We start from the raw sequence: 144179 nt of genomic DNA on the forward strand, positions 1-144179 counted from the left end.
CTGTGAGGCTTTCATCCATGGTTCCCTGACAATCAGGATTCTTGTTTTTCTGAGTTGGGCAGTGCTGTGGTCTGCATGTGCTCTCCAAAACTCCTGGGTTGAAATTTTCTTTTTTTTTTTTTTGTGGAGTCTCACTCTGCTGCCCAGGCTGGAGTGCAATGGCACAATCTCAGCTCCCTGCAACCTCTGCCTCCCAGGTTCAAGCAATTCTCCTCCCTCAGCCTCCCAAGTAGCTGGGATTACAGATGCCCACCTCCACGCCTGGCTAATTTTTGTATTTTTAGTAGAGACAGGGTTTCACTATGTTGGCCAGGCTGGTCTCAAACTCCTGACCTGAAGTGATCCGCCTGCCTTGGCCTTCCAAAGTACTGGGATTATAGGCATGAGCCACCACACCCGGCCCATATGTTGAAACTTAATTGACAATGTGATGATATTATTAGGTGGCGTCTTTAGGATGTAATTAAGTCGTGAGGGTAGAGCCCTCGTGAATGGGATTAATGCCCTTATAAAATGTCTGGGAAGAATTCCCTAGGCCCATTTTGCCCTTCATGTGAGGACACAGCCTTTGTTCCCTCTGGAGGAAGAAGCAACAAGGCGCCATCTTGGAAGCAGAGGCCAGGCCTCACCAGACATCGAACCTGCCTTGATCTTGGACTTCCAGCCTCCAGATCTCTGAGAAATAAATTTCTGTTCTTTATAAATTACTCAGCCTCAGGCATTTTGTTCTAGTGGCCCCCATGCACTAACTAAGACAGGCAGAAGTGGTTTTTCCCTATACTTTGACCAAGCAAGGGTTCTAGGTAGGAGGGTGAAGGCAATTCTACTTAGAAGGTCAGCTCTTGTTCCAGAAGGGGAGGCTGGCATTGCTCATCCAGGGTAACCATCCATTTCTAACAGACATGGCAGTCACTACGTACTTCTAAAAGGAAGCTTGGGACAATATAGCACCCCTCCCTGCTTGCCATCCTTCAGTGGCTCTCCATTGCTTTTAGGAGTGCAGCCAGACTCCTTATCCGGGCATAGAAGGCCCTTTGTGAACTGACCTTGGCTTACCTCACTGGTCTCTCCTTCTCTCTCTCTCTGCACTCTAGCCATGCAAATATTTCTACAGTTCCTCAAGTCATCACCCTCTTTTTCTCACCTCTGGGCTTTTGCATGTACTGTTGCTCTGCCTGGAATATGCTAGATTCAACTAACTCTGGGGCTCAGTTTATGTGTGACTTCTTTCAGAAAGACTTCTCTGACAATTACCAGTCCCCCAAAAGAAAAAAAAAACCCACTGGGCAGAAGGACTCCCTTAGGGGCTCAGCCACACTCTATTTTTCCAGCCTTGTTCTTAGCCCAGCGGATGGAGTCCACCCCATTAAATGTGCACTTCTCTGGCAGTCTGTAAGCCCTGAGAGAAGGGACTCTGTCCTCCCAGTATTCCCTCAACCAGTGCAGTGCCTGCCACATGGCAGGTGCTCAATATATATTTCTTGCATGAATGAACAAACAAGGAATTTAAAAACCATTAGCATAGCTCCTTTCTGAAACTACGCTGGCCTGGGATGCAGATGATTCTTAATAAATTTCTCACTTTCCCATGAATTTGGCAATAACTTATCTATCTCTTCCTCACTCCACTGCCAACTGCCACTCCCTCTTCTCTTTTATGTTCTTCTTGGGGTTCTGAGCCTTACCAACCACTGAGCTCTCCCTTGGCTGAATAACGACCAGGGAAGAGCCACCCCAACCCTGTTCTTTGAGCACCTACTAGGTGCAAGGGCACTGGATGCATGTCTGAAAGAATGCACCAACAACCCCGGGAGGTAAACTGTATTATTTTTGAACATTTCCAAAGTTGTGAAATATAACATTTGTATTCAGCCAGGTGCAGTGGCTCACACCTGTAATCCTAGCACTTTCGGAGGCCGAGGTGGGCAGACCACCTGAGGTCAGGAGTTCAAGACCAGCCTGACCAACATGGAGAAACCCCATCTCTACTAAAAATACAAAAAAAAATTAGCTGGGAGTGGTGGCGTGCACCTGTAATCCCAGCTACTTGGGAGGCTGAGGCAGGAGAATCGCTTGAACCCGGGAGGCGGAGGTTGCAGTGAGCCGAGATCACGCCATTGCACTCCAGCCTGAGCAACAAGAGTGAAACTCCATCTCAAAAAAAAAAAAAAATTTGTATTCACAAACACCAAAAGCATAAACGTAGAGTTTAACAAAGTATTATCAACTAACATCTGCTTCCTCACTGCTCAGGTCCAGGTAAGTTGTCCATATCCCAGGGGCCTCACATCCTGTCCAGGCCACCACCTCTTCCCTCCCAGTCGGTAATAGCTTCCTTGCTTTGTTGAAGACACCTAAGCAGGCACCCCTAAACCATAGAGTGTTGTGCTTTTGAAAACCTCTTGATTAAAGTGTACTTGACATACAGTACACTGCACATATTTAAGGTATGATTTTAAGGTAGATATTATTATTGTCTTGATTTGTGAGATGAGGACAGTGAGGCCCAGAGAGGGGAAGTTGACTCTCCCAGGGCCCCACACCATCTGTGACGCTAATGGCAGCCTGGGCAAGGCTGGGATGGGGGCGTCCCGGGTTGGAAGGGAGACTCAGGGCAACTGGGATGAGCTCTAATACAGACCCAAAAAAGTCCGGGGGAAGAGCAGAAAGGAAGTAAAGAAGTAAGCTCATGCCTGGGCTTTGTTTCCCAGACATTCCCATCAGAGTGCATTAAAACCTCCTCCTTCCCACTGTTTCCCTTCGCCCCTCCTTAGCGCTCCTCATGGAGACAGCTGGGTGTAGTTGCTATGAACGGAAGAGAACTCCTGGGGCTGAGAAGCCCAGGGAAGAACCATTCAGTTCCTCATTTTCCCAGCTAACAGCTTATAAAAATCTGTTATTTCACTAACAATTGAGTGTGTGGAAACACACTGGAGTCAAGGATCATCCTCATTCAAGGCATGCACAGCGAGAGGCAGCAGAGCACAGGGGGTAAAGGGCAGCCCTTGGGGTCACATTCTGAGCCTGGCTCTCACCTTCCAGGGTCCTCAGGCAGGGTCTTTTCCTCCCTGATCAGCGTCCGTTTCTCCTTTTAATGTGAGGTCGCAGCAGGTGCATCCGCGAAGACAATGCCTGTACAGCACTTGGTACTGCACCTGGCACAAAAGGAGGGCTTTGAAAATATTGGCTATGGTGGTGAATAAAAAATAACGTGACATGACAGAGGTAGAGAGCAAGAGACTTAGTCTTTATAGAACCCCCAAGGATGTGCCTTTGTTCTGGAGCATTCGAGGTGCAGACTCTGATGGTACCAACTTCAGAGGGGGCCACGCAGCCCTTGGTGGGGCTCATCAGCATTTGGAGAGGGTCCCGGGGGACCTCTGCAGTGAGATGGAGGGATGCAAGGAGTGAAGAGCCGCCTGTCACCAGCACGCCCTCCCCATGCATCCCATATGCACTGCTGGCAGCAGCCACCCCACTGGAAGCCATCTGGCCTCAGTCAGCATCCCTGCCCCTGTCCCCAGTGCCAGCCTAGGGCTGCCTAGGTGACGGAGCTCAACTGCAGGGCTGCATCCCTCACTAGGGGGCTTGCTAAGACCAGGATGTGAGGGGTAGACACACTCAAGGAAAAGGGTGGAAGGTGAGGAGGTAATGTCACGATAGGCACCTAAGGCCCGGTCCTCAGATGAACAAGGAAGTCCAGGGGCAGGTACTCTGGGGAGGAGCAGGCCACGGTCTCACCTCTCTCTGTGCCTCTGCTTCGATTTTCTCTCTCCTCTTCCTTCCTGCTTTCACTTTTGCTTTCTTCCCTTGCCCTCCCTCCTCCTCCTCTTGTCCTTTCCCTCTCTCTTAGGATGAAATAGATTCCTAGGGCTGCCATAGCAAGTCACCACAAACTGGGTGACTTCAAACAACAGAAGTTTGTTTTCTCACAGTTCTGGAGGCCTGAAGTCCAAAATCAAGGTATTGGCTGGGTTGGTTCCTTCTGGAGGCTCTGAGAAAGCAGCCTCCGTCCCCTGCCTCCCCCAGCTTCCGGTGGCTTCAGCAATCCTTGGCATTTCTTGGCTTGTGGCCACATTACTCCAATCTCTGCCTCCATCTTTACATGGCCCCGCCGCTGTGTCTCTGGGTGTCATGTCTCCATCCTTTCCCATATGAAGACACCAGTCATTGGATTTAGGGCCTACCCTAAATCCAGGGATTATCTCATCTCTAGATCTTTAACTCAATTACATCTGCCAAGACCTTTTTTTCCAATAAGGTATTTTTTCTTTTTCTTTTTAAATTTGTTATTTTCTTCTTTTTCTTCCTGGTTCTTAGTAAGTGTGCACCAAATAAGGTCTTATTCCGAGGTTCTGGGTGAACATACCTTGGCGGGGAGCACTATAACCAACTAAACTCTTTCACTTTCTCTTCACACCCTTACTCTTCATTCCCCACTCCAGACCCATTTCTCTCCCCCTGCTTTTCCCTTCCCTCCTTCCTTTGTCTCACCCTCTCCCCTTTTCTCTCTTGCTCTTCTTCTCTTTCTCCTCTCCTCTTCCTCAGCTTACTCATTTCATAAACTTCTGTTTTGTGCTGCCCCATTACTTAGCTTGCGCTGATCATAACCCCATGTAAGTTTGTAGCTCTGGTGCCCAGCAACAGCTAGTCTAGAATTTTTACTCTTATTTAAAATTCTGGTGAAAACAGATTTGATTGGCTCAGCCTGGTCAAGTGTCCAACCAGCTGTGGGTGGAGGGGTGTCAGAAAGTGAATATTGAGTTACAAGCAACCAACTGTGTCTGCTGCATCTTCTTAGGGGCATTCCTCAGTAGTGTTTTCTTCCGTTTAATTTTCATTACAGAAATGTTCAAATATACAGGAGAGAATAGCACAATGAACCCCATGTACCATTGCCCAGCTTCAACAACCATATTTTGCCATTCTTATTTCATCTCTCTCTCTCTCTCTCTCTCTCTCTCTCTCTCTGTCTGCCCCAGCCCCCTTTTTCATCCCTCCTTGGATCATTAAAAGCAATTGGCTGGCAGATCACTTGAGGTCAGGAGTTAGAGACCATCCTGGCCCACATGGTGAAACCCTGTCTCCACTAATAATACATTTAAAAAATTAGCTGGAGGCCGGGCACGGTGGCTTAAGCCTGTAATCCCAGCACTTTGGGAGGCTGAGGTGGGCGGATCACCTGAGGTCAGGAATTTGAGAGCAGCCTGGCCAACATGGCAAAACCCCGCTCCACTAAAAACATAAAAAATTAGCTGGGCATGGTGGCGGGTGTCTGTAATCCCAGCTACTTGGGAGGTTGAGGCAGGAGAATTGCTTGAACCCGGGAGGCAGAGGTTGCAGTGAGCGGAGATTGCACCACTGCACTCCAGCCTGGGGACAGGGCAAGACTCCATCTCAAAAAGCAAAACAAAATAAAAGCAATTGTGTAATATACTTTATTTTTTAGAGTAGGAATAGCTTCAGGTACACAGCAAACTTGAGCATAAAGTACAGAGAGTTCCCACATACCCCCTGCTCCCCATGCACAGCCCCCCCAACTATCAGCATGTACCAGAGTGGCACATTTGTTACAGCTGATGAACCTACATTGACACAGTGCCATCACTCACAGCCCATTTGGGGATGGCTATTGACAGGTGATCATTTCTTTTCTTTTTCCTTTTTTTTTTTTGAGACAGGATCTCACTCTGTCACCCAGGCTGGAGTGCAGTGGCACGATCATGACTTAGTGCAACCTCAAACCCCCGGGTTCAAGCTATTCGTTCACCTCAGCCTCCCGAGTAGCTGAGACTACAAGTATGTGCCATTGCACCAGGCTAATTTTTCTTTATTTTGTACAGACAGAAGTCTTGCTATGTTGCCCAAGCTGGTCTTGAACTCCTGACCTCAAGCTGTCCTCCCACCTCAGCCGCCCAAAGTGCTGAAATTATAGGTGTGAGCCACTGCACCTGGCTCATTTCACTTTTGAATACTACAACGTATATCAGTGACAGATAGAACCTGATATTATGACATTAGAAACCTCTCAATGGGATGCAACGGCAAGTACAGGCACCATTTATAAGAGTCTTGCCACAAATACTGAACCTGAATCTCATCAAGCCTCTGGAGCTCATCATTAGTTTACAGGAAATACCACAGACTCACAGTGATACAAATGCCTTCCAATTCCGTAGAGCTGCTTGACTTTTTAAAGCACATTTACGTGGATTATGGCCTCCTTTTATAACCATAGTCACCCTAGATTTGGGTTGACAAGATAAACATTCTTATTGCCATTTCAGAGACTGAATAATTGAGGTAACAAGGAAGTGAAATGAGAACTTAATTGAGGGCCACCAGGCTTGGTTTCAAGTCCTGGCTCTACCACTAATCACCTTTGTGACCTTGGGCAAGGCTGGGACCCCACAAAGCTACAGTTAATGCATCCAGATTTGCCCAGGACAACCCTGGTTTACACCTGCTGAACCTGTGTGGTTATCATCTGAGACTTCTTTTTCTCTAAAATGTGTTCCAGTCTGGGTGTGGTAGCTCAGGCCTGTAATCGCAGCACTTTGGGAGGCCAAGGTGAGCGGATCACTTGAGGCCAGGAGTTTGAGACCAGCCTGGCCAACATGGTGAAACCCCGTCTCTACTAAAAATACAAAAATTAGCCAGGAGTGGTGGCTGGCTGTAATCCCAGCTACTGGGGAGGCTGAGGCAAGAGAATCACTTGAACCTGAGAGGCCGAGGCTGCAGTGAGCCGAGATCATACTATTACACTCCAGCCTGGGCGAACAGAGCAAGACTCCATCTAGAAAATAAAAATTGAAAAATAAATAAAATAAAATAAAATGTGCTCCAGCTTGGACAATAAATTATATAGTTCCCTTACCTAAAGCCGTAGATGACGAGGAGTATGGACCAAGCCAGTGGTTTTCTATCCTGGTTGCACAACAGAATCACTAGGGGAGAGTTTCTAAGCTTCCAATGCTTCAACCCCACCCTAAACCAATCAAATCAAGATTTGCAGGGGTGGGACCTGACATGGAATGTGATTGGAGCTTCCTATGTGATTCTAATGTGCAGCCAGGGTTACAGCCACGCCATTGGGTGCTCCTGTCACTGAATAGCAGCCAGTTACTAACAGTGACAAGCATCACCTGGCAGCTTGTGTAAACGAGGAAGCTCAGGTCCCACCGCATTCCGTCTTAGTCTGTTTGTACTGCTGTAACAAAATACCTCGAATTGGTTAATATACTAGCAATAGAAACTTACTTCCAACTGGGCGCAGTGGCTCACACCTTTAATCCCAGCACTTTGGGAGGCCGAAGCAGGCAGATCACTTGAGGCCAGGAGTTCAAGACCAGCCTGGCCGACATGGGGAAAACCTGTTTCTACTAAAAATACAAAAATTAGCCTGACGCACTGGTTTCCCAGCTACTCGAGAGGCTGAGGCACGAGAATGGGTTGAACCTGGGGAATGGAGGTTGCAGTGAGCCGAGATCACATCCACTGTGCTCTAGCCTGGGTGACAGAGCAAGACTCCATCTCAAAATGAAAAAAAAAAAAACAGAAAGAAAAGAAACTTACTTCTCACAGTTCTAGAGGTCAGGATGTCCAAGGTGGAGGTGCCATCGGTCTTTGTATCTGGTGATGCCTTGAACGCTGTGTTCTCCAGATAGGAGGAATGCTATGTCCTCACATGGCACAAGGGATGGAAGGACAAAAGAGCATCCCTTTCAACCTTGAGCCCTTTTATAAGGGTGCTAATCCCATTCATGAGAGTGGCATCCTCATGACTTAATCACCTCCCAAAGGCTACACCTCTTAATACTCTTGCATTATGGATTAATTTTGTTTATTTATTTAATTATTTATGTTTTGAGACAGAGTCTCGCTCTGTCACTCAGGCTGGAGTGCAATGACATGATCTCGGCTCACTGCAACCTCTGCCTCCTAGGCTCAAGTGATTCTCCTGCCTCAGCCTCCCAAGTAGCTGGGACTACAGGCACCTGCCACTACGCTTAGCTAATTTTTGTATGTTTAGTAGAGACAGGGTTTTGCCATGTTGGCCAGGCTGGTCTCAAACTCCTGACCTCAAGTGATCTGCCTGCCTCAGCCTCCCAAAATGCTGAGATTACAGGCATGAACCACTGTGCCTGGCCAGATTAATTCTGAACAAGAATTTTGGAGGGGACACCATCATTCAAACCATAGCACCTACAGACTGAATCAGAATTTGCATTTGAACAAGATCCCCTAAGGATCTTGCACTTTGAAGTTTGAGAAGCACCTCTCTAAAAGCCCTAAAAGCTGACTACTTCTAAATAACTTGGCCAATATCCCTTGGCTGGTAAGAGTCAGACCTTAACTTGAGCAACTGGCTCTCAGTTTCTTATTTTGTTTACTTTTTATCTTTGAAGATGGGGTCTCATTCTGTCACCCAGGCTGGAATGCAGTGGCAAGATCATAGCTCACTGCAGCCTCAAACTCCTGGGCACAAGCAATCCTCCCACCTCAGCCCATTTTACAGATGAGAAAAGTTGAGGCTCAGAGAGATTAAGTCATTTGCTGGAGGTCATGGAGGAGCCAGTTATGAGCATCAGGCCACACCGAATTCAGAGCCAGTCACTGGGCTAGTTGAAAGGATCCCAATGCAAGCAAAATGCAGATACTCTGAGACCAGGGAAGAGAAATTAAATTCAGTTTCATTTTGCTTTTTAGGGCAGAAGAAAGGGCTAGAAGAAGTAAAGCAGAGATGAGAAGGATGTAAGAGGAATTTGATCATCTAAAAATTGGGGCACACTTTATAATTCTGTCTTTAAAAAACGATTCGGGGCTGGGTGCGGTGGCTCACACTTGTAATCCCAGCACTTTGGGAGGCTGAGGTGGGAGGATCACCTGAGCCCAAGATTTTGAGACCAGAGTGGGCAACATAGCAAGACCCCTATCTCTACAAAACAAATTTAAAAGTTAGCCAGGTACGGTGGCACACACCTGTAGTCCCATCTACTCAGGAGGCTGAGGTGGGAGGATAGCTTGAGCCCAGTAGTTTGAGGCTGCAGTGAGCTATGATCTCACCACTGCACTCCAGCATGGACAACAGAGTGAGACCTTGTCTAAGAAAAACAAACAAACAAACAAACAAAAAACAGATTTGGGGTGTGTGCCCCAAGTTGCTGGAGAAAAAGAGGACCAGGTTGACCCTAACCCTCTGGAGGCTTCAAAGTGTCTCCCTGTGTGTTGGATGGTGTCACTTGAGGTCAGTTTCCAGGAAAGATAGCAAGGTGTACTATAAGAAACCACCTTGATATGTGGGGGCTTAAGACAAGCCTTTGTTATTGCTCTCAAGTCTATTTCTCAAATTAGGCATGTCCACTGATCTGGGTCCAGCAGAGCTGACCTCCACTGGGCTCACTCAGACATCTAACATCAGTGACAGGTTGTCTGGGGCTGTCTAGTCTTCGATGGCCTCACTTACACATCTGGAGGCCAGCAGGCTGTTGGCTGGGGTGATGGTGGAGTTTCAGCCTTGTGTCTCTCACCATCCAGCAGGCTAGCTCAGGCTTGTTCACATGGCAGCTGTGCAGTTCCAAGGGAGGGAGCAGAAACATGCAAGGACAGATGCAGTCGGCCACACACTCAATCAGCTGCGTATTATCCATGGGGGTGCCAGCAATGATTCAAGAGGTGGGAAAATAGGTGCCACCTCTTGATAAGGTCGTGCTGCAAGGAGTGGGACATTGTGGCCATTTTTGAAAAAAAATTTACAGATTGGTTTATGGAAGCAGAAATATAAAACAATAGGGACAAACAATAGATAAATAATGAGGGTAGAGGAGAGGAGGTGGGGGGAGGAAGATTTTTTTTTAGTGCCAAAACACTAGTTTATTTATTGATTGATTCTTTTAACAAATACTTAGTGAGCATCTACTGTGGACCAGGTGCTATGCTGGCCCTGAAGGTATAACAGGAGGTAGACCTAGAACCTGCCCTCCTGGGTCTTACAGTTTAGAGCAGGAGACAGAAAAGGAAACCTACCCTACAATTCACCATGGCAAGTGCTATGTTAGGGGAAGTGCGGACAACTTTGGGGATTCACAGTAGGAATACCTAACCGGTCTCAGATGACAGAAGGAACCAGGGAAGGCTTTAGTCATAAACTCTGAAGCAAAATCCATGGTATGAACCATGCCAAAGAGGAGCTGGAGAAGAGAGAAAAGCAACTGAGAAAATGGAATCCCAGAGACAAGGGAGAGTACAGCTTGTATGGCTGGAGTAAAAAGCTGGAAGATGAGAGTTGAGAGAAGCAGATAGAGACTTATGCAAGAGAAGCAAAGGAGGCCGGGCACGGTGGTTCATGCCTGTAATCCCAGCACTTTGAGAGGCCAAGGTGGGTGGATCACTTGAGCTCAGGAGTTCAAGACCAGCCTGGCCAACATGGTGAAACTCCGTCTCTACTAAAAATATGAAAATTAGTCAGGCGTGGTAGCGCACGACTGTAATTCCAGCTACTTGGGAGGCTGAGGCACAAGAATTGCTTGAACCCAGGAGGAGAAAGTTGCAGTGAGCCAAGTTCACACCACTGCACTCCAGCCTGGGCAACAGAGAGAGATTCTGTCTCAAAAAAAAAGAAAGAAAGAGAGAGAAGTGAAGGAGTTAACACTTCACAAGGAAAGATTTTTTTTTTTGAGACGGAGTCTCGCTCTGTCACCCAGGCTGGAGCGCAGTGGCGCAACCTCAGCTCACTGCAAGCTCCACCTCCCGGGTTCATGCCATTCTCCTGCTTCAGCCTCCCAAGTAGCTGGGACTACAGGCGCCCACCGCCACGCCCGGCTAATTTTTTGTATTTTTAGTAGAGACAGGGTTTCACCACGTTAGCCAGGATGGTCTTGATCTCCTGACCTCATGATCCACCCGCCTCAGCCTCCCAAAGTGCTAGGATTACAGGCGTGAGGAAAGATTTTTAACTTGCCAGATTAGATTGGCATGTTACAAAGACCACTTGCTCATCTTGGTATGGAAGGTGGACATTTTGGGGAGAGGATTTTTGTAGGAATGGGGAAGATGAGATTCAGGAAGTACAGTTAGGAAACACTGAGCAATCCAAGCACAAAATGATGGCTGAACTAAAAGGGGACTATAGGAATACAGAGTGGTGAACACACTGGAGAGATCCTTAGAAGGAAAATGCTCCAGGATTGTGTAGGAGAGGGCAGACTTTCCCTCTACCCTATGAGGCACTTGATAATTGCATCTATGAAATCAGCTGATAGTAGGCAGATGAACAGGTGATATAGTGTGGATGTGTCCCAGTCCAAATCTCATGTCGAATTGTAATCTCCAACGTTGGAGGTGGGGCCTTGTTGGAAGTAAATGCTCGGTGCTGCCAAGTGAAAATAGCACTCAGGCAAAAGTTCTCTCAGCAAGGCAATTTACTTCTATAGAAGGGTGCGTCTCACAGATGGAGCAATGGCGAGAGCACACCGGACGATGGAGGGGAAGGGGTTCTTATTCCTGACACAGGTAGCCCCTACTGCTGCGTCTTTCCCCTATTGGCTAGGGTTGGACGGCACAGTCTAAGCTAATTCTGATTGGCTATTTTAAAGAGAGCAAGGGTATGAGCCAGAGTGGTGGGGTGAGTAGTTTTGGCGGGAGGGACAGTTACAGAGCAGGTGACTAAGGATTACTAAGGACAGAACAGGCGACTAAGGATGCCTAAGGACAGAACAGGTGATAGAGGCTAGGAGGGGGTTGTTTACTGAAACTACGGGCAAGGAAGGTAAAGAACGAGGAAGTTAACTTAAAAATGGAGAACAAAGAACAGGGAAGCTGAACGTACTGACATATTGGTTCTTTGAAGAAGAACTCAGAACTTATTGTACTTAACAATTTTTCTCCCTCTTGAATTTTAAAGGAAGTTAACAGGCTAAACGTGGAAGAGGAATTTACTATAACCTACAGCCTGGTAGGAGGTGATTGGATCATAAGGGCAGATTTCTCATGAATGGTTTAGTACCATCCCCCGGTACTGTCCTCAAGGTAGAGATAGTGAGTGAATTCACAAGCAATCTCGTTGTTTAAAAGTGTATATCACCTCCCTCCTCTCTCTCTTGCTCCTGTTTTCGCCATGTGACCTGCTGACTCCCTTTTGCCTTCTGCCATGATTGTAAGTTTCCTGAGGCCACCCCAGAAGCCAAGCAGACATCAGCATAATGCTTCCTGTACAGTTGCAGAGCCATGAGCCAATTAAACCTCTTTTCTTTATAAATTACCCAGTCTCAGGGTTTTTTTGTTGTTTTGTTTTGTTTTGTTTTTGTGGCAGGGTCTCACTCTGTTGCCCAGGCTAGAGTTCAGTGGCGCAATCTCTGCTCACTGCAACCTCTGCCTCCTGGGTTCAATCAATTCTCATACCTCAGTCTCTTAAGTAGTTGGGATGACAAACATGCACCACCATGCCCGGCTAATTTTTGTGTTTTTAGTACAGATGGGATTTCACCATGTTGGCCAGGCTGCTTCGGGTATTTCTTTATAGCAATGTGAGAATGGACTAATACTAAAGAAGAAAAGGTGAACACATTTATTACATGCACAGAGGCATTACATGAAAGAAAAGTGAATACCCCCAAACCCAGTAAGATCTAGAAGTTTAGATCCTGTCTTCATGTATGACAGGGGAGGGGGTTATGGCAACTTAAGGGAAAATGGATGATTTGGGGGAAAGATAAATGGGCCCTCAGAAGAATACACAACAACCTGTGGCAAAGTCTGTCTTGGCATGGCATCGACCTCCTGTCCCCTCTCCTGTGATAGGAGCCAATCTTCCCTGGTTGATGAGAGTCCAGGGAGGGGATTCATGACCACTGAGTTTCTTTTGGGGAGTCCACTTTAGGCAGATAAAGGGAACCCAGAGAAAGCTCTGCCTGTATTGCTATTCCCTGAATGCCCTCAGGCCAAAGCAATCAGAATACCAAACCAGCATGTTTTGGGGTGACATTTCCCGAATGCCTTCATCTGGTAATAGCTGCAAGACGGCAGAAAATTCTAGAATGTTGTCTGGAATTTCTAGCTTCAGTGAGATGGATAGATGGTGGTACTATTCAGCAAGATAGAAAACCTTGGTTAAGGATAGTTGCCTTCATTGAGCACAAAATTTGATTCTAAGCTTCCCAGCAGCAAAGGCAAAAGGAAAACAAGATAAATGACCTCATCTCAAGGTTCCCTAACATGAGCCACACCAGTGCACTATAGAAACCAAACTTCCTCATAAGGTACACAAGGGGAATTGACTGAGGGGATCTCTGTAGAAAGGAGTGTGAACCAAATAAAAGAAAAGGCCTTTGGCAGTAGTTCTATAAAAGATGCAGAAATGTTCTTTGCAGGCCTGTTCGGTATATCAGCATCGACCCCTGATAAAAGCTGAGAGCAAGATATTAAATCACAGCTCTGTAGAGTAATTTGTTCAAAAAAAGTCAGTGTAATGGCCTCTGGGTACCTAACTTGCTAAAGAGTTTTGAGCTCCCAGCATCTAGAGAATTGAGAGATTGGACAAATGAAAGGCACTTGCACTAATTAATACATTTTATAAACTTGAAATTAGGAGTTCAAGACCTATATGTGTAACTTAGTGCCCCAGGATAATTTTAAAGGGAAAAATATGAAAGTCCCAATTCCAGCAAATACCATTAACAACATAATCAAATAACTTAGGGCTTCATTTTTAAAATGTTGAAGCAATTAGAATCCATTGTGGCCTGGGCGCGGTGGCTCATGCCTGTAATCCTGGCACTTTGGGAGGCCAAGGCAGACAGATCACTTGAGGTCAGGAGTTCAAAACCAACCTGGCCAACATGGTGAAATCCCATCTCTACTAAAAATACAAAAATTAGCCAGGCATGGTGGCATGCGTCTGTAATCCCAGCCAGCTACTTGAGAGGCTTAGGCAGGAGAATCGCTTGAACCCGGGGGGCGGAGGTTGCAGTGAGCTCAGATAGAGCCACTGCACTTCAGTCTGAGCAATAGAGCAAGACTCTGTCTCAAAAAAAAAAAAAAAAAAGAATCCATTGTGGGTTTTTTTTTTTAATTAAATTTTTTCCTGATTACTAAGGTAATTCAGGTTTATTATAGAAATTAGGAAATTTTGGAGAAATAGAAAGAAAAAAGTCATCTCTAATCCCAGCAAAGATATCTAACTGCTGTTAATATTGTGAGAGAGATATGTATATATATATATACACACACATACATATATGTCTTTCCAATCATTTTTCTAGGCCTACATATAAGTAAATATTTTTCTCTTAAAAGAATTAGGATAAGGCTGGATCAACTGTTTTACATCCTGCTTTTTTTCACTACATTTGCTAATGACAAATAGAAGCCTTTGTTTTAAAGGAATTTAATGTTCCAATGACTTCTCTCAATTTCTCAAAATCTGTGTTTTTGTCACTCGTGTGGACTTTGGTGTAGTAACTCTGCTTGTCCTACTAGCTTTCTGAAAAACAGAAGAGAGGCTGGTGAACTTGACTTTTTCTTGCCAAGGACTTAATTGTGTCATTTATAATAGAGATCTTGGGGCCTGGCATTTTAGCACATTGAGAAAGAAATATGCTAATGTGTTGTCCTTCACAGAGAGCACAAGAATAATTAGCCACCCCAGGGCCACTCCTAAACAGGTTGTTGCAGCCTTGTTGCCTCCCTTCCTGGGGAACTTTCCAGAGGGAAATTCTTCCCTAGTAACTATTCTACTGGCATGCAACTTCAATGCTTCCTTTCTCTTCCCTGCAATGTCATTGTGGTAGATTGTAAAAAGGGACACAATACTACTTCTCTCATCAGAGATTAAGTTTATTTTCTAAGCCCTTGAATCAGGGCTGACCTTGTGATTCTTGTTGATCCGTAGAAGTGGCGGATGTGACAATGTGTCAGTTCGAAGCCTAGGACTTAAGAGGTCTCACTATTCTTGTTGCTCCTTTCCACCAACATGCAAACAAGCCTGGGCTAGCCTGTTGGGTGAAAAAAAAAACCACATGGAGAGAGGCCCCATTCATTCCAGCCAAGACCATTATAAACCAGCAGCCCCAGTGACCATGGGGGAGCCCAGTGGAAACTAGCTAAACCCAGACCAGACCAGAAGAACTGAAACTGATGACTTACTAAACTGAGAGCTAAATAAATGGTAGTTGTTTTGCGTTAGTAAGCTTTAGGGTAGTTGATTACACAGGAAAGGCTGGCTGATAGAATCACTTGGGGCGGGGGCAGAGGTTGCTTTATTCTGTTTACGATAAAGTATTAATGTAAAAGCATTAATTGCATAGCACCAGGTATGTAATAAGCATTCAACAAGTGGCATTAGTATCAAATGAGATGAGGGTATTGGCAGGGCTGGTACCTTCTGGAGGCTTCTGGGGAGAATCCATTTCCCTGCCTTTCACAGCTTCCAAAGGCTGCCTGCATTCCTTGGCTTATGGACACTGGATAAGACACAAAGACACAAAGGCAAAAACTATATCTATTTTGATTATGGGCACTAGTAGGTGGTCCCTAAATGATACTAATGCCATTTGTTGAATGCTTATTCCATACCTGGTGCTATGCAATTAATGCTTTTACATTAGTTGTTACTTTATCATAAACAGAATAAAGCAACCTCTGCCCCCGCCCCAAAAAGGTGTGCACATTTCAATACCCAGAACCTGTGAATATGTTTTCTTACATAGCAAAGGGAATTTTGAAGATGTGATTGAGTTAAGGCTCTTTAAATGGAGAGATTATTCTGGATTATCCAGGTGAGACCAATGTAATCACAGGGCTCCTTATAACAGGGAGGCAGGAGGATCAAAGACAAAGAAAGGAGATGTGACTATGGAAACAGGATGGAGTGATGTGCTGTGAAGATGGAGGAAGGGGCCACAAGCCAAGGAATGCAGGCAGCCTTTGGAAGCTATGAAAGGCAGGGAGATGGATTCTCCTCAGAAGCCTCCAGAAGGTACCAGCCCTGCCAATACACTGATCTCATACTTCAGACCTCTAGGACTATAAGAGAATAAATTTGTGTTGTGTTAAGCCACAAAATTTGTTACAGCAGGAATAGTAAGCTAATACAGATTTAATTCCCATGAAACCTTATAAAGTACACACTACTGTCATCATTTCCATTTTACTTATGAGGAAACTGAGCCTCAGACCAGCTAAGTAACTTTCCCAGCAGTTAAGTGGCAGCACTATGTCAAAACTGGCCTCCTAAACCTTACACTCTAGAACCTCCCACTGGCTCAGAGAAAGACCACAGGATTTGGAGTCCAGATGGGAAGCACCTCTATAAAAAAATGGAAATGAGGAGTTGGATCAGATGACTTCAAACGATCCCTTCCTGTCCTAATTTTCTGTGACTTCTAAACACTGAATCCGCATCTTTCAGTGCCAGGTTCCCAAATTTGCAAGAGGAGCAGGTAGGACTCAGAGGGGCTCAGTCACATCTGAAGAAGGAGTCAAAAGAAATCTCCAGAAATGGAGTGTGGACCATAGCAAACCAGGACCTTTAAAAAAGATAACAGGGTGCTGGGCGCGGTGGCTCACGCCTGTAATCCCAGCACTTTGGGAGCCCAGGGCGGGCGGATCACGATGTCAGGAGACCGAGACCATCCTGGCTGACACGGTGAAACCCCGTCTCTATTAAAAAATATATATATATAAAAATTAGCCGGGCGTGGTGGCGGGTGCGTGTAGTCCCAGCTACTTGGGAGGCTGAGGCAAGAGAATGGCATGAACCTGAGAGGTGGAGGTTGCAGTGAGCCAAGATCGTGCCACTGCACGCCAGCCTGGGCAACAGAGCGAGACTCCGTCTCAAAAATAAAAATAAAAATAAAAAATAACAGCTGTCAGAATTCTAGTAGATAGTGCCATGGCCCCCTTAAATCCACAGAATGAGCACTGTGGTGGCCTCCCCGCCCTCCACCTGCCCAGCTCTGATGTGTAGTAGCTCAGGGTTTGTATGAGTTCCACTTAACTGCTGAGAAAGTTACTTAGCTGGTCTGAGGCTCAGTTTCCTCATAAGTAAAATGGAAATGATGACAGTAGTGTGTACTTTATAAAGTTTCATGGGAATTAAATCTGTATTAGTTTACTATTCCTGCTGTAATAAATTTTGTAGCTTAACACAAAACAAATTTATTCTCTTGCAGTCCTAGAGGTCCGAAGTTTGAGATCAGTGTATTGGCAGGGCTGGTACCTTCTGGAGGCTTCTGGGAAGAATCCATTTCCCTGCCTTTCACAGCTTCCGGAGGAGAAGCAATTGAGCCAGCTCATCCCCAGGATGAGCTGTGATTGGCCCAAGTCCTTCATTATAATCTCATCTCCCTTGCCACAGTGATTAATAAGAATGATGTTCAGGACTTCTGTTTGGTGATTGGAGAAAGAGAGCTCTCTCTTATTCCTGAGAGTATAGTATGCAGATATGAGGCCTGGGACAGCTGTAGCCACTTTGTTACAATGAGGGAAGCCAGTCTGAGGATAAAGCCAGTGCACAGAGAAGGGCAGAACAGAGAAACTTACAGAGAAACTGAGCCATGTCCTTGATCAAACTATTCCTGAAGTCTAACCTCCCTCTGAACCTTAAAGTAAATAAAACCTAATCAATTCTCTTTATTGGTTCAAGACAGTTTTAGGAGCTTTGTTTTTTATGCTTTACTTTTAAAGCAAAACTATCCTAACAGACATCAACCAGTCACCTCTATAGTACCTAGTTACAGGGACAGATATAGGCAATTTTTCTCACAGTTTAGCTTCCTGGGAGAACCACTTGGCTCTTGGCCATTTCTCTCCTTACACTTCTTATCTTCCCTACAATTAACTATAGCTTCCTGTATCCTTAAGCACCTGTTTTGATTCTAGCTAGCTCATGCAGATAACTATTTTTTGACTTTATTTCAGCCTGTATTTCTTTGCTCTCTGCTCTACTACTGGCCCTCATTGTTGTCTTGAGTTTCTTTATAATGAATTCTGGTCTGTCTGATATGCCAATCTCATCACCCACAAATCAGTGGTCAAAAACTCTGGGCCCAGTCCTCCCTTCTCAGAGGACCAAGGAAGCCATAACCTTCCCACTACTTGAACCCTCTGGGTGATGAAATGGCCCCAGGGACAGAGGCTTCCGCTGAACCGCCCAAACTTGGATGAAGGGTCAAGCAGGCTAAAGCAGTGAAGGAAGGGTTCTCGCTCTCTGAACATCACCAAGCAGAGGCTATACTGGCCCTGACCCACGGTGCTGTAAGGGAGGCCCCTGATCAAGGGAAGAAACCAGAAACATGAAAGTAAAGAGATCTGCATTACAGTCCCAGCTCTTTCACCACAGGGCTCTGAGGCCTTGGCCATCCTCTGGGCCTCATTTTCTTCATCTGTAAAAAAGGTTGCAGAAGTCTTTAGCCCCGGTTGATATTTGAGCAACCTCATGAGAGACCTTGAGCCAGAACCACTTAGCAAATCAGCTCGCAAATTCTAACCTACAGAAACTATGAGATCATAAATGTGTGTTTTTTGAAGCCTTTAAATTTGAGGGTACAGTCGTCCCCTGGTATCTGCAGGGATTGGTTCCAGGACCCCTTCAGATACCAAAATCCATGGATGCTCAGGTTCCTGATATAAAAGGATATAGTCCCCAAAGTTATTTGGTGCTGGTAATCTGTTTAGGGATTTTGAACTTGGAATTCCTGTAGGAATTTCAGGTGGCCAAAGTTTTCCAGTGAGATTATTCGTAGTTTCCATTATATTATCAAAGGAAGATGTAACACAAAATTTTTAGAAGTACAGGCCTATATTATCTTAAAGGTTCTTCTCAGCTTTGGCAATCTGTCATTCTAGATGCCTTACGACAGTGGATTCACTATAAGGAATGCATTCAAATGCAGGCACATAAGGTGCGAATTAGGGAAGTCAGAATTGCCCCAAGCCTTCCAATTTTATCTAAAATTCAGAATTCTATGTAAATTCCAGTTGCATCTTCCCTGTACAATAATTCTTAGGTATACTAACCTTTGAGAACCACTGAGCTAGACCGGAGGAAGACACAAAGAGAAATTCTACAAGCTCGTATTTTGGGCACTTAAACCATTCTCCTTTAAAAGAACTACCATCTAGACCCCCAAACCAAAAACTACACCGTAAAATAAGGTTTGTCGTTCCCAGGGTGTGCAAAGCACTGGTGGAACAGAGGAGAAGCAATCAATACTGCCTGGAAGGGACACAGGAAGCTGAGGAACGCTCCAGAGAAGGTGATGTCAGGGCATGGCAGGGTGTCCTGGGCAGGGGGAGAGCATGTGCAGAGACCCGCAGGCTCAGATGCCAGTGTTCACCATGCAGGGGGGACTGGGAGGCATGTAGAGAGGTGAAATGGTGGGAGATGGGGCTGGGGAGATATTGGGACTGGATTTTCAAGGCCTTATGAGCTGTGTTAAGGGCTTAGCGCCAGCACTGGCAGGCAGGGCAGAGGGTATATACACACAGGTGGGATGTCAAACAAAGCTCTGGGCAAACGCACCCCTGAGCTGCATGGAAGAAGAGCCTGGCTGGGTCTCAGGTAGCCTGGGAACAGCCCCCTGCATATTCTCTATATCTCAGCCCAGGAGACTGGCTGGAGGAAAATAAAGCCTTCTTGGGGAGGCTAAGTTCACTTTGTCCAAGGGTGGCTTATTAGGTTAATAGTGTAGCCCTGCAAGAAATGAATGGAAACTGACTTTTTACACATGTATTAGTTATTTATTGCTGCAAAACAAACTACACTATCCTTGGATTCCACATCTGTGGATTTAACCAGCCATGGACCAAAAATATTCAAAAAATAACAATGACAATAATAATACAATAAAAATAATACAAATAAAAAAGAATACAGTATAACAACTATTCATACATAACATTACATTGTATTAGGTATTATAAGTAATCTAGAGATAATTTCAAATATACAGGAAGATGTACATAGATTATATGCAAATACTATACCCTTTTATATCAGGAACTTGAGCATCCATGGATTTTGGTATCTGAAGGGGTCCTGGAACCAATCCCTGCAGATACCAAGGGATGACTATACCCTCAAATTTAGAGGCTTCAAACAACACACATTTATGATCTCACAGTTTCTGTGGGTTAGAAATTTGGGAGCTGATTTTCTAAGTGGTTCTGGCTCAAGGTCTCTCATGAGGTTGCTCAAATATCAACTGGGGCTAAATACTTCTGAAAGCTCACGTGGGGTGAGTGGGGCCTCCAAGCTGCTCACTCACATGGCTGTGGGCAGGAGGCCTCAGTTTCTCACCACCTGGGCTTCTCTGTAGGGCTGATTGAGTGTCCTCAGAACATGGCAGCTGACTTCCCTCAGAGCAGATGATCCAAGCCAGGAGGAGGTTAAAACCCCTTTTATGCTCTGATCTTGGATGTTACTGTCAGATCCTCCACAGTATTCATTACAAGTGAGTCTCTAAGTGCAGCCCACACTTAGTAAGTCCCTAAGTCCAGCCAACGCTTTTTAAAAATGGAGCGTCACTCTGTCGCCCAGGCTGGAGTGCAGTGGCGTGATCTCGGCTCACTGCAACCTCTACCTCCTGGGTTCAAGCGATTCTTGTGCCTCAGCCTCCTGAGTAGCTGGGATTATAGGCAACCGCCACCATGCCCGCCTAATTTTTGTATTTTTAATAGAGATGGGGTTTTGCCATGTTGGTAGGTTCATCTTTTGAAGGGAAAAGTGTCAAAGAATATCGGACATATTTTTAAGCCACCATAAGCCAATCTAAAGTAATAATTTTAGGAATATTCTCAGGTGTGACAGCCCAGGCAGACACATTCCTAGGTTAATGGTTATCAGATTCATTGTACATACAAATCATCTGGGGGTGCTTGGTAAAAGGAAAGATTCCTATGCCTACCTCCAAAATATTCTATATTAGGAGCTTGGGAGTACGGCCCAGAAATTTGCCTATTTGCTAAGTTGTCAGGGTATTCTAACACAGATGAGGTCCGGGAATCTGCATTTTGGTAAGTCCCCAAGGTTATTTGGTGCTGGTAATCTGTAAAAATACCCACCTCAGAATTGACAATAATTGCCAGTTGGTATGGCAGTTTAGAAATTCCAATACATTTGGGAATAACTAAGTGGTTAGAAGGTCAGCCAAGGACAGAGGCCACAATAAAGTAGCACATGGGCACAGCTCTCCATGAACACCCACACGGAGAGAGGGCAGCAATCACAACACGTTTTCTACTCTCCTGGACCAAGTCCCTGGGAGCTTCTCAACACAACACTCCAGGCAGCCACCTCTAACCATTCAGAGTTGGCGTAGGACTTGTGACCTATTTGCAATCCTTGACCTAAGGTCACACGCCCAGGAATCCACTAGTTCTGACACGTGACAGTGCTTTAGAGTTCTGGCCAGACAGAGATTTCTTCAGCATGCACTGAGAAGGAGCTGGGCACAGCTATGATCAGTTTTATAAATGAACCTGGATAATGGGGTGGAAAGCAGGGATAGGATCTTGGAGGATAGGAGGTGTTCTTGGCTAGCACTCATCCCTGGGAAACTTTGGTCTGGTTCAAATGTTGAGACACTCAAGTAACAGACTCAGGATAGAGGCCTGTACTTCCCCCTGATGAGGAACAGGGTTTAGGAGGTGGGCCAGGGGGTGGCCCTTTGTTTAGTTAGCCTTGTCTGGTTCTTCATGGAGCTTGTAGGAAGATTGCCAGGACCCTCTGTGAGTTTCCAGGCATTGTCTGGGCCCCTCTTGCTCTCTTTCTATGGGATGGTTTATGTCTGCTCCTCGGCCCTGGGAGGGAACCCGCACAAGAGTTGCTAAGCAGCTGGTGGAGCCTTTCTGTTTTAAGCCAGGACACTATTGTCTCTCTCTTTATTTCCCATAAGGAGCCGTGACCCAGGTGGTTACTGAGCTGCCGCCAAGTCTGCAGTGCTATTGGTCCAGAAAAGGGCAAAGAGCGAACAGAGCCATCAAACAGCGTGAGGAGCAGGTGAGGGGTATGAGAGCCCAGTATTAATAACTGTGGCAAAGCCTGGGCCTCACACCCTCATGTACACATCACGCCCCTGCAAGTTCACCTCCACTGTTCAGGGTCTGATCGCCTGGAGGATGGGTGTGGCTTTTCGCGCAGGGACCCGCGGGCTCAGACCTATTTCCCCAGGGGCTTCTGTGGACTGCAGAATCAGGGAAACGTTTCCCCAAGAGGCTTGACATGGCATTGTGTCGAACCCCTGGAAAACCTTACCCCCAAAACCTTCCTCCCTCTGCTGCTTGTCTCTAACTGGGCTGTTTCTAAGGCAATTGTAGCTATATAATTTTCTATTTTTTCCCCACACTTAATCATGCTCCTTGTTAAAAAAAAAAATTAGAAAATAAAGATATGAATTTAAAAAACCACCCTACACCCAAAGATAACCACTGTTAACATTCTGAGATATTCCTTCTAGACTTTTTCTCTCTCTGCATGCGTGTGTACGTGCGCGTGTGAGTGTATTTATATATATGCGTGTATATATATAAAATCAGGCACCATTGATATTTTGGATGGGATAAATCTTTTTTGCAGGGGGCTGTTCTGTGAATGGTAGAATATTTAGCAGCATCCCTGGTCTTCCCACGCACTAGATGCCAGTAGCACTCCCCACCCCCACTTGTGATAACTAAACCTATCTCTAGATATTATCAAATGTCCCCAGAGGGACAAAATCACCCTCTGTTTAAAATCACTGCTTTGGGCAGGCATGGTGGCTCACTCCTGTAATCCCAGCACTTTGGGAGGCTGAGGTGGGCAGATCACTTAAGGTCAGGAGTTTGAGAGCGGCCTGGCCAACATGGTGAAACCCCGTCTCTACCAAAATTACAAAAATTAGCTGGGAGTGGTGGTGAGTGCCTGTAATCCCAGCTACTCGGAAGGCTAAGGCAGGAGAATTGCTTGAACCTGGGAGGCAGAGGTTGCAGTGAGCTGAGATCATGCCACTGCACTTCAGCCTGGGCAACAGAGTGAGACCCCATCTCACTCTGTGAGATAAAAATAAAATAAATAAAAATAAAAATAAATCACTGCTTAGACACACACACACACACACACACACACACACACACACTAAATGAAATCATATTGTAAATACTTTCTTGTCTTTAAAAAAATTTACCATGCCATGAACTCTTTCTGTTGCCAGCTATCAGGAATCTACACACCATTGTTTGCAATGGCCACAGAGCTCTCCGTCAGTTGGGCTCAACGTGAAGTAATGTACATCACCAGTCCCGTTACTGGACACTGTGTATGTATACCGCACAGCCTGCCTTATAAGCTGCTTTTTAAATTTAAAATACCGTGAACATCTTTCCATGTCATAGCTGTGGGATGTTGACCAAGTCATTTCACCTCTCTAAAGCTCCATTTCCTCCTTTGCGGAATGGGGGGTGTACTGTGAGAACCAATGACCAGGACAAGTGTTCTGTGCTTAGCGCAGACTCTGGCACAGGAGGCACCCGCAATAAAGGGCCACAGCTGTGTTTAATGTCCTTGTTATGGTCCCTACGTCATGATTTTTAAATGGCTTTTTATGGCCATCTCTCATATGCAGACACCATACATTATTAAATTAGGCCCTATAGTTGGACTTTTAGGTGGTTTCCAAATTTCCACTATCATAAATCACTCTACCATTAATACAATTATGCATCATTTCCACTGATGTCTGGGGAAATTAGTAAAAGTGAATAAGCCGATCTACCTATCCTAACCTGGGACTTACGAAACAAAAGACAAATTATTTTCTTCATAACCCAGTTCTAGACAAATTGTATCCCCTTCTTCCTGTTAAGCTCTGCCCCCAGCGCCTCCAGCCCTGCTTGTTTATCTGGTCCTGAGTCACGTGCTAACCAGCACCGTAGGGCATGGTTCGTAGGCTAAGCCCAGGCTGGTCTTTTTCTGCTCTTACGCCAAGCCCAAGTCCCCTTCTTTCTGCCTTGAGACCACCCAGGGTTGTATTCAAGTGCCTGCAGGATTCCTCTTCCACTTGGTTTTTAAGTTACAGGTATACAATATGTGATGTATATAATGCATGTGTACAGTTTAAAGAGTGATAATAAAATGAATATCCCTGGACAAGCCTGGTGGCACACACCTGTAATCCCAGCACTTTGGGAGGCCGAGGTGGGAGGACTACTTCAGCCCAGGAGTTCAAGACCAGCCTGGGCGATATAGTGAGACCCCCATCTCCTCACAAAATAAAATTTTAAAAAATTAGCCAGGGGTGATGGCACATGCCTGTGGTCCCAGCTACAGGAGGTCAATATGGGAGGATTGCTTGAGCCTGGGAGGTTGAGGCTGCAGTGAGCCATAATTGTGCCACTGCATTCCAGCCTGGATAACACAGCAAGACGCTGTCTCAAAAAAAAAAAAAAAGAAAGAAAAGAATATCCCTGTGTCTACCACCCAGGCCAAAAAATAAAAGTCAATACCCAAAAGTGCCTAACAGCGTGTGTGTCTCTCCTGCTTCCTGGGTGTCTGGGGTAAAAGGGGAGGGTCCACTGGGAACACCCCAGCTGGCTCCTTACTGGCTCTGTGGCCTTGGGCACATTAGTTAACTCTGGGAGCTGATACAGGAGTATCTTCTCTTTGAAATGGAAGATTGACCCACAGATTAAATGAGATGCTTCTTTTGGTAAACCCTGAGCCCAGAGCTTGGCACCAAGGAGGTGCCCAAAGCACAGGAGCTAATTGTTTTTACTATGGAGGGGAGTTTCTGGACAGGGAATTCAAGAACATGGTTGTCACCTGGCACTGCCAGCCCCTTAGCTCTGTGAGCCTAGGCAAGGCAAGCCCTGGGCCTCAGTTTTCTCAGGTGGGAAATGAAGGGGCTCGACTCACTAGGAAAGCTCTAACTTCCTTTCCAGCTGTGACCTGTTGAACTTCTACTAATCATTAAGCCAAGGAAAATGGGTTACGATGAAGCAAGAACTTGACAGAGGGTCACTGTTTACAGTGCCTTTAACTGGCTCCTAGAAACAGACAGTGACTGGCCCAAAAGAACATGGTCAGAAGGTAATAATCGGGTTAATAATGATAATACTTCCAACACTTTTTCTGGGGGATGCTGTACTAAGAGCTGCATATATATCCTTTTATTTAACTCTGAAGTTAAACAAATCTATCTGATAGATTGTATTTTTATGCCTATTTTATGGAAGTGGAAATGGGCTCAGAGAGGCTCTATGGCTTCTCCAAGGTCATGGAGCCCTGGCCTTTTCCATCTGTAAGCCTGTGCTTCAACCAGCACTGCTCAGACCTTAACGAGCACCTGCGTCACACGGGGATCTTGTGGAAATGCAGATTCCGGTGCCGCAAGTCTGGGGTGGGGCCCGAGATCCTACATTAGTAACAAATTCCCGGATGATGCTGAGGCTAGTGGTCTTCTCATTACCCTTTGAGTACTGAGACTTGGCCACTGTTGCACTCTCCGGGAGCCAAGCTGAGCAGGGACGCGGGGTCTCAGACTCTTTGGTTTCAGTCAACATCAACTTCCTGGCTATTTTTATCACATCCCAGGAAGAGAAACTGTGGGCATCACATACCAAACAAGACTGCTTCTGGGTCAGACATACCAGAAAGGAAACGTTTCCTGTTGACAATAAGGTCCTAGTTTCTCCCTCTGGCAATGTTTATTTTTCCAGGCATTTGTTGAAACCTTCATATCTTGCCCTACTGAGGACGGTGATTCAAGACACAAACTCACAGTTGATTTCAGCCACACACCTTCATGCTAGCATTGGGCATTCAACCTATCCCAGGTGCCCTGTCAGATCCCAAACACGGCATAACATTTATTTTGGCTGCCACTAAGGGTCTGTGCTTTATCCTGTTAGTCGTGCCCATCAAGTCTGGAAGGGAATTTATATATAGGCTACTCCCAGAAAGGAAGCCTTTTACTTGTAGAGTCCAGAGGGAGACACAAAACATTTCTTTTTCCCCACAAGTCATCATTTAGTCCATAAAAATGGGCATTTGGGAACCCCTCCTGGATCTGGTCTCCCTGGATCCCCTTCTCCTGTCTCTCCTCTGTCCCCAGTTCTGCTGAGGTCCTGGCATCATTTTTCTGTCTCTCTGCTCTCCCCCTCCCAGGGTCGTGGCTCCATGCTGAAATAGCCTGTCCTCCAGGGTCTTCAGAGGGGAACATCCAGACAGGACAAACACGTGTTTCTCTTCCAGAACTGTGATGCGTTATTCTGCCGACAGTGCCTCAGTTTCCTCTTTGGGGAACTGCATCCGTGTCGAAAAGGACCAAGGCGGAGGGATGGGCAATCTCAACTTCTGATTCTGCTGATACCGCTTCTGCAATGTTCCATGCGGTGTGAGGCTGAAGGGGGCCATCATGGGATGGGAACGGGGTGCAGCTTGCCCTGAGTAACAGGGAAGGGGAGTGGCCTCACGTCAAAGCAGCCCGAACAGAAGAGGGCAGTTACAGCACGCGCGAGAATGCCTGTGTGATGCCGTAGAAATGCCTCCCAGACCTGACATTGTGCTGCAAGGTGACAGTGAATATGTGACAACTGCAGATGCATTCGTAAGAACTGCAGATCCTTTTGTAGTTCTTGAGTGTGATGATCGGATGCTCACACTCATGTATGAGATATGCCACCCTCGAACCTCATTTTGAAGTCAGCACGTTACTTGTCTGACATGAAAACAAACCAAAAAACTGTAGACGCTGTTCTCTTGAGGAAATAATGAGTTATAATTGTTGCTGACCAGTTTGGCATGGGGCTAAGTCTTTCCACCTTAACTTCTTCCCGCGTGCCGCAAGACCTTCAAGCCTTTGGTCAATATTCGCTACTTCAAAGTCCAGAAAGACCTTCTGTGAATCCAGGCTGCACGCAAATACCCACAGAGCCAGCGTCACAGACTTGTGACCTCTGAAGTCACACGCGGCCCCACTCTCAGAAGGGCCCTGCGCTTGTCACGATGCTCTGCCCACACCCTCTGGAAATTCACAGTACATTCTGAACAAAGGATCTACATTTTCATTTTGTACCAAGCCTGGCAAATTATGTAGCCAGTCCTGAATTCCAAGGATAGCCACTGGGTTCTCAGACCTGACTTCCTTTTCCTTCCAATTAAAACAAAATTTCAAGTCTGTTGCTGGTCATGGCAGAACCATCCGAAATCAGGAATTGGACTCAGAGCTGCAAGCTTGGTCTACCTGTAGGAGGAATTCCTCTCCCTAGGCCAGGACTCTCTGGAAAAAGACTCTGGAGAAGAGGGTGGGGAGCTGTGCTGGGGCCCAGCTCTGCACCTTCAGATATTTTAACTAGGAGTCAGGGAACCCTGCCATGCCCCATAGTCTGGTGGCAATATTTGTCCCTCTGCCAGAAGCACAACTTAAACGTCTCTATCTTCCGGTCCTAGAGAAGCTATTTCATTCTGATCAATTTGGCCTGCATATAATGGATAGTCCTGTGTTCAGAAAGGTGTTGTATGAGCCCCAGTGACAGAAGGGGCTAGCGGTAGAGTGTGAAGACACAGTGTCCCACGGCTCTCAGGGACTTTATTGGGACAACTGGGGCAATTTGAGTTTCGACTGTATATTTGACACTATTATTGTATCAATGTCTGTTTTCTTGGGTGTGATGATAGTCTTTCTGATTATGTAGGAGGATGCTCCTTGTTTTGGTAGACACATTCTAAAGAATTTACAGGTGAAATTCCATGAAGTCTGCAACTTACTTTCAAATGTTCTGGGAGAAAATGATATATGTAATATATATATTTACATGAGAGTTTTCCTCTGAAATCTCTAGATTCTAAAGTCTAAAGATTCTCTAATAATGCATTTATTGTGAATTGTGCAACATTGCAGCTTTGAGGTTGGAGTAATCTCTATTTCATGCTGGCTTTAGTCCATGTTGACTGTGGAAGTTTGCAGTCATTTCTTTATTAATGAAAACTGACAGGTGGACACTATTACCACCTTGTATTGGTCAGACTTTACCAGAGGAAATCCAGGATTCTTCGCATGAACAACTGTGTCAATAAAAACAAATTCCCTCTGAGAAAATTAAAATAAGTAATAAAGACTCAGGCTGGGCATGGTGGTTCACACTTGTAATCCAGCAGTTTGGGACACTGAAAAAGGAGAATCACTTGAGTCCAGAAGTTCAAGACCAGCCTAGGCTACCAAGCAAGACTCCATCTCTACAAAAAATAAAAATAAAGACTCTCTCTCTTTCTCACACAGCTTCATCTATCTAATGTATCTTATCTATCTATCATCTATCTACCTATCATCTATCTATCTATAAACAGAGAGAAGAGGGAGACAGATAAATAAAGCAAATATGGAGAAATGTTATTGGTTGGTGAGACTGGTTGAAAGTGTATATATTTTTTCAATTTTTCTTTGGCTTGAAGTCCTTCTAAATAAAATGTTGAGAGGGAAAATACACTATTTCTCCCGATGAGGTTGTCATCACTGGGAGATAAGATGTCTATCATCTTACTTTGGGTTACCCCAGAAGCAAATCCTGAGATGAAGGTTCAAGTGCAACTTGTTTATTCCGTAAGTGATCCAGGAAACAGCAATGGAGAAGTGAGGTGGGAGAAGGCAACCAAAAAGGAGAATATCATCAAGTCTCTGCCATCTCTGAAAGTCAAGGGGACTTCACACCTGGGAAACTCTGGAGTCACATAGAATGTCTCGGGTGAGAGCCGGGGTATTTATACCCAGTGCAGTCACAGGATGGGGGCTGCCCCCATGGGTGTGGCAGCCAGAGAAGGCCCCGAGCAGTAGGTATTCGGGCCAAGCACTAGTAAGGCCTGGCATCTGCTCCACAATCTTCCATCCATTCATTCAACCAACTTCCACCTAGTGGACTCAGGGCCAGGCCCTCGCTAGGCGCTGGGGAAATAGTCCTCATGAAGACAGATGCAACCTCTGCTCCCACAGGAGAATGAGAACAAGTGGGGAAAACAAACAAAAACCAGGTAAACAAAAATTGACAACAGAGGGGAAATTACAATTCACCTGGTCATCTAGTCATTGAACTTTTAGTAAGCACCTATTGTGTGCTGGTCATAATTGCAGACATAGGGAATATATAGATGAAACAAGAATTGTAGGGCCTTAAGCAATTCATGAATTTTTTTTTTTCTTGAAGGAAAACAATCTAGTCGAAGTCCTCACAGCTCCAGAGGGGTGAGACACTGAAATCCAGCTGTAAGGATATTTAAAGAACAGGCCCATTGCTTACATTTAGCTAGAAAAGCCCCTCTCTCCACCCCATCCACCATCCTCCCAGGGTGCTAACTCTAGCCTGAGAACTGACCCCGAGGACTGTCCTTCAATTAACTGAATTTGCTCCTGAAACAATGGCAGCAGAAGGGTACACTCGGGGCTAAGCGTGGTGGCTCATGTCTGTAATCCCAGCACTTTGGGAGGCCGAGGCAGGCAGATCACTTGAAGCCAAGAGTTTGAGACCAGCCTGGCCAAAATGATGAAACCCCATCTCTACTAAAACTACAAAAAGTAGCTGAGCATGGTGGTACACGCCTGTAGCCCCAGCTACTTGGGAGGCTGAGGCAGGAGAATCACTTGAACCTGGGAGGAGGAGGTTGCAGTGAGGTGAGATTGTGCCACTGCACTCCAGCCTGGGAGACACAGACAGACTCTGTGTGTGAAAAAAAAAAAAAAAGCAAGAAAGAAAAAGAAAAGAAGGGCACACTCTGGCTCTGTTCTCAAGTCCCAGGCTCTTCTGGATTTTGTGGTGCCTGTAAGTACCTTGATGTTCCCCAGAGGAAAGAGGGGACCTGGGGTCCACCTGTGAAAATCACACTACCTCCCTTTCTGCCTGGCTACCTTGAAAACTCCCAAACATTGCTCCCTTGTCATCTAAAATTAGAGACATCCACAAAATCTGGTTCAACTCCCTCCTGAACACCAAATAATTTGTACTAGATTCATCATTTAACTGATGATGGCAATATGTTGTGTGATTTCAGCATCAAACACATTGCACTTCCGTCATCGTGTCCATCGGGCAACAAAGACAGAGATGAGGTTACTTCTCATCTCATGCCTCTCAGAGATGAGGCATGTGTTACAAACATCAAACGCTGAGCTTTGGGTAGTTGCTGCTGTTTTTTATTTGTTTTTCTGTTTGTTTTGTTTTTAATGTCAGGCACAGTGGTTCAAGCCTATAGTCCCTGGAGGCTGGAGGCTGAGGCAGGAGGATATTTGAAATCCTTGAGCCCAGGAATTCGAGGCTGCAGTGAGCTATGATCATACCACAGCACTCAAGCCTGAGCAATATAGTGAGACCCTGTCTCTAAAAAATTTAACTACCTGACAGAGGAGATACTATGATCATGAAAGTGGTTTTCCTAGGGCAAGCCTTATCCGTTGCACTCCAGATGTGCTGACTCATGCAATTTCCCCAAATGTGGGAAACTCGACTGCATAATTTCTGGTGGTAGGGGACTGCGTTCATGTTCTCCCCTACTAAAAAATAAAAATTAAAAAATAAATAAATAAAAATTCCACTGAACTAAAAACAAACAAAAAAATCCAAAAGGCAAGAACTAGCACTTTGAGAATTGCAGACCTATTGTTCTGAGCTTGTTTCTCCAATGTGGTGTGGAGTGAATCCTTTTCTTTCAGTCAAGTCTCTATTGCTTTCCTATAACTTCGATGAAGGAGAACTCACCCTTTTTAAAAGGAAGGCCCAGGAAAGCTATCCATCCGGGCTGTGTGTTGGTTCATGAATGGTGCCAGGCCGGCAGTAGAGGAAGCTCTGGCCTGAAGGTTGGCTCAACCCCATTTTTCATTGGGCCAGCTTTGGGCAACCCACACCCACACCCACACGCTACATTGTTCTGTGTTCAAGAGCTTCCTTGAAGCCTCTCTTCTCTCTCTCCCTATTTTTTTTTTCCTTTTTTTTTTTTTTTTGAGATGGAGTCTCCGTCTGTCACCCAGGCTGGAGTGAAGTCACACGATCTCGGCTCACTGCAGCCTCCGCCTCCCAGGTTCAAGCAATTCTCATATCTCAGTCTCCAGAGTAGCTGACTACAGGCACGTGCCCCCACACCCAACTAATTTTTCTATTTTTTGTAAAGATGGGGTTTTGCCATGTTGGCTGGGCTGGTCTTGAACTCCTGTCCTCAAGTGATCTGCCTGCCTCAACCTCCCAAAGTGCTGAGATTACAGGCATAAGCCACTGTGCCCAGTCTCTTTTCTTTCTCTTTTGCAAATAATCTATCTCAGGGCCCTGTGGGCTCTGCATCTGTCTAGGCTGTGCTCCTCATAGCTGGCCTCCAGCCTCTCCACACAGCAGTCACAGGAAGCCTCCTAAATGCACATGTACTGATGGGGGGCTTCTCCACCAAGGCCATCAGCTGCTCCCTGTGCTCTCCGGGAGGAAGCCCTTACTCCTTGACACAACATCAAAGCTCCCACCAAGGCCCCAGCTCTCCAGCCCCAGCTCCGTCTCTCCTTTCCTCCAATTCTGCATCCCGGCAAAAAGAATTACCTGCTGCGCCTCTAACAGTCCAAGACATCTGCAAATACAGTTGCCTCTACCTGGAAAGGACTTCTTCCTTTTGCCCCTTCACCTTCCCAAACCCCTCTTTTCACGTAACCCATTTTCCCTCCTTTCTCTAGACTTTGCCTAGATGCCACCTCCTCTAGCTGGCCTTGCCTGACCCCTGACACTTGGGTGAGATGCTACCCGTGGGCTCCCCAATCACAGCAGCCAGGGATGGGTTTGTAGTTTTACCTGTGTCTCACAGAGCTCCCAGTGTGGAACACAGGCTCGATAAATGTGTGAATGATATGCGGATGAGTATGCTGATGGACGTTTGCTAGGCACTTGGTTGGCCACTGAAATGGGGTTGTTCTAGATAGGTGCTGTGTAAGTGGGGGCCACCAACTGGTACTGCTTGTCCACTGGCTATTACCGATTTGCAACAAATTAAATACAGACACTGAGTGTGTTTCAAAACTTATAAAGCACTTTAACTGAATGATTTTATGTCTGCTGAATCTAATAATAAAAAACACTGAGCTCGTATTTTGTATGCCTTGGTTTTATTTTTTTCCATTAAATTATGTCAATTGTATTTTACTGTATTGGTCTGCAATGGATTAGAAATCTCAAACATTGGCTGGGTGCAGTAGCTCATGCCTGTAATCCCATCACTTTGGGAGGCAGAGGCGGGTGGATCACTTAAGGTCAGGAGTTCGAGACCAGACTGGCCAACATGGCAAAAGCCCCTCTCTACTAAAAATACAAAAATTAACTGGGAGTGGTGGCGGGCGCCTGTAACCCCAGCTACTTGGGAGGCTGACGCATGAGAATCGCTTGAATCCAGGAGCTGAAAGTTGCAGTGAGCCAAGACTGTGCCACAGCACTCCAGCCTGAGCAACAGAGCAAGACTCTGTCTCAAACAACAAAAAAAGAAATCTCAAAAACTGACCTTTTATGCCCAGATAATTTGAGAAGCACTGTTCTACACTGTTCCTAAGGCAACAAGACAAATGTGTGTGGGGTCTCAGTGTGTGCGTATGTGTGTGTGTGGTGTTTGTGGAGTGGGTGACAACAGGAAAGGGAAGAATTTAGAGGGTAAACTTGGCTGAATCTGCATTCGCAGGGAAGCTTTTCCATATGAAAACGTCAAAAGACTTTCTCAGAATCAAATACGCCAGAATAAACAGCTTATAGAATGGTCTTCTGAACCTGATGTCCCCAAAGGGAGAATAAATTGCAGCTATTAAGATCATCCTATTCATTTAACTGACCGAGACAGCCCCATGCACGTGGTGGCCCATGCCATAAAAATGTGTCCCTCTCAAAAAACAAACAAACAAAACACCAAAATTTTGATAAATGATTATTTATCTTGAATGCAAAATAAATAAATAAAGCATCTTTCTCACTTACTTTGGAGATTTTTAAATTTGTTTCCTAACTTTCCCCAATCTGGCTTCCATTAGAGAACTATTTCCCAAATTAACCTCTGTGCCCTCTCAAGTAAAGAATGCAAGAGATTTCTACCAGCTATTTTCTCCCATTTCGAACATGCCACGTGTGTTTAACAGCAGGCAGAGATTTCCAGGCTAGAAGTGGTAGTAAAGGGATCTTTCAGCAACTGTTCTTTGAAAACCGGCACAGTTTTTTTTTTAATGACAGGCACCCCTTTTGCCCCAAAAGGTCTCTCACATTGCTATCCTGAGCCAAATGTTTAATTGATGCTAAGGAATTTTACATTCAGTCACCTTCCAAGTGCTGAGCAAATGAAGTGCCAATAGGCTATGTGATGCGGGACCAGGGTAAAGATTGAACTTTATCTGTGCTCGTGAGGAGAGATCAGATAAGTCACCAGTGGCTTCAGCAACAATGAGTTATCATTCGCCACACTTGTGAAGGAAAAGGTCAAAGCACACGGTGGTGAACATGCATTTGAGGCCCCAGAAACGGTTTTCTTAGCCACGGCCTCCGGAATCACACACACTGGGTTATTTCTTTGAAGGCAGAGCTAAACATATGTAGCGGAAAAGTTCAGGGTTCAAAGTGTAATTTCAAAAACAAAGAACCAAGTTTCCCACTTAAACATCTAGGTAAATGGACACAGGCCATGAGCTTAGAAGCAAAGGCACACCTTTTCTGCACAGACTGCCAAAATGCCGCTGAATCTTCCTCCCGAGAGCCATACCCTAGGTCCACACCCTTCTATACTCACTCTGGGCTTACTGTGAGGTTTGATTCGATTGATGGGAAAGCAGCAAATGTGGCCCAGGTAGAGATTTCTTTTTTTTTTTTTTTTGAGACAGGGTTTCACTGTGTCGCCCAGGCTGGAGTACAGAGGCACAGTCTCAGCTCACTAAAGCCTCAACCTCCCAGGCTCAAGTGATCCTCCCACCTCAGCCTCCCAATTAGCTGGGACTACAGGCATAGGCCACCATGACCAGCTAATTTTTCTATTTTTTGTAGAGACGGAGTTTCACCATGTTGCCTAGCCTGGTCTCCAACTCCTGGGCTCAAGTGATCTGCCCACATCAGCCTCCCAAAGTGCTGGGATTACAGGCATGAATCACTGTGCCCAGCCCCACAAGTAGAGCTTTGAATAGTACTGTACCTTGGCACTTGCCCTTGTTTGCTGCTCGTTGGAACCCTGAGTCCACCATATGAACAAGCCTGAGTTAGCCACCTGGAGGATGAGAGGCTACCTGGAGCAGAGATGAGTCCTCCCAACTGAAGCCCTTCAGGACCAGTTAGCCTGCTTAATGCCAGATAGGTGAGTGAGGCCATACTAGATCATACAGCCCCAGCTGAGCCACCAGCTGCCCATGGAGATCAGTCACATACCCCACACAAGAGGAACCACCCAACCGACCCATGGGATCATAAAAAATAATAACTGTTTGTCATTTTAAGCCTATGATAAGGTAGTTTGCTACACACGAAAAGCCAACTGATATGCATTCATTCATTTATTCATTCATCCACTTATTTATTTAACAAATATGTATTGAGAGCCTTCTGTTGGCTCATTGTGCTAGGCAGAAAGGCAACTGAAAGAGGCCATGAGCTCCTTGAAGCCAAGGATATAGCTTATTTGTCTCTGTTTTCCAGGCCTGGCACACTCCAGCATATATATAGGAGGTGCTCAAAAACTTTATCTAATAAACACATGAATTGGAATTAATCCCAAGGGGACAATTATAGATCTCAAGCTTTAAAAGTGCAGATTGCTTGACTCAGCAATTCCACTTCTGAGAATTTAATGTAAGGAAATATTTTCAGGATGTGTGCAAAAAATTTAATTACAAGAATGTCCTATCATAGCCTCGTTTACAGTGGCTTCATTGGATTTGGTTGAAAACACAGTGGTGGCAATAGCAGTGTAGTCTCTGTGACAATTTGGTTGAAAAGAATATTGCAGTCATGGGTGCAGGTAATTTCGATCCCCTGTGGAGTAGCTTTATGACCTTTTTGTTCCTTTAGACAAAAAAAAAAAGTTAAGTATCTTTCAGAATTTGGGGGATTTCATTCTCCTCTACTTTTAAAATTTCTAATTCCCTTTCAGACAATTAAATATGCTCTGGTCTGCTAATAATAAGAAGAAAAAAATTGTTTTATGTCTATCAATAGGGAGTTGGTTAAAGGACAGCGCAGGCATACGATGGGTGTGCCTCATTTTAAGGGATATGGTAGAGACAGGATAGAGCTGTCTGCCTCTGTTTACATCAAAAGGTGGTCATTATGTCCATCAGTGTTCTCCAGGGAAACAGAATTCAGAAAGAGAGAGAGAGATTTTAAGGAATTGGCTTACATGATTGGCGGAGACTGCCAAGTCTGAAGTTTGTAGGGTAGGCTGGCAGGCTAGAAACCCAGACAACAGTTGATGTTATATCCCAGTCTGAAATCTGCAGGCTGTCAGGCTGGAAACTGAGGAAGATTTCCATGATCCTTCCTCTCCAAGAAACCTCAGTTTTGGCTCTAAGACCTTCACATGATTGGATGAAGCCCACCCACATTATCAAAGGTAATCTCCTTTATTTAAAGTCAGCTGATTGTAGATGCGCATTACTTCTGTGAAATACCTTCATAGCAGCATCTAGATTGGTGTTTGACCAAACAACTGTGCACCATAACCTAGCCAAGGTAACGCATAAAATTTAACCATCGCTGTCATAAGTTGGAAAAAAAAATCAACTACAAAATAGAATAATTTGGTTCTATTTTTAAAGAGGAAAATTATAACATATCTATAGAAAAGAAATTAGGAAAGGTCCGCACCAATATGTTAACAATGATTGTCTCTGGGAGGGTCTGATTGCTGGTCTCTCTCCTCTCTGCTGGTCTGGTTTTCCTGTTTTGCCTGAAAAGAGAAAGCCTCGCTATTGAAAGAAAACAAATAAAAGGAACAAAGAATTAAAGAACCTTGTCAATGCCCTTCAGCCAAAGACCACCCAGGAACACACCTGTTGTTGAACAAGTTGGTTTTGTTACTGGTAGAAACTAGAGAGCATGAATACCATGGGGAACTGTGGTAGTTTCCGTAGAGGGTGTTAGAAAGAATCTAGCACAGGATTTGGGCTTTGGTTGAGTGATCTGGCGGAAGGCTTAAGGAAACAAGCTCACTCTAGATTCAGTCCTCTCAGAAAGCAGCCACAATTCTAGAATTCAGTATCACAATAAGTCTTACGTATACGGAAGGCAAACTAAATCAAGGATAAAGCTGTAATTGACAAAGAAGCAACAGTCACTCGTGTTTGGTGAGAAAAAGAGATGTTTGGTATCTTATGGGTTACACAATGACCTTCTTTTCAGTTTACTTTATCCTGGTTGCAGAGTGACCTTGTCTGTGTTCTGTGAGATTGTGTCTGTCCAACAGCAGAACACCATGGCCCTGCTGTGAGTATCACACTGGTTCCCGGGTGCCAGAGGTTACCTTTTTTTTTTTTTTCCCCTCTACCTGAATAGGGATAATACTAGGAACTTTACTTGCACCGAAGAAAAAAAAAGTCCGGAGAGGCTTTATTTTCCGTAACTGATTCTTCCTCTGTTTTCTTAGCCATGTTTTCCTGAAAGTATTAATTTGGCAAATTGAACCAGGATTAGTTTTTCAATCACTAGTGCACATATCAAAAATTTTGAGCATTCTATCCAAGACATGAAATGGTGAACACTAGGGTCGTTTCCATCTTTTAGGCGATAGTTGCTTCAGTTGCTTCCTTGTTAGTCTAATCCCAAACCAGAGCGGTTTTTTTGTTTTTTTAAAGACAGAGTCTCACTCTGTTGCCCAGGCTAGAATGCAGTGGCACAATGTTGGCTTACACAACCTCTGCTTCCCAGGTGATTCTCCTGCCTCAGCCTCCAAAGTAGTTGGGATTACAGGCGCTGACACCATGCCTGGCTAATTTTTGTATTTTTAGTAGAGATGAGATTTTGCCGTGTTGGCCAGGCTGAGTTCGCTGTTGCCTTCATCCAAGCTTAAGTCTTCACACTTTTAGTAAGACTTTACCTACACGACAATACATAATGACCCATCAAACACACGCCTACCACATAGTTAAACCCAGCCCTTGGCCATTAACAGGAGCTCTCTCAGCCCTCCTAATAACATCCGGCCTAGCTATACGATTTCACTTTAAATCCACTACCCTACTAACACTGGGCCTACTAACCAGCACACTGACTATAGACCAGGCTGGTCTCGAACTCCTAGCCTCAAGTGATCCGCCCACCTCAGCTTCCCAAAGTGCTGGGATTACAGGCGTGAGCCACTGCACCCAGCCACCAGGGCATAATTGATTGGAAATAGGGAGGTGTTGAAAAGAAGAAAACAAAACTTTAGATTTTTTTTTAAATGATTGTTTTGCTGAAAGATGCTTAAAGAGTTGGAATATCATTCCAGGCAAAATTTCCCCTTGGCAAACAAAAATTTCCTTTTTGTATAAACATAGTGACTGAGAATTTTCATTATCAACGAATTCAGCATTCCAACCATACTGACAGCTTGATCAATTTGCTTCCAGCCAAACTGCTCTTGACCAAATTGTCTGCTATGATATATAACAGTAAAACATTGGAAATAACCTAAACATCCAACAAGAAGGTTACTGAAGAAAGCCAAATAAATCATGGTTCATCAATACAATAAATGTCATGCATTCACTTAAAGCAACATACATATACATTTCTTTTGAAAAGAGTAAATGAATGCTTCTAAACATTTAGGGAAAGAGTCACATTTACAAATAAGCCCAATTTAGGTTTGGTTGTTGTTTTGTTTTTTGTTTTTTTGAGACAGGATCTCATTCTGTCACCCAGGCTGGAGTGATCACAGATCACTGCAGCCTTGAACTCCTAGGCTCAAGCGATCCTCCCACCTCAGCCTCCCGAGTAGCTGGGACCACAGGTGCACACCACCAAGCTCAGCTAATTTTTAAATTTTTTGTAAAGACAAGGTCACACCAGGTTTCCCATACTGCTCTCAAACTCCTGGGCTTAAGCAGTCCTCCTCCCTTGGCCTCCCAAAGCACGGGATTACAGATGTGAGCCACCACACTGGCCCCAATTTAATTGTGACCATATGGCAAATTCTAGGAATTTGACCAATAGAGACAGTTCCTCTTTTCTCTTAAATATGACCCACCTTTCACTGTTTGTTCACCAAACCTAATATTTCCTAACTATTCTTTGCTTGGTTTTTTGGAATACAGGAATCAAGTGGAAAGCAAATCTACTCAGTTCTAAACTGGCAGGGGTGGCTGGGTGTGGTGGCTCATGCTTGTAATCCCAGCATTTTGGGAGACCAAAGTGGGAGCATTGCTTGAGCCTGAGAGTTTGAGACCAGCCTGGGCAACACAGCAAGATCCTGTCTTCATTTTTAAAATAAAAAAATAAAATCGCAGGGGTGATTCCAACAATATAGCACCTGGTCCAATGTCCAGGAAGTAGAGGCTGAAATGTCAGCTCATGTCAACCCAGGAACAGAGCACTTTCTTTGTGAGAAAGATTTTACCCTTAAACTAAGCCATGGTGCCTTCCTTCTCCTGGACTTTGCTTAAAAAAATTTTTTTTGAACAGCTTTACTGAGGTATAATTAACATATAGTAAACTGCACATATTTAAGGCATGCAATACAATGAGTTTTGATTTATTCATACATCGGCGTGATTATAACCACAATCAAGGTAATGAACATAGCCATTCCCCCCAAAAGTTTCCTTGTGCGTCTTCTAATCCTTCTGATATGGTTTGGCTGTGCCCCCCACCCAAATCTCATCTTGAATTATAGCTTCCACAATTCCCATGTGTTGTGGGAGGGACCACGCGGGAGATAACTGAATCACGGGGGCAGCTTCCCCCATATTGTTGTCGTGGTAGTGAATGAGTCTCATGAGATCTGATGGTTTTATAAGGGGAAATCCCTTTTGCTTTGCTCTCATTTCTTCTGCCTGCTGCCATGTAACATGTGCCTTTCACCTTCCACCATGATTGTCAGGCCTCCCCAGCCATGTGGAACTGTGAGTCCATTAAATCTCTTTTTTCTTATAAATTACCCAGTCTTGAATACGTCTCTATCAGCAGTGTGAGAACAGACTAACATACCTTCCTTTCCACCTCTTCCCAATCTCCCCTTTGAGCAACCATTGCTTTCTGTCACTATAGATTAGGTTCCATTTTCTAGAGTTTTGTACTGTTGTCAGCATCGGTAACTTACTCCTTTTGACTGCTGAGTAGCAGGACACTGTATGGATGCACAACGTTTTGTTTACGCATTTAGCGATTGAAGGGCACTCGGATTGTTTTCAGTTTGGGGCAATCACACATAAAGCTGCTATAGACATTCGAACATTCTTGTGCAGGTCTTTGCATGGACATCAACTTTCCTTTCTCTTGGGTAAATATCTAAGAGTATAATGGCTGGATCAAATGGTAAGTTTAACTTTTTAAGAAACTGCCAAACTGCCTTCCAAAGTGCTTGCACCATTTAGTGTTCCCATCAGCAGTGAGTGGGCATCTGGACTTTGTTTTCAACCCAGAGAGAAGCCTGGGTCTGAGGACCCCAGAACCTGGGTTCTTCTGAGGAGGGCCACACTTTACATATGCATCTTTAGGAGAGGACCCTGGAAGAGGTGGGGGACACAGCACTAGGGTGGGAATCAGCCACAGTCCACCAGGAAATTGGGGAGGCCAGTTTTGTCTGAGAGCTGGTGGGCTCTGAATATATTCCACGCTTTCTTTGTCCCAGCCTGGGGAGTGGGGGTGGAAGTAGAGGAGGAAAAGAATTTCAATGAGCTGCTTTTGACTTGATGTCATTTTGTTGGTTTCAATAACTATTTGTTGAAATAATCTGTGCCAAAGGAGGCCAAAAGAGAAGAGGCATAGGACTGGGGTTCAAAGAGCAGACCCTGAAGAGTCCTTGGAGGAGGAGGGAGAGTGCGAGAGGCTTAGCAGGGTGGACAGTGATTCTCATTTTACAAAATGCCCAGTATCGAGATTGCTGCAGTGTTTTCAGTGCTGGGGAAATGACATCCCTAAGGCTTGCATTCTAGATCCTCAAAAAACAAATTGCCCTTTTAAAGTCTCACGGTTAAAGAGATATTTGGTGTCTCTTGAACATGTGGTCGGAGGGTTTTCTGATGGGAATCCTTGGTTGTTTTTAACAAAATAAGCCAGATCCAGAGGCTACGTGACAGGACCCGGGCACTTCTCAGGCTGTCTTCTCACAGTTTGTCTTCTTTCCTAGCCTAATTTCTAGACTCTCTGCACCTGCGGTCTTTGTTTCACTCCAGCATCACCTTTTCAGCCTCTGCCATTAATTGGACTCATTGAATGCACTGGGCTCATGCCGGCTTCCTAGTTGCTGAATCCAGTGGCCTTTTCTCAGATCTTGTTCTCCTGCTCTCATGGCACCATTTTGATATGGAAGATGGGCAGGGAAGTGCTGGGAAGGGAAGGGCATGGTGCCTGGCTACGGCTCCACCCCCGAGCCTGTGCCTATGGACCTAGGTGAAGACAGGCACTCCTGCCTTCATGACAAATGTTGCATTTCCCAAGACCACCCTGGTCGGCCACACCCCGATCCTGTGCTGTAAATAAACCCGAGACCTTAGTGGGTATGCACACAAGAAGTAGCTGAGCCATTGAGAATAGCACACCAGCCGAAGAACACACAAGCAGCTGGACGTCAGGAGCACACTGACAGGCACCTGCAGGCTGGCAGGCCATCGACCAGCACAACAACATGGAGTTTGGCTGGGGCAGTTGGAGGGGAGCCCCGCTGCTGAGCGGCCTGACTCTAGGGGAAAACCACCTTTCCATTCCATCTCCCTTCAGCTCCCCCATCTGCTGAGAGCTACTTCCACTCAATAAAACCTTGCACTCATTCTCCAAGCCCACATGTGATCCGATTCTTCCAGTACACCAAAGCAAGAAACCCTGGGATACAGAAAGCCCTCTGTCCTTGTGATAAGGCAGGGGGTCTAATAGAGCTGACTAACACAAGCCACCTGCAAATGGCAAAACTAAAAGAGCACCCCGTAACACACACCCACTGGGGCTTCAGGAGCTATAAGTATTCACCCCTAGATGCTGCCTTGGGATGGGAGCCCCACAGTCTGCCCATCTGCCTGCTCCCCCTAGAGGTTTGAGCAGCGGGGCACTGAAGAAGTGAGCCACACACACCTTGTGAAGGGGACAAGGGAACTTTTCCCATTTCAATATGGTCTTCTCACTCACCTCCTCCTTCTAGACAGCTCTCCTGCCTAGGTCTCCATGGCGCTGTTTGTTCTACCTAGCTCTCCTGCCGCAGGTTGACTTTCCTGGGAAGCTGTCTCTAAGATGGAGATGATCAGGGAGTGTTCTCAGCATCACTCCATGGAGGGAGCAGAGGGAAGCAGGACTGGGAGGGAGAAGCTGAATTGTGAAATAGTCTCAGCAACGGCCTCAGCCAGCTCCACAGGGACAGGCATTCGGGGTACCGAGTTGGAGCAAAAGAATCAGGTCTTTACACACCCGGTTGATCAGTCGCTGGGGGTGGGCTCCCTGGAAGTAGGCAAGGCTTTGGGCAAGGTGGTGTTATTTAGCCACGGGCCATTCATTCCAACAGCATTGCCAGCAGCTGGGGGAATCAGTCGCTCCCCAAAAGGGGATCTGGGCAGCACACTACAGTGTCCACAACACCTTCCCTCTCTCCAGCCACTCCTTCCCAGGTGTAGGTGACCACTTTCCTCTGGTCTCAGGCTATAGCCTTCTGCTCTTCTCTATTTACAATCTCTTTTGTAAAACACTAATAAAGTATTTTATTTACACTTCATACAAGAACAGTAACTAGCATTTATTGGGTGCATCCTATGAGTAGATGCCAGGCACTGTGCTAGGCACTGCCGATATATTATCTCATTCAAGTTCCCAGAAACCCACTGGCATTAGGGGATATCAAAACTCTTTATCACAGCCAAGGAAAGTGCCAGAAGAGTCTTCTTAAAAAAACAAAGCAAAATCCTTTTTCTACCATGTCATCTCCCTCCTAGCTCAAGGCCCTTTGATGGCTCCCAATTACTGTTGGAATAAAAGCCCAGACTCCTAACTCAGCACCCAAAGCCCTCCGAAACCTGTCCTGAGCCTCCCTTTTTACAATTCTTCCTTTTTCCACTCCTGCCAAACCAAGCCCTTCACTAGGACTTTCAGCTGGCCTGCTCCAACCTGCTCCGAGACTAGCTCGGCTTAGCTCTTAACTATGCCTGTCCCTTCCTTTGACAGTCATTCATTCACATATCCGTTTCCTCATTTATTGTAGACCTAACATATACTAGGCTGTGTGTTGGGCGTTGGGGATACAATGCTGAACAGACACAGCCTGTCCTCCGCTTCAGAATCTTAAAATTGTGCAAGAAAGACAAATGTTATTCAAACTTGCCAAATTTTCAGTTATTTATTTATTAATTATTATTATTATTTTTTGAGACGGAGTCTTGCTCTGTCACCCAGGCTGGAGTGCAGTGGAGCAATCTCAGCTCACTGCAACCTCTGCCTCCCGCGTTCAAGCAATCCCCTGCCTCAGCCGCCCAAGTAGCTGGGATTACAGGTGCCCACCACCATGCCCAGCTAATTTTTGTATTTTTAGTAGATATGGGGTTTCACCATGTTGGCCAGGCTGGTCTCAAACTCCTGACCTCAGGTGATCCACCCTCCTTGGCCTCCCAAAGAGCTGGGATTACAGGTGTGAGCCACCATGCCCAGCCTCAAATAGTTATTGAATTCCAGCTTTGACTCAATGCTAAGAGGGGAGCATCAAGGGGTGTTGAAAGCTTAAAAGGGAGCGCTGAGGACCCTTGGCGAGCCAGGTGCTCTTCCAGTGCCCGTGGATGTGGCTGTGTAACTCAGTCGCTTCCCTGCTTTCTTCGTGGGGCCTAACGTAAGTGTTTCTCCTTTTCAGCTCTCCCCTTTCTCCTCTTAATATCTACATTGCCTGTTGCCTAAACTACTCAATCCTGTGCAGCTTTGCTTTCTCAATGTAAAGCGCTGTCGTCTCTCAGGTACATTTTGAGTCTTATGAATGATAGTTATCACTGATTTGAGGACATATCCTGTGCCCAGCAGTCTCTATGTTCTCACACTGTTCAGCAATTGCAATATCCCCACAACCATCCTTCTTCTTCTTCTCATGATCCCATTGTCTTAGTCCCGGAGGAAGCAACCCTGAGACAGGGACTCAGAGCACCTGGTTTACTTGGCAGTTTAAAGAAACATGGGCAGGTCAGTGGGGAGGTCATGGAAGGGAGGGTGTATTATCAGTCAAGTTCACCCTGGGGGAAAACCAGAGCCAAATCCCGCTGGGGAAATTCTGAGAAGTGGCATAGAATGCGTCTCAGAATCACCGTACCCAGGGGGTGAAGGAGTTGAGGTACTTATTCACCAATTCCCACCAGACGCCGGTTGAGGGCTGTGTGTAGGTGGGAATGGCACTAATTCCTGGGCACTGCTGGCACCTGCAAGGGCAGGCAAAGTGGGCATCGGCAGCCTGAGAAAGCCCCCAGGGGAAGAAATGGAGGTGCCAGAGTACACTGAAGTGGTGAGGACAGAGGGCCTACTACGCCCATATTACAGATAAGTAAACAGAGGCTTCAAGGAGTCAGTCCAAGGTCACATGGCTAGGAACTATCAGAGCCAGGATGAACTGAAGTCTTTCTGGCTCCAAAACAACATAAAATGCCCCTTGAGAGGCATTATCTTATCTTAACCTTCAGTAACCCTTACAGCTCTTTACACAGGGCTAAGAACCCAGTAAAGAATCCAAAACTGCTTCCTGATTGAGGAGCCTGAACGATGAGGAGCTTCTTAGACCTACAGAATAACAAGGCTTTTTTCCTTCGTTTGTGTTTTTGAGACTGAGTCTCACTCTATTGCCCAGGCTGGAGTGCAGTGGCGTGATCTCGGCTCACTGCAACTTTGGCCTCCTGGGTACAAGCGATTCTCTTGCCTCAGCCTCCTGAGTAGCTGGGACTACAGGTGAACACCACCACACCTGGCTAATTTTTTTTATTTTTAGTAGAGACGGGGTTTCACCATGTTGGCCAGACTTGTCTCAAACTCCTGACCTCAGATGATCCGCCTGCCTCGGCTTCCCAAAGTGCTGGGATTACAGGCGTGAGCCACCATGCCAAGCCAAACACAAGCTTTTAAATGTGCCTCCCTTCTTCATGATAGCAGGTGCGATCACCTAGTTTCTGAATACATTCATGAGTGTCTCGATCCCTTTTTACCTTATCACCTCTTGGACTTGTTTGAAAAGAGGAAAACAGGCCCACAATCAACGACGGCTTCCTGTCATGAAGCTGAGGCCGGAACTGGAGTTGCTACTCTTGGTCTTCAGCAAAGATTCAAATGCCCATGCAATCCTTTTTTTCCCCTCCATGAAATTCCCCTAACTCGATTAAAGAAAAAAAGTCAATCAATTTACATGGTAACAGAAAAGGACAGGGCCTGGTATAAAATATTCCCCCATCTGCACCGGAGGGCGCGGCCTACACGCTTCAAGAGCACAGCGGAGGCCCCGGGGATTTGTTTTTCTTTCCCTGACCCGGGGACTCTGATCTCTCACTTAACCTCTGACCTCTTCAATTCAGATAACAGGGAACTGGCAGCTGGGCTGGGGGCAGGTCTGAATGCCACCCGACTCCGCCTGGGTTCATTCTGGCCATGGAGACAGAACAAAGGGAGGTGGCCCTTCCCCATGAAGCACCCCAGGGCGGCAGCCAGTCCTGTGGGGGCCCCTGCTCAGGTGCCCACCCCGGGGAGCATAGAGGGTTACCTCATTACAGCTAATGCCATTTACAGCCTACTTTGTGCAGACAGGGAAAAAAAATTAAAGCAACATCAATACCTTGCTTTGACTCCATTTAAAAACTTCAGACTGAAATAGGCCTCAGCAAAGATCCATGCCCCTCCCTGCAGAGAGGCCTTTTTCCCCCCTACCTTAGGCCTCATTTAAAACAGGGCTATAGTCTGCATTTTAACAGCAGCTATTTAGAGGTGGGTATGAGCCACTTGTTTGAAATTGAATCAGCCATTTTTATTAAGCCATATATTTTCATTCTTGCCAGTGACTCTGGGAGACGATTTTCCAGCCTCTCTGTTTTGCTTTCCAGTGTATTTTCATTGGGAGGAGAGCTGCAAATCCAGGCCCTGCAACCTCCAATTACCCTGCTCCAACCCCATGCTGCTGGGTTGGACCCAACTCTTCACAGCAACCTCAAAAACAATGAATTTTAACCCCCCCGACCCGCAACACCAAAACAAATTCCTTCCTAAATAAGGAGCCCGTTGGCTCCTTCCTACCTGAATTCCCAGCCCCCATCTCCCAACTCCAGTTTCCAGTTTTGTGGCTGCCGCTGCTCCTGCTTGCTGGTGACTTGGCAGCTCAGCAGTGACCACCCACGGTCGTGCCCCAGGGCTGGATGACTACTTAATCTCTGCTAGGAGTTTGGCAAGAGGCTATTCACTGCCTTTAGACAATTAGACATCTCGAGGGACAGACATTTTTTTGGAGCCTCTAGTTCCCAGCTGCATGTGGGTGGGCCTTTTATTCATTCATTCATTCACTGATACATTCATTCACTCATTTATTCTTTCGTTTATTCATTGATTGCTTTGGAACAGCACCTGACACAGAAGGATGACAGCATGTCAGTAGCTGTCATTCATATCCACAGCCAACATTTATCAGGGACCTCCTACTATGTACCAGGAACTGAAGATGAAATAAATAAAACCCAGCCTCTGCCTTCGTGAGATCATACTATCAGAATGTGGTTTTGCACATTGGGATCACTTGGGGAGCTTTTAAGAAAAGCCTATACTAGGCTCCACCCGCAGAGATTCTGATGTGATCAGTCCATGGTGGGGCCAAGGTATCTGCATTTTGTAAAGGCTTCCAGATGTTTCTAACGTGCAACCAGGGCTGAAAGCCACGGCTCAAGAAGGAAGGGCAGATAAGGAGACAGCTCTGCCCCAGGGTGAGGAGGGCAAGAGTAAAGTTCTGTGGACGCAAGGAGAGATGGACTCTAACCCTGCCTGAGGTCAGGAAGGCTTTCTAGAGGAAGGAGACCTGAAGACAGAAGTCAGCATGGGATGGGCCAAGGTACTGGGAAAGGAGAAAGGGGGAGAAGATTCCAGGAGATGGGAACAGCACAGCAATGGCCTGGGTTGAAGGCAAGCATTGCACATAGGACAATTTCCGATGATTGCATATGGCTGGAGTTGTGAGTGAGAGAAGGGAGCGGGGGATGGAGGAGACAGCTGGCCGAGCAACCCTGCTAAGGGACTAGCAGGGTGTTTTGTCATCCATGTAAGGGGTTCAAACACTGCCTAAAAGCAATAGGGAGCAGAGGAGGGAAATGATTAATTTTGCATTTTATTTTATTATTTTTAAATTAATTTACTTATGTATTTTTGAGACGGAGCCTCACTCTGTCACCCAGGCTGGAGTGCAGTGGTATGATCTCGGCTCACTGCAACTTCCGCCTCCCGGGTTCAAGCGATTCTTGTGCCTCAGCTTCCTGAGTAGTTGGGATGACAGGTGCATGCCACCACACCCAGCTAATTTTTTTTGTATTTTTAGTAGAGACGGGGTCTCCCTAGGTTGCCCAGGTTGGTCTCAAACTCCTGGCTCAAGTGATGCACCCGCCTCAGCCTCCCAAAGTGCTGGAATTACAGGCATGAGCCACCACGCCCAGCCAATTTTGCATTTTAGAAAACTCCTGGCCGGGCGCAATGGCTCACGCCTATAATCCCAGCACTCTGGGAGGCCAAGGCAGGCAGATCACGAGGTCAGGAGATCAGGACCATGCTGGCTAACATGGTGAAACCCCGTCTCTACTAAAAAAAATACAAAGAAATTAGCCAGGCGTGGTGGTGGGTGCCTGTAGTCCCAGCTACTCAGGAGGCTGAGGCAAGAGAATGGCGTGAACCTGGGAGGCGGAGCTTGCAGTGAGCCGAGATCGTGGTGCCACTGCACTCCATCCTGGGCAAAAGAGCGAGACTCTGTCTCAAAAAAAAAAAAAAAGAAAAGAAAACTCCTTCAGCTGGAGAATGGACTAGAGCGCAGCCAGACAGGAAGCCAGGTGAGAAATGACAATGACTGGATGCAGGGATGTATCAGTTTAACTTAGGCTGGCCTCCCCTATGCCTTGAGATAGTCTAGAACAGGAGTCAGAATTGTCCCACCTAAGGAATGAAGAAACTGGTGTATTTGCCCACAGACCCCTGTCTGGTGTTGGTCCAGTGCCTCTCTTGGGGGCATCAATGCCCCAGCATTCTGGCCTGCCCACCCCACTCCCACAGGCATGCTCCTGGCCAAAGCAAGCTCCCTGGCAGAGAATGACAGGCACCTACAAGGACACCATCCCTGGCTGTGGGAACAGTGGTGCCCAGGGCACATGTACAAGGCTGCAGCAGAGGCTGTGACTAGGTCTTTACCCAGTGATGGAGGGCATGAGAGACTGAGGCCAGGAAGAGGCTGGTGAGTGTGGTGAGATTGACAGGTGCAGATGGAAATGAGGAGGCAAGGGGTGCCATCAAAAAGAGGATGGCGACCCTCCAGCACGCTGACTGAGGGCACGAGCAAGTGAAACCTTTAATCCCCAGGGTCAGATCAGCACAAATACAGCCATGTGCCGGCCAACAACCTTCTGAGCATCCATGCAGGGCAGGATCACGGGATTCTGGTTGTTGGAGCTGCATGGACTTTTGGTTTCCAGGAGAGAAGAATTTGCAGTATTTGTAGCAGGCTTGGCTTTAGGCACATAAAAAGGCCTTAACAGACTTTAATTCTGGGTCACCCCCACCCACAACCTTGTGTTCCTCCCTCTCCTCTCCCCATGATGTAATCTCTGATGTAATCCTTGGTATATTTCTGTTCCCTGTCTCTCCTATCCAATCAGCTGCTGTGTTGGTTGTGAATTATTTGAAGGCAAGAAATCCACTCAAACTAATTCAAGTCCAGGAGGCCAGTTTTGGGGAAGATATGAGAGCTGGGGGAAGAACCGAGGGCAGGAAATGTAGCCAGGCTCCCTTTAGGTTCAGAAGCAGAGACCACTAAGACCCCAGGGGTAGAGAAAAGGCTTTTCCTATTTTTTCTGAAGCCACATGGTCTCTCATCTCCCCCTCTATCTTTTCATCTGTTCCATCTCTGTCTCATTTTTGTTCCTCTCTGCGACCTCTCTCTGTGTCTCCGGTATTTGTGCTCAGGTGAGCACATGGCCACTCCAACCTGGCATTCTGTGGCCTCTTAGTTTAAGCCAATATAAATAGGCTTCAGTCTTTATGTCTCAATCCCTAATTCACAAGGGAGAGTACTGGATTGGTAAGTATTAGAAGACCCAACTCAAACTGGTTCCAGGAAAAAAAGCAAATTTTTTGCCTCAAGTAACTTAAAAGTCAAGGGTAGGCATCAGGCATTGCTGGATCCAGGGGCTTAAGTTCTTTTGTCAGGAATTCTGATGCTCAGCCCTTTTTTGATCTGTGTTGGTTTCATTTTCAGGCAAGTTCCCTCCAGCTTTAGATCCTCTAGTTTAGCAGTCTCAGTAGAAAGGTGGCTTCTTTCTGCCAGAAGTTCCAATCACATTCCTAGGGTTGACTCTCACTGAGCCAACCCAGATCACAGCCCCCTTGCTGAACCAGTTGCTCTATCCAGTGGATGGAAATGCTGATGGGCCAGACCTGTGACACTGCACCCTGAAACCAGATGGACTAAAAACAGGAGAATGGCCAGGCACGGTGGTTCATGCCTGCTATCCCAGCACTTTGGGAGGCCAAGGTGGGAGGATAGCTTGAGTGGCCAGGAGTTCGAGACCAGCCCGGGCAACATAGCAAAACCTTGTCTCTACAAAAAATAGAAAAATTAGCTGGGCCCAGTGGTGTGCACCTGTAGTCCCAGCTACTCAGGAGGCTGAAGTGGAAGGATCACCTGAGCCTGGGAAGGTCGAGGCTGCAGTGAGGAGCAAAAAAAAAAAAAAAAAAAAAAAAAAGCAGGAGGAGAATTTTTCTCCAAAGAAGACTGAGGTGCTGGTACCAGAAAAAGGAAAAGGAGGCATGGATTTGAGCAGGCAGAAGTAAACAATCAACATGGTCAAGGGGTGACATCACACCCTTCCACCCACCCTAGAGAGCTCTGAACAAAGCAGGTTTCTTATAACAATATGGGAACCAAAGCAGTCACTACGCTCTCCTGTCAATGTTATCTGAACAATCTCACAGACATCTGCTTCTTCCTTTCCGTGACTGGGGCACCAGCCAGGGCTGACCATCAGCATGTGTGCACTGATATGGCCACCATCGTTGTTAAAGTACTGCACTATTTCCGTCACCTGTTGGTAAATATCCACCGGCCTGAGTCCCTGGCTTCCCCCACCTAGGCCACTCAGGCCCTCTTTTGAATCCCACAGATTGCCACAGGCTAGCCACTGAAGGGTTAATGCTGAGTGCAGCAGGGGCCTCCAAGGCCCTGACCCAGCCGCTTCTGATTGGTTGATGCTCATGACCTACCAGTTGTCTCATTGATCTGGTGCCAGTAGTTAAATATTTTGAATATCACCCTGGCTGGCAACAGTTTCCTATCTACTCTCCTTCATTCCCCTCCATCCCTCGACTCCCACAGTCCTCCTTCACACGGCCTTATTAAATTCTGATCTGCACCACTCACTGGCCTCCTCATCATTCTCCCCTGCATCAGGTCCTGACTCCTTCGTAGGTCTCCAGCTGCCCCTGTGAGCTGGTCCCAAATGCCTTTTCAGCCTCACCTTCCCACCCACCTCCCACCCAAATGGCTTGCTTTTCCAAATACGCATGCCTCCTCATGCTTCTCTGCCTTTGCCCAAGCTGTTCCCTTTTTCTGATATTCTTTACCCACATATTTATGGAGGGCCTACTATGTATGTGTCAGGTGCTGGCTTGGAGGAATAGACTGAGCAGGGAAGGTGGAGACAAAAAAGACAGATAGATGATGTGAAATGTCTCCAATGGAGAAGCTCAGCCTGGAAGCAGAAAGGGGCACTTAACCCCAGGTCCCAGGAGCTCCCTGAAGGAGGATTCCTGGAGGATGAGTAGGAGGCCGGGAGGTCTGGGGCACAGCAATGAAGTCAAGGAAGCCAGCCTGCCATGCTGTGATTCCAGGGGTCCAGCAATCAGCTTCAATGTGCCCGATGTCTGAGCACACCTCCCGTTTGCTGAGCGCTTTCCATGTGCCGGGCACTTGCTGAGCTTTCCATGCTTGATCTCACTCAGTCCTCACCACCACCCTGCGAGGTGAGGCTGTGCAGAAAATGCAGCTCAGAGAGAAGACTCACACAGCTTGTGAGCAGCAGACCTGCCATCTAAGCCCAGGCTCCCTAGACACTCTGTTCACCCCCCACCCCATTCCCATGCCCCCTGTTTTAGGGCAGAGCACCTGCTCCACCACCCATCATTAGCAAGCTGGGCCTAAGAAGAATAATCTGGCTTCCCCACAGTGCTCGGTCCACAAAGACAATCCTAGATGTGGAAAAGCAGGGAGGGGGTGGCAAGCCCTGCTCTTGGCCACTAACAAGCTGATATTTGATGTGGTTCAGCAGGTGACCTGCCTCCTTGGCTCAGTTGCGCAAAAAATGGGGATAAAAATATCTTGGGGCACTAAACAGGATAATACATAGAAAGCCATTAAACGTGAGCCACTATGTCACCTACTCTTTCAGGACCAGATGAGAAAATGGGATAAGAAGGAAAACAAGGACTCATGCTTAGGTACCCTGGGCACAATTCCTTCCTTCCCAGACAGGGAGGGAGTCTGACTACATACCTCCTCTCTCTCTCTGCAATCAAACACATCTGGGTTGGCCTATCTGCTGTGTGATTTTGGGTAAGTCACTTAACTTCTCTGAACTTTCCTACCTTCACAATAGAGATTATTATGGGGCTCTGCCTTCATTCACTCAGCAAGCCACATGCAGCAACTACTATTTGCCAGGCATGGTAGTAGGAGCTGATGATGTAAGCAAGACAAGCCCCTGCACTCATGGAGTTTATATTCTAAGGGGAAATACAGACCAACACACACATGCACCCACACACAGTCAGGCTTTCAAATAGTGATAAGCATTCAGAAGAAAATAAAACAGGACAATGGTGCAGGAAGGAGGAGGCTGCCCGTGACAAAGTGGTCGGGGGGGGCTGTCTGTGAAGGTAACCTGGGATCTGATACCCAGTTGGAGGGGAGAAGCCTGGCAGACAAAGATCTGGGGAAGAGCTGTTCAGCCAACAGGAGCAGCAAGTACAGAAGCCCTGGGGCATGAAGGAACTTGGTCTATTTTAGGTACAGAGAAAGCCCAGTGGGGCTGGAGTGTGCCAATCAGAGTGAGGGAGAATGGCAGGAATGTGGGGAAAATTCAAGATGAGGCCCTGAAAGGACTTACATGGGCCTCTGACCCATGCCAAGGGCTCCATGCAATGTCAGCTACTTTGCCTGTGCTGTCCTCCCACGGGGCAGCCGGTTGGCTCATGCCAGGGAGTCACTGGCCACCAGAAGGCTGCTGCTTATACACAGGCAAATACGGTAATTCTTTTCCTCCACCTCCCAGCAGTAGCAGCAGCAGCAGGGATATGAATTGATTGTCAGAAGCTGTTTAAGGGCCTGTGATTGAGGAGATGATCTGAGGTAAGCTGCTCCAGTGAAATAAAGGCCAACAGCTGCCTGGTTCCACATCAGCGCTGCGCTTTTCTAAAAGGCAGCTTTGCCTTCCAGCACCCACCCCCACTCCACCCCCAGGAGGCGGGGAGCTCTCCCTTCATACTCTGGGGGAGGGAGATCCTATTTAGTGACAGATGAGATGTTGGGGACTAAACCCGAGGGCGTTGAGAAGTGTAATGGCTGTGGCTGAATATGTCAGTTTCCTGTTCTTTGTGGGTGGGGTCTCAATTATGAATAAGAATTTCATGGAAATTTTGGGATTGAAAGGAAGGAGGGATTCGGGGAGAATCAGTCCCATCTCAAATTAAAATCTGTGCATTCCTGGGCTTTCAAGTGGAGCACTTTACACAGAATCAATTTTTTCATCTGAAATACGCATTCATCCATCTATTAATTTATTTGTTTACTTATTCACTCCTTTAACAAATATAAAATGCATAAGAGCTTGGGCTTTAATCATTGGATTTTTTAATATTTTAAAATTATTTTTCTAGAGACAGAGTCTTGCTATGTTGCCCAGACAGGACTCAAACTCCTGAGTCCAAGGGATCCTCCCGCCTCAGCCTCCCAAGTAGCTGGGACTACAGGTGTGTGCCACCATGCCCGGCTTGACAGATGGATTTCACGGGTTTGGCTACTTACTAGCTATGTGGCCTCAGGCAATTCACCTCACCTCTCTGAGCCCCGGGATACTCATACCTACCTCACAAGACTATTTGAGGATTATCCAGATAATGCTCACTAGGGACTGAGCCCAGTGCCTGGCACCGGCAAGTGACCATTTGCTACAGTGTACCAGAGAGCAAAAGAGGTGCCACAAGGTTACAAAATGAAATCAGGCAAAGCCCGTTTAGGAGCTCACAGTCCAGGATGTAAATAACCATGCCATGAGGAGCATATTTTAAATGTTCTAAGAGGCACAGAAAAAGTGACATGGCAAAAGATTTCTTCCTGTTAAAAAAAAATGAGGAGAACTCAAGAGGGAGTTGGAAGTGACATTTGAGCTGAGCCTTAAAGGGTGGGTAAGGAGACCAGGGGGCGAGGCAAACAAAGGCACATTCCTAGAACCTTGCAAAGTGTGGTTCATGGACGAGCAGCACCTGCTTCACCCGGGAGCTTGCTCAAAATACAGATTCTCAGGCCCACCCAGACCCACTGGATCAGAACCTGCATTCAAACAACTGGGAGGTTTGGGTGCAGATGAAAGTCTGAGGAGCTCAGGACAGATGATCTCTGACATCTCTGAGAAATGCCTTTGTGGCAAAGGAAGGAAGGAAGAAGAGATAACCTCCCCATGTGTTTGGGCCAATGACAAGGTCATATAGATGTGCCCACCTTGGGACCTTGGCCGGGGCGCCCCAGAACCAGAGGCCTCCAGGTGTGCAAGGAGCAGATACCCAGAGACTAATCTGCAGGGAAGGTCAGGCACCTGGGTGGCAGATGTTGCAGGGCAAAATGTTCTCTGAAGCCTCAGCTGAGCCTGTTGGCTCACGGGACAGGACTGCAGTCCTGGCCACTTATCCATTCAATTCACTCATTCTACAAATACATACCGGGCACCTTTGTGAGCCAGGTACCAGCCAAGTTCTGCGTCTAGCAATGTCATGAGCCCTCAGGCAAGCCCCTCTTCCTCAGTTCTCAGTTTCTCCATTTGTCAAGTCTGGGTTGGTGTGCTTTCTATAATGCCTGAAGTCACCTCCACCCCATTTTCTGATTCCCCCTGTCCCTTTCTTTCCCAGTGTTTCCTTCTTTTCTCTATTCTCCTCTCCGCACTATTCCTCACACTGGTTTCCATCCACACAATATGGAAAATCCCAGCACCTCTCTTTCTTAGACCGAGTTCCCAGAAGCAGAGTGGGAAATGAGGGTTCGTGTGAAAGTGACTTATTAGGAAGTGGGGTGATAGAACTGGGGAACAAGGAGACAAATACAGGGTACCTTTGTCTCCATCCTGCAGGGGAGTGCTGGGGACAGTGTGGCTTGAGCCTCAGAGCTGTCCCCACTGGGAAGATCAGGGTGAGGGAGCTGGGTAGACCATAAATTCCCAGGCACTTCCACTCTCCACTGGCTGCAGCAGCCTGAGGACAGCCCCCTCGACAGAGACTCAGGTGCAGGCTAGCAGGAGTGAGAGCTGGCCTTTCTGAAAACGGCAAAGGGACCCAAGGGTGGAGCGCAGGTGATGCACTGACAGCATCCACTACATTGTCTAAATAATTATAGGCCAGGTGGAATTGAGGTTCCAAAGACATAATAATAATAATAATAATAATAATAATGTTAGACCCAAACCTATCTTTTATCAAGCACTTACTTTGAGCCAACCACTGCCCTACACATGGACCATGCAGTATCTCATTTAATCTATGGGACAAATTTCTGAGGCTTTCAAGTTTTCTAACTCCCACTCCACCCCCAGCCCATGCAACACCACTCTTTCTTTGATCTTTCCAATTCCAAACAAAACAGTTATTCACATGTATGACGATTATAGAAGCTATGAAACTGGCATGGAGAAAAGCCTTCAGGCAAGAAGAACACCTGAGGAGTCCTCACTCCACCACCAGCCACTGCCAGGGGATGGTAATTGTCTGGAAGACAGAATGATTTGACTTCCCAGAGACTTCTCATTGGGTCCTTTAGTGGGCCTGGAAATTTCTCTAAGAGCTGTAGATAATATAAAATCTCATAGACCAAATTTAAGGGTGATTTAAAGCATTTTTCAAGGGTACTTTGGACTTCCAGCTGACTTTACAACAGAACCCCGTGTGAAAACGTTAAGTCTGCAGCACCGTCAGTGTTTCAACTCACAGAGAAGAGGACAGAGGCACAGAGAGGGAACAGAACCTGCTCAGGGTCACACAGCTAATAGGAGAAGGTGGTAGGGTTGTTGCTGAGGCATTTAGGTATCAAATCTGTGTTCCTGATTGCAAGGCCACACTGTGCCTGAGGGAGAAGGAGGAACACTCAGTGTTTTCTGGAAACCATGAGGGGCCTGGTCACTCCGAGAACTGTGCGGTAGCAGCCCTCGGCTCTGTCCCTCCTTGGCTCCACAGAGAGGAGATAATCCCTCATCCATCTTTCATCCAGCCTCGCGTGGTCCCTATTGGCAGCAGCTGCCTGACACTGCCTCTGAAAGATGCCTAAGACTCTGCCAACCCAGTGTTTAATGCATGCAAAGCCTTTTCCAAAGAAGTCACTTAAAAAGATTACACAGGACAGAATCACCCCTCCTGCCTCCAGCTTAGGGAGTCTTTGCAGCTGGCCTGGAGCTAAGCTAAGGAAGCAGAGTCTTTAGCAGCCTGAAAATAAAGTGAGCCTTCATTGGAGAAATCACTCAGAACACCAGCTGCAAGAGCTCTGCTCATTGATTCATTCAGCAACTCTTTGCTCTATATCTGAGTGCAGGCACCACACCAGGCTTTAGGGATGGACTGGGGACATGGTCCCTGCCCTCCTGGAGCTTACATTCTAGGAGAAAGGCCCCACTCCCATAGGAATGCTCATCTTACCACGTGATTCTCCCCAAAATGGGGGATCCTTTTCCTTGCTCGTCCCTGGAGGACAGCTCAGATGCTTCTTCACTCTCGCTGCAAGGCTCGGGATGGAGGTCCTGGGGAGAAGGCCATTCTGGTTTCATTTACTTTTCTCTTTAGCTTCCTCTCTCTCCTCTTTCCGTACATCCTCCTTGCTATCTGGATGGAAGAAGGGGCAAAAGGAGGAAGCAATAAAATGTTTGTGAATGAAGAGAAGAAGAAAAGAAGAAAAAAGTTGAGGATGACAGGAAGGGAAGAGAACAAAGTAAGGCTGGGGATGACAACACCTGTGGCCAACCCAGTGATGGAGGGTGGGATGAATGTGAAGCCACCGAGGACCTGGATGTCCTCTCCCTTTTACCAAAGCCCTTCAGGCACTGAGGGGACTGAGAAAAGGGGAGAGGACTGACAGATATGAAGAGATTGAGAAGAAACATCACCCAACCTTGTAGCAGCATCCCCCAAGGTCACCAGCCTGCTCAGATTTTTTTTTTTTTTCAGTATGAAACACTTAACAATCCTTCTCACACCTGCCAGTAGCTTATGGCAGAGGTCAGCAAACTACAGCCTGTGGGATAATCCCACCTGCTGCCTGACTTTGTAAATAAAGTTTTATTGGAACACAGCCACTCTCAGTTCTGTATTGTCAAGGGCTGCTTTCACACTACAACACAGAGCTGATTAGTTGCAACAGAGACTGTGTGGTCTGCAAAGCCTAAAATATTTACTAGCTGGCTGCTTACAGAAAAAGTTTGCCAACCCTTGGGTGTTATTCCTAGGCTCTTGAGCCTTCAGAGTTCTAAAATTGCTTATCAATTCTTCAGCACTTCCTTTAAATCCACTCATCAAATATTTATAGAAGCCTACTGTATTAGAATATTCTCTTTTTGTTGCAAGTGATGGAAAACTCAGCTCACGTGGGCTCCAGCTAAAAAAGCGGGGAAGAGGGTTCTTGTTTCTTGTAACTGAAAAGTCCAGGGATTGAGGGACTTCAAGCATGGCTGAGCCCAGGAGCTCAAACAACAGCAGCATGATATGGCAGTTAGAAACAACTTGCTTCTAACCAACAGAACACAGCAAAGGTGATGAGTTGTCACTTTCATGATTAGGTTACAAGAGATTATAACCTCCGTCTTGCTAGCAGACTCTCTCTCTTGCCTTCTCAGCTTGTGCACTCGGATGAAGATACCTGCCATGTTGGAAGGGCCCGCATGGCCAGAAATGGAGGCAGCTTCCAGTCAACAACCAGTGAGGACTGAGACTCTCAATCAAACAGCCCTCCCAGGAACCAAATTCCACCAACAACCATGTGAGCTTGGGTGCAGATCCTTTCTCAATCAAACCTCCCGCTGAGATGCCAGCTATGGCTGACATCTTGCTTGCAAACTGATGAAAGATCCAGAAGCAGGGGACCTGGCTGAACTGCGCCCAGATTCCTGACCCATGGAAACTGTGAGATAATAAGAGAGAGAGAGAGTGTGTGTGTGTGTGTGTGTTTAAATATATATATTTTTTGTAGAGATGGAGTCTTGCTTTGTTGCCCAGGTTGATCTTAAACTTCTGGCCTCAAACGATCCTCCCAAAGTGCTGGGATTACAGGCGTGAGCCACCATGTCTGGCCATGTATGTTTTTTGGTTTTTGTGTTTTTTTTGAGACAGGGTTTTGCTCTGTCTTCCAGACTGGAGTGTGGCAGTGCAATCTCAGGTCACTGCAACCTCTGCCACCCGGGTTCAAGCAATTCTCCTGCCTCAGCCTCCCGAGTAACTGGGATTACAGGCATGCACCACCGTGCCTGCCTAATTTTGTATTTTTAGTAGAGACAGGGTTTTGCCATGTTGGCCAGGCTGGTCTCGAACTCCTGACCTCAAGTGATCTGCTTGCTTTGGCCTCCCAAAGTGCTGGGATTACAGGTGTGAGCCACTGCTCCCAGTCCCACGTACATTGTTTTAAGCAGCCAGGTTTGTGGCAATTTTCTATGCAGCAATGAATAATGAATACATACCCTCATCTCTGAGAGAGGCTGGGAAGGTAATTTTTAGCTTGGTACATTGCCATCACCAACAAAATTGGGGTTCCCTACGAAAAAGGAGGAGAATGGATATTGCTGGGAAAGGCACAGGTATCTCACAGAAGCCACTGAGGCATACCCGGGAGGAGAAGCCAGTGTCTTGGATCAGGGCAGTGGCAGCAGGAATGGAGGGTAGCGATTGGATTCCTGGTTCCTGAAGTAGCAGCAATCTTATTTCTTTTAGAACAGTCTTCCTTTCACTTATTACCAGTTGGCAAGGTCCCCTTAGCTCCTCTCATACATGACCTGGTTCCTACACAGAGTTCCAGAAATGGAGCTCAAATCAGAAATCCAAAGCATTGCAGGAAAAACAGACTGGGCACAAAAGCCACTGGCTAGTTCCAAGTCACACCTTTCCTCTCATTCCCCGCTATTCAGTGGGTTTCTGGTAGTATGATTCAGTAGGATCTGGTAGTATGGCAAAAACCTCTTTCCTGGAGAGTTGAGAAAGTCTGTGATTCCAGATGCAGAAATAAAACTTATCCTTTAAAGTGTCTGCAGAAATGAAAAGAAACCCAGGTCCCTTTATAAATGTTTTAAAAATATACAGTACAGATTTGGGGGTCTAGACATGAATTTTATGGTTTAAAATCCAGCTAACCTAACCCTTCTGAGTCTCCACTTGGGGAGTTTGGAAAATGCATAATTTTCAGGGAGGCTGAATTTATGAGCGTTGTAGTTATAGCAACAGACACTTTAGATTCTGGGAGGCAGGTCCATGAGACTGTTACATAACAGTCAACTTTGTGGTTAAAAAAAAATGCAGGGAACACCAAGGCTGCTAAAAAATATATATAATAGAACCAAAAGACGAGGGAGATGGCGGGCAAGAGGGAGAAAAATGAAGGCTGCAAAGGCTTTTTCAAAGAACATGATGAATCTTCTTGTGAAGGGGCAGGAGCTTCATCTCGCAGGCTTGCTGCTGCCAGCTCAGGCATGTAGGGAGAAACTCATCAGACAAAAGAGCAGACAAAAATATGGATGCAGCACTCAGGGGCCTGCCAAGCTGAGGATTAGGAAACAACAAAAAACACATGGGTTGTGGAGGGGAGAGCTGCCTTCAGAGGGAACCTTGATCTAGGAAAGCCCAAAAGGAAGGCATGGGTCAGGGCTGGGGTGCTGTTTTCTCCTCTCATTTTCCTAATTCCGAGGCAGTCCCTACTATCCCGGGGAACTGTTCTTTGGAAGGTAGAGAAGTCAAAGATGCATCTCCCCAAGACTTCAGAAATCATGCTCTCTACCATGAAGCACTGGTACAAGATTGGAATCTTATGGTGCCCATGGTGTTGTGATCGTGGAACAAGATTGGAGTCTCGTGGTGGTGTGATCGTGGACAGAACAGCCTTTTGAACCAGGCAACAAGGGTCTTGCCCTGGCCTCCCACTTCAAAGGGTCCCCTCTGGCTTTGTGCCTCTTCAAAGGGGCAGATGTTTAAGGAGTCCATGGGACCAAAGAGATGTGCCCACCTGAGCCCCATGCACTCCCGCTTCCAGGCCCTAGTCTGGCTTCCTGGAATCCTTACTTCTCTGCCCAAGTAGCTCTAATCCTGTTTCCAGAATGTGCGTTGGCCTCTTCCCTTCTTTCTTTGTTGGAAGTCCAAACCTGCCCACCAGCATGTGCACCCAAGTCTGAGAGTTGACTTAGGGGCAGCTGTTTGAAGGACAGCGGGGATGGACATGGAGTTTGAAGGACATGGATATGCAGCTGGAGTGTCCACAAACGAGAGAGAGAGAGAGAGAGAGAGAGAGAGAGAGGCAGAGACAGAGACAGAGAGAGAAAGAGAGCATGCATGAGTGAGGGACATTCTTCACAATGCAAAATGGAACGAGAGGTGGAACAGAAGGGGAGTGGGTGGAGTCAGGGCTGCTCTCCCTGCAAGATCACATTTGGGTGTGGAGGACCAAGGAGCCCGAGAAATCTAAAGTCCATCCTGGTGTTGCAGGGCATTAGGAAGATATATTTGTCCAAGTTGGAGGGTAGAACTTATTTTACATAGCATTTTGTAGTGGGATGGATAATGTTTGAATAGTTAGATATCGCTTTCATAAGCCCCCACTTGCACTCTTGCCACAGGGGCCAGCCTGAACACAGAGCTTGTGGTTCTGCTCTGCTTAGCTCCCATCATCCTGGCAGAAGGAGGAAAGGCAGTTGGAGGTGTCAAACCCTTTCCTACTGTGAAGTCAGACACTAAAAGATAATTCGGCAAGCTATAAAAAAACAAAAAGCCCACTGGACCCTTGGCTGGAGTGCAACAGGGCCATCACGGTCATCCTCCATTGCACATGACACATGATGGCTGCAGAGTCATTATTCTGCTCCTGACATGTGCCCTCTCCTCCAGTGACTTCAGCCAGGGGCCCAGGCTCCTGCAAAGGAGTCCCTCACCCCTCACCTGCCCCCCAACCCCCTGCCTCCCCCTGAGATGGTCCACACAACTGAAGCAAAAAGCCATCTCCTATCTCAGCTTCAGACCCTAGCAAGAAAAATCAATAGCAATTTGGCCCCTGGCCAGTCCTGTGTCACTCTGGAGAAGCCAGTCTTATTTGCCATCCCCTAGATGAAGCCAGGGCACCGGAGCCTTCAGACAGAAAGAAGCCCAAATCGTCTTCCTAGGATGATCTTGGCATAGCCTGATTTACAACCTCAGGGATCTGCTCCGGCCTCAGGTGCCCCAGCCAGGCAGTCTCCAGTCCGAGAGATAACTGAGCTGCCTGTTCAGCTGTTCCTAGGCATAGCAGTGACCTCAGCTAGAGCCCCAGGCCCATCCAGGTGTGCCTGGTAAATGGATGGGATGGGCCTCTGAAATGTCTTTGCACGTGGGCTCAGAGTGCCTCTGAGAGAGGACTCGCCCTATGGGAAAACAGAGCCGGGAGCCTTAAGCTTGGCCTAATAACAAAGCCTTGATTGTTAAGGAGGGCACATATACCATGAGGTCTGCTCTTAGGTTTTCTATTCCAGCCTGGCTTCCTGTAGACTGGGGTAGGAGGGATGAGGGCCATAAAGACTGCAGGGAGAAAAAAGCTACAAGTTTTTTATTAAAACTCCATCAGGCCTTTCTGAGGGGGAATCATGTTTAAGCCTCCTTTCCCATACCCACTTCCCTCAGGAAGACACAAATTAATAACGACAACATTAAGTTAGTGCTTATATTGTGCCAGGCACCGAGCTAAGAACTTAGATCCATTTTCTCATTTAACTTTTACTACTATAGCCTGATGAAATAGTACATTTTTCATCAAGTACATTTTATGGATAAGAAAGCCAAGACACAAGGAGTGTCACCCAGATAGTAAAAAGGTCAAACCAGGCTTTCTTGTTGTCTTTTGTTTTGTTTTTTGAGACGGAGTTTCGCTCTTGTTGCCCAGGCTGGAGTGCAATGGTATGATCTTGGCTCATGGCAACCTCTGCCTCCTGGATTCCAGAGATTCTCCTGCCTCAGCCTCCCAACTAGCTGGGATTACAGGCACCTGCCACCATGCCTGGCTAATTTTTGTATTTTTAGTAGAGATGGGGTTTCACCATGTTGGCCAGGTTGGTCCTGAACTTCTGACCTCAGGTGATCCGCTTGCCTCGGCCTCCCAAAGTGCTGAGATTACAGGTGTGAGCCACTGTGCCTGGCCCAAACCAGGGTTTGAATCTTGGCCGTTCCACTACAGCCTCTTCTCTTTACCACTGAACCATACCAATCTGGTCAATTCTGGGAACTGAGTGGATCAGGTTTGAAGGAGAGTGAAGTTATATAATGCATTAAAAGATCAGGCCATGATTGCAATTCATAGCTTCCACTTCTTCCATGTAGCCAGCATGCAAGAAAACATTAGACTTGTATCAGCAAGTGGTGGGAGGAATTAAAGGGATCAGAGCTCACCAGATTCTCTGGTTTGAAACTGAATCAACTGTAGTAGTTTGAATAGCATCCCCTCAGAATTTGTGTTCACCAGCAACCTCAGAATGTGACCTTATTTGAAAATAGCCTCTTCACAGAAGTAATCAGTTAACAAGAGGTTATACTGGTTTAAGGTGGGACCTAAATACAATGACTGGTGTCCTTATAAGAAGAGGAGAGGAACACACAGAAGATAAGGCCATGTGAAGACAGAGGCAGGGATCAAAGCAAGGCAGCTACAAGCCAGGGAGCCCCAAGGACTTCCGACAACCCCAAACGCTAGGAGGAGTCAAGGAAGTATCCTTCCTCTAGCCTTCAGTGGGAGCATGCTCCTGTCAATACCTGGCTTCATGCTTCTACCTCTAGAACTGTGAGAGAACGCATTGCTGTTGTTTTAAGCCATGCACTTCATGGTAATTGGTTACAGCAGTCCTAGAAAATTAACACAAAAGTTTAGAAAAGCAAGGATGTTCCATGTGGTCCAATTGAGCTACCAAAGTCATCTGTGTTGCAGTTCGGGGTCCAAGCCCCAGCTACCAAAAAAATGTGACTTGGCTTCCTATTGGTCATTACTCCTTGTATGCGTATCTCTCTTAGATTGGTAGACAGTCATCTTTTTTCTTTGGCTGCCCAGCACTCATTTTACATTCTGATTTTTCCAGAAATCTTCATCTTTCATTCTAGATTACTTTTGGGGGGAATTATCTCATTTTTGGTTAATGAGATCTGCAGGGAAAGTACTGCATCATGGGATGGGATCATCTCCCACTACAGAACTCAAAGGCACAGTCCCTGCCTCTCTCTAGCTTAATATGTTGGAGAACAGGCCCACTATGTAAGCTCAGGCAATTGGATTTTCTTTCCTGGGCTACTGTATAATGAAAGATCAAGAGTGAGGCCCTTCCATGCAGGGTGACATGCTCGCAGAAAGGTTCCTGCTTGGAGACTGCTGCTGTGATTCATGCCATAGCCTCCAACATTGCCTTAGTTTCTGTTCCTATCCAAGTCTTATCCATTAGTCCAGAATCCATTTCCCATTCTAACAACATCCAGATTTCCTTTTGGAAAATTACCTTCTGTCATTGTATGAGCATCTCCTATATGTTAGCTAGAGTTGATTTCTGTTGCTTGCAACCACAAACTCTAATTGATACACTGAAAAGACTGATGGAGAGGGGGCAGTTTGGCCTGAGCAGGACTTAAGTTTTGAAGGGCTTTTGGACAAAGAAAAAAATGAACCATAATACTATAACAACTTTATCCAAATACATGTATCACTGATGGGAGTGTAAATTGGTCTAATTACTTTGAAAGTCTGTTTGGCAGAACAGACACATGAAAAAATGCTCATCATCACTGACCATCAGAGAAATGCAAATTAAAACCACAATGAGATACCATCTCACACCAGTTAGAATGGCAATCATTAAAAAGTCAGGAAACAACAGGTGCTGGAGAGGGTGTGGAGAAATAGGAACACTTTTACACTATTGTGGGACTGTAAACTAGTTCAACCATTGTGGAAGACAGTGTGGCGATTCCTCATGGATCTAGAACTAGAAATACCATTTGACCCAGCAATCCCATTACTGGGTATATACCCAAAGGATTATAAATCATGCTGCTATAAAGACACCTGCACACGTATGTGTATTGTGCACTATTCACAATAGCAAAGACTTGGAACCAACCCAAATATCCATCAGTGATAGACTAGATTAAGAAAATGTGGCACATACACACCATGGAATACTATGCAGCCATAAAAAAGGATGAGTTCATGTCCTTTGTAGGGACATGGATGAAGCTGGAAACCATCATTCTCAGCAAACTATCACAAGGACAGAAAACCAAACACCACATGTTCTCACTCCTAGGTGGGAATTGAACAATCATAACACTTGGACACAGGGTGGGGAACATCACACACTGGGGCCTGTCGTGGGGTCGGGGAAAGGGGGAGGGATAGCATTAGGAGATATACCTAATGTAAATGACGAGTTAATGGGTGCAGCACACCAACATGGCACATGTATACATATGTAACAAACCTGCACATTGTGCACATGTACCCTAGAACTTAAAGTATAATAATAATAATAAATAAACAAATAAATAAAATTAAAAAAAGAAAGTCTGTTTGGCAGTATTGACTAAAGCTAAATATATGCATAGCCTATGACCTAGCAACAATTTATACATACACACATGCACACACACACGCATACACACACACGTACATGCACACACATATGTATATATCCCCAACAGAAATGCTTGCATATGTTCACCAAAAGACATGAACAAAGATGTTCACAACAGCACTACTCGTAAGAGTCCCAAACTGGAAACTACCCAAATGCCCATCTACACTAGAATGGATAACTAAACATTGTATGTGCTATATCCACGCAATGGCATACTACACAGAAATGAAAATTATAAGCTACAGCTGTATTCACTAATGTAACTATATCTTACGAACATAATGTTAAGCAAAATAAACTAGATTTTAAAAAGTCTATATGATTCCTATTTATATCAAGTTTTAAAAGAGGCAACCAGAATCTATAGTGTTAGAAGTTAGGATAGCAGGGCCAGGAGCGGTGGCTCATGCCTGTAATCCCAGCACTTTGGGAGGCCAAGGTTGGCAGATCATCTGAGGTCAGGAGTTCGAGACCAGCCCTGGCCAACATGGCGAAATCCCATCTGTATACAGAAAAAGACATAAATTGTAAGTTACAAAAAAAAAGTACAAAAAACAAAAAAGTCCAAAAATACAAAAAAGTTAGCCAGGTGTGGTGGTGCACACCTGTAGTCCCAGCTACTTGGGAGGCTGAGGCAGGAGAATCACTTGAACCTGGGAGGCGGACATTGCAGTGATTGGAGATCGCGCCACTGCAGTCCAGCCTGGGCAACAGAGCAAGACTCCATTTCAGAAAAAAGAATTAAGATAGCGGTTACCCTGGGGAAGGGGGGCGGCCCTTGCTAATGGAAGGGGGCACAAAGGAGATTCTCTGGTGCTGGGAATCTGCTGCTTCTTGATCTTAGTGCTGGTTACATGCGTGGGTTCATTTTATGAAAAATATGAAAAATCCATGGAGCTGAATACTTATGATTTATGTCTCTTTCTATATACATACTACACTTTAATAAAGCTTACCCAAAATCTCTTATTCAGATTCCTCATGTTCTCCAACAGATTATTATACTATAGGGGGGATGACACTTGAGGACTCCTGCCCATTGAGGACTCCTGAAAACATGCAGCTTTGGGTCCTCGGGGGAACCAGCAAAGCAGAAATGAGAAGTCACAGTGCCCTGCATCAGGCACAATTGTACCCAATTGTACAGGGAAAGCAGCAGTGGTACCTCATATACCAAGGGTGCCCAGAATAAGGAGGCCAGAGCAGGAGAAAGGAAATAGAGTAGTTTATGCCAGGACGTACTGACTGTTCATATTTATGAGCACATATGTGGCACCCTAATGACTTCTATAAATACTTACTAGGAGAAGATTCAGTAAAAAGCCTGGATCCTGCCTTATAAGTGGGGGCAAGAGCCGACAAAAGCCTGGTACATGTCACTGGGTCTGGTCTGGCAACTCAAGGGAGACAGAAGCATCAGGGATCTTTGGCAATGCCACTCCACAAAAGTTAAAGGCGACAATAAACAAAGAGTTTGGTCAAAACAAAACCTACAGCTTCCAATGGCTCATTCACTGCAGGTTGCAAAGTGTCTGATATCTTTACATATTTTAGTGCGTTTGATTTACCCAGTATCCCGATGAGATAGGTATGCTAGGGGGAGAAAAGCTTGTGTCATTAAGTGGTAGGGTATAGCACATTAATTTTAAGAACACACATACTGAAATTAGACCCGATTTCAAATTCTGACTCTGATAGGCTGGATGCAGTGGCTCATGCCTGTAATCCCACCACTTTAAGAGGCCATGGTTGGTGGATCCCTTGAACCCAGGAGTTCCAGACCAGCCTGGGCAACACTGTGAAACCTCATCTCTACAAAACATGCAAAAATTAGCCGGGCATGGTAGTGTGTGCCTGTAGTCCCAGCTACTCGGGTGGCTGTGGCGGGAGGATCACTTGAGTACAGGAGGTGGAGTTTGCGGTGAGCTGAGATCGTGCCACTGTACCACTATACTCCAGCCTGGGCGACAGAGTGAGACCCTGTCTAAAAAGAAAAGAAAAAAGAAAAAAAATTAGCCAGGCACGGTGGTGCGTGCTTATAGTCCCAGCTACTGGAGAAGCTGAGGTGAGAGGTTTGCTCGAGCCCAAGAGTTTGAGGCTGCAGTAAGCTATGACTGCACCACTGCACTCCAACCTGGGTGGCAGAATGAGACTTCATCTGTAGAAAAAAAAATTCTCATTCTTTTTTTTTTTTTTTTTTGAGATGGAGTCTCACTGTGTTGCCCAGGCTGGAGTGCAATGGCATGATCTCAGCTCACTGCAACCTCCGCCCCCTGGGTTCAAGCAATCTCCTGCCTCAGCCTCCCGAGTAGCTAGGACTACAGTCATGCACCACCATGCCCAACTAATGTTTGTATTTTTAGTAGAAACAGGGTTTCATCATGTTGGCCAGGCTGGTCTCAAACTCCTGACCTCAAGTGATCCGCCCGCCTCAGTCTCCCAAAGTGCTGGGATTACAGGTGTGAGCCACCGTGCCTGGCCCTGATTCTTTTATTTATTGGTTATATAGTCTTGAATGTGTTCCTTAATTTCACTGAGCCTCAATTTTCTTTTTTTTTTTTTTTTGTTTTGTTTTGAGATGGAGTCTGTCTCTGTCCCCCAGGCTGGAGTGCAGTGGTGCCATCTCGGTTCACTGCAACCTCCACTTCCCAGGTTCAAGCAATTCTCCTGCCTCAGCCTCGCAAGTAGCTGGGATTACAGGCGCCTACCACCACTCCCGGCTAATTTTTTGTGTTTTTACTAGAGATGGGGTTTCACCATGTTGGTTAGGCTGGTCTCGAACTCCTGGCCTCAAGTGATCTTCCTGCCTCGGCCTCCCAAAGTGCTGGGATTATAGGCGTGAGCCACTGTGGCCATCCGAGCCTCAGTTTTCTCATCTATAAAATGTGAACAATAATATTACCTACCCCATTATACGGTTGTAAAGATTAAACAAGATAATGCATATGAAGTACTTAGCAGAGTGCCTGACCTACAGAAAGAACTCAGTGTTACTGTTTTTCTTATTATTTTTTATAATCTTTTCATTTATTTTAAAGAGAAACTGTAGAATATTAAGCAAGAACGGCATTTATGATTTATCTTTTGTAAACTTTAAAATGGAGTCTGTTAGCTACAATACTCTGTGATAAATATTTTTGAACATGCTTTTATTGTCATGTAACTCCTCAGAATCAATAAAGATATTATCAATTCACACATGCCCAGGATATAATATCTTAAATGCTGGTGGTCACCTAGCCCCACTGGCTCACAACTGCTGAATCCAAATTGTTTCTTTCTGTTAGGATCTTATCTGGACATTAATCCCTACAGCAGGTGGGAGGGAAGGGCATGGCCTTTTTTTTCCCAGAGGTGCTGTCAATGATAAGAGGAGAATGAAGACTCCTAATCGATTCCTATTGAGGAGGCTACAGGAGTACTTGAGGAGAGGCAATGGAAAGGTCATTAAGGACACTTTGGGGTAATTTATGGGGTCTTATTATCTTTTCTCCTAAAAATACATAAAATCTGGCAAACTCTTCATCTGTTTTGGAAAAAATATCTAAGAGAATAGAATATATCAAGAAGGGTCAAGTGGATGTTTCCATCAACCATGTGGCCCCATCTCCCCTGGAGATTTTGGCCAGGTGTGGTGGTTCACATCTGTAATCCCAGCACTTTGAGAGGCTGAGGCAGGAGGATCACTTGAGGCCAGGAGTTCGAGACCAGGGTGGACAACAAAGTGAGACCACCCCCCACCCCGCCAAAAATAAAAAAAAAATTAGCTAGGCGTGATGGTGCATGCCTGTAGTACCACCTACCCAGGAAACTGAGATGGGAGGATTGCTTGAGCCTAGGAAGTTGAGGCTGCAGTGAGCCAAGATCATACCACTGTACTCCAGGCTGGGTGACAAAGCAAGACTCAGTCTCAAATAAATAAATAAATAAATAGGAGATTTTCTCTTTGCTAACATTCCTAACTCGAATGGCCTATTTGTAAAGAATAAACAGAAGGTGTAATTACAGAGATATTATGCATGTCTTGTATTTCTAAGGTCCAACATCTCTCAATATGTGCTCTGCACAAGTAACTCAGCAAATAGGGTTCTAGGAGGAAACAAGTGTGGGGACATTTAATACTATTATCAAGGATATTTTGTTGCTGTCTCCCCAGCATAGTTCCCCCACCTTCCATTTTTCTTTGGGGACTCACCCTCCCCTACACTCTGGCTCTAGAATCTGGCTAGAGTGTCATTCCTCCCTCTAGGAGTGGAGCGTGTGGTCTAGGCCTCAGCCAATCAGCAGGTCATATTTCCCTAGTCACAGTGATTGGTTTAGAAGTGAGTATGTGACTCATTCAGAACCAATGAGACACAATGAGGTTTTCACAGTGGGTGCTGGGAAAAAGGCAAATGTTTTTTCCCATTGGTTTACCCAGTGAGATGTGATACTGGAGCTGTGGCAGCCATCTTGTGGTCACTAGGTGAGAGCCTACCTGAGCCAGGACAGAAACAAAATGAAAACAAACAAACAAAACAACAACAACAACAACAAAATGGATGGAAAGCATGTGGCAGCTACAAAAATGCCCCTCTCAGATCTCCTGTCATGGGGAGGGTAGTTGACTAATGGCCCCAGCTGCTGCTCTCCAAATCTGAATCCATCACCACACTGTGACCAAGACCATTTTTCCCATGGCTGCTCCCAGACAGTGAAAGAGCCCAGCAGGGACTCCAGGGCAGATCCGTTTCCGCAGGAGACAGGCCCATAGCCACACCAAACTGCAAGGGAGGCTGGAGAATATAGCCTTTATCTTAGGCAGTCACGTGCCCAGCTAAAAACTATGAGCTTTTATAAGAAGGTGAAAAGGATATCGTGGACAACTAGAAGTCTCTGCCACTGAGATTTTAATTTTCTGGACATAATCACAGATGGTTCCTCCCTCTGGTTCCCCTTCTGCCTTCTAATTACTCCTGTGCAGTCTTTCTTTACAATGCAATGTGCTTACCTCCCATCCCCCACACCACCATCAAAGTTCACACTTGGTTATCTTTCTCCTACTGTTGTAAAAATAACCTCTTGCTTCTTCCCTCTCTGTGGCAAATTCATCCTGGCTAAGCCAACCACATGAGGCTTCTTAAATGCTGCTTTGTACACACTTCCTCTTGTTTCTTACCATTGAAGCCCCTTGTCTATGGGGGGAAAGAACAACCTCTTTGGTCTTTTTCTCTGGACTCTCCCTAATCTGGCCTCTTCCTGACTACTTGAAGCTCATTCTCACCATGACCTGGCAAACTGGGGCTGCTTCTCTTCACCAATATACAGCTCCTCACCAGTTTTTTGTTTTTGTTTTTGTTTTTCATGTTTATTGCCTGTTGTTTACCCCAGGTCCTCTCTCTTTCTTGACCTTCTCCTGGACCGTTGGTCTTTTGCAGATAAAGAATAGATTTTCAGACTACCTCAAGCCATTACTCCAGTGAATTGCAAGGACACATATAACATATTGATAACAGGGATCTCAAGGGAAACCAAGAAAGGTGAACTGCTGAGCTTCCTGGAGTCTGGAATAGACTTTAGAATTTGACAAAGCAAGTTGGTTTGTTGGTTAAATTATGGACTTTGGAGTCCAACAGGCTGGGTTTTTGAGGCTTGGTTCTTCCAGTTACTAGCTATGCGATCTTGAGCAAATGAATTAAGCTTCCTTTCCACATTTGATAAGTAGGATAAAGATAAAACCACCTCTATAGGGTTGTTGGGAGGTTAAATGAGATGATATACATAAGCCACTTAGCCCAGGGCCTAGAAAACAGAAGGCACTCAGTAAATGCAGGTGAGTCTTGTGTTTGGAGTCCACACAGGAACTAGATCAGCTAGTCCAAGCTGCAGAGAGAGTTGAGGGATCCTCATTCCATTCCACACTTCTCACAACCCAGTTACTCTGTCTCCATTTCTCTGTGTCTTCTCTAGCTTTTCTACTGTTTACTGATTCTTTCTTCATATTTCAGCTTCAGTCCTTCTGGATTGGCACTGCTGATTGTGGCACCTCTTGGGCACAGCATTTCCTGCCTGGCTCTGTGCCCCTGAGCAGCCCCTATTGGCTGTCCCTGGTCAGGGTTGCATGCTGGTCCAATCATCCCTGATGCCAAGGAGAGGCCGTGGACATGAAAGGAATGAGCCACTGGGTACATGTGGTGTCACAGATGGCCTGCTCTGCACTTCTACTTCTAAAGCACAGATGGGAAGAAATGGATCTTGTCTACGATCTACCCTGTACCCGACTGGGCACTTACACAGAAGCCTCACTCATTCAGGACTGCATTAGAATTCTCATCACTAGGTTGCCTTCACTTCATTAAAAAAAAAAAAATTATATTTTATGACTGCATTGGCATAAAGAATATCATCTAGGCTGGATTCATTGTTACATATTGATTTTTTTATCCTTATTTTTTCTCCTGTTTGTAAAGGAAAATAACAACACTATCGTGTATCCCTAACAGTATCTGGGCCTCAGGCACTGTGTCTACTAGGCCTAATGGAAAAGTAGATCCTGCATTCACCCATTCAATAAATATGTATTGAACATCTACTATGGGCCAGGAACTGCGCTAAGTATAGAGAGTACAGAGGTGAGGAAAATAGAGTTCCTGTCCTCATTGGTTTAATTTTCTAGCGTAAGCTCCAGATCATTCCTCAAAACCTCAAAACACGGTATGGAGTTTTCTGAGGCTATTTCTCACTAGTAATTATGGGGAACTGGGATTAAAAGAGCCCTTCTTCTGTTGCTTTAACACTTGGACTTAGTAGGAAAAGATAAAATCACCAGCATGCTAATTGAACGGGCTATGCCTAAACAAAGACAATGTACAGTTCATCTAAGTTCTGAGAACAATGGGAGGTGGTGTGCGCTTTCATGCTGTGCTCCTCCTTTCTAGGGAAGACTCCTTTGGGAGGCAGTGCGGGGCAGTGGTTAAGCAGCAGGCTCTGGAGTGTTCCAACTCCAGCCCCAGCTCTTCCTGGCTTCACAGCTTTGAGTAGGTTATCCTCGCTCCACCTTAGTTTTCTCAAATCTAAAATGTTTCTGCAGGACTTTTATGAGGATTACAGGAGAAAACTCGTTTGTAGCATGGTGAGAGCTCAAGAAATGTGTGCTATTAATTAATATTAGTGGCTGCCCGAGACCATGAGGCTGTCTGCATGCTGAGACAAAGAGTGGTCTAATCCATTAGTGATATTGGCCAAGGACAGCGCCTTTGTTCTGTATCTGCTACCTCGAGAGAAGACTTGGGGTATAAGACCAGAGCACCAAGGCAAGGGCGATATTTACAACAGCCTCCATAGGCTGAGTGCGCCCTGTACATGGGGTTTTTGCTGCTTATTTGAATCACAGTATTTCATTTAATACTCTCCAGTCAAGGGTAAGATAGGCATTACTGTCCCCGTTTTACAGTAGAGAACACAGAGGCCTAGGAAGGTAAGTAGATGGCATGGCAGAGGGGAAACTGCAGCCATGGGGACTGTCCTCCCTTGGGCTCTTCTCCTTTAGCCAGGGTTGCAGGTGGAAGTAGCCCCCAGTGAGACTGCAGGGAGGACCTGGCTTGGTGCTAGCATCAGTTAAATCACATATTTGCCAGTGCTGGTGGGCAGGTACTTTGTGGATAAATCATCAATCCAGGGAAGGGGGTTTCTGGCTGCTGCTAAAATGGAATCTAGGACTTCTCAGGCATGCGACATTTCCCAGACTCGGGGAAAGCAGTGGAAGAACCCTGAACAGTGTTTAGCCCTTTCCCCTCTTTCTTTGAGCCAATGAGGCCATTCAGCATTTGTGTTCACCAAGCCTCCCGAGTGGTTTTTGTCGCAGCTGCTGAAGTCAATAATAGCAGCAGCCATAGGGAGATTTATAGGGGAAGTTCACATCTTCACCTCTCAAAATTGTAAGTAAATACAAAGCTCCCACAAACCACATGGTACGTTGTTTAAATCCCTGTGCAGAATCCATAGGTCTGGCCCCTGCCCACTTCTCCCAGTGCTCTCCCCACTTCTCTCTGCCTGGCCTTTGCTCTCTATTAATATTTAACTGCTCCTAATTCCTCAAGAGCCTATTCTGATTCTCCTTTCTATGTGGTTTTCCAAGATGCACTTCTCCATGGGATGCTGCTCCCCATCCAGAAATCTACTGTTCTACTCCCTCCCTCATCATCCTTTCTACCAGAAACCCTTCTTCTATCAGTCATTGTGTAACAAACCACCCAGATTTAGCAGCTTAACTCAACTATTCTTATTGCTCATGGTTATTTGAGGTGCTGTGAGTTGACCTAGCTCCACTGAAAGTTTCTCACGTGGGGTCTCTCAGCCAGCTGCAGTCAGATGGCAGCCAGGGATGGAGTTATCTGAAGGCTCAACTGGACTGGACATCCAACATAGCTCCTTCACACACCTGTCCCTTGCCTGGGTGAGATGGGTGGAAAAGCTGGCTATGGAGATGGTATTTCTGTGTCTTCTTGTGATGCCTTCCCATGGCTAGGTTGGGCTTCCTCACAGCATGGTGGCCTCAGCATAGTCAGACTTTTGACATGACAGCTGATTTCTCCCAGAACGTGCGTTCCAAGAGACCAAGGTGGAAGCTGCAAGGCCTTTTATGACCTAGCCTTGGAAGTCACACAGAGCCACTTCTACCACATTCTGTTGGTTTTATAGGCCAGCCCAGACTCAACACGGGAAGGAACTAAAAAAAGGCATGAATGTCAAGCAGTGTGTCTCATTGAGAGCCATCTTGAAGACTGGCTACCACACCTTCTGGTCTTTCCCCATTCTCTGCACATCATGTACATCCTACCTAGGCACTTATCTTAGGACTTTACAGTTGCTTCTCTTCTGTCTCTCTACTCCACCATGAGTGCTGTTGTTTAACTATTTTTGAGCCTTTGGTGCCTGGTCTTGTGCCTGGCACTCACTAAACACACGTCACTTTATAGAATTGAGCCAAACTGTGACTTAGAGCTCCCCCAGCCTCAAGGCTCCAATCAGATGGCTCCCCCACCTCCAACTGAAAGAGGAGCACCCCCAAACTTGGACCCAGTCCAGGCCTGTTACCCTACAGACAACACAAAACAAAGCACTTCTCTTTTTTCCCTCTAGGACGACAAGTTAATTCAGTTCTTGAAAAAGATGCCAACTGACAGCCCCACAGATTGAGAAACATATGTCTTCCTCCAGAGGGGCCTTGCGTGTGGAGAAGCATGGGCGGTTTCTGAGGAGGGCAGCTGGGCGTGGGCATGCGTGGAGACCCAGCCATGGACCTCTACTCTCAAGGGCCAAGCCCGCCCCGCTAGAAACAGCCAAGGTGGGGAGGATGTTTCCTTAACAAAGATATCACCTCCGGGCACAATCTGACAATCTGCCTGGCTTCAAGCTTCAGTTCTGCCTGAGTTCTTCCAGCTTTGTTAGATTTTAGGTGGCTTGGGGTGGGAGGAAGAATGAAGAAGAAACACATCTTATCTTGATAGTGAAGACCCGGGGAATGAATTCAAGGGAAGGATGATGGATGAAGTGAAAGAAAAAGAAGTAAGAGAAAATATCCTTCCTAGATAAGATACAAGGGAACTGCTCATTCGTTCCTGCTCTCATTAACTACTTCACTCACCTTTCTCCAAATCATGACCCAAACCTTCTTCTTTATTAAAAATAATATAACAAGAGTTATCAATTACTGAGTGCTTGCTATAGGGCAGGTACTCTGCTAAACACTTTATGTATATTATCCTGCTTAATCTGCACCATTCTGGGAGATGGTTGTCTTACCTGTCCCTCCCCACTCCACCCCAGCTAAGCCATCCCACCCCTGCCATTTTATGGAAAAAGAAACTGAGGTTCAGAGAGGTCAAGTAGTTTGGCAAAGATTACAGAGCTCAGGCCAGACAAGATGGCTCACACCTGTAATTCCACCACTTTGGGAGGCTGAGGAGGGCAGATCACCTGAGATCAGGAGTTCAAGACCAGCCTGGCTAACACAGTGAAACTCCATCTCTACTAAAAATATAAAAATTAGCCAGGTGTGGTGGTGCAGGCCTGTAATCCCAGCTACAAGGGAGGCTGAGGCAAAAGGATCGCTTTAACCCGGGAGGCAGAGGTTGCAGTGAGCTGAGATAGTGCCACTGCACTCCAGCCTGAGTGATGGAGTGAGACTCCATCTCAAAAAACAAACAAACAAACAAACAAAAAAACAAAGATTACAGAGCTCATACATGGCAGAGCCAAGATTCTTACCCTGGCCTGTCAGCTTCTAGAGCCTTGATACTCAAAGTTGGTCAAGCAGCATCAGTATCACCTAGGAGCTTATTGGAAATACATTTGAGGACACCCCCACCCCAGGACCTATTAGATCAGAATCAGTATTTTTATAACATCACCAGGTGATTATTTTACACACTGAAGTTTGAGAAAAGCTGTCCGCTGTCCTAGAGCTTGTGTGGCCTCGGCCTTTGTCCTCCAGGTGGAAGCAGTCCTGAGGGCACTGGCTTAATGCACAGGCATTGACAGAGCCTTGGCTGATTGGTGATTGTTGCCCAGCACAGGTGGGCAAGAGCATATGCAATTGACCATTGTAGAATGGGGTTGAGGACACAACCGACCCCAGATTGCTGCTATCAAGCACAGTCATTGGGATGTCCCATTCTGCAGCCCCTCAAGACAACGTTACCAGTGGAAAGAAATTCTTTGTAAAATGTTTATTTTTCTACTATGTATAATTTACATTCGGCTAAATACTCAAGTTTTACTCATGTAATCACTACCCCAGTGAAGGTATCAACATTCCCTGCAGTCCAGATGGCTCTCTCCTACTCTATCCCCCTCAAAATCAACACCCTCCAAAATGACCTCTATTATCATAGATTCAGTTCACCTGTTTCTAAACTTCAACTAAATAGAATCACCCTGAATGTTTTCTTTTGTATTGATGTATCTATGACATTCGGCCATGTTACTGTATATTTCAGTATTTCATTCTCTTTCATTACTCAGTAGTACTCCATACGTGAACACACCACAGTTTCTGTGTTGTTTCTGTTTGGGGGATATTATTAATAAAGCTGCTATGGATATTTCCGTACCTGTTTTTGGGTAGACATCCACACTCATTTCTCTTAGATTAAGCGCACAAGCATGGAATTGCTTTTATTCAGCATATATTAAGTTGTTTTGTTGTTGTTTGTTTGGGTTTTTCTTTTTGAGACAGAGTTTCTGTCTGTCACCCAGGTTGGAGTGCCCGGGTGTGATCTCAGCTCACAGCAACCTCTGCCTCCCGGGTTCAAGAGATTCTTGTGCCTCAGCCTCTCAAGTAGCTGGGATTACAGGTGCACACCACCTTGCCCGCAATTTTTTTTTTTTTTTTTTTTGTATTTTTAGTAGAGATGGGATTTCGCCATGTTAGCCAGGCTGATCTCAAACTCCCTATCTCAAGTGATCCACCTACCTCGGCCTCCGAAAATGTTGGGATTACAGGTGTGAGCCACTGCACCTGGCCCAACATATATTAAGTTATATTAGCTACTGTCAAACAGTTTTTCCAAGTGGTTGTACCAATTTATACTGCTGCTAAAATGTGTGAGAGTGGGGACTCCTTTTTAAGCCTAGCCCCATAGTTAGCCAGGATTCCATTACTCTTTACTGAGTTGCTCTCCTTTGGAAAGAGAAAGAGAGATTTTCTCCTAATTTCTTATCCAAGAAATGATGGCATTACACATCATCTGAAATCAATAGATTGTCAATACCTGGTTGTTTGCCTTCAGGTATTGACAATAAAAGGATACAGAGCCCTTTTATGACACACCAGAAAAGACACCTGGTCCCAATGAGCTGCAACAATTGCATCTATATATTAATAGCTTCTGTTCACATTAGAAAAAAGCTCCCAAAGATGTAATCAACTTTTACAAACATATGGGGCAAATTTCTGGGCCATGCATGGGGAATTCATGGCACAACTCACATTAATGGTAACCTGAAATAATAGGAGCTCTGTCAAATTACACCCCGAGGTCTTCTCCACATCGGAGGCCATATATTAACACTCACACCTCCCTCCTGGGACCCTTTGGTTGACTGGAAAGGGTGAGACTTGGGTCTCAGAGGTATGGTCAGGGGCACAAAGCCCACACTAATCGCTCACTGACCCTTGACCAGCCATTTAGCCTTTCTACAACTCAATGTCCCTTCCAATAAACGGGCGGCCTGACTTCCAGACTTTCCTCTTTCCCCTCCCTCCTCTTTGCCTGCAAGTTCTGTTTCTCCATTCATTTTTTAAGACTTTTTATTTTGAAGTAACTTACAGAATTGAAGAATAGAAGGAACTCCTTTCTACCCTTTGCCCAACTTCACCAATTAACATTTTGCCATATTTGTTGTATCACTCCCCCTGTCAAAATAAATATTACCTTCCCCTAAAACATTTGAGAGTTCATTGTAGACATCACACCCACTTACCCCTAGTATTTCAGCATGCATTTCCTTAGAAAAGGGCATCCTTTTATATAAGGGAAAATAGAACTGTATTTAATATCAATGTTTATTTTTCTACTATGTATAATTTACGTTCAGCTAAATATTCAAGTCCTACTTGTGTAATCACCACCCAGATGAAGGTATCAAATCCCAGCACCCCAGATGGCTCTCTCCTACTCTCTCCCCCTCAAAATCAACACCCCCCAAAATGCACTATTCTGATCTGTTATCTAATACATAGTTCATATGTAAATGTCTCCAACTGTCTCGATAATGTCATTTGTACTACTCCCGCTTCTCCTTACCCAGGGCCAGTCTAGGACCAGGCACTACATTTAGTGTACACGCATGTATTATCTCTTTTAATCTAATACTGTTTTTTAGCCTTTCTTTCTCTTTCATAATATTGGCATTTTGAAGAGTGCAGACCACTGGTTCTATAGAATGCCCTTGAACTTGTCACTGTATATACTCTTACCACCATCAGATTTGCAAATCCTCAGAAATGAAATGTTTTCTTCCCACCACGCTTTTGTTTGCACAAAACCCTCCACCTGGAATCCCCTTTCCTTTCTCTTTCACTGGGCAATTCCTACTCAACTTTCTCTGATACCCTTTTTTATGGCCCCCTAGGACTAAGATGAAAGCCCCTCCTGCAGGCTTTTACCACCCAAGCTTGGCCCATCTGAGCATCTGTCAAACTCTATTGTGCACAGTGGCTCACACCTGGAATCACAGCAACTTGGGAAGCTGAGGCAGGAGGACTCCTTGAGCCCAGGAGTTTGAGACCAGACTGAGCAACATAGCAAGACCTTGTCTCTAAAAAATAAAACATAGCTGTACTCTGCTGTCGTTGACGAGTGTCCCACCCAAGGCTCTCACTTCTGCCCAGTTCTGGCTCCCCCTAACAAGTTCAGCTCTGAAAGCCTGACATCATCTGCTACATGTCCAGGGTCCCTCTTTGAGTCATGGGTAACCTGTGGCATTGTAGAGTAGAGTATACCTGGTCTGTCAGGGGTGGCATGGCCTGTGTCACCAGCCAGTACTGGGGAAGCCCTCTGTAGATGGGGCCACCCTGCAGATGCCTGCAGACCACATGGAATACATGTGATCGTAACAACTACAGCAATAACAGCAATTTTAATAGCGAACGCATAGCACTTACTTGGTGCCATGTCTAAATTATTTACATATATTAAGTCACTATTGCTATGAGGCACACATTTCAATAGTGTGCACCTGGAATAATCTGAAGGCTCCTTCACGCACAAGCCTGGTGATTGATGCTGGCTGTTGCCTGAGGGCCTAGTAATGGCTATCAGCCGGAATGCCCAGATGTACCTCCCCATGTGGCCTCAGCTTCCTTAAAATATGGTGGCTGGGTTCCAAGAGTGAGTGTCCCCAGGTAGAGACAGAGAGCCAGAAAGACCCTAGATCATTTATGACTTAGCTTTGGAAGTCACATAGAATCACCTCTGCCACAGTCCTTTGGTCAGAGGAGTCACAAGCCCCCACTCATATTCAAGGAGAGGGGACACAGACACCCTCCTCTGGTGGGAGAAGTGGCAGCCACATTGTGAGAAGAGTCCGCGGGATGAGCTGTGACATCTTTGGAAGATGCAGTTGGCCGCCACTTGTTAGTAAGGAAGCAGGGATTTGAACCTGCACGGCCAGGCCCCAGAGTCCATACTGTTAACCAGCCTGCTGCACTTGCTCCAGAGCAGGTGAGGCCAGCAGCTGAGAACACTGAGCCTGGGACTAGCGCCCTTGCAGGGCCCCTTCTCTTGTCCACCCATCACTGTTTGAACCCCTTTCATGGACATCCATCCCAGAGCCTCAGGCCCCACTCCAGCCCCTTCTAGAACCTCTCTTTTATCTTCTTTCCCAATAGGCCTTGGGAGCCATTGAAACCAGCGCCCAATCATCAGCTACCAGAAGCATAGTTCTGCTTTCCTTCCTTCTGGCACTCGTGAGTTGAGATGATGTTTGCTGCACTTATCAGGGACAGCTTCCTGGAGGAGTGCTCAGTTTCCCAGCGAAAATGGGCTGAATTTTTTTTAATGTAATGAAGAAAGAGAACTTAAAATTATGGTTTCCATCTCAAGGCAGCTTGAGTAGCCATATTCTACACTACCTCCCTCCCTAAGCTCTTCAGGGCTTGGTCCACCCTGTTGCCACACGACCTGTCAAGCAGTAGGTGTTTTATATATTTTATGAATGAATTAACAAAAAGAGCAAATATGTTTTGAAAGATTACTCTTTGCCAGGTACTATCTTATACACTGTATAGATACTAATTTAATCCTCACAAAGACTCTATGAGGTCGATCTAATTAGTAAACTCATTTTACAGGCAGAGAAATGGAAAGATTAAGTAATTTGTCCAAGATCACAGAGCTAGTAACTGGTAGAGTCAACCATACTACCCCTCTTGACAAGATAGGAAAGAAGGAAGGAAGGAAGGAAGGAAGGGAGGAAGGGAGGAAGGGAGGGGGGTAGAAGGAGAAAGGAAGAGAAGGGAAGGGGGAAAACAGGAAGGAGGGAGGGATGGAAGAAGGGAAGGAAGGAAGGAAGGAAGGAACGAAGGAAGGAATGAAGGAATGAAGGAAGGAATGAAGGAAGGAAGGAAGGAAAAAAAAGCATTATAATTCTTTATCACTAGCCAAGGCATCCTCTGTCAAAATGTGAATGTTGTTTCTTGAAAGGTCACTACAAACTTTTCCCACCACAGTGCCCCATATTCCCACCTTTAAGTTCATGTCTTGGACTAAGGTCACCAGATTACAAATGTCCTTCAACGAGGACAGCATCAGGTCCCAGGCCAATGCCCATGTATTCCATCTGTAAGTGGGTGCATGCTTTGTCAGAGGTCCGGAACTTTGGACCCTGAAACTGGCAAGTTTTGGGAGGTGGAGGGAAAGTAAAGTTAAAGAATATATGTCAGTGCTTTGCAAAGAATATTATTTTTCTTTCTACCAGGAGGAGACATCACCTCAGAGGACAACCTAATAAAAAAAAAATTCCTTCCAGGGAGGACTACAAGAAAAAGCAGGGTTTTCAGAGCCGGGTAAAGAGAATCCCCAAAGAAACCCTTCACCTAGATCACAGTATGGCCTGGGGCCTCCTGCATTCAGGCTAAGGCTGCTAAAGATTTTTTGATAAGAAAAAAACAAAGAAGAGATAGCAGAATTGTAGGAGAGGATTAACTCAGGGGCAAAGTGACAAGGAAGAAAAGGAGGGTTAGGGTTAGGGTTGGCCATTAGTACTGGCAGTAGGTTACAGGAGGTTGGTCATTACTGATGGCCAAGCACTGGCCATTAGTAACAAGGAGGCCTTGGCGAAAGTCTAGCATAGGATGAGAAACTTGGAGGCCGAAGGTTAAGTTGCCAAACCCAGGTGGTGCACCGAAACGTAGCCTAAGTGAATCAGGAAAGCCCCGACCTCTGAGTAATCCACATTAGGCAAGAGCACTCCTGAAAAGCTGTATGTGAGTCCAATGCTGGTCAAGGGAGACATGGTGTACAGTCATGCATCGCTTCGTGAAAAGGCTATGCTCTGAGAAATGCATCATTGGGCAATTTCATCATTGTGCAAGCATCTCAGAGTGCACTTACACAAACCTAGGTGGGAGAGCCTCCTACACACCTAGGCTAGATGGTGTAGCCTGTTGCTCCTAGGCTACCAACCTGTACAGCACGTAACTGTCCTGAACACTGCAGGCAATTGTAACACTGTGGTAAGTATTTGTGCATCTAAACATAGAAAAGGTACAGTAAAGACATTGTAAAAGATAAGAAATGATACACCTGTATAGGGGACTTACCATGAATGGAGGACTGGAGGTTGCTCTGGGTGAGTCATTGAGTGAGTGGTAAGTGAATGCGAGGGCCTACGACATTACTGTACCCTACAGTAGACTTTATAGACACTGTACACTTAGGCTATACCAAATTTATTTTAAAATACACTTTTCTTTCTTCAATAATTAACCTTAGCTTACTGTAACTTTTTAATGTCATAAACTTTTTAATTTTTTTAAAGCTTTTTGACTCTTTTATAATAAGACTTCAAACACAAACACAGGCCGAGCGTGGTGGCTCATGCCTGTAATCCCAGCACTTTGGGAGGCTGAGGCGGGCGATCACTTGAGCCCAGGAGTTCAAGACCAGCCTGGCCAACATGGCAAAACCTCGTCTCTATTAAAAAATACAAAAATTAGCTGGGTGTGTTGGCGCACGCCTGTAGTCCCAGCTACTTGGGAGGCTGAGGCACGAGAATTGCTTGAACCCGGGAGGTGGAGGCAGAGGCTACAGTGAGCAGAGACTGTGCCACTACACTCCAGCCTGGGTGACAGAGTGAGACTCTGTCTCAAAAAACAAAACACAAACACAAACACATTTTTCAACTGTACAAAAATATTTTCTTTCTTTGTATTCTTATTCTATAAGCTTTTTTCTATTTAAAAATTATTTTTATTTTTTTAAAACTCTCTAAACAGTTTTTGAGAGGGTGAGGTAGGAGGATCACTTGAGGCCAGGAGTTCAAGATGAGCCTGGGCAACATAGCAAGACCCCACTCCCTGCAAAAGGAAAAAGAGCCAGGCATGGTGGCTCATGCTGTAATCCCAGCACTTTGAGAAGCCAAGGTGAGAGGATCGCTTGCGGCCAGGAGTTTGAAACCAACCTGTACAATATAGTGAGACCTTGGTCTCTATAAAAAAATAAAAATAAAAATTAGCTGGGCATGGTGGCTCCAGTATGTCATTCCAGATACTGGGAAGACTGAGGTGGGAGGATCACTTGGGGCCAGAAGTCTGAGGCTGCAGTGGGCCATGATTGCTGCCCTGCCCTCTACCCTGGGTGACAGAGCAAGACCTTGTCTCAAAAAGACAAACAAACAAAAAACCAAAACCAACCAAACAAACAAAAAAACAAAGACACAAACATACATGTTAGCCTAGGCCTGCACAGGGTCAGGACCATCAAGATGTCACTAGGTGATAGAAATTTTTCAGCTCTATTATAATCTTAGGAGACCACCATCGTATATGCAGTCTATCATTGACTGAAAAGTCGTTGTGTGGCACGTGACTGTATACTCAAAAACAGTAGATAGCTGCATTGGTTTGGGTTTCCTGAGAAGCAGCCCTTGAGACCAGGATCTCAGTGCAGGTGGTTTATTTGGGAGGTGAAACAGAAATGAGTAAGGAAGTGGAGAAATGAGACAGGCAAGAGCAGGCAGTTAATAAAGAGTGAGAAGAGTGAGTTACCACCCCATTACCACTGCCAGCAACTGGGGCTTCATCTCACGGGGATTTTTGCAGGGGCAGGGAGCCTGTAAAGACCCCTAAATTCCTAAACACAGGGAATTCTGTAAACAAATGATAGGATATGCTCTCAACAGAAAATAATGAAAAAATAAAAATAGATAATTTAATAAAAATTATTTATAAGCAATTTTTCACTGTAAACAAAACTTTTACTTATCTGTTCTTCCTCAGATTTCTCCATAGTGAGCACCCACAGATGACTTGTTTGATAAAGATGATAGACATTCCAAAAAACAAAACCAAAAAAGTACAACTCTAAAATATTTTAGGAGAATTTGCTAGGTAAAAAAAATGCTAAGGCAAATCCTGAAAAACAATGCTCCCCTCCAATAAGGGCCTCTTGGTTCGCTAGCTTGTCTTTGATATGAAAATGCAATTTTAAAAGAGGGGTGGAATATTTCCACATAGACAGCTGGCTGAGAGCCAGATGCACCTCTGCCTGATACCAAAGGAAGCCAGGTGTTTGCTGATGCCTGTGGAATCCAGGCACACACCCCCTGGCCACCTCTTGTCATCCCAAGATGAGGCACTGCTCCTCAGTGCACCCCAGTCTGCGTGCAGCATCTGAAAAGTCAGGCTGGGGCCATTTGGCCCTGCCCTTCCCATCAGGCCCGCGGCCTTAGCAAGCTGGAGCCTGTTTGTCTAGGCCTAGTGGAGTGGAGGCCTTTGCTGAGAGATCTGGAAGATCCTGTTGGGCAGGACCAACTTGATGGATGACCTGCTCATTGCCAAAGGAAGGCGGGGTGAGGGTGCAGATTCTCCTCCCTGAGACACCAAAACGTGCCCCAGGGGACCTTAGAAAATAACTGCTCCTCTCTCATACAGGGGCATAGAGTTGCTTCCTGTCAGATGGCAAATGGTAATCATGGTGGCTTTAAATATTCCCGCACAGCCTGGGGTGCCTGAAAGCATTTCAGAATCATGATGGGCAAAGCTGGAGGATACATTTTCCTTTCTTGTGCACCAGATATGAAGACTCTCAGCTCCAGGCACAGCAGGAAAGCATGCCAAGTGCCTCTTGGCACTTCTCCTGGAAGCGTAAGGGGTCCCCTCCTTCATTCAGGCACCAACCTCCTTGCTCCCCACCCCCTAACTCTGCTATGGCCAGCCCAAACTTATCTTCTCTCCTGTTCACCCATACATCATCTTCCCTTCCTCTGAAAAACATTCCATCAAAGTTCACATTGCTCATTGCCTAGGGTTCAGCTTAATATTCATGGAGAAAATGATCTAATCAACCGATTCAAACTAAGTATTAACGAATAAGAACACCTTGATGTACTCAGCCAAAGGTATGAATCTCAGACAGCTGAATTTTACCATTTGGTGGCAGGCCAGTGAGCAGAGGCTTGTTTTGTTGAATGCCTTCCTAAAAAAATCCCAAACCAGAACACCTAGCAACTGGAAATTGGCACTGCCCACCATAATTTCATAGGGAACATAATCTGTTAGAATGTTAAGGGAACTTGAAGACTACATCATAAAAATAGTAAACATGATTTGAGTAATTTTTATGCCGTACAAATTATCTTTTTTTAATCCATGCAATAGATATTCTCACCCCATTTTATAGATGCAGAAGCTGTGGCTTAGAGAGGTTAAGTAACCTTCCTATGACCACACTGCAACTGAGGAAGTTGAGATCTGAACCCTGAAAGCCTGGCTTTAGTTTGAACTCTTCCATGCATTACTGTCTTCCACTTCTTTTTGCAGCCTAGAACACTGAGATTGTATGAGGATTGGAGATGCAGAGACTGATGAGTGAATGAGCAAGGCCAGAATCTTCCTACTTCTTGGCACTAGTTCTCTTTTATCAGAAAACAGGAAGTGCAATTCTATGAGTCACAGAGGTCAGAAGCAGGTAGGGAGAGCCTGACAATTACTTCTAACTAATTGGTATCCAATGTCTTTTAACCGTGGCAACCTTTGTTCAAGTGAGATCTTACTTGGAAGTCCAATATATTCTGCAGATAAAAGTGAGTTCCTCGGGTTAAAGGTGCGAGAGGATAGCCCAAACTTTAATCTTGAACCTACAGTGGCCCCTGTGGCTTTTCCATGGAAGCCCTAGGCCTTGAGAAGCAGATTTGGAAAATCACTCCTTGTTGTTGATTGCAAAAATTGCCAAAATGCATTGCAGCTTCTCCCATCAAGAGGCAGAGCTATTTTCTCTACTCCCAGAATTGGGGTGGGCCTTGTGACTTGCTTTGACAGAATGCAGCAAAAGTGACATGGCGCCAGTTCTCAGTTGACGCCTCAAGAGACTTCGTGCTCTTCTGTGCTTGCTCTTGGAACCCTTCCACCACCAAGTGAGCAAGCCCAGGTTGGCCTGCTGGACGGTGACAACCTCAGTCATCTCAGCCCAGCTCTCATTGTGCGAGAGCAGGACGGCCTGCTGGATGGCGACAGCCCCAGTCATCTCAGCTGAGACCGTCGCAAGCCAACCTGGCAGCTGATCATGCCCATCTGAGACCAGACCAGCCCAGTACAGACCCAAAGGACTGCCTGGCTGAGGTTGGCCAAATTGCTGACCTACACAATTGTGAGCTAAAGGTGAGTAAATGATGTTTTAAGCTATCAAGTTTTGGAGTCATTTGCTTTGCAGCAATAACTAATGGATATAGTTCCCTAATAGAAGAATCTCAAAATGACACCAAGGTCTTCCCCTCCGGTCTCCAAATGTGGAGGAATGGCACAGCAAGGAGTCCCTCCCCAGACATCCCCTATCCCCAATCCTAACCCAAGGCCCCCAAATCCACCTTTGCCTTAGGATGTAATGGGCAAAGGAGAGGCATCCCCAGCTGCCCTTATTCCAAACAGAATGACAATCACAGAGGGGAAATGAAAGACTCCTTTACATGATCCTACAAGAGCCAAACCTCCATCTAAAGAATTCAGTTGGAAATCCACTTGTGTGCAGCTGTTTCCTGCAAGTGCTTCAAGGCTTGTGGCATCCTCAAAGCCAGGGGTTGGGGGAGAAGCAGAAGGAAGAAGGGGAGAGGGCCTTAAAGGTTAAACCTGGCACATTAAAGCTGCTCAGAAAACACCAAAAAAATGTAAATGAACATTTTTAGCTGCAGTGGGAGAAAGGCAGCCCCAAGGCCGGGGGTTGATCTTTCAGAGTATCGGGCACACTGCAAAGCTGTCTCCATTTATTTACTTCTAATTGAAAGCTGGCGTGCTGAGGGTTACTCCACCCAGGCGTGAAGCGTAGCCATCCGTGAAAGATTTCCCAAGACCTCTCCCTCTGCAGAAGCATCCTTCATGTGCTTGAAAGGGAAAATGTCAAGGGGGCACTAAATTAAAACTCAGTTTTGTCTTTGAAAAATAGATTCAATCCTCAGTAGGACTTGGTTGGAGAGATACTAGCATTAGCATAATTTCTCAATGCATTTTACAGGCCAGTCAGAAAAAAAGGATATTCAGAAAATCTACCAGGAAAAAAAAAAAAAAGGTCTCATGGGGGCCACACATGCTATTTTTCACAGAGAGAGACTCCTGGGACTCGTGGTTGACAATGGGTGGTTTTCTCAGTGAAATTTTACCTCTTCAGGGATGGTTTCAACACAATTGGTCAGCTGGTGGTAAATGCCATCCAAGAAAAATAAGTTGGCTGGCTTTCATGACTGTCAGCCATATCCAAGTTCATTAGTTCACTCACTCATTCACTCCCTTCATGGATTCAGCAAACACTTATTGAGTCCCTGTGACGTACGAGGGCCCGTGCTGGCTACTGGGCATACAACAGTGCCCATGACAGCCCACTCAACGCCTACAGTCTACCGGGAACGAGAGACAAGCCAGCGTGTTAAGAGAGTCCTCCATCTATGTGAGAGTACCCTCTGGAAAGCCTTCTGTGAGTCAGTTTTGCACATAAGCCAGATGGATTAAAACTCTGGCCCATTCAGTGGGTGCCCGTCAAGCAGCACTGGAAACATGTGAGCTTGCATGTGGCTGCCTACTTCGCTTTGTGCTTTTCTTCTTAGGCAAACTTTATCAGTAGTGAATAAAGACTGGAGTCGGGCAGACATCCATCCAAATGCAGCCTCCATCTTACTATTGATACAGTCTCGGGCAAGACACCTGACTCTCAGAGTCTCATGTTGCTCATTGGTAAAATGAGGACAACAGCAGTCCTATGGCAGAAATCACCTGCCTCATCTTAATTTCCCTTTTTTTTTTAAGGAACAGAACCTTGGCATTACTAAGCACTGCAGTGAGCCTGGCCAAGAGACTACCTTGACCAGCCCACCTCGTGGCTAGGTATGGCCATGAGAGCAATCTGTGGCCCATGAGATGTAAGCAGAGTTGTTGGGTGGGGTTTCTGGGAAAGTGTCATAAAGGGGGATTTGTTAAGCTGGCACTTGAAACAATTTTTTTGGCCTTCCTCCCTTCCTTCATAGTCAGAAATGTAGACATAATGGCTGGAGCTACAGCAGCCACATTGGAGCGTGAGGTAACCTTGAAGATGGAACACCTGCACGAAAAAACAAAAAGAGCACAAGACTGTGATGACCACAGAGCTACTATTAAGCCCATGGCTACCAAGCTCCCGGCTTTTTGTGTGTGTGAGAAAAATTATCTTTTGAATCATTGTTATTCCTGGTTTCTTTCTAAAAACTAAAGGCAATTCCTAATACAAGTAGTCATACATGTTACTATGGTCATTGAATGAAGTCATTCATGTAAAGTGCTTAGCCCAGCACCTGGCCCACAGTGAGCTCTTAGGGCAGAAGAGTTCACATTGTTCTTATGCACATGAAATATTTACATCGTCTTAGTCAGCTTGGGCTGCTATAACAAAATACCATAGACTAGGTGGCTTAGGCAATAGATATTTATTTCTCACAGTTCTTAAGGCTGTGAAGTCCAAGACCAGGGCGCTGGCCCATTTGGTTCCCTGGTGAGAGGTCTCTTCCTAACCTGCAGATAGCCACCTTCTCACTGTGTGCTCACATGGTGGAGAGAAAGGGAAAGAACTCTGCTCCCTTTTCCTATTTGTAAAAGGACACTCATTGCATCAGGGGGACCCCACTCTCATGACCTCATCTAAATCTAATCACGGTCGGGCACAGTGGCTCATGTCTGTAATCCCAGAACTCTGGGAAGCCAAGGCAGGAAGATTGCTTGAGCCCAGGAGTTTGAGACCAGCTTGGGCAACATGGCAAACGCCATCTCTATCAAAAAATTCAAAATTAGCCAGGTGTGGTGGCACCATGCCTGTGGTCCCAGCTACTCATGAGGCTGAGATGGGAGGATCACCTGAGCCCAGGGAGGTCAAGGCTGCAGTGAGCTATGATTGCACCACTGCACTCCAGCCACAAAATGAGAGACTGTCTCAAAAATCAAACAAATAAATAAAATAAATCTAATCACCTCCCAAAGGCCCCACATCAAAATATCATCATTTTGGAGGTTAGGACTGCAATGTATGAACTTAGGGGAAATACAGACTTTCAATCTACAACATCCATGGACCCTACCAAAAGGGTGTATCTGAGTTTGCTTAATTTACATTAGTACAAGTGGGAAACCTCCTGGGTTATAGTTGAGTCCTGAGGGTTACGATAAGGGGAGATGAGAATACTGGAGGACTAAGAGTGTAATGTGATGACTGGGCATTGGAGATTGTGCCCATAACCCATTCTTTCTGGCGGCACTTCAATGGGAGGGTCAGTCATTCATCAAAGCCATTCCTAACTCATGAAAGTAAAACCACAACATCTGATTAAGAAAAGAAGACCTCGAACTATGAAATTGATGGTCGAACCACATATCCATGATGCATGTGATTTTTTGCTTTGTAAATAACAAAATAACTACAGTAGGGACTGCATTGAGTGTGTTCCAGGCACTGTCCTGGGTCTTGTCGAGGGAGTGAATCAGTCAGCAGCCAGCAGAAGCAGAGGGGTGCACTCGAATTGGGAGCTTTGAGAACAGCTCAATAGAGAGACCATTTGCAAAGGTGTGGGTGAGATGTAGAGAAAACACAGGTGACAGTGGAGCTGACAACCTCTGGGACTGAAGCAACAAGGAGACAAAGCCTTTACCAGGGCCTTTGGAGAGGGCTCCCCACCAGGAGCTAGGGCCTTTGGTGACAAGACATGGCCAGCTCACGCTGACCCCAGCAGAGTCACTGCTCTCCTGCTCCAGCCTCATGTTTTTCATAGGCTGAAACCTACCAGAATCAGAGGGCAGTGGAGCCCCGTGACCACAACCCACCTGAGTCAGATCAGCCTCCCAGACACTGAGCAGGGTCAAAAAAAGTGGAGAGTGACTGGGTAGGGGGAGCATAGGGCTTTATTCACTTAATCCTCAACAACTACCTTATGAATTAGGTACCATTATTACCCCCCCTTTTACAAATGGGGAAACTGAGGCCCAGAGAGAGCCAAGAAACCATTTACATATTTAAACTACATAAATTTGTAAAGAAGTACTGCTTAGATCCTCTAAAATGAGATGATTTCCTGTTACCCAAATTATTGGAAGTAAGCTATTTCTGTTGAGTTGTAAATACAAATCTATATTAGAGTTTAAGATACATGACAGCTCATGCCCCCATGAGGTGCATATTCTGATGATTTCAGTTTTACTGTTGAAGAACCAGAGGCTTAATGAGGTTGAACTAGGTGACTTCTAGGATCCTTTGAAATCAGAATAGACTCTAATGCAGTCACTACTTCAACCATTACTTTTGATTTGTAAAACCAGAACTATAAAAAGTCCCCACCACTAACAACAAAAATTTGTGCTGAAATAACAAAACTCTTTCCATTGAAATTTACCACTGCAGTAAATCCTTCCACTGAGTGACACTAAGGTGATTGACATCAGTGAGAATAGCACCAGCAATCGAAAATCAGGGGCAAATATGTTCTGCCCCTCTTAACTGTATTCCTGGCCATCACGCCTAAAACTCCCACTTTCATCCCTCCTCTGCATTCTAAGACTGAAGTTTCTAGGAGAAAAAGAAAAGGTTTTCCTGAAGCAATGATATCTCACAGGGTTATGGGCCGTGGTATTAGTTGAGATTCTGCCCAGAACAAACTAAAGGAAATCCAACTCAGACTGGCTAAAGCTAAAAAGGCAATCTGTTAGCTCGTGTCCTAGGATAAGGCTGGCTTCAGGTATCCATTGATTCAGGGCTCAAAGGGTGTCACCAGGAACCAGCTTCCCTCTCTGTGTCTTGACAGTATTCGCTTGATGTTGGCCTCATTCTAAGCCTCATGTAGTTGCCAAGTGGTTGCCAACAGCTCCTTGGACCACACTCCATCCAGCATCATATCCAGCAGAAAAGCAGGATTGTACTGCTTCAGTAATTCAAATGAAAATCCTAGCATTGAGTCTCTTGGGCCCTGATTGGCATGGTGTGGATCACAGGGCTACTATGGCCAAGGGAATGGAATATCCCAGTGGGGGCAGGGTTTGACCCTCTCCTACACCACAAGGACTGAAACTGGAAAAGGGATGATCCTATAGAAGCACGAGGGCTGCTGCCAAAAGAATGGAGAAAGGATGCTGGGGAAAAAACAGCCCATGTCTGCCATAGTCATCAATACCTTATCAATGGTCATCAATACCAGAAATATGGACCAGGGAACCTCCACAGCCCAGAAACTGGCTACAGGAATCCCAAAGTTCTCCAAGCCACAGAATTTGGGGACTTGTCAGTAATCTCCTCCCACTCACCTCCCCCAGCTGTTCCCACCTATCCCGACCTTTTTAACTTGGAGAAGGGGCTACAAAGGTGGAAAATGTGCCTCCCAACACAATCCCCTTCAGTTTTCCACTCTGTTCTTAGAGGATTCCTCCCCTTGTCCCTTGCATCTGAGCTTGAATGTGACGCTTTCCCTGAAGCCATCTCTAATAAAATCCATACCTTCCCACCTTCCCCAAGAGTCAAAAGTCCCCCTTTTATGTACTCACAAAATTTGTACACAAATCATATTGAAAGTATTTGCACACCTGTCCCTTATATTCTGTACTCACACATGCTCACTCCACTCACACCTAACCAGATTAGAAGCTGTTTGAGGACAGAGGTTTGCTTTCGTTCTTCTCTGAGCCCCTAATGTGCAGCATAACATCAGGGATAGTATTCAGGAATGAATGATTGAGTGAATGAATGAATGACTGAATGAATGAAAACTTTCTACAGCTCTATACCATTAAACAAACATCACAGCATGCATTAGGACATTTAGTCAATCAACAGTATTTAGTAAACTCCTATTGTGTAGACAACAGACACAAACAAATGATTGAAAATAAAATCAGTAAAAGGAAAAGCAATGGTATATGTATCCTGCACATTTCAAAATAGCAATGCCCTGAAATAAAAAGAATGTGCTTTTTTTTTTTTTTTCTTTTTGAGACAGACTCTCACTCTGTTGCCCAGGCTAGAATGCAGTGGCACAATCTCAGCTCACTGCAACCTCCACCTCCCGGGTTCAAGCAATTCTCCTGCCTCAGCCTTAGTAGCTGGGATTACAGGTACATGTCACCATGCTCGGCTAATTTTTGTATTGTTATTTTTGTATTTTTATTTATTTATTTTTCTTTTGGAGACAGTCTCGCTCTGTCACCCAGGCTGGAGTGCAGCAGCACGATCTCAGCTCACTGCAACCTCCACTTCACGGGTTCAAGTGATCCTTATGCCTCAGCCTCCTGAGTAGCTGGGATTACAGGTGTGCATCACCATGTCTGGTGAATTTTTTTTTTTTGTATTTTTAGTAGAGAAGGGGTTTCGCCATGTTGCCCAGGCTGGTCTTAACCTCCTGAGCTCAGGCAATTCGCCCACCTCAGCCTCCCAAAGTGCTAGGATTACAGGCGTGAGCCACCATGCCCAGACTAATTTTTACATTCTTAGTAGAGATGGGGTTTCACCATGTTGGCCAGGCTGGTCTCAAACTCCTGACCTCAAGTGATCCACCCAGCTCAGCCTCCCAAAGTGCTGGGATTACAGGCGTAAGCCACTGTGCCCGGCTGTACGTCCATTCTTGTGAGGGAGCTATACCCTCAGGAAGGGGAAGGAGGGCCTAAAAGATCCCAAAAAGCCACCGTGATGTCTGGGGGAGGAAATGTGCTGGGTTTGTCCTCCAGGTGCAATGCTCAGCATGGTCTAGGGCGTATCAATGAGTTGTGAAAGCACAATTCAGAAATCAGATTTAAAAGACAGAGTCCTGCACTAGAGTCTTGACTTTGCCCCTTCCTATGGGATCTCAGTCAGGGTATTCAACCTCTCTGGGCCTCCATTTTCTTGTTTGGAAAATGGGGACCATCACCCCATGAGCTGCTCAGGCCTCCATTGACCCGCTATCCTTGATGTCTCTCTTCTTTTTCCCCCACACCTTCAATCTGTCAGCAAGCCCACCTGCTACATCTAGACTCCTACTTCCGAACTTCCATCTGGACAACCACTGTGACAAGAACCCCTTGAAAAATACTCAGTTCCTTAAGTTCTATTACCAAGCAGTGGAGTTGGGTGGGGCAGTGAGCTTCACTTCCAACACTCATCTGAGTCTGCCTGCGTCTGAGCCATGATGGAGAGGGAGAACCATACCCTGAGGTCAGCAGCAGCATCCTGGCCAGTTTCCTTCCTTCTTTATCCTGTCGCGGCTCTTTCAACCTCTTCCCTAGCCAGCCCCCAGAGCAATGGTGTAAACACAGAGTCAGATCCCAGACTCTCCTGCCTAAAACTCCAGGGGCTTTCCCCATGGCCGCAACGCCCTCCATGCTTAACCCAGCTTCCTTCCCCGCCATGTGGACTCCACTCCCCACCCACCTGCTTCCTCTGTTCCAGCTTGCTGGCCTTTATTCACCCCCTGCACGTGCCCAAGGTGCTCCTCTTATTCCCTTTGCAGGAGAGCTCGCTCCTCCTGTATCTTTGCAGCTGAATCCTTGGTGTCATTCAGCAATCAGCTCAGCAGGGCCTTCCCTGACCACTCATTCTAAATTGAGCAGAGCACAAGCTCTCTGCCACCTTCCTGTTTTATTTTCTTCATAACACTGATTACTACTTCAAGCCGTCTTACTCATTTGCTTAATTGCACGTGAACTAGAATGTAAGCTTCACAAAGGCAGGAATGAAATTTGTCTTGTTCACCACTTTGTCTCCAGACCCTAGAATAGCACCTGACACATAATAAATGCTCAATAAATATTTGATGAATGAAAGGAGGAAGGAAAGAAAGGAGGGAGGGAGGGAAGGAGCACCTCCCTCAAAGGGTGATAATAAAGACTCGAGCATTTACATAAAGCACATAGATCATAAATCCAGGCACAGGCCGGGACCTGTGACTCAAGCCTGTAATCCCAGCACTTTGGGAGGCTGAGGTGGGCGGATCACTTGAGGTCAGGAGTTCGAGACCAGCCTAGCCAACATGGTGAAACCCTGTCTCTACTAAAAATACAAAAATTAGCCGGGTGTGGTGGCACATGCCTGTAATCCCAGCTACTTGGGAGGCTGAGGTAGGAGAATTGCTTGAACCTGGGAGGTGGAGGTTGCAGTGAGCTAAGATCGCGCCACTGTACTCCAGCCTGGGCGACAGAGCAAGACACCATCTCAAAAAATCAGTCAATCAATCAATCAGTCAATCAGTCTAGGCACAGAGCCTGGACCCCAGGAAGTACTTAATACATGGTCATTATTATTCAGTTTCTGGGATAGAAGAGTCGGTAGAATGCCCACATGCACACGCATGCACCCACGCACACACACACGCACACACACGTGCACACACACATGAACACACACGAGAAAGGAAAGCAAAGAAAGTGCCCCCACTTTGCTTAGACTCACCTGGCTTGTGCAGAGAACATTTGAGGCCCCTGACTAAGCAGCATCCCCCTGGGCTCCCCTGGATCTGATGCTTGAACCCAGTTCAGACCCCAAGAGTTTGGAGTTCATTTTCTTTTGGCAAACCATCAGCTTTTCTTTTCTAAGGGAAAAAATAAAATACAAAAAGACACTCACATAACATCTTGGAGATCAAATGGCTCTTGGAAAACTGCATTTTGATGAGTGAGGGAATCAAAACCATATGGATTAAATTCTCAGATCTCCTAGGGGGAAATGGGAGCGGGGAGCAGGGTTAGGGCAGAAGGGATGGTGGTGGAAGTCAGCATTGATTTTTACCAACACAAAGACGGTGCGGGAAGGACCCACCGAGGTGTCTCAGGTCCTTCAAAGCAATTTGTTGACCACACTCCAACTGGCTCAACAAGGAGGAAAATGTGAACTTAAAAAAACACAAAACACCCTGTTTCTTTTCTCCTGGTTTCCCCTCCCCCCATTGGCCCAAGCACTAGGGTCTTGTTAGTGACCAGTAAAAGGGTAGTGGATGGACATTAAGCTTGTATAATTTATTTCAGAAATCAACCTTTAAGTTTCTCCCTGAGGAAAGGGTCTGAAATATCTGCTGAAGCCAAATATTTGTAAACTAGTACTCAAGGTGAGTGTTTTTGTTCTGTTTTGTTTCTTGAGACAGGGTCTCACTCTGTCACCCAGGTTGGAGTGTGGTGGCATGATCACGGTTCACTGCAGCCTCCACGTCCTGGGCTCAAGCAATCCTCCCACTTCGGCCCCTCAAGAAGCTGGGATTACAGGCCTGTGCCACCGTGCCCGGCTAATTTTTTACAATTTTTTTTGTAGAGATGAAGTCTCACTATGTTGCCCATACTGGAGTGTTTGTTCATTTTTATTTATTTGTTTATTTATTTATTTATTTATTGTTGAGACGAAGTCTCACACACTGTCACCCAGGCTGGAGTGCAGTGGCACAATCTCAGCTCACTGCAACCTCTGCTGCTCCGGTTCAAGAGATTCTCCCACCTCAGCCTCCTGAGTAGCTGGGATTACTGGCCATGCCACCATGCCCAGCTAATTTTTGTATTTTTAGTAGAGATGGAGTTTTACCATGTTGGCCAGGCTGGTCTTCAACTCTTGACCTCAAGTGATCCACTCACCTCAGCCTCCCAAAGTGCTGGGATTACAGGTGTGAGCCACCACACCTGGCCTTGGAGTATTCATTTTTTAATGGTCACGTTCCTATCTACATTCTGCTAATGCTGGCATGTTGCAGAAGGCAGACTAGAAGAGACTGGATAAATAAAGCATGATTCATGCTGTCATTTGCTGCAAGAGGAACAAGTGCTTCCATTTTTTTTTTTACCTAAAGACAGAGAAAACTCAAAAGCTGTTTCTTCTGTTCTTCTCGTCCTGATCTGCTGGGAGCAGGTGACATACAGGTCACCAGTCTGTGTGACGTAGTGAATATAGATGGCATTTCCTGAGTGCTTACACTGTATGAGGTTTTGAACATCATCTCATTTTATCCTGCCAAATCATTTCAAAGGGGTTTCTGTGTCTCATTGTACAGGCAAGAAAACTAAGGCACAAAGAAGTTAAGCAACTTAACCCAGGTCACACAGCTAGTAGTGGCAGAGCTGGGATTTAAACCAAGGGTTTTGTCAATGCCAGAGCCTATATTCCTAACCACTATTCCCCTCAAAATTTATCCTGTGCTTTGAGAATTTGTGTCTTTGCTTTTGCTGTTCCATGCATCCAAAAAGCCTTTCCCACTATCTCTATATTTCCTCCAGCCACCTGATGAAATATTCCCCACCCTCCAAGCTGGGTTTTATGTGTCCATGAAGGCTTTTTGGAAACCCCCAAATCAGTTGAGATTTCTGCCACCTCTGAACTCCAAAATGTCTTGTGCCCCTCTGGGGCTGACCAACCATAATAAAGACAGTTTAGTATGATGGTTAGGAGCCCAAGCTTTAAATGAGACAAATTTGTTGTTGTTGGATTTTGTTTGTTTGTTTTTATTTTGAGACAGGGTCTCACTCTGTCACCCAGGCTGGAGTGCAGTGGTGCAATCACAAGTCCCTGCAGCCTTGAACCCCTGGGTTCAAGCAATCCTCCTGCCTCAGCCTCCCAAGTATCTGGGACTACAGGCTCACACCACCACACCATGCTAATATTTTTTTCTTATTTTTAGTAGACATGGTTGTGGCAGGGGGCTCTCACTATGTTGCCCTGGCTGGTCTTGAACTGCTGGGCTCAAGCGGTGCTTCCACCTCAGCCTCCCAAATTGCTGGGATTATAGGCATCAGCCACCATGCCTGGCTGCCAAAGTTGCATTTCATCCTCTGCTGGAACACTATAAATTTACAAATCACTCCAAGACTCAGATTCCTCGTCTATAAATGTGGGAAGAATGAAACAACCCGGTGTGAGCAAGCAACACGCCAACTAACGCATGCAAGGCACAGAGCAAGAGTGCAATCCATGTCGGCTGCTGCTTTCTAGTTATTTGGGTGCTTGTTTGAGCTCCTTCACCTGGCTGTAAATTTTCCCAGGAAATGTAATAGTCACTGATTCAGGCAGTGATTGGATTAGGCATTTCACTGACTGAGTTTGGAGAGGAAGAGAGGAGAAAGGGGACTGGCGGGAGCAGTAGATGGAAATAGGGCTCAGAGGGAATAAATGCAGCCTATGTGGAGTGAGTGCTTCTCATGTGACAGGGTTTCCAAGATGAATTAACCTCACAACCACACTGAGAAGTAAGTGCTGTTATTATCCCCATTTTACAGATGAAAAAACTGAGGCCCAGGGAGGTGGAGTGACTAGCCCAAAGCCATGTATCAGATAAGTGCAGAGTCAGGAATCGAACCCAGGTATTCTGGGATCCAAAGTCCAAGATCTTACCTGCTTACAGATCTTACAGATTGCCCCCCCCCCCGCCAAAGAGGGGATTTTTAAAGCTTTTAAGTAGTAACAAAACAAAGAGGCTGGGAGTGGCCAGTCTGGATTGACAGGATTTTGTCAGGCACAAATGTTGGGATAAGTTTGCCAGTGCTTTCCTGGGAGTTTATTCAATTCGGGGAAGTGGTAGGGACTCCCCCAAGAAGCCATGGCCACTTTGAGCTTGCACATAGACTTGATAAAAAAAAAAAAAAAAAACAGGTAAAATGCTGATGGGGTAGGGAGGTTTCGTTGGGGTGGGAGGGGTGGGCGGTCTGTGCATGTATTTTACCATGGCCATACATATTTTCCCATTTTTTCTTGAAGGGCTTGATTTAACGATTACCTCAAGCTGAGAGTCAGTAAATAACTTCATGACTAGGGAAAACTTCAGAGACCTCTATGACGGTGAAACATCTAAATTAGTCCTAAAAAGGTGAGGGATCGAGGAAGGCTTCCAAGAGGAAGGGACCGCCAAACTGCAACCAGAGGCTGAGTCAGAGTCTGCTCACTAGGGAAGACACTTTGAGGAGGTTCACTCAACAGTCATTTCCAAACCTTTTCTCCCCTGTCCTCCCCTGTGGAGCCTTGAAGAGCTAAATAGCTTCCAGGGCCGGGCATACTGGCTCACGCCTGTAATCCCAGCACTTTGGGAGGCCAAGGTAGGTGGATAACCTGAGGCCAGGAGTTCGAGACCAGCCTGGCCAACATGGTGAAACCCCATCTCTACCAAAAAATACAAAAATTAGCCGGGCACAGTGGCTCACACCTGTAATCCCAGCTACTCAGGAGCCTGGGAGGCTGAGGAGACAGCATCGTTTGAACCCAGGAGGTGGAGGTTGCAGTGAGCCAAGATCACACCACTGCACTCCAGCATGGGCTACAGAGTGAGACTCTGTCTATTAATAAATAAATATATATGTAAATAAATAGCTTCCCAATCTTCCTTGAAGCTAGAGGTGTCCAAGTTCAGCCAAGGTAACTCCAACAGAAGCCTGCTAGAGGTGTTTCTGAAAAAAATTTCACTTTTCTCATGAAAGAGACAGAAATGGCTGGCTTGGCCCTTTCTTGTTCTTCCTGCCTTGAAGATGGATGTAATGCCTGGAGCTGCAGCAACTATCTTATGACCATGAGGTAATCAAGGTTGGGAAGAAAGGTAAGAGAATGGCACAGAATCAGCCCTGGCATCATCATACTGCTGAAGCAATGCTAGTTACTGCCCACTTCTACATTTCTAATATCATAGGAGGGTCTTATCTGCCAAAGACCTGCAGGGAAAGAGCTGCTATTTGAGTCACTTTAAGTCCATTTTTCCCCGATCCCTTGCGATTGAAAACATTTCTAACTTATACACTAGGCAAAGTGGAAAATATAGATAGGGAGACACACAAGCTAACATGTTCCAGGCAGAGGGTCTAATGTGTGCAGAAATCTAGATGGTAGAAGACTGCGGCATTTTCAAAGAAAACAGAAGCAATGTAACCAAAGTTCATGTTGCTGGTGTGACTGGTGGCTAGTGGGTGCTGGCTGTGGCGAGCAATATGACTGGACAGTTACACAGGGGCTATGTCAGGCACGACCTTGTACAACTTGTGAGTTTAGAACTTGGACATGATAACAATGGGGCACTATGGAAAGCTGTGTGTGTGTACACGTGTGTGTGTGTGTCTAATCAGGGTAGTGACTGGGACAAAGTTAAGTCCTTAAAAGATGCTTCTGGCTAGAGTTCACTTATTCAGTAAACACTTTATGAGCATGGGAAAGCAAACTGGTCCAACTACTTTGGAAAGCTGTACTGAAGTATCTAATACTATCTAATACTAAACATCCATTACCCTACAAGCCAACACTCTCACTACCAAGTACACACCCAAGAGAAATGAATGCACATGTCCACCAAGAGAGGAATCCAAGAATGCTCCTAGCAGCTTTATTCATGAGAGCCAAAAACCGGTCATAGCCGAAATGCCCATCAGGTCTAAGAGAGCTAAACTGTGCACATACTCTTGCACTGGAATCCCACACGGCAATAAATGAAAAGGATACATGATTGCTACATGCAACATGAGTGAAAATCATGGGCCTAGTGAAGGCTTCAGAGAAGAGTTCACATTTGTGTCAATCCAAGAAGCAGATGCCAGGATTAAATGTCCTAGAGCTGTATTAAGAGAAACACCTGAGAGGGAAGATGAGGAGGGAGCCAGGAGAAGTAGGAAATCATCAAACTGAGATGCAGGTCTGCCCCTCAGGAAGGAAAGAGGGAAAGAAGGAACATTGGATGGGAACATCTTAGACTACAGTGCAGGGCAGTTCTTTTTCTTTTTTTTTTTTTTTCCACTCTGTCACCCAGGCTGGAGTGCAGAGGCACGATCTCAGCTTACTGCAACCTCTGCCTCCCACGTTCAAGCAATTCTCCTGCCTCAGCCTCCAGAGCAGCTGGGATTATAGGCACCCACCACCACACCAGGCTAATTTTTGTATTTTTAGTAGAGATGAGGTTTCACCATGTTGGCCAGGCTAGTCTCGAGCTCCTGATCTCAAGTGATCCTCCCACCTCGACCTCCCAAAGTGCTGGGATTACAGGCGTGAGCTACTGCGCCCGGCCTACAGTGCAGTTCTAAGGAAGGTTGGCAAGGCCAGTTGGGAGTCCTTGAGCCAAAATTGCTGTCAGAGGAGTTCCCTACCTCCTGGGAATGGGCCCGCACTAGCATCCCTGCTATACCCAGTCCAAGGGAGGAGCAGCCTGTGGGAAGATTTCCCTGCCCAAATGTTCTGATGGATTTTAGAGCCCAGCAAAACCGACTGTGGGTCAATCCCAGCAACCAGAAGTCTGGGAGATGCATTTTTATGGCCACCATAGCAGTGAACAGTTCCATACAGAAAGGTCAAGAACAGGCAAAATCAATGTAATGCAATGTGATAAAACCAGAATGGTGGTTATTTCCAGAATGGATTAGGGTTGGGGATTTAACTGAGAGAGGACATGAAGAGGCTCCCTGGGGTGGCTAAGAACATTCTATATTTGAGGCAGGTGGTGATTACATGAGTAAAAAAGTCTTCTGTGATATCACCTAAGGTTTGGACACCTTATTTACCTCCACGTGAAAAAATTTTTTAAAAGTATTTACTGAGCATGTGCTGTATGTCAAATGCTGTGCTCAGCCCTCGGCACACTGGGGTGAAAGATGCAATCAGGAACACCATCTTCAAGGGACATGCAGCAAAGAGGATGCTCTAGAACATGAGACTAAGACAAGGAGGCTCATTAGGAAGCTGGCACGGCGTTCCCACTGAGCAGGGCAGCACCAGTGAGGCGGGACACAAGAGACTGCAGACATTCAAGTCCAAGACATATTTCTATAAAAATTCTTAAAAAGAGTAAAACAAAATGACTGACTTGCAAGAAATGGCAACTGGAGATATGAAAGAAAGTCAGGAACCATCGGAACTGCTTACAAAGGAAAATGTTTTTGGAGAGATCAATTACAGCAGAATTTCGTGCGGCTGTTCACTGCTGGGACCTCAGGGAGCCCTGAGCCCTGGGAATTACATCTTTCTGGAGTCAGGCTCATCTCCCTGGGCCCAGCAATCAGTTTCATTGGGTATAAAGGGATCCACTGGGAAATTATGTCTGATATTTTTCAAAGCCAGAAAGGGATTTCACACCTTTGTGAGGACTGCTGGAAGGCAGGTACAAGAATGTAGCCTCTCAGGGGAAGAAGTGCCAATTAGGGCCAATTAGAACTAAATTGACCTGTCATTTGGCAGAAATGTGGAACAGCACCCTGTCCTGGAAAACTGAGGATTTCTCCTGTGAGTTCATCTGCTCAGAGAAAGTTCTCTTTGGGAAAGTGCTTGAATTGATCACACCTGAAGAAGGATCACTCATCCCGAACAAGGCTTGTGTTTTTCCAGTGCTTCTATTATCAGTGCTTCATTTCCAACCATTTTCAACTTGAGACTGTGATGTTGACTATCAGGCTCTGAAACAAAGCCTGTAAACATATATATATTTCCAACCAGCATGCTCTAAAATGTGAGTTCTCTGCGGCTTTTCAGAAGGAAGAATTATAAATAGAACATTTTACACTTATCTAACTTTTCCTAGTGTTTTTTTTTCTTTGAACTGTCCTATCTTTTCAGTCTGTGATAAATGAAGAAAAAAACAGTATTTATCTAATAATTTACTGTGTGGAGATGGCAGCATAATTGAGTCCCCCAAGTCAAGTGCTTTAGGAAAATTTCTATCAGGTGTCATCATGCTCCCTGGCCTAAGCTTTATTTAAACTCACTGGATCAATTTGAATCAATTTGACATGTACACACTTCAGGGCATGGTTAGTTTCAAATCAATTAAGCTCCTTATGACTTTATGATTAAGAACCCAAGGTTATAAAACATTAATATAAAAATCACAAATTATCAAGTGAAAAGGAAAATCTCCACCTAAGGTTTTGTACAGATCACCAGAATCATTATGTAAGCTTCATTAAACAAACAAGGTAAGAGTAATTAGGTGGTAAATTAAGTACAGTGGTTTCAAAAGACTCTAATTGGGACAAACTAGAGAAGTCCAGCACAGCCTTCAGCAGGATTCAAATCAAAAGGGAACTTCTTAGAAGCCTGCCAGACCCTTGCAGCTCAGGAGCTCCACGTTTCTGTAAGAAGCAGAGAGTGGGGCCCAGACCTTGACTGACCCACCTTCCACCACCAAGAACAAGATAAGGACCCATCTCCTTATCCCATCTCCTGCTCTGTGGCTGGAGCCAGCAGGCAGTCACTTGAAGCTATTTTAAAGATAGAAACGAAAGGTGATTCTTGCTTTCTGGAATTACATGGAATTTTTCTCTACTGGTTTCTCTCCTGCCTTTGGAGCTCAGGGAAGGGAGATAAGAAGGAGGGAGTAAGTTAGTGTTTGCATTAAAGTAATGTAATTAATTAAAATTACAAAATTACAAGGGGGTATCTGCACTCCCGTGTTTATTGCGGCACTGTTCACAATCAGTGACCTAAGTGCCCATCAACAGATGAATTGATAAAGAAAATGTGGTACATATACACAATGGAATACTATTCAGCCATAAAAAAGAATGAAATCCTGCCATGTGCAACAACTTGGAGTAACATTAAGTGAAATAAGCCAGGCATAGAAAGACAATACCACACGATCTCCTTCATATGTGGAGCTCATAGAAGTAAAGAGTAGAATAAAGGTTACCAGAGGCTGGGCAGGGTAGGGGAGATGGAGGGAAGGGAAGATATTGGACAATGGGTACAGTGTTATAGGTAGGTAAGAGGAATAGGTTCTGGTGTTCTAATGCACAGTAAGGTGACCATAGTTAACAATAATGTATTGTATATTTTTAAAAAGCTACACGGGAGGAATTTGAATGTTTTCACCACAAAGAACTCATGTTTGTGGTGATAAAAATGCTACATATGATTTGATCACTACAGAATATATCCATGAAACCTCACATTATACCCTATACATATATATGATTATGTGTCAATTAAAAATAAAATCTAAAAATAAATGATAATAAGGGCTTACCAAGTTCCAGATCATTTGATAAGTTAGATATAGGTCATTTTCATTGGTCTTTACAACTCCCCCATGAGGATGAGGTAGGCACTCTTAATTCTCACTCTGTTTTAGAGATTGAAGCACAGAGAAGTTAGATAACGTCCTCAGGGTTACACAGCAAATAATAAGAACCCAGACCTGAGTGATTCCCAGGTTCTTCACTTCCAAATGGTAGAGAGGCCTCTATCATTTATTTATTTCAACACATATTAACTGGGGGCCTCTGCCTGCTCTGTACCAGGTGTTGTAGGGGCTAAAGATAATACAGTGTAAACAAAATAGCCAGGTTCCTGCCATCATGGGGTTTTCATTCCAGGGAAAAGAGACAACTGATAAGCAAATAAACAAACCAACAAACAGAGCGGTAATGCTCTGCAGAGAATATTTAAAGGGTAACATGATAGTAACTGGTGACTTTATTCATTGGATGGCCACCTCTTAAGAGATGGCATGTGAGCTGAGATGTGAATGATGAGACGATGCCGGCAATGCTGAGATCAAGGAGGAGAAAATCCCCTCCAAGGGGCAGCAGGTGCAGGGGTCCCAAGGAAGGAATGAACTGGTCACGGGCAAGGAACAGAAAGAGGGTCAGGCCTGCAGATTCAGGATGGCCACATCTTAGTCTATTTGCCACTCCCCCCACCTCTTTGACTCTGGTTATACCATGTGACTTGCTTTGACCAGTAGAATGCAGAGGTAGTAACATTTCAGCTCCATGCTAAGGCCTTAAGAAGTCTGGCAATTCCCAATTTCACTCACCTGGATTCCTGAGCCAGCATGTAAAGGGATCCAGCGACAAGGTGGAGAGAAAGAGATGTCCAGGTGTCCTCCATGTGAGAGAGGTTGCTCCAGTTCCTGCAAAAGTCCGAGCCAAATGAGGCCACGAGTCACCTCCACCAACATCAGAGTAGAACAGAGATGAACCTCCCAGCTGAGCTCCACCAATTCACAGAATCATGAGGAATAATCCACAGTTGCTGTTTCAAGCCACTAGGTTTCAGGATGGTTTGTCTTGCCGCAGTAGATCGTTAAAACAGCCAGTGTGGCCGAAGTTCAATGGAGCAAAGGGTGGTGTGGTAGATGATGATGCTGGAGCAGTTGACAGGGGCTGATCAGGCTGGGCCTGTAAGCCAGCATATGCAGTGAGGATGGATTTCTTTTCCTTCCTCCCTCCCTTCCTTCCTTTTTTCCTAACTTTCTTCCTTTTTTTTTTTTTTTTTTTTTGAGACAGGGTCTCACTTCGTTACCTAGGCTGGCACACTGTAGCTTTGACCTCTTGGGCTCAAGTGGTCCTCCCACCTTGGCCTCCCAAGTAGCTGGGACTACAGGTGCATGCCTCCACATCTGGCTAATTTTTAAAATTTTCGTAGAGACAGGGTCTCACTATGTTGCCCAGGCTGGTCTCAAACTCCTGGGCTCAAATGATCCTCCTGCCTTGACCTCCCAAAGTGCCAATGAGCCACTGCACCCAGCCAGCAGTCAGGATTTTATCTGAAGTGGGATTAGGAGCAATCAGGTTTAAGCAGGTGGCCGGGCACCGTGGCTCACGCCTGTAATCCCAGCACTTTGGGAGGCTGAGGTGAGTGGATCACCTGAGGTCAGGAGTTTGAGGCCAGCTGGCCAACATGGTGAAACCCCATCTCTACTAATAATACAAAAGTGAGCTGGGCGTGGGGGTGGGCACCTGTAATCACAGCTACTCAGGAGGCTGAGGCAGGAGAATTGCTTGAACCTGGGAGGCAGAAGTTGCAGTGAGCCAAGATCGCACCACTGCACTCCAGCCTGGGCGACAGAGTGGAAAAAAAAAAAAAAGAAAGTTTAAGTAGGAGTGTGACATGATCTTATGATTTCTATATTTTGTAAAGCTTATTCTGGCTGCTGCATGGGGAATGATTCGTAGGATGATCAGAGCAAAAATAAAAGCAAGGAAACTTCAGTCAGGTAGCTGTTGTGGTAATGTCAGCAAGAGATGATGGCTAATTGGACCAAGGTGGTAGCAGTGAAAATTCGGTGAACTGATTCATGTTGTTTTCGAGATAAAGTCGAAGTCAGATCTTGCTAGATGGAATGTGTTAGGGAAGGGAAATGAAGACTGAAAATAATTAAATGATCTTTGGCTTGAGGAACTGAGCTGATGGCACACTATTCTCTAAGATAGAGAAGACTGGGGAGCAGGAGCGGGTTTAGAGAAAAGAAAACAAGAGTGGTTCTAACCATGTCAAGTTTGAGGCATCAGTAAGATATCCAAGCGGAAATATCAAGTGGAGAGTCGACTATAAGGATGAGGGACATAAGGCAGGGTCACTGCTGGAGAGATGTGGGAGTTATGGGAAAAGCATGACATTTGAAGCCATGGATTTAAAGAGAAATGTTTAGATAGGGAAGAAAATGGGGCTCTGGACTGAAATCCAGGGTGCTCTGATATTTGGAGATAAGGGGAAGGAAGATTTAGCCACAGAGGCAAAGAAAGAATAGCTAGTAAAGTGGGAAGAAAACCTGGGGTCTATGGGGTCACAGAAACCAGAATAAAGTCAGTAGAGGAGGAAGGAAGGAATCAAATGGAATCAAATAAGATGAGAACAGACATATCCATTGGTTCAGACAACACAGAAATCAATACGAGAGTCCCCCACACAAGGAACCATCCAGAAGGATCACACATTTCAGAAGATAGTGGCATAGATCAGAAATTAGTTCCCACCACTCCCTCACCAATGCCAGAAATCCCGTAAATCTTTGATCAGTACAGGAGGGAAAGAGAATAAAAGGATCCTGAATTGACTTGAGTTTAAACTTAAAAAGAGAGCATTTCCCCACAGATGCCAACAGGAAGAATGAGGGCTCAAAGGGTGATATATATAAATGAGTTATAGAAACGGGGAACAGAAATGTAAAGAATGTTGGCCAGGCATGGTGGCTCATGAGTGTAATCCCAGCATCCTGGGAGGCTGAGGCAGGCAGACCACTTGAGTTCAGGAGTTTGAGACCAGTCTTGCCAATACGGCGAAACCCCATCTCTACTGAAAATACAAAAATTAGCCAGGCGTGATGGCGGGCACCTGTAATCCCAGCTACTTGGAAGGCTGAGGCATGAGAATCGCTTGATCCCAGGATGTGGAGGCTACTGTGAGCCAAGATCGCGCCACTGCACTCCAGCCTGGGCCACAGAGCGAGAATCCATCTCAAAACAAAAGAGACAAAACAAAACAAAAAAAACCTCATGTGTGTGTGTGTGTATATATATATATATATAGAGAGAGAGAGAGAGAGAGAGGGAGAGAGAGAGAGAGAGAGAGAGAGAGTTAAATTTGCTATACGATTTGAATACATGGCTCAAAAACATCAAACCTAGGCTGGCTCATTCCTGTAATCTCAGCACCTTGGGAGGCCGAGATAGGAGGACTGCTTAAGGACAAGAGTTCAAGACTAGCCTGTGCAACAAAATAAGATCCTATCTCTACAAAAAATAAAATAAAAATCATATCTGCTGCATCAGTACCCAGACCCTTCCCAGAGAAGGGGCAGCCTTGGCCTGGGTAGGATCTACAGTGGCAGTGCTCAAAGGATCCCCTCAAAGGAAATTTGGCAATGTCTGGGAACATATAAAGTTGTCACAATGTAGGGAGGGTGCTACTTGCATGTAATGGGTAGAGGCCAGGGATGCTGCTAAACATCCTACAATGCACAGCACAGCCCCGCCCCAGCCAATCCCCAACATAGAATTATCTAACCCCAAATGTCAATAGTGCCAAGGTCAAGAAACCTTGGCCTACAGGAAGTCCTAGCTGTACAGAGAGAAATTAACTCATCATAAGGCACTAGTAAAGAAAACCAGGAGCCTAACTTTCCTCCTCATCTAGGTAACCACCTCCATCTTGCTTCATCCCATTGACCAGACTGTAGAGTTAGCAAGGCCAGAGTTCTTGTTTCAGCCTCTTATTGATCATTTATTCACTTGTGCTCCTTCTGGGACAACAGCTTATACCCCAAGTTCAAAAGACCTCTCACCCAGCCCAAGAAGAGACTGTGAGCAACCCAGTCAGAGCACTAGTTCGAAAGTTTTCAGATATAAAGAACTCTTTTCCAATGCCAAGAACTGTTATAGACCTTTACACTGTAGTAGTTGTACTTCAGCTTCTGTTGGCTGAGGAAATAACAAGAAGCTACCATATTTTCAGTACCACTTTACAAGAATTGTGGAAGAATTACTTTTATTGGTAGCACTACACCTAATGTAACTGGACTGTGTTAATGGCTGAGTGGGATTTTTCCTGTTGTTCTGAAATTTCTGCTAAGGCCCAGAGCTGAAGACAAAGGATACCCATCTTCCAAATTCAGAGCTCTGACCCTTGAGAATCAAAAGGACCAGCTACCTTCCCTCAGGGCTTTATTTGGGGTAACTGTAGGAGAATCACCACCTCCACCATCACTTCTACCACCCTTACCACAATTACCACCTCTACTACCATCACCTCCGCTATCTTCACCACCATCTCCACCATGGCCACCACCATCAATGCCTTCACCACCATCACCATCATCAACATCTCTACCATCACCACCATCTGTATTATCACATCCACCCCTACTACCATCATCTCCACTACCCTCACCACCATCAATGCCTTCATCACCATCACCATCAGCAGCATCTCCACCATCCCTGCCACCTGTGTCATCACATCTACCATCACCATCATTACCACCTCTACCACCACTACCTCCACTACCCTCATCACCATCTCCACCACAGCCACCACAGTCAATGCCTTCAACACCATCACCATCATCAACATCTCTACCATCACCACCATCTATACCATCACATCCACCACCATCACCATCATTACCACCTCTACCACCACCACCTCCACTACCCTCATCGCCATCTCCACCACAGCCACCACCGTCAATGCCTTCATCACCATCACCATCATCACTATTTCCACCATCACCTCCAGCACTATCTCCATCACTGTCACCACCACCACCATCAGCACTGTGGAGAGAGGACCTCATATTTTGGGATAGTGCAGTATTTTTGAAGAGAAGCCTTTTCCTTCCTCCTTTCCTTTTGATAACAAAGTGTGTTCTGACCTCCAAAGAAAGGAGAGGAGACCCAGAGAGTATCCTGCTAATGACTAGCAGTATCCACAGGTAAAGAAGATTGGAATTTCATTTCCTAATGGGAGGACCTGCTGACTTTCCTCTGTGTGACCAGAAAGAAGATGATAAAATTGGAGTGGGATGGCATAATGGAGTCCATGAGAAAGAGAGTCCCTAGCTCAGTCTAGCTCCCTAGTTTTTCAGAAGTGTACAGTTGGAGTTCATACAAATCCAGAGGTCCCAAAGTTGGCCATGGAAGATAGAAGAGCAAAGACCCTACATCCTCACAGAGAGGATTATGGTGGGGTCAGCTAGGAGGTGTGGGCAGGTCTAGGAAGGAACCAACAACACCCTGGGAGATGCTGAGAAGTGAGCCCCTTGCAAGGCCAACGACATGAAGCCCACAGAACCCTGGAGCAACAAAAGCTCTAAGCCACCAAAGAGAGGCCCACAGCCTCACCAGCAGGTCCAGGCAAGAGATGTGGGAGGCATTTCCTCTCCTTCCTGCCAGCCCCCACCCTCGAGGAGTCAACAAAAGGAGGAGAGAGGGCAAAGGGTATGAGAGAATCATCCTCACTTCCCCTCCTCACCCCAGGAATCATAGTTCATGCGTGCCCCAGGGCAAGTGCAGGAAAAGGCTTTCTATCCAATGTAAGACTGAAGTGTTCTTTTTCTTTTTCTTTTCTTTCTCTTTCTCTTTTTCTTTCTTTCTTTTTTCTTCTTTTTTCTTTCTTTCTTTCATGGGTTTTTTTTTTAACTACACCCCCATTTCAGCAATATAGACTGAAGTATTAAAATGAGCAGGACAGGGCCTTTAAAAATTAAAGTGATGGTTTTAGTAAAGGAACTGGTAAATTACAGAATCCAGCTGAATTACTACTAAGGATGTTTAGCCATGGAAAATGTTATGGAAGCTGGGTTAGGAGCAATAGTTGGAAACAATAAAACCAGTTCTTGTTATACCACCAATGAATTGAGACACACAGGTTACAATGTACTTGTAACTTGCCCAGAGTCCCATAACTCACCTGACTCCAGAGCCTGGGTGCTTAGCTAATCCCTGGATAGATGAGAGAAGACCAGCTTATCATGGGAGCTGTTGGCTGAGATGGTGGATCAGGGAGTCTAGGTGGAAAGGACCCGAGGAGTCCTAGTGTGGAAGGGAGAGCATGAACTGGGTATGGAAGCCTCAAGGAAGCTGCAACCGCCCTCCTTGTGCCAGGCAGTGAGCTGGGCATTCATCTCATGCTTATACCACCCTGTTTGGTGGGCACAGTTAGTACTCTCATCCCTACTTTGCTGACAAGAAATTAAGGCTCCCACCAAGGCCACATAGCAACTAACTGACAGAGTTAGGGTTCAAACCTAGGTTACTTTGACTTGAAAATCTAATACTCAAACCAGGACCCTGATTCCTTTAGAATGCCTTATCACAACAACAGAAACCACATCACACTGTTATGCATGGAGAATCACAGGCTGCAAACTCAACCATGAGTGAACATTTCTCCAGTTTTTTGACAACTAAAGTGAATTTCTTTATCAGGTCCCTGATCCTGGAGGTGGGAGAAACAAAATCACTGTTATTTAAGAATTTCCTTGAGTCTCCCTTAGGTTGAGTCCAAGTTCTGGAGGCCCTCAGGAGCACCCAGGCACGGGAGGCGAGGGTGGTTGCAGCTTCCTTGAGTCTTCCATACCCGGTTCATGCTCTCCCTTCCACACTGGGACTCCTCGGGTCCTTTCCGCCTAGCCTCCCTGATCCACCATCTCAGCCAACAGCTCCCATGATAAGCTGGTCTTCCCTCATCTATCCGGGGATTAGCTAAGCTCTGGAGTCAGGTGAGTTATGGGACTCTGGGCAAGTTACTTAACCAGTTTGTGCCTCGATTTCTCCATCTGTAAAACTGATTATTTCACGGGCTTCTTAGAGGATTTAAAAAGACAATATTTGCGGAATGCTTAGAACAGTGCCTGGCCCATCATAAATGCTTAACTAAAGCTAACTACCATTTTGGGGGAACAGGAGGGAGGGAAAAAATGACTCTCACTAATTAAGTCCTTTTCTTATGCCTGGAGAGTAGCTTTTAAAATTCAAAATGCCAAAACTGGCCAGGCATGCTGACTCATGCCTGTAATCCCAGCAGTTTGGGAGGCTGAGGTGGGAGGATCATCTGAGCCCAGGAGTTCAAGACCACCCTGGGCAACACAAGAAAACCCTGTCTCTACGATAAATTTATTAAACAAAAAGCCAAAACTTTAATCTTTCTATTCTCTGAATTCTGTAGCACCCTTTCTTCCCATATACAATACAGGCAAATTGTCTGGCTTCACAAATTGGGGTTGGAGTATGGTTAATATCTCAAAATTCTACCCTGCCTAGTCATAGGTGGACAGTTCTGTCTGAGACCCTAAGAGCTGCCCTGCAATAACTCTGACCCACAGCCCCCCACCCCCGACACACACACTCCCACCACCTCCATCATCATTATCCACAGGTTAGAATTTTCTGGCATATTACTCTCCTACAACATTTCAGAGTTTATCCTGCAGCCACATTCATTCACTCAATCCTTATCATGACCTTTGAAAACAAAAGCAGATTTGCTTTTCAGCCACCATCTTTTTACACTAACAAAAATGTTTGCATTTATAGAAAACGCCAAACATATATATATATATAAGTAGACAGAACGGGACCGTAAACACTCTCGGACCCATGGCAAATTCGGCTTGGCCCATCCCTACCACATATTTTGAAGCGTATCTCAGAGATCATATCATTTCATCTGTAAATATCAGTATGTGTTTCTAAAGGCTAAGAATGGTCTTTTAAAACACAGCACCATGAAAGCAACTTAAAAAAAAATGATTCCTTTATATCATCAAATTGCCTTCAATCCTATCAGTGTTCAAATTTTCAACAGCATCCATTTTGACAAATCAGGGTTGGGGTTCCTAAATCCATTAGGGAAGAAATGCACCTCCAAAATTGTTCTGTGGAACAACCCGAGGCTCTCTGGAAGGGTAATTGGACCCCTCCCATTCCTTCACAGACAGGAATGTAATAGCCAAACCTACCGCGATTTTGCCGGGAGGACGCCAAAAAAGACGATCACGTGTCAAATAACCATGGAGACGGGGTGACAAAAGGAACTTACGCCTTCGCTCCCTTGTTTAGACAGAGCAATCAAGGAGCTGCTGTGCTTGCAGCGGGGAGGCCGGCGCCGCCTGCGGTCGCACACACCTGAATTCCTGCACCGGGGCAGCCCCTGGCCCCCCGTGAGCACCGCCGGGCCTCGTCCATGGCTGTCAGGACCCGGGATTAGCACGTGGGCTCCTGCGGGGACTTGGGCTGACCGCAAGCGCTAGAAGAATTGGAATCACTAGACTTCCATTGTTAGTTTCTTCCAGTGGTTCAGCGGACAATTTTGAACTGAATCCAGCAGAGAACTCATCGGAGGTTTTTTGTTTTTTGTTTTAAGTAGTAGTGATAGCATTTTATCCGATTCCAATGCTAGTCATTTACATGATCAGCCTCTGATATAATTAACCCAAGGGCAATTCCAAGCCTGGACCCTTGAAATGACTGCAGTATTAGATTTGTGGTCTAGAATGTCTTTCCTTCAGACACCTTACATAAATCAAGGTGCCAGTAAATCAAAAATGGAGTGATCCTATTTTTATTTTTTTTAAATACATGTACAGAAATATTCTCATAGCAGATGCTACTGGCGCTCTGCCGCTACCCTCTTGGCATTGGTGCTCCTGGGGCTCTCTGCCCAGGCCTCTCTAGGACTGCAGGAGGTGGGCAGGCCTGAAGTCAGGGGGAGCCTGCAACCAGGCAGGGACGCCCTACGGAAGAAAAAGCACCTTGGGGAGGGTGTTCTAGAGCGCCCCCCACAGGTCCCAAACAGGACTGAGCTCAGCTGTGCATGGGGCTAACCTGGTAATCACAGGCTTCCCAGCCCTGTCCATCTCACTTCCCCACTTCTCCATCAGTGCTTCCTGGGATTATCTCCCGACAGAGGGCAAACACCTCATCCTGGGAACCCCCAGCCCCAGGCAAACCAGGACAGTGGTCAGCTTGCCTCCCACATAAAACACTTGCACCGAAATCCTAGTCTCAGGTTGGCTTCTGGGGTACCTCGACCTACGGAATAATCCCTATGCTGGGAAGAGTCTGGAATGAGACATAAATCTTAACTGGGTTTTTTTTCTTTTTATAGACACGGGGTCTCACTATGTTGCCCAGGCTGGTCTCCAACTCCTGGCCTCAAGCGATCCTTCCGAAGTGGATATGAAGGTGCTGGGATTACAAGTGTGGGCCACCACACCTGGCTTAACTGGGTATTCTCTGTGAGCTGAGCCCTCTAAAGGTGGGCAGTGGGGCAGTGCTGGACTCCTTGGGTATTTGGAGGAGGAAGTAAAGGTAGGTTTGTCATCAAATCTGTATCTGATATTTTTACAAAGAACATATATCATTTTTAAAAATATACAATAAAAACCTGAGCTTTTTAAAACTATCAGCAAATATTTGTTTTATAATTTTTAAAGAGTCATTCCATTTAAGTTTTTTAAAAAGAAGGAAAGAAATGGTTTAAAAACATTTTAATGATAATTTAGGGCAATAGTTTACAAATTTTTTAAGTTTCTGATGGAATCCTACATAGTATTCCAGTTACAACCTGATATGAGTGGAACTGCTGTGATGAAAACTGGGCTCTAGGGCCTGGAACTCCCCCCACCCAACTCCTTTCCCCACCCCAGGTAAGCAGTAGGTACATCTAAGGAACCCTGAGGGTTTTGTCCATCCCAGTGTGAAAAACCACTGTTAAAGAGGAATATTTAATTGCATTAAAAAATATTAACTTTTTACTTTAAAACATGTTATGAAATGAAAAGAGCAATTCAAAAAATAGCACTTATGGTACGATCTTGATTTTATGAACAACAACAACAAAATACATGTACTCACATACAAAGAAAAAAGACTGAAAGGAAGGCCAGGCATGGTGGCTTATGCCTGTAATCCCAGCACTTTGGGAGGCCAAGGCAGGCGGATCACTTGAGGTCAGGAATTTGAGACCAGCCTGGCCAACATGGTGAAACCCCGTCTCTACTAAAAAATACAAAAATTAGCTGTGTGTGGTGGTGTACCCCTGTAGTCCCAGCTACTCAGGAGGCTCAGGCAGGAGAATTGCTTGAACTTGGGAGGTGGAGGTTGCAGTGAGCCAAGATTGAGCCACTGCACTCCAGCCTCGGTGACAGAGCTAGACTCTGTCTCAAACAAAAAAAAAAAAAACTGGAAGGAAGTATACCAAATAATATTAATGGTGATTATCTCAGGAGGGCTGGATTACTATTTTTTACTTTCTGTGCCAGTACTATACTACCTGAATTTTCTACTGGTATGTATATATGATATATTATTCTAAGGAGGGGAAGAACAGAAAAAAATGGTTCCTAAGTCACATGCAGACAATAGCAGCCTCCAGACTAGATGTTCATTGTTTTTAGGTGATGATCTGAGGAGCAGAGGCTTTCCAAGTTTAGAGATTTAGCTACTGAAGACTTCATAATTCAAGTTGTAGCCTGTCAATTCGATGCTCAGTGAAGTCTTTGAAGTTTCTGATAACGATGTATGAGCACTGCCTATAAAATAAGCAAGACAAGGGGTAACTCTCTCTGCCCCACCCCCTGCAGTGGAGCGGTTCAGGGTAGGAAGAGGGCAGCACCTCCCATCACTGTGGGTGCAGTCAGTTCAAACTCATGACTGAAGAGCCTTTGAAGGGAGACTGGAGCATTGCCAAACCAAGGCTTCAGTAGAGAATTACAGTGGTTAAGTCAGTGGTTCCCCAACCTGGCCGCCCATTCGATCACCTGCAGAGCTTATTATAAATGGGTTCCTGGCCCCACCCACTTATCCTCAGATTCAGGAGGTCTTGATACTTAGAATCTGCCTTTTTAACAAACACGCCAGGGGGTCCTCGTGTGTCTCCTTAATGAAGTTCATCATCACTGTGAGTTTGTGAGCTCTAGGAATCTATATGCCTTATTTGCTACTATAACCCAGATACTGTGTGCAGAGCCCTAATGCTCTGTAAATATTCCGGGAGGAAATTATTTATTGAAGGCTCACTTTGTGCCTGACGTTTTGCTAAGTGGTTTCAAGGCCAGTTACTTTAATCACAACTCAAGGGAAGTATTCCAATACCCATTTTGTAGATGACAAAGTGGACTCAGAGAAGTTAAGAAGCTGGCCTGAGGCCCCTTAGAAAGAAAGAGAGGCAGCATCCGAATCCTGGTCTGAGGTCCAAACTCCAGCTTATCACATTCAGCCACACCACTTCTAGAAGGTTCCATGGTGTTTCTTTTCTTGAGAGAAAAATAGAATTGTAATTCTCCATTCACCTTCCTCTTCTCCTATCATCTACCTGCTCATCTGTTTGTCTACACACACACACACACACACACATTTCAAGATTGACCATCATCTAAAATGGCACCAGAACTCCACCCCAGGACATGCTATACAGAGGTTTATACTCATACTTTCCTGACTTCTTGTCGTAACATGTCTTTTCTAAGCTAAAGGAAACCAGTTATTCCTTGATCCAGTTGTAATTATCTTACTTATTTTAAAGTAGTTGTTGCAAACTAGCCTAAGCAATTTGGCTATTCAAACTACTAGGTGTTTGATCATGATGGCTTCCTGCAATAGGTAAGAAGTCCATGAAGGCTACAAGCTACCTCCCCCGATCACCTAATCAGATAGTATGTTACAAAGACAGTCTGTCTCAGACCAAATTCCACATTTTGCTAACTGGTTTCAAGGCCAGCAAGCAGGCACATAAACAGCCACACCACCCATTCTGTTAACCCGGGGACATGTCAGCCCTCTCACTTTAGACACTTCGACAGCCTCTTTCACAAAAAGTGTAGTCAAGGCACACGTGACACTATTGTCAGCGCAGTATCTAGCCTAGTCAGGCAGGTGATCAAATCAACCCTTTAATATATAGACATAGGACTGTTTGGACTTCCAAGGCTGGAGCCTTTCTAAAAGAATAAGCAACTGGTCTGGCTAGACTTATTTATAACGTCTTCAGGCAAGGCAAACGCACTATGAAACATTTCCAGCCATCTACCATTCTTGAACGCCATTCTTTTCAACAATGAAAAACCATTTTAGAAATCCATTATGCTAATTAACACACCCATGGATGCTGAGCTAGGACAGATAATTGAAGCACTTATGGTACCTTCCTCTGGAGTGTGGGGTTGTGATCTTTTGAATGTTAACAGCCCCTACAATGTAGATGAAAGCTAACACATACACACACACCCCATGCATACATGTGCACAGAGACATGGTGTATTAAATATGCTTTATGTTTAGAAGTAAATTACAGTCAATATATCAGTCATAACCACCACCATCTGATGAGAACTTACCGTACGCCCAGTACTGTGCTAAAGGTTTGACCAAACAAGAAAATGTATCTTCTCTGATCCTCACTGAAGAGACTGAGAGCCCAGAAAAGCCATCGAGGAAGGACAAGCTGGCCTCGCACTCTGGCTGACTTGACAGCCATTCATCTTACTGACTCCAGGAGGCTGGTTGCCTGTGAGTTCTTCTGGGCCTCCTGGGAATTCCCCCATCATCATCAACAACAATTTTTCACTCTTGGCTCAAAACCTTGAACAATAAATAAAATCCTGATCCCCGGAAAGTATTCCACAGCATGACTCCTGAACATAATTGATTCTGAAGGAGGCTTGGGAACTCCTCCTGGGTGACAACTGTGTTATATCTGGAAACATGCCAGGCAGCCGGCTCTGTGAGCCTACCAAGCCCAAGGGTAGCCAGAACTCGAATGTCCGCTGCTCCCCATTAGGCCTCCACATGGGAGCCCCCTTCTTCTGCTACCCTCTGCTTTGTGTCTGTGTTTGAATTTATCAGCCACCCCAATGGGTTGGGTACAGAAGCTGAAGAGGAGGCCAGCCAACCATCATCCAGGAGTGTCCTTGCCTCCTGCCAGGGAGGGGCAAGGACTTGGCCATTTCAGTAATGAACTACTGTGCTGTCAGGGCAGAAAAGAGAAGGAACAGGTCATCGGGGGTGGTGAGTAGTCAGAGTCTGGAGACATTATGAAGGGAGAGTGAAAAGAACTTGCTGATGAATTCAACAAAGAGTTACAAGAAGGAGAGGAGGCAAGACCGACTTGAAGATTTGGGGCCTATGCCAAGAAGAATAAAGCTACCACTGACCACCTGGGGAAGACTCAAGTGGGGAATAGCTGGACATGTAGGGTTTGAAATGCCTGTTACATATCTGAAGTATACTCATTTTCTGTGACTGGATAACAGATTACCCCACACTTTGCAGCTAAAACAATGCCCATGTATTAGCTCATAGTTCTGGAAGTCAGTAGTCCAGGTAGACTCAACTGAGTTCTCTGGGCAGGTTATCAGAAGGCTGAAATCAGGTGGTAGCTGGCCTAGGGTCCTGTGTGAACGCTCTGAGGAGGCATCTCATTGCAAATGTATTCTCTGTGTTGGAAGACTCTGTTCCTTGCATGCGTGGGCCCAAGCTCCCTGTTCCCTTGGTGGCTGTCAGCTATGGGCCTCTCTTAGCTTCCAGAAGCTTCCCATAGTCCTTACTGCAGGACTCCTTTCAACTTCAAGCCAGAAAGCCTGGGTCAAATTCTTCTCCTGCTTCCAACTTCTCACTTCCTCTTCTGCCACCAGTCAGAGAAAACTCTAGGATTAGATCAGGCTTCCTTGAATAATCTCCCCTTCTTAGGATCAAGTGTGCCATAGAACATCACCTAATCATGGGAGCAAAATCCAGCATATTCACAGGTCTGGGGATTAAGCAGGGTACACACAGTGGGGTGGGGTGAGACGGCAGAAAGTCTTGCGTGCTTCCTTAGAATTTTGCCTGCCACCCAAGGGGAGATGTAGAGGAGACATTCTCTTTCAGAAACTTCCAGGGCTGAAGGATGGGGCAGAAGGAGGAGGGGAGGAACCCATCTGGATCTCTTTAGCCTCTGGAACCTGAAGCACTCAGGAAAGAAGGCCTGGCCCTTTGAAGCTGCCCCTGCCAGGCCCCACAATGGGCCAGCCCTGCCAGCCCTCCTGCACAGGCCCTGAGGCATCTTGGCAGCAGCATCCCCGAGTCTGGCAGGTGAGTCAACATTTGGCTTCTCTCCTGGGCTTTCTTGGAAAGGGCTGTGTTCCAGATTGGCAGCTGTGCTAGCTGGAAAGGAGGCCAGAAAAGAGCCAAGTTCCGGGGGCCCTGCTGCCAGGCAGGACACCTGGACCTTCTCTCCCCTAGTCACTGAAAATGGCAGAAGGAAACCCAGGGAAGCCAGAGCAGTAGTAAAGCAGAGTGGCCAAAAAATTTCAGGCTATGGAGTCAGATGGATGACTTAGCCTCTCAATTTCCCCATCTGTAAAATGGGAATCGTCATTAGTAGCTGCAACGAAGGGGCCTGTGACAATTGAACAGCATGCTACCTGCAAATCATTTTGCACAAGGGCTGGCATATCGAAAACATGAGTAGAGCCTGCACAATGGATACTATTAACTGAAGGGGAAATGCCTGGCAAATAGAGGTGGTTCAACCAGGTGGAATTAAAAAGGAGAAAGGGATTAGGTGAAGGGGACAAAGGGATAGCCAACCCCTTTTATAAGAAACTCTCATAATAGTGGAATGTAAGTTGGTTGTTTCTCTAATGACTTACGAATATACAAAGCCCCATTGCTAAACCCCTAGGCATGATGGATTTTGATTGGGCCGCAGTGTAAATTTGGATATGATATTCCCAGGACTCCTGGGTAGTAAGATTGGATTTCTGCTACCTATAGAAATTCAAGAGGGAAGGGAGGGAAAGCAATAGAAGACTATTGTGTTGATGTGTTGTAGGCCACGTTTGGTTGCAAAGAATAGAACCGCCTAAGATAATGGGGTAGAGTAACATTTGGGGCACTTAATGGTGGGTTCACACCATACTTCTGTACTCATCAAATTTCTCTGCTGCATCCTAAAAGCCTCTCTCCCCCAACTGCTATCCCCAGCCTGCTCAGCAAGAAACGAGTCAGTTACTCCGTAGGGAAATAAAGCAAAGACTGCATTTACTCCCGGGCAGCACAGTGGGAGAATGAAAATCACAGGCTCCACTAGGTTTGCTCCAAGGAGCTTGGGATTTCTTCAGTCACAACCAAATCATCTCTCTTGTCTGGCAAGGACCACCAGACCTCAATAATCATCCAGTTTGCAGTGACATGTCCCATGGCTAACACCCTCCCCCCATCATCCCCACCCCACCACAATGGGCAGGACAAAAGCCTTCTTGGACAGGTGACCAACTGAGACCACTGGACCCACTGAGAGTAGCGAGTGGAATAAAAATAAGGTCTTATTCCTGATCAAGGTGGATAAGTTGAGATCAGTTTGAAATCCTCACTGACTGGGGCTCCAGACGTGCTTATTCAAAGTATATAGTAGGCAATCCTGTGGGCACCCAGCAACGGGAGATCAAGATAGCCAGGCCCGCCACTGCATGTCAACTCAGTCCCCTTTTCCCTTTACAGACTAGCATGCCTTCTCTCTGCCTTCCTAAAAGACAGTACACAGCATTAAAGTCACTGCCCCAACCCGGCTGTACATGATCTTTCAGGTCAAATGCCAAGCACTATCTAAGTGTAGTTATGTGTCTCTTAGTTCACACACTTGACAGACAAGTTGGTTGGCTCACGGACTGGGCCTATGGATTGGTTCCTGGTGAGGAGTTTACCTTTGATATGGTCAGTAGTGGGAGATGGGGGGATGGAGTTAGGTGGCATAGACATGACGGCTTAGACACACCTCCTCCTTCCATTAGGTGGTGAGGGACTAGACTCTCAGAGGTCGGACAGGGCCTTGGCAGGCACCCCAAATATATCCACCATAAACAACCCCCAACCCAATTCAGATTTCACAAGTTCCCTCTGAAGCATCATTACAGAGTTCTTGAAATCTAATCTATTCCAGAACATTCCCAGATGGACCAAAAAAGAACTGACACATTTTTGTATCCTCCCTTTCTCCCAGAATCAAAATTTTCAGTATTATTTTGAAACTAGCTATCCAGAAATCCCATTTTTCAGAGCAAAGTCTTTTGTGGTTAATTAAATAATTAACTCCCATTTATCTTTTCAACAAGTCTCGGTTTTCATAGAGCGGGCTTCTTTCATGTGGGGTACACCCATATGGGTGTTTCTGGGGCAACAGTGTGTCACAGAACAAGCCAATTAAGTACAGGCGAGTTAATGGCCTTGTCCAGGTTAATAGTGAAGCCAAGCGCCTGTTGCTGAGTCTTCAACTCTTCATTAGCTCAAATCCCAGTTGTAACTTTCCACTAGGGCTGTGAGTTGTGACTTTCCTTAATCCACCAGATAGAAGCAGAGCAACAGCAGAGGCTGTAAATACTCTGTCAGGGCATGAAGAATAACAACAATAAGGCATTCATATTAGGAGAGGAGATTCATTCATCACGGTTTGTTTACCCTCTCAACAACCCAGAAGAGTTGGTGTCACTGTCTCTGGGGAAGCAGCTGGCATAAGGAAATCAAATTGCGGTGAAAAGAATGTGAGCTTTGCAGTCATATGAGCCTCATTTCAAATCCTGACCAAGGCCTTTACTTCTCTGATAAAACAAATCTGTATGGCAGCTCTGATTGGTCAGCCCCCATACCTTAACCCTAATTAAAGAGTTTGAATATCACCCCTGCTTCTCTGGTACTCAACCTTTCTTCCAAAAAAGGGGATAGGGGTGGTGATAATACTACCCACCTTATGGCATGATTGTGAAGGTTACATGAGGTCATGTGTGTGAAAGGACCCTCTCTCTAGTAGGTGCTCTTTATGCTCACTCCTTTCCTAATGTAACTGACTTTTTCCAGGTTTGGGATGATCTTCTAAGGTTTCTCAAATGATTGTCATGACTGATGAATTCAACACAAAGAGAGCTGATGAGGAAAGCCAGGCTTTCTTCACTCTCCTGAGAAAAAAATTCCCTCTTGGGTAAGACCTGCCATCAGGCTGAGATCCCACCCTTCTTTCCAGATCCTTCTTCCATGGTGGCAGAGGCTTCTTGTTGCTAATATTGGTCTTCCCCTAATTCTATAGAAACAGAATTCCTAAGTTTAAACAGAACCTTATGGCTAATGAGACAGAGAGAGACCACATTCTACATTTCCCAACATCCCTTGCAGCCAGACATGACCATGTGACTAAGTCCCCACCAATGGGATGTGAGAGGACATGAACTGTGCAATGACCAGATCTGACCCTTAAAATGATTAAGCTTCTCTTTCTCCTTTCCTATTGGCTGGAATGTGGACAAGAAGCTGGGGAGCCAGTTTTGACCCCCGTGGAGGAAGACAACACTCTGAGCAACAAGATAGAAGAAACCTAGTCCCTGGACAGCCTCATATAGCAGAAATGTCCTGAACCACCCACCAACCTCCAGATTGTTACACGAGAAAGAAACACACTTCTGTCTGGTTACCACCACTGTACTTGGGGGTCCCTTTATTACATCAATGCAGTCTACTCCTGACTAAAACATTCACTTTCCTTTATCAAAATTCATCTTCAGATCTTGTCTGGAGCAAGAACGGTCTGGAGCCAAGATCAGCCTTCAGAGTAGATTGGATTTCATCATCTGGCTGCCTGTAAGCCAGATTCAGTCCACAGACATGCTTTGGTTGGCTCCTATAGTGCATTTTTTAAAATTTGAATTCATTGTCAACATTTACAAGTTGAGAAATTTCACATAAAAATCTAAAGGACTAGCTTTTCTTGAGAAAGCTGAAGGTCTGACCACCCTAGGTCCACATCTTCCTTGGTGAAATTCAGCGGATGCTACATTGTCCCTTTAGATGGAGTGAGCGTGCTTCAGCTCACCATCATCAGTGCCTATGGCAAATGCTATTGGGTCCTGGGATCTTGCCATTTGGAGGTCTGATGGCCTGACTTCCAATCCCCAAGGCCTGTAGTCTTTCGCCTGAGGACTTGCCTGCTTGGCACACACACATTGTAGACCAGAGACACTGGAAAAATTAAAGCATCCTCAGCAACCCCAATGAATGACTGGTGGGAGCTGATGGAAAAATACCCATTTCACAGATGGGCAGCTGAAGGGCACCTTTGACGCTGGCCTCTGGAGTCTGTGTCACAGTTGCCCACAGTGGTTTAACTCACCATAACTCATACCCTTTATTGACTGGCTGCCATTTCCTGGATCACCTTCCAAATCAACTGCTTATATTCAAATCCTGCCCTCGAGGAACCTAAGTCTCAGAGCCTGCCCTAGGGAACCTTAAGTCACCAGTCCCTTTGGTTTTCCACCAAATATTAGCATTTATCATCAGCTGTGCTGTTATTTTTTTTCTTCTGGTAGAGAAATATTTATATTTCTCATTTAAATACAGCATGTTAGCTGTATTTAATATTTATTAAAAATGAATAGAAAACGAAAAGATAGACTCAAAGGACAATGTGCTTCAGGAAAAAAAAAAATAGTTGAGAGTGTATCTCTTTGTGCAAGTAAAGAATATTCCTGCATATTTAACATCCAAATACTGGTCTGCTGAGTGCGCTGATGTTATCGGCCTAACCCGTGGGCATCTGTGTTTGTGATTCCTGGTGTTCAGCTCTGAAAGCTCTTGTTAAAACTCAGAAGTCATTACCCCCTGATTTTGAATGAGGTTCTGAGATTAGCGAGATGGCCATCTGGCAGCACGCTGAGAGAAAAAGTGGGAAGACACATACTTTTCAGTTGGAGGGAGGAAGGACCAAAGGAAATCTTATCACTGGGGCCAGGCCAGGGAGCTCAAGGTGGCATCAGAGGAGGGGGCCTCAAGGGAGGTGAGAGCAGAAACCTGATCTTTCTGTGATCTTGTGAAAGTCCCTTCCCCCATAGTGTCTGCAGGGCTTTGGCGGGTACACACCCTCCATTAGAGCATAGCTCTCCTTCTATTGACACACCTTCTAGGTGCGTCTCTCCTGGCTATGCAAGAATACCTGGAGGGCAGAGGCTATACCTTATTCTACTTTTTACACCCAATGGCTGGCAGAGAGCTCGCCACATAGTAGATGCCCAATAAAGATTTGTCTTGAATTTCTGCTGGCCAGTGTGACCCTAGAGTGAGCCAATCAGAATTACTATGTAAGCCAGGGGGCGCTGTGGTTCAGTGTTCATTTCTCAACTGGGGCGCTGAAAAGTTTTTTTTGGCTGTATGCTGCAGTGATTAAGACTGCACTAGCTGGCACCATGTCACTTAGGAGACAGTGGCATGGGATCTTCGAAAAACTAGCTATCTCTTACCTGGTTTGCAATCAGCCCATATAAGAATGGGGGCTCTGGAGTCAGCCTGCCTAGGTTCAAATCCCAATTTCCTTACTTACTAGCTGTGTGCCCTTGGACAAGTCATTTAACCTCTCTGTGCTGCCATTAAAAAAATGAGAATCTAATGAGCTAGTGCATGTAAAGTATTTTGCACCATACCTGCACAGAAAAAGTGCTTAAAGTATGTTAGCTTTTTTTTTTTTTTTTTTTTTTTTTTTTTTCCTGAGACAGGGTCTCACTCTGTCGCCCAGACTGGAGTGCAGTGGTGCAATCTCGGCTCACTGCAAACTCCACCTCCAATCAAGCTATTCTCCTGCCTCAGCCTCCCGAGTAGCTGGGATTACAGGCACATGCCACTACCACCTGGCTAATTCTTGTATCTTTAGTAGAGACAGGGTTTCACCATGTTGGCCAGGCTGGTCTTGAACCCGTAATCTCAAATGATCCACCCGCCTCCTAGGCCTCCCAAAGTGCTGGGATTACAGATGTGAGCCACCGTGCTCAGCCAGCATGTTAGCTATTTTGGCTTTGGTTGGAAACAACAGGATCCTGATAAAAAGAAAGCCAGAGTAGAAAAGAATCTAGAAAGATATGCACCAAAATATTAATCAATTATATGACAGTGATCATTTTTTATTGTTTCTTTTCTGCTTATTTGTGGTTGCTGATTTGGTTTTCTTTACAATAAAGTTATATGACCTCTATAAGCTTACTCTAAGAGTAATAAAGAAGAAGAGAAGGAAAGCTGGACTGCAGTGGGTTTTCTGTGCCATTCCCCACTAGCACTGCAAGGAAATCGTAGAATCTAGGCTCCCCTGAAAACGCCACACAAACCAGCTTTGCCTGTGCCTTCTGGAATTCCCACACCAAGAAGCTTCCATTCTGTCTCTGATATGGTTTAGCTGTGTCCCCACCCAAATTCGTCTTGAATCTTAGCTCCCATAATCTCCACATGTCATGGGAGGGACATGGTGGGAGGTAACTGAATCATGGGGGTGGCTTTTTCCTCTGCTGTTCTCAAGATAGTGAATAAGTCTCATGAGATGTGATGGTTTTATAAAGGGCAGTTCCCCTGCACACGCTCTCTTGCCTGTCGCCATGTAAGATGTGCCTTTGCTCCTCCTTCACTTTCCACCATGATTGTGAGGACCCCCCAGCCATGTGGAACTGTGAGTCCATTAAACCTCTTTTTCTTTATAAATTACCCAGTCTCGGGTATTTCTTCATTGCAGCATGAAAATGGACTAATACAGCCTTCACATCAACAGAGAAAGGGAACTTGAACAGAAGTTTTCTGTGTTCTTGGTGGCCTGTGGGGTCCCAAGGATTCACATTGCAAGGCCATTTGGCATCCACACTCCACACAAAGCAAGTTCATCAGTTCCGTCCAATACCTTCCTCATGGCCAGCCACAGGGTAGATTCAGGCTGCTCTTGGCCCCAACACCTCTCTCTTGGGGCTCACAGTATAGTAAGGAGCTGGCACAGGCACTTCTGTTAGCAGGTAGGAGGTATGCATTCATTCATTCATTTGGCGACTATTTAATGAGCCTTTTATGTGCCAGCCCCTGAATGAGGAATGGGGCTATTGTGACACTCTAGTGGGCTAATGCTCAGCCATCAGCTACAGGATCACATGCGGGTGGGCTTCTGCTGCCCTTCAGGTCTATGCTCTGCCCTTCTCCACCCTGCTTTGTGCCCAGAAGTCTGACTGGCGAGCGCTATGTTAACGTGCCTTCTTGCCTCTGGCATCCTGTTGGTTGGACCAGTTGAACAGCCCTGGCAGGAAAGTGGAGGGAGGGAGAAGGTTGAGGCTGGGGTACTTATCCCCCTGGTACCTTCCCTGACTTCTGCTGGACCTGTCCCTCCACCAGAAGTCACTGATCGTCTCACAGCAGCCTTCCCTATGGGACCCATCCTCCCATTTCTAGTATCTGCTCCCTCCTGCTGTCCCCTCCTGGCCTAGAAACATGGCTACTGTGGGAGACTGCACCTTCTCTACTCTTCCCCCACACCAGGCTCCTTTGTAAATCAGCCCTCCTGGAAGTATCCTTATATGAGGGGGCATTGGTCTCAGTTGGGACACTCCCCGATGGTTACTATTTACCCCCATTCTACAGACGAGGAAACTGAGGCTCAAAAAGGTACCTCACCCAAGGACACTCGGGAGGAGAGGAGGCAGCACTTGAACCCAGGAGGGCTCGATCAGTGTGATGAGCAAATTGTTCAAGGCCTGGAGGGGTCCCTTTGGGATCTGGGACTTGATCCCTCCTCAGGTGCCTTTCCTGTCTTGGTGCTCCTCCTCTTGCCTGGAAGGGACTGTGGGAAGGATGAGGGTTTGCCAGGAGAGTATCAGGGAGCATTACTGGCTCTTATGAGGGGCTCACATATTACCTAGGCTTTTCTCACCATCAGAGTAAAACCAAGTTCACAGCCAAGCTTAGGCGCCTGCCCAGGGCCAAAAGTCACAAGGTTCATCTGTCTGCTTTGGGTCTGAGGCCAGCCTAGTCTGGGAACTCTCCCTCGGGGACCTCGTGGGGCTGAGAGAGGCCAAACGTCTTCCTCCCATGGATCCCCCTCCCCACTTCTTGGGTTTAACTTTGTCCAGGTCCTCCCCACTATTCAGGAATGCAATCTGAAAAACCAATTCAAACTAGGACTCATGGTATTCACCCATTCCCCCCACACCCACACAAGTGAGTGCACATACACACAATCAATCACACGACTCTGCATTTTAAGCAAGATCCTATTGCAATGCTTAACCCAAAAAAATAGTGGGATTTCAGGCACTAGGTAAGCAAGAGATTCTTCCAATCTTACCACAAACGTGTGAATGACCACTCCACCTACTCCAAACCATGGTGACTTTAAGAATGAAAGGGAGCAATGTGAATAATGAAGTCCAGACAGCTGGAGTAAAAGGGACTGTCCCAGGCAAACCATGACATGGAGTCCCTCTGCCTATGGGTAACAGGAAGTTGAAGATGACTTTTCCTTTAGTCCTAGCATTGTGGCCTAAGCCCCAAGCTAGACATTAGGCACAAAGAGCCCACATGCTCCAAAGCACAGTTTCTGATCTTTTCCTGTGCCATGCATCCTGTTGGTATCAGTGAAGCAATCGATCCCTTTTCAGACTAATGGTTTTAAATGCACAAAACAAAATACATAGGATTGCAGAGAACTCACGATACAGCTGTCAAAATATTAAACAAATTTATGGGCCGGGCGCGGTGGCTCACACCTGTAATCCCAGCACTTTGGGAGGCTGAGGCGGGCGGATCACGAGGTCAGGAGATCGAGACCATCTGGCTAATATGGTGAAACCCTGTCTCTACCAAAAATACAAAAAAAATTAGCCGGGTGTGGTGGCGGCGCCTGTAGTCCCAGCTACTCAGGAGGCTGAGGCAGGAGAATGGCGTGAACCCGGGAGGCGGAGCTTGAAGTGAGCCGAAATCGCGTCACTGCACTCCAGCCTGGGCGACAGCGAGACTCCGTCTCAAAAAACAACAACAACAAAAAACAAAAAAACCCCCACAAATTTATGATATAGTAATACTCTTGTTTCTTCTTTATTAATACATTAAATAACAAGATCTAGCAATGAGTCTAATTACTACTGTAATTTTTACATAGAGATGAGTGTAAAATGTTACTTTTAAATATCTGTGACAACTGTAGTGTGATTTCTGATTGTGAAGGGTAACAAAGTCATAGGCACTACTAATACTATGGGGGGGTTGGTGTTTACATTTTGAACAGAAAGAAATGTCAGCTTTTACCTAGAGATTAACAAATATAAAAAATAAATCTTCCCATCCAAGCTTACAGACCCCAGGCAAAAACAAAAACCCCATTCCTAAAGGGAGCCACTAAGAGGCCATGAGTTCATCATCTAGGCTTGTGTGTGTGCACGCGCATGTGTAGAGATGGGGTCTCTCCATCTTGACCAGGCTGGTCTCAAACTTCTGGGCTCAAGCCAGCCTCCCACCTCAGCTTTGTAAAGCGCGGGGATTACAGGCATGAACCACTGCACCTGGCCCACCCAGGCATATTAAGAGGTGCCCAAATTGGCCCAACCACGATCACTTACTTCCCCCCCTCCAACTTTTATTAACAGACTCAGGGATGGAACAGGGTTGGTACTGCCGGTGGGAACTGCTTCTCTTTCCTCCAGTTAAGAGAGGAGAGTAGCTTGTAGAGATTGGGGGTGCTTGCAAGGGAAGCCAGGCATCTCATTCCTGGTTGGACTCCCATGAGAAACAGGATTTTCAAATCCATTCCAGAAAAAGCAGGAGAGAATTGGAGTCTGTGAGGCAGAAAAAGGTTGCAGTCAACCTATGAAATCCACCCAGGATGTTAAGGGACAAGGTAGGGGAGATAGATCAATTGGAGGAAAATAATCTAATTCATCTCATCATCTTCAGAATCATCAATACATAAAGTGTGCCTTGCATGACAGTTGCATCCAGGACACCACCCAAATGCAGTTATGGACCAAGGAAGTCATGGGGAGACCCATTCCCTCCTATGATCTGAGAGCACCAGCACCTTCCCTCTCAGCAGCCTGATGACCAGAGACAGAACTTACAGAACTGCCTGGTTAGACCTCGCTTTCTTTCTGGGGACTTGACAGTCCTTCTGGTAGGGGTGCCAACTGACTGGAGTCTGCCCCAAAGACAGCAGAAAGCCTTCATAATTGGATGCTTAAACAGAAGACAAAGAAATGTATGCTCAGGGAGTCTGCACCCCAAGTGACAATCCCAAACTCAGGGAGTCCTATGCGTGTGACCAGCCACAGCAGACATCTGCGTGCACCAGATCACATCCTCATGGCCACCTGATTTCACTGAAGCTCTGATGGAGAGTTTGGCAGACATTTCCAGAATCCCACCTCAAGCACACTTGCAGAGGTTTTCCCCAAAGCAGGGAAAAGCCACTTAGTTGATGTGCACAGGTAGAAGCGCAAGGCTGTTCATTTTCCCAGGGACAACACCTCAACATTAAGGGAGTGAGAGTCTGGATAAATGCCCCAGCCTCTCCTCCCCACAAAAGGACAATGCAAAGGCACATTCTACATCCATGACGCCTTGCAAGTTACCCAGCGGCTAAGCAGTAAAATAAGGCATGTTTAGCAGCCTTTCTCTCTTCCCTCTCTCCTTCTCCCTCACTCTTGCTTTCTGGGTAGCTTTCCAGATAAACAATTGCACCCAACCCTTGTCTCAGGGCCAGCTTTTGGAGGCATCCCAGTTAAGGCTGTGGTTCACCACATAGCTGAATACATTAGGCTTCCTTAAAGGGTCCCCAGAACCCATGGCTTCATTGGCAAGAAGCTGGAAGCCCGTGGGAAAAACGTTGGGGAGTGGAGATGGAGAAGAATCATGAAAGGCGAGATAAACCATTGTGAAATTATAAAATTCAGTAGGGTGAAAAAGAACAGAAACCTGGCTGAGGAATCACTGGAAGAGCACACATTGAAAAATGTGCCTAGACAGTTGAGAATCTGTCAACTGAGAGGAGAGGGCTTTGTGAAGAAAACGAACCAGAGCGCGATGTCAAGCAGACAGATTGGTCCAGTTAAGGATGGGGGAGGCTGGGGAGGCAGAGTGAGTTACGAAGCCCTGGCTTTGGCTTGTGGGCGGTCTAGAAGAGCCATTCCCAGCAGGGACGAGACACCGAGTCCCAGAGGACAAAGAGGAGGGAAAGGACCTTCCAAAGGCTACTGATACTGCCGCCTGCACCTGCGAGGTGTTTTGCACCACAGGCAAGCTCAGCGTTCCCTAAATGTGCAGTCTGCAGGACACTGATTCTGTAAGGTTCTCTGGATAAAAAGGGGATGGGGTGAGTATGGGTGGGGGGAAGCCCCCTCTTGGAGAGTCATTCATTCAACAAGTGCTCATGGAGTACCTAATCTATTCTAGGCATGGTGCTGGGCACCAGGATCATAGCAGGATACCAGACAGACAGTTCTGCCCCAGGAACATTGCAGACTTTGGGGGAAACAAGGATTAAACAAGAAACATGGTATTAGCTAAAACTCACTGCATGGAGGGCAAGAGTTTACATGTACTACCTGATTGAATCCTCAGAACAAACCTCAAGGTAGGAACTTCACAATCATTATTTTAGAGATGAGAACACAGAGGCCGGCATGGTGGCTCACACCTGTAATCCCAACACTTTGGGAGGCCGAGGTGGATGGATCACTGGAGATCAGGAGTCGAGACCAGCCTGGCCAGCATGGCGAAACCCCATCTCTACTAAAAATACAAAAAAAAAAAAAAAATTAGCTGGGCGTGGTGGTGGGTGCCTGTAATCTCAGATACTCAGGATACTGAAGCAGGACAAACGCTTGAACCCAGGAGGCAGAGGTTGCAGTGAGCCAAGATCTCGCCACTTCACTCCAGCCTGGGTGACAGAGTGAGATTCTGTGGAAAAGAAAGGGGAAGGGGGGGGAGGTGACAGGAGGGGAGGGGACGGGAGGAAAGGGGGAAAGAAGGAAAGAGAGAAAGAGAAAGAAAGAAGAAAGGAAGGGAGGGAGGGAGGGAGGAAGGAAGGAAGGAAGGAAGGAAGGAAGGAAGGAAGGAAGGAAGGAAGGAAGGAAGGAAGGAAAAGAAAGGAAAGAAAGAGGGAGGAAATACAGAGGCTCCGAAAAGTCAGGTGACTTAGCCAAGGACAAAACTGCAGTATGTGGTGGAGCCATGACCTGAACCCAGGCAGTTCGGCTCCCATGTCTGCATTCTGACCTGATACACATTTTTATTAAAGGATCTGACAAGTCCTGCAGGCAGGACCTGCTGCATAATTTGCAGCACCCAGTGCAAAGTGAAAATGTACCACCCTGGCTGGCAGTGGGGAAGTCGTTTTCCTCTTCTCACGGGCACCTCAAATCACAGCATACAGACAATCCCCAAGGGGTTGCAACTTCCTCAGTATCTGGGTCAGAGGTAGGTGAGAGGTCCCCACTGAGTTGCCTGCTAAATGTGCAGAGGTGCTGTCAGCTCCACACTGGAATAGCTGCCACCTTGCCCTGACCTGAGACACTGTGCATCGGGCACTGGATCCCAGCCCTCTCCTTACCTACACACAGGCCCCTGAGTGGGGCAGAGGATGACAACAAATGGGGCCTCCTCTCAGGCCAATGGGCCTTGAGCACCATGGTTTGGGGCCCTGGGTGGTATGGTCTCAGGGCACAGGCAGCCAGTGGAGGCCGGTGAAGGGGAGCAGGCCGCTGAGAACCCACCCTAGGGAGCAGTGGGGCAGGGGGCTACATGTGAGTCGAGACCCCGTCACTGACACACACTTCATTGTCCCATCAGACTTCACTTAAAAAACACAACTTCAAGGATAAAATTACTAAGAATATCTTGTCTAGGCTGGGCTCTGTGGCTCACACCTGTAATCCCAGCACTTTGGGAGGGCAAGGCAGGCAGATCACTCGAGGTTAGGAGTTTGAGACCAGCCTGGCCAACATGTGAAACCCCGTCTCTACTAAAAATACAAAAATTATCTGGGCGTGGTGCCAGGCACCTGTAGTCCCAGCTACTTGGGTGGCTGGGGTGGGAGAATTGCTTGAGCCCAGGAGGCAGAGGTTACAGTGAGCCCAGATTGCACCACTGCACTCCAGCCTGGGCGACAGAGTGAAGACATGATCTCTAAATAAATAAATAAAAATATCTTGTCTAACATCGCAACTGCCTGAAATAAAAAGAAAAAAAAAGAGTATTAAGAATTTCAGTGGGGCATGGTGGCTCATGCCTGTAATCCCAGCTGAGGCGGGTGGATGACTTGAACCCAGGAGTTTGAGGCCAGCCCAAGCAACATGGCGAAACCGTATTTCTACCAAAAATACAAAATATTAGCCGGGCATGGTAGTGCATGTCTGTGGTCCCAGCTGCTTGGGAGGCTGAGGCAGGGGATCGCCTGAGCCCGGGAGATGGAAGCTGCAGTGTGCCAAGATCAAGCCACTGTACTCCAGCCTTGGCAACAGAGCAAGACCCTTTCTCCAAAAATAAATAAGTAAATAAATTAATAAAATATATTCAAGACAGCAACTGCAAAGCATTAAACTCCAAATGCAGGCCCTTCTGAGCACTGGGCCCTGTGCAGATGCACTGGGCCCTCATCCAAGAAGCTGGACCCACCTGTGGCCAGGGAAGGCAAGTAAAGGTTGGACTTCATTTAACACAATTCTCCACGTTCACTTCAGCACAGGACCCCTTTTGGGGTGAACAGTCCATGGTGCTATCATCCCATGTACCACTCTTTTAGAAATGCTACATCATCTCATTCAAACCTCATCATAGCCCTGCAAGTCAGGAAAGTCCATGGTTATCATCACTTTTCCCAGAGGGAGAAACTTAGGCACAGAGAAGAATGTGTTTCACTTGAAATACGACAGTGGTTAAGAGACAAAGACATCTCTCAAACCCAGGCATCCAATGCTCTTTCTCCTCAATATACCAGCCTTCCCAACCCTCCAAGATGCTTTTACACATCCCTTATTGACAAAAAAAGGAGACCCCAGGAGAGGGCTGTAATTCTGGCAGGTTTCCAAGCTGCAGCTACTATTTATTAGTAAATCTCCAGACTTGCCAGGAAATTACAGACCAGCAAATTAGTTTCATCATTTCACTAGTTTATTTAAGGAGTTATTTGCAAGCTCTGCTAAAAGCTCTTTCCAGCAAAAGTTGTAGGAAGAGTGGTTTTTTTTTGTTTTTTTGGTGCCTCAGTGATGCTATGTTATCCTGAGCATCCAAAGGACTCCTCAGGGAAGAGAAGTCCCACCAGACTAAGAAGAAACTGCTAACTTTAATGATACTTAATGATAACCACTGCCCCTCATAAGTGCAGTGGCCATCCTCCAAGATGGCCCCGAGTGATTCCTGGGCCTCCTGGGATCATGCCCTTGTGCAACCTCCTCCCACACTGAATGGGGCCCATCTGTGCAATCAGTAGGATATTGCAAAAATAACAGAGTGTGACTCCTCAGATTAGGTCATAAAAAACATGGCAGTTTCTATCTTCCTCTCTCTTAGGTAACTCACTGGGTGGGTAGGGGGGTGAGTGGGAAGCTAGCTGCCATATTGTAAGGACACTCAACAGTCCTATGGAGAAGTTCCCATGTCAAGTACCTGAAGTCTTCTTCCAATAGCCATGAGTGCTCTATTTTGGAAGTGAATCTTCCAGCCCCTATTGAGCCTTCAGATGACCTCAGCCCTGGCCAATGTCATGACTTAAGCCTCATGAGAGACCTTGAGCCAGAACTACTCAACTAAGCTTTTCTGAATTCCGGACCAATAGAAGGTTTGAAATAATAGATCTCTGTTGTTGTAAGTCACCAAGTTTTGGGCTAATTTATTATACAGCAGTAGACAGCTGTTACATTTTGTTAAAAAAAAAAAGTTAGTGGGAAATCCACTGGATTGGGAGGGGACTGGTCTTCTGGAATTAGATCTAAACATAGTCACGTCTTTCAGGTCACTCTCTAGTGGCTAACACTGTCACTTCAAGAGAGTCTCAGGGGACACTGGAGTCACGATTAATTTTTTTTTTTTTTTTTTTTTGAGACAGAGTCTTGCTCTGTCACCCAGGCTGGAATACAGTGGCACTATCTCAGCTCACTGCAACCTCTGCCTCCCCAGTTCAAGCAATTCTCCTGCCTCAGCCTCCCAAATAGCTGGGATTACAGGCTCCCCCAACCACACCCAGATAATTATTGTATTTTTAGTAGAGACAGGGTTTTGCCATATTGGCCAGGGTAGTCTCGAACTCCTGACCTCAAGTGATCTGCCTGCCATGGCCTCCCAAAGTGTTAGGATTATAGGCATAAGCCACTGAGCCTGGCCTGGAGTCACAAATTTTGGAGGGAGATGAGGAGGCAGAGAAGGAGAACTCAAGTCATTGTCTAAGGCTTTCAAATAGGAAAGCATCATGGTGGTGGCTAACAGCCTTTTGTGGGGCAATATGAGGCCACACCCCAGGGATGAGAAGCAGCCCATACTTTAGCGATGCATTCTATAGCTATGAATTATCACCAATACAGTAACAATAGTGACTACTGAGCACTCTGCATGCCTAGATTTCATACTGACTTTCAGTGCTTTACTGCCATTAACCCAATGACTTGATGCATCAGGCAGAGCACATCTGTTGTGGGTGACAAACCCCAACTCAAACTGGCTTATGCCAAAATGGGCATTTATGGGTTCCTTAACTGAGAGATTCAAGGGAGTATTCTTGGCTTCAGGAACCACTAAATCCAGGGTCTCAAACAAAGTTTCTCAAACAGGATTCTCTCTCTCTCTGTCTCCCTCTCCTCCCCCATCCCCACCAATCTCCCTGTTTCTTTCTTTTTTTTTTTTTCCAGGAAAATTGGATACCAGTAGCTCAAGTCTGTGCTCTTACAACTCACAATATAAAAGCAAGATACGCTGTCTTCCAACAGCCCCATGTCATATCTCATGGAGGGACTCCGATTGGGCCACTCCCTTAAATCAGTTTCTGTGGACAGGGACATGGGGCACAATGATTTTCTGGGACTAGATCACATGCTCACTCCCTTCACCCAATAGGGATTGGGGGAACAGGGGTTGCCAGTCCCACCAGACACACATGGGATGGTCATATCCTAATTGAAAAAGGGATGACCAGCAGAGAGAAATAACACAGATTCATTAGTGTTAATATCCCCATTTTATAGAAAAGGTAACTGAGATTAGAGAAACTGCAAACCTGCCCAAGATCTCCTAACAAAGTCGAATATGTCTGTCTCCAGTTCAAAGGTCTCATCAGTACTCAGTGATGCTTCTTCCACCTGCTAATCTCATAGGATCCTCTAACCCACGCAGGAAGTTTATAGGCAGGATTATCTCCCTTTCCAAAAGCCAGAACAATAACCTGGCACCCTCAATCCAGACCCTGGCACCAATGCCATATCTGACCCAGCACACCCAGGTCACCCAAGGAGCCTCCCGTCCCGACCCAGACTGCAGCAAGAGCCAGGCTGGAGCTTAGGAATGCAGCACCGATTATCCCCACTCACCTCCACTGGCAGGTGAAACTCTGCCATGGCATTCCTTTGCCTTTGGAGTGAAGACCCAAACTCTTACCTAGGGTAAAGGTCCTGAACATCTGGCCCCTGTTCACCCCCTGGCCTCTTCTTCTCCATTCTCTGTCCCAGTAACACTGTTCTTACATTCCATGAAGGTGCTTTGCTTCCTCTCACCCCAGGACCTTTGCATATTCTGTTCCTTCTGCTTGGAATGCTCTTTCCTCTGATCTTCACCTAGAAAACTCACCCTTCAAGCCAGGGGCAGTGGCTCATGCCTGTAATCCTAACACATTAGGAGGCTGAGGCAGGCAGATCACTTGAGGTCAAGAGTTCAAGACCAGCCTGGCCAACATAGTCAAACCCCATTTCTTCTAAAAATACACAAATCAGCCATGCATGGTGGAAGGTGCCTGTAGTCTCAGCTACTTGGGAGACTGAGGTGGGAGAATCGCTTGAACCCGAGAGGTGAAGGTTGCAGTGAGACGAGAACACGCCACTGCACTCCAACCTGGGGGACAGAACGAGATTTCATCCCGCCTCACCCCTCAAAAAAAAGAAAAGCAAACTCATCCTTCAAATCAGCTCCTTGAGGAACCCTCCACACCTCCATAGTCGGGGTCAGTGTCTCTGTAGACCATCGTGGAAACTCAAAGCATTTGTTGAGGTTATGAGAATACATTTACGTGGAATTATCTGGTGAAAACATGTGTCTCCCAATAGATGTAAGATCATCAGAGCAAGGATCATACCCATGTTTCTAGTCACCATTCCTAGCAGTTAGCCCAGGGCCTGCCCCAGAAAAAACCCTCAAAAAACATTTATTAAACAAATGAAAGGAAGAGAGAGAGGGAAGGAAGACGGAGGGAGGGAGAGAGGAGTTTTCTGTGCCTCAATTAAAGATTCCATGTAGTAAACCACAAGCATTTCAAAGATGTTGATTGACCTCTTAAACTAGAATGAACATGAAGAAAATAAAACCATTACAAGCATTAGAGGATTTATTGGCTAAGCCTGGCTGCTTTTCGTATTATTCCCTATGTTTTCCTTTTACTAGAACCACAGGACCAAAGTCCAGGGCATGGGGGGAGACAGGAAGCGACAGAAAAGGAAAAAATAAAGGAAGGAAAGAGAGAAGGAAAGACAGACAGGAAGAATAAAATAGAGAGAGGGAAGAGGGTGGATGGAGGATAGGAAGAAGAGTTCAAGAAGGGTGGGAGGAACCCACCTAAGCCTGATAATTCTCAATGAGGATGGAAAGTAAATAATGCAGGGTCATTCTGCAAGCCCACACTGAAATACACAAACCCCACTACGCCCAGGAGCTGGCATGGTATGGGCCCATGACAGGCCATTAAATGGAAGCTAGACAGAAAATATGATCCATGGAATTAAAGGCCTTAGAAGGAGGCTTGCTCTGAAGCAAAAAGAAGGAAACAAAGATCAGGGCTGACATGGGGAGGGAGTAGAAAGAGTGGGGAATGTGTCACGCCCTTCCTCTGCCAGGAGACCTCTGTCTTCCCCTGTGGCTATGATGACAATATGAAGGGATGTTTATTGCTAACACAGCAAAATGTGGTCCAGTGGCCAGGAGTTTCCCTGGCATGATTCATTCATGCTCTGAGCAAATGAACAAGAGTTTGCATTGTTGGAGGGGTTGTGGCACACATAAGGTGGTGGGGCGGAAGTGTGGAGATGTGGCTGCTCGTGTCAGCAGTCGCTGGAGGCAGGTACAGATGCTGCACACTGATGGAGTCCCTGCAAAATCCCCACCTCTCAACTCAGGTTCTGGGAGCCCTGGGGAAATGCAATGTGGACCTTGGTTTTACTGTAAAGAATAGCAAGCATGTGTATTCTCTTGGGAATGGCAGACGGCCTCAAGCCAGCATCTCAGATGCTGCTTTTTAAGCAAGGAGGAGTTTACAAAAAGATAGGAATACAAGCAAAAACAATAGAAAGGATGACTGCAAAAAGGAGGGAGAATTGCTAAGGTAGCAACTTGGGGGGTGAGATGGCTGGTGAAATGTCTGAGGGGAAATCAAGTAAACCTCCTCCACCAACTCCACTCCTATGCCCCCATCCCTAGGCAGTTTGTTCCTGCTGGGACCATTCGTTCAGTGCTAGAACTCACAAAACCCTTTCTGACAGGCAAACATGGATAATTTACTGACTCATGTAATTGAAAAGCCCAAGGATTAAACGGTATCAGGCATGGCTGGATCCAGGAGCTCATGAAGTGCTATCAAGACTGTTTTTCTCCCTCTGTCTCTTGGATCTGTTTCCGTCTCTGCTGGCAGGATGTCTCCAGTCCTGATAGGGGTGGTGGCAGCCATCCCTGCCTAAGGGGTGCTTCTCTTTCTCAATAGTTTCCAAAAAATCTCAGGCCTGAGTCTTATTGGCCACAGTTGGGACACGTGCCATCCCCAGAGCCAGGGATAAGGAGTGAGTCCCAGCCAGATCGAGGTGTTAATAGCCAAATGATGACAAATGGCTATTGTACAGACAAAAACAACAGATGTAACCACAGAAGCTGTGTGGATAGCCACAAGATAATAGCACCCCTCCCCCACGAATTTAAACACAGATGCTGGTTGCTAGGGAGGGATGCTGAGGTCAACACACACATTGGTTATTTTCTGAAACAGAGAGAGCTTGGTGGAAAAGATTCCTCTCCTGGCTGGTCGTTGGGAGTTTTCTTGGCAAATCCATTCTGAATCTCCAGAATTAGCAGACCTAGAGGAGGCATGTGAAGACTTTGCTGGAATGCTGTTCATTCATTCATCACTCTCTCACCTCCTTCTTATTCTTCAACTCTGCCATCTGCCTTCTTCCCATATCTTGCAAGGGGAACTGTCCTTATGAAAATTGCCAATGACTCCTCTCTTGTGGATCCTATGGAATTTTGCTCCTTTCCTTCCTGGGTCTCTCAGGAGAACCTTCTGGAAACATGCCTTACCCATGGCTCTGCTCCCATTCTTCCCATCCTCCCACTGTGAGTACATTTACTCCTGTGCCTTCAGTTTCCATCTCTGTATTGGGTCCCAGTCCAAATTTATAGCCAGGACTACTCTGTGAGTTTTGGTCTCCTGAATCCAAATGCCTACTAGAACCTTTACTCTTGGATGTCTCCCTGGCATCTGGAACTAAACGTGTCCAAAGCACTGAACTCCTCCTCAGCCCCGTTTCAAAGCTTGCATCTCCTCCAGAGTTCCCTGCTGGATGCCTAGGACCACCGTCCACGTGCTTACCTGAACCAGAGACTGAGGACAGACAGGCCCAGCCCCTGCCTCAGCCCTACACCATTTAGTCTCTAAATCCTCCTTGGAAATATCCCCCCACTTCCTGCCAGCCCCACGGCCCCTCTAATGCGGCTCTGGCATCATGATCTCTGCCAGCAATGTCCCAACCTGCCTCCCACTTCCCACGATGTCCACCTCCTCACCCCACATCCTACCACCCACCCTGCAGTCAGATCCTTCCAACATAAATGTGATCGTGCCACTTCCTTAGTGGCTTCCCACCACTCTGATGGATGAGTCAAACTCCTCCAGGTGACATTTAAGTCCTCCTTATAACCCAGGTCCTGCCTGCCCCTCCAGCCTACTGACTTTTTGCTACTCATCTCTCAAATCTCTCAAACTCTGTGCCCACCATGCTGAACGGCTTGACTCCCACCTTTGCACAGGCTACTACCTGTTTGGGGTGCTCTTCCTCCTGCCTCTTCATTTGGCTTCCCCTTCTCATCCTCCAGGGCTCCTCTTATGTATAACACCCCCCAGGACAATGTCTCTGACTAAGACTAAGCTAAGTATCTCTCCCAATCAATCAACTCTCTAGGGAAGATGGTACTGGTGTTCAAGTTCTTTTCTTTTCTTTTCTTTTCTTTTTTTTTTTTTTTTTTTTTTTGAGATGGAGCCTCGTTCTGCCACCCAGGCTGGAGTGCAGTGGCATGATCTTGGCTCACTGTAACCTCTGCCTCCTGGATTCAAGCAATTCTCCTGCCTCAGCCTCCTTAGTAACTGGTACTACAGGCGCCCACCAACACACCTGGGTAATTTTTGTATTTTTAGTAGAGACAGGGTTTCACCATGTTGGCTAGGTGGGTCTCAAACTCCTGACCTCAAACGATCCATCCTCCTCGGCCTCCCAAAGTGCTGGGATTAGATGCATGAGCCACCGCACCCAGCCGTCAAGTTCTTGATGAATGGGAAAGTTTACTGAGAAGAGGAGAGGAAAATCTTTGAGTATATTTTTAGCCAATGAAGACTTTCTTTTTGATACTTACTTTCCAAACAAAAATATATTAATTTCTTACTCTGAGTCAGCGGCACCTGTGCTGGACACAGGTTTGCCAGCAAACAAGACAGACACACGCCTTGCCTTTTAGGAAATTATAATCCAATAGGAAAGACAGATACTAAATTAACAGTTCAGCCAAACTTAATGGGTACTAGCCCTAACTCTCTTGTGGCAGATTGTATTTTCCAAAGATGGCTTCAATATGCTCTCTTTCAATGTGACTAACACTATTCCATTGAGATACAGGATCTGCGTTCCCTGTCCTTGAAACCAGTTGGACTGCTATGACCAATAGAATGTTGTGGAAGTGACACTGAGTGACTTTAAGTCAATAAAAGTTTCCACCAATCTTTATTTCTCTCTCTCTCTCTCTCTTTTTCTCAGGACTCTCCCCTTTGGGATCCAGTCACCATGTTGTAAGGAAGCCCAGACCACATGGAGAGGCCACATATAGAGGTTCTAGCCAACGACTCCAGCTAAAGCCTCAGTCAACAGACAGCATTCATGTGAATGAACAGGTCTTCAGATGAACCCAGCCCCAAGCCTTTGTCCCTTTCAGCTCAGTCCGCAGACACCAAGAAGCATGGAGAAGCATTTGCCCTATCGAATTCCCAATCCACTGAATCCACGGGTGATTGTTTTATGCCACTAGGTTTTGGAACAATTTGTTCTGCAGCCATGGCAACTATATTACCTCTCTAGGTTTCCTTGCACAAAAGAACACTGGACTGGAAATAAAGTGAGTGGAATATATTCCCATCCCTTTCTCTTAATAGCTGTTGACACTCAGTAACTGTGTGAACTTGGGCATGTCATTTCTCATCTCCAGGTTCTTTATCCTCCCTCCTGAAATACAGGGATGGAGGTGGATGATTTCTAAGACCCTAGGAAGCTTGAAAATTGTATCAACAGAGACTCTTTATGGAATGACCCAATTAAAACCATGTCAATTGATATGGCAAGAGGTGAACTTTTTAATTGAAATTCTTGATTTTTTGTTTTATCTTTCTGGGAGGTGAACTCAACTAAAGCCATTAGGAAAGCAAAAGGGCTCCTCTAATGCATAATTCATGAAAGGAGAGTGGGTTTGACCCAACAGGTCATTTGGAATAAAAATGCCATAAAAATAAAATATGTTATCCCTCCCCTTCCCCCCCCCACCATCCCTTACACTAGCTAATGGAGGGGAAGAGTGAATTAAACTGGAGTTCAGGTCAAAGGTTTAGTTGATTTATTCCAGAATGGTCATTCCCTCCAGCTGCTCAAGTAACAATAGACATTGCAGATGTTCAGGCAGTTTTGTCCCCACCCCAGGGCCCTTGTCCTGAGTGATAAGGCCCCTCCTCCTTCCCTGGGGAGATGACCTAATTTTCTAATGGCCTGCCCAATTAGGAAGCATATGAGTCTAGCGAGAAGACACCTTGTCTGCTTCAAAAGCTTTGGGGAAATTCCCCAAAGGGCCAACCTGTTTCACAGAGGCAAAGGGAAAAAAAGTAGACAGCCTGTAATTAGTATAATAACCTGTTCAGATTCCACCTGCCTGTGATTTCCCCAGCTTGTTCATCCATTCATGTATTCATTCACTCAGGCAACAAATATTTACAGAGCAGCTGTGATGTGTAAGCCCTGGTGATACAACAGGTCCCCCAGAAGAAGCTAACGATTTGTGTGCAAGCGATTGATTAAGGAAGTGCTCCCAGGGGTGTCTGGCAGGGGGTGGGGTTGGGGGGAGCAGGACAAGGAAGGGAAGACTCCATTCACAGGTTGATTTCAAGCAAAGTCCAGGCCTCAGCCTGATCCTTCAGCAAGCTCTGGAGTGTAAAGTATGCCTCAGAGGTTGTCCCAATTCAAAGCAAAGGTGCTAGGCTTTCAGACTTCTGCATCAGACAGTTATGGGTAAAGGCTGCCCTGGTAGAAATGTAAATCCCAGGCATTTCTGACGCTGCACATGCAGGCAAAGGGGTTCCAGGAGCCTGTGTACAGTATTTTTTCTTCTTTGTTTTAAGCCACAGGTACATGCTAGTACAAGTAAAACAACAAAATAGCCAGGGGCAGACCTTTTCCCACTCTGCCAACCTCTATATATTAGCATTATCTTGCTTCATGGTTGCAAGATGGCTGCAGCCGCTCCAAACTTCCATCCTCTTACAACAATATCCAAAGGCAAGAAGGGTTGGGCAGGCAGTTAGCCCCACCCCTACAGACCTGACTTGCCAGAGAGGAACATTTCTCCAGTACACTTTGCATTGTGTCCTCTTTGTCAGAAGTGGGGCAATGCACCCTTTTTTTTTCAGACAGGGTCTCACTCTGTTGCCCAGGCTGGAGTGCAATGGCACGATCTCGGTTCACTGCAACCTCCGCCTTCCGGGTGCAAATGATTCTCCTGCGTCAGCCTCCTGAGTAGCTGGGATTACAGGCGTGTGCCACCATGCCTGGCTAATTTTTGTATTTTTAGTAGAGACAGGGTTTCACCATGTTGGCCAGGCTGGTCTTGAACTCCTGACCTCAAGTGATCAGCCCACCTAGCACTCCCACAGTGCTGGGATTACAGGCATGAGCCACCATGCACAGCCTACAATGCACCCTTTTAAACCAATTCCCACCAAAAGGGAATGAGATTACCATGAATAGTTTCCTGGATTGGGAAGAGGTCACCTTCTGTGAGGATCTTGCCCAACTCTTGATACCTAATGGGTATCAAGAGGTGGGCAAAACAAACAAACAAACAAACAAAAAGATACCTGATGGGTTCTTGTTATCAAGGAAGAAGAGGGGATAGCTTTTGGGTGAACAATGATCCATGTGTGCTACACTGGTCAATCAGGGCACCATGCTGTCTGGGCTACGGTGATTGGTTCAGGATGGACATATTACTCAAGCCAAGCCAATCAGAGTTAGTCTTGGGAATTTTGCTGTACTCACCAGGAAGAGGATCTTAGTCTTTCCTGAAAGCATCTGGGACAAGAAACAGGACAGCCATAACAGCACCATGGGAACCCTGAGAATAAAGCCAACACAAAGAGAAAAATGAAGTGGATCCAAGATAGGGAAAGAGATCAAATCTGGCTGGCTAATTCAGAACCCCTAAATTCAACCTAGGCTGAAGCTAACTCTACCCTTGGGCAGAAAAAAAGTTCCTTTTTGCTAGTTCACCTTGGTTTGGATCTTCTGTTTATTGTACCTAAAAGATTCCTAAGGAGTACAAGTGGCAAACAAGGTAGACAAGCCTGTGCCCTTATGGAGTTCACAGTCAAAACAGGGAGACAGGTACTGGACAAAGAATTACAAGAACAATGTGGGTTACAAAGGTCAAGTGCAGGGGACACGAAGACCACATAAATGAACGGGCCAGCCTAGTGTAGGAATCGAGAAGAGTCCCTGAGGAAATGTGGTTCAAGCTGAGCTTGAAAGAGCAATGGCTGTTTCCCAGCATTAGACTCCAATGTTACCCCTGACTTCACAGACGTAGCAGGGGACAGGCACTCACTGGGGAAGCCTGCTCTGTTTCATTAGGACTGTGCAACTGTTCCACACTCCAACATACCCCTCAGTCTTTCATCCATTCTTCCAACACTCTAATTTGTTCAAAAGCTGCCAAGAATGATCAGATTTTTTTCCCCCTACACTCCTGTAAAAGCCTTTAGTTCCGGAGAAAGACTGTGATTTCTTTCATGTTTAGGAGTGTTTTCTTTTCTTCTTAATTCCTTCCCTCCCTGTGTAAATTGGAGCAGTCAAATCAGGTCTTGAGGTAGGGAAGGGACCAAAAGAACTCCCAGCCAGGTGCAGGTCATCAGTGAGGCTGAGAGACACTGTAAGTGGGGAAGCCCTGCAGGAAATATGGACCTCACACTCCCCAGATAGAAAAGTCTCTCTGGCCACTCTCTTCGAACCTCACCCAGGGATGTTCTCTGGCATCATGCACTGACTCGGAAGGGAGAAAAGCTCCAGGTCCAAATGTCCCAGTGCCGCTGTGATCTCCAACAAGTCTCTGAGCTTCAATCTCCTAATCTGCAAAATGGAAAAAATATACACTGAGTCGTACCTGCCTCAGAGGGCTTGGGTGCATCAAAGGTGATGTTGTGAATAGGCCAGGAAGCACACTCCAGCATCCAGTCATGATCCACAGTCTCACACTTCCATTCGACTAGGGTCCTCAGGCCCCATTCTCCAGCCCCAAGCACAGAGACCAAATCTCCCAGTTCTCTTTCTTTGGGGTCCATGCCACCCATACTCCCATCTCATGTCCATCATGACAGCTTCCAGAGCTAGGCCCAGGACACATGTGCTAATTGGAAGGGTCACTGTTGTGGTTTGCCACCTCAGGTTGGAAGACTTGTGCTCACAGGCTGTCACTTTCATGCTGGAGGCTGACCAATCTGCTCCTTCAAGGGCCCGACTTCACCTTAATTCCAAAATCAAGGAACTTCAGTGGGTTCTTGGACCTTCGTCACTTTAGAAGCCACCATATATCTACCTGTAATGTATATGAGTAGCAACCCCCTAAAGCCAACTCCATGGCACATGATGGAAACAGGGCCCATGGAATTGTGCCACCCAGGGTGGGGCACCTGCAAGGCAATATTTCAACATAGTAACTCTGCCAAGCTACCCTTTGGGCCAGTGGGTATCTTTTCTTTTCTTTTCTTTTCTTTTTTGGAGAAGGAGTCACACTCTTTCGCCAGACTGGAGCGCAGTGGTGTGATCTCAGCTCACTGCGACCTCCACCTCCCAGATTCAAGCGATTCTCTTGCCTCAGCCTCCCAAGTAGCTGAGACTACAGGCACGCATCACCACACCCAGCTAATTTTTGTATTTTTTAGTAGAGACAGGGTTTCACCATGTTGGCCAGGATGGTCTCGATCTCTTAACCTAGTGATCTGCCCACCTTGGCCTCCCAAAGTGCTGGGATTACAGGCATGAGCCACTGCGCCTGGCCGCCAGTGGGTATCTTTACACAGCAGGTCAACCTTGTAAAGCAATCTGTGTTAGTCTTTAGTTGGAGATGGGCAGCAGGGTCTGGTCCTGAGACTGAAACCAGCTAGCTGGGTGGCCTTGGGCAGTCATGGCCTCCTCTCCTCAACTGTCCCCACCTTTCAAACTGTTTCCAAAGCTCTTCAGCCTTTGGAGACAGAAAGGAGATCTTCAGGGGCCTATGGAACCCTGCACACACATCTACCCCCACCTCCCAACTTCAGATAGAGCAGCACAAATTTTTAACATTTTAGAAGTTGGATTCTGAATAAAAGTTTGCCTGAAAGAAATTTTCCAAAGAAGGGAAGAAGAGGAGGAATAATTAGGCTAGTGAGTTGCCACAGCCCATTCAACTTTTTTTTTTTTCTTGAGACAGGGTCTCACTCTGTTGCCAAGGCTGGAGTGCAGTGGTGCGATCACAGCTCACTGCAGCCTTGACCTCCTGGGCTCAAGCAATCCTTACACCTCATCCTCTGGTGTAGCTGGGATTACAAGTGCATGCCACCATGCCCAGCTATTATTTTTTCTCTCTTGTAGAGATGAGGTCTCACTATGTTGCCTAGGCTGATCTCGAACTCCTGAGCTCAAGCAATCCTTTCACCTTGGCCTCCCAAAGTGCTGGGATTACAGGCATGCGCCACTGTGCCTGGTCCCCGTCCACTTTTTACACATGATGACTTACCCACAGCTGAGAATCTCAGATATATTTTTGTTCTAATGACTTCAAGAAGACAGTTTTTTCATAGCAGATGTTGAGTAAAATGGATCCGCTACTTTTTTTTTTTTTTTTTTTTTTGAGACGGAGTCTCACTGTGTCACCCAGGCTGGAGTGCAGTGGCATGATCTCTGCTCACTGCACCTCTGCCTCCCGAGTTCAAGCGATTCTCTTGCCTCAGCCTCCCAAGTAGCTTGAACTACAGGCGTGTGACACCACTTCCAGCTAATTTTTGTATTTTTTTTGTAGATACTGGTCTCGAACTCCTGGCCTCAAGTGATCTGCACGCCTCGGCCTCCCAAAGTGCTGGGATTACAAGCATCAGCCACCACGCCCAGCCACTGCTTCTTACCAAAGCATTGAAAGTGGTTCTGAGAGGAAAAGATTCTTTAAAGTGGTGCTGCTTCACTTCAGTGTGTGCGTGGACCACCTGAAGAGCTGGTTAGAACTCCAGATTCCTGAGACCCCGCCCTCTCAGGGTAGTGATTTGAGTTCAGACTTGCAGCTGAGGACAAGGACTAGCATCCCCTCTACCAGCCACCAGCTCTCTCACTGGGGCATGCTGGTCCAACAGTCTGTGCCTCAGCTTTCTCATCAGTGAAATGGGTATAATTATGTATATACCTTAGGATTCATGAGGATTACATGAGTTAGTAAGTGTCAAGCACTTAGAACAATGGCCAGTCCATAAAAAGTGCTCAGTAGGCCAGGTGCGTTGGCTCACATCTGTAATCCCAGCACTTTGGGAGGCCGAGGCGGGTGGATCATGAGGTCAGAGATCGAGACCATCCTGACTAACATGGTGAAACCCCGTCTCTACTAAAAATACAAAAAATTAGCCAGGCGTGGTTCTGGGCACCTGTAGTCCCAGCTACTTGGTGAGGCTGAGGCAGGAGAATGGCGTGAACCCAGGAGGCGGAGCTTGCAGTAAGCCAAGATCGCGCCACTGCACTCCAGCCTGGGCAACAGAACGAGACTCCATCTAAAAAACAACAATAATAATAACAAATGCTCAGTAAATGTGAGTTGTTAGTGATATCAGGGTGGAGCCCAGGAAGCTACATTTTAACCAGCAGCCCTGGGTGATTCGAATGCAGATGTATGGGCTGCACTTGAGGACCTCGGTTCTACAGAACACGGACCAGCCTTCATCATCTATAAGTGACTCCTTTACCTTTCATAAGAACAAGGAGCTAGGGTCTTCTGTCCCAGCCATCTGTGTGCCTCAAAAGGCAGCAGCTATTTTCCCCTCAAATGGAAATAGCTGGTTATTCCAATTAGACATGGAATACATGCTAATTACCTCCCTAAATCAGAAAGGTCAGAGAGATGGAAAGAAAAAACTATCTATAAATAATCCCCAAACCCAGAGAAAACTTGTAATGTGTCATTTCTATGCCTACACACACACACACAAACACACACACAGAATGTTTTTATTGTAATCACCCTTTTCCCTTTAATGTGACAGGAACATCTTTCCATGTCAATAAACACAGCCCTGTGATGTTTATTTTAATGCTGCTCACTATTCCAAAGTGTGGACTTATGTAATTTATTTAGCCAAACCCTAATTGTCAGACATTTTGGTTATTTCCTTTCTTTTCTTTTCTTTTTTTTTTTTTTTTGAGACACAGTCTTGCTCTGTCACCCGGGCTGGAATGCAGTGGCACAATCTCAGGTCACTGCAAGCTCCGCCTCCCAGGTTCACGCCATTGTCCTGCCTCAGCCTCCTGAGTAGCTGGGACTACAAGCTCCCGCCACCATGCCTAGTTAATTTTTTGTATTTTTAGTAGAGACGGGTTTTCACCTGTTAGCCAGGCTGGTCTTGATCTCCTGACCTTGTGATCTGCCCGCCTCGGCCTCCCAAAGTGCTGGGATTACAGGCGTGAGCCCCCATGCCTGGCCGGTTATTTCCTTTCTTACAGACTGGTAATTGACAATTTCAGGAACATCCAAGTCGCATGTTCCTGTGGCGCCCTGCATGTTTCCTTCAGTAACCACACATGTAGATTTTGTTCAGTGTTGGTCTCCTTTGGAATGCGGAACGCTCTGAGAGATCAAAGCTGTGCCTGCCTAAGCCCACCCTTTGCACAGAGCCTATGCAACGAAACAGGTTAGAAATGATCCGGAGTTTATGCTGTCGATTCAGAGGCACCAGGTGCAAACCCAGCTCTGCTTGCAATTAGCTCTGGGCTGTGAGCAGTGAATTAACCTTGGAAGGCTTCAGTTTCTCTGTCTGTAAAATGGAGATGGTGACATGGCATCTCATGGGGTCACCCTGAGCAGCCTGCCAGATAATGCATGTGACATCTTACATGGTGCCCACCACCTGTTAAGTCTCAGTTACTTACCAAGCACTTACCAAATATTTAATGAACTAAAATATAAATAAATACATTTGCACATTAGTCAAAATTCCTTAGGATCAATTCCTAAGATAAGAAGGGTTATACTTCTTAAAGACTTTCAATTCATGCTATTAAATTCTCCTCCAGGAATGCTGTGACCTCCACAAAATTCTGGTTTCTCACTGCCCCATAAGCCCAAGGAGGGGGAATCTGTGCTAATTGTTCCCTCTCTTCGATGAGGGAAAACACAGGAGGCTGGGGGATGGAGGGAGTTCAGTACAGCAATTGCTTGAGGTCATTTAGGTAAGGCTGACTTGAATCGCATCTTTTTTTTTTTTTTTTTTTTGAGACAGCTTCTCGCTCTGTCGCCCAGACTGGAGTGCAATGCTGCGATGTCAGCTCACTGCAACCTCCGCCTCCCAGGTTCAAGCGATTCTCCTGCCTCAGCCTCCCGAGTAGCTGGGATTACAGGCACGTACCACCACACCTGGCTAATTTTTGCATTTTTAGTAGAGACATGGTTTCACCGTGTTGGTCAGGCTGGTCTCCAACTCCTGACCTCAGGTGATCCACCCGCCTCGGCCTCCCAAAGTGTTGGGATTACAGGTGTGAGCCACTGTGCCCGGCCTGAATCCCATCCTTTTAAGGAAGAGTGAACCAGTGATGTGGCAGAGAGGCAGCCACCATTTCTGTGATACATCA

At 46.0% G+C, this 144179-nt stretch overlaps 1 long non-coding RNA gene and 2 other non-coding genes across 6 annotated transcripts; 2 read left to right on the forward strand and 1 right to left on the reverse strand.

Annotated features, from left to right (window-relative positions):
• Window positions 1–14824: 14824 nt before the first annotated feature.
• LOC104005620 (uncharacterized) lies at window positions 14825–117974 on the reverse strand. 4 transcript variants are annotated; one of them, XR_008547013.2, is made up of 7 exons: window positions 117533–117974; window positions 101346–101709; window positions 100554–100649; window positions 92051–92189; window positions 55252–55434; window positions 15377–15458; window positions 14825–14990 (listed from the first exon to the last, which is right to left on the reverse strand). It is a non-coding gene; the product is annotated as an uncharacterized LOC104005620 (long non-coding RNA). The 4 variants fall into 4 exon arrangements; XR_010155281.1 differs by lacking the exon at window positions 15377–15458; XR_001713435.3 differs by lacking the exons at window positions 14825–14990; window positions 15377–15458 and adding an exon at window positions 35484–35887.
• On the forward strand, window positions 26593–26696 carry LOC112208863 (small nucleolar RNA U13). The gene has a single exon (XR_002943414.1). It is a non-coding gene; the product is annotated as a small nucleolar RNA U13 (small nucleolar RNA).
• Window positions 30346–30509, forward strand: LOC112208880 (U1 spliceosomal RNA). Its single transcript, XR_002943429.1, has one exon. It is a non-coding gene; the product is annotated as a U1 spliceosomal RNA (small nuclear RNA).
• Window positions 117975–144179: the final 26205 nt, after the last annotated feature.

The sequence above is a fragment of the Pan troglodytes genome, chromosome 2 (genome assembly GCF_028858775.2).
Source record: "Pan troglodytes isolate AG18354 chromosome 2, NHGRI_mPanTro3-v2.0_pri, whole genome shotgun sequence".
In the NCBI taxonomy this organism is placed as follows: domain Eukaryota; kingdom Metazoa; phylum Chordata; class Mammalia; order Primates; family Hominidae; genus Pan; species Pan troglodytes.